Source organism: Cynocephalus volans, chromosome 1 (genome assembly GCF_027409185.1).
Source record: "Cynocephalus volans isolate mCynVol1 chromosome 1, mCynVol1.pri, whole genome shotgun sequence".
Lineage (NCBI taxonomy): Eukaryota > Metazoa > Chordata > Mammalia > Dermoptera > Cynocephalidae > Cynocephalus > Cynocephalus volans.
Window position 1 is genome coordinate 234,138,752 of NC_084460.1, and position 140,451 is coordinate 234,279,202.

The 140,451-nt window shown below is 37.0% G+C and overlaps 1 protein-coding gene across 1 annotated transcript; it reads left to right on the forward strand.

The window, feature by feature from the left end:
* The first annotated feature begins 34,753 nt into the window (after positions 1-34,753).
* CSRNP3 (cysteine and serine rich nuclear protein 3) lies at positions 34,754-106,735 on the forward strand. Its single transcript, XM_063077910.1, has 4 exons — positions 34,754-34,931; positions 91,366-91,625; positions 103,089-103,385; positions 105,683-106,735. The coding sequence occupies exons 1-4, from the start codon at positions 34,784-34,786 to the stop codon at positions 106,733-106,735; spliced, it is 1,758 nt and encodes a 585-aa protein (XP_062933980.1). The 5' UTR covers positions 34,754-34,783.
* Positions 106,736-140,451: the final 33,716 nt, after the last annotated feature.

Sequence of the window (140,451 nt, forward strand, 5' to 3'; positions counted from 1 at the left end):
TCCTCTGCTCAAGACCCTCCAGTGACCCTCTATTTCCCTCAGAGTCAGTCCTTAAGATGAGCTGTGAATTGCAGCACTGTCTGCGGCTCTTCTCACTTCTCCTATCACAGGCCCATATCTCTGACCTCATCACACTCCCTCACCTGCTCACTCTGGCCTCCTTGTTATTCCTTGAATATGCCAGATCCTTTGCATTTGCTATTTCTTCTTTCTGTGAATCTCTTCACCCAGATATTCTCATGGCTCACTTCCTCTCCTCCTATAGGTCTTTGTTCAAATATTGCTTCTCAGTGAGGCCTTCCCTAATCACTCTACTTAAAATTCTCCGACCACCTTCTGCATCCCAACACTCTACTTCCTATCCCCCATGCACTTATCACTAAGTGACACATTTACTATATGTTTTATTTAGTTATTTTTATTTTTATCTATTTTTGCTCCTTTTCTCCTCCTCCCACTTCCACTAGAATGAAAGCTCCTTGAAGGTGAGAGGTTTTTTTTGTGCCTGTATCAACAACTGAAACATCGTATCTGCTAAATAAATATCTTTTTCATGAATGAATTGAGTTTCCATTTTACAGATGAGGAAACAGGCTTAGAAAGTATACGCCCCAAACCATAGAGCAAGTAAGCTCTGCTACTGGAAATGAGACGTGTGCAGTCGGACTCCCATGGCATCTTTTCTCAGACCCTTCTTTCCCAGAGACCTGTACATGGCTTGCTAAGTACTCTTCACCTAGGCTCGTTTGCCAGATACTGGATTAGGAACTGGAGAGTCAATGACTAACCATACTTTGTTTACTAGTTACTGGTGAAGCTGGGTTGGTTACAGAAGAGAAAAGGAGTGCTTTCAATACAATTTGGAAAATAAAATGGAAAAAGTGAGAAAAGACTCAGCCCAGTTTTATAAATTCAGAGATTGAATCTTAACAGATTAGTGGGCATTTGTCAGCTGAAGAAGAGAGAAGATATTTTAGGTGATAGAAATAGCACATAATGTAATGGAGGCCTACAGTTGCATTTTATGTTTATTTGCCTATTATTGAGGAATAAAAAATGATAGGATAAGACTGAGGCAGGAAGTAGAGTTCAGATGGTGGAGGGCCTTGGTTTGCATTTGTGTTTTAGATTGACTTCCTGATAGCACCGTGATGAGGGAGACCAATGACTCGACCAGTGCCATGGTCCAGTTTAGGCATAGAAGGTCTAGACTAAGACAACAGTAGTAGGGATACCATTGCAAGTGCAGAATGGAGAAATATATGGAGGAAAAGTCAGTGATTTTTAGTAACTAAGTAAGCAGAATTAGGGGTCAGGCAGGAAAGCATTGAGGTTAATTCAGGTTTCTTGGATTCAGCAACTGAGGTAGTGTTGCTGGACTAAGACATGGGATGCAAGAGGAGGATATCTGAAGGAAATGACTACAGGTTCACCATTTGACACATTGACTTTGAGATGCCCGTGGGTAATCCAAGAGGTGAAACAAATATGATGTTCTAAAGAGAGGTCAAGATTAGAGATGTAGACAATGGAGGTCATCTGTATAAAAATGAAAGTCAGACCCTGAGAATGGGACAGACTGCCAAGGCAGTAATAACAGGGAACAGAAAGCAGTGGGTCAGGAACTCTGGGAAACCTCAGATTAGAATGGTTGCAAGAGAGTATTAGATAAAGAGGGACCTGCCATGGCAAGCAAGAATAAAAAGTCAGAGAGTAAGAAGAAAACCAGGTAATATAATACAGGTGACAGAAATAGAACATTTCCAAAAGGCTGGAAAAATAATAAAGAGATAGCCTTTTCTGGAAAGGTCACTTTTAAAGTAATGGGAGGAGATTCACTGAAGAATGAATGAGAGATGACAAATTAGAGTAATTCTCAAATATACTCATATTGGATATAAAGAGAAGAGAAGTGGAGCAATGTCAAGATGGCAATACAAGAAAAGCTTTGTTTTGTGTTCTGAATGAGATGAGAGAGTGTGATCTGGATTGATAGTTAGCCTGAACACATTGAGATTATCCACTAATTGTCTATGGCTAGACACAGCTCTGATTGGCTAGTTTATCTATTCCGATTGGTTAGAATCCAGAGTCACTGGTCAGTATTCAGAGACATTGCTAAATATTTTTAATATTCTCTTTAGTATGAGTATAGGCTAAGGGGAAATAGAAATGGCTGAAGATATGGAAAAGTGATAATCATTTACAGCTGAATCATTACAGATTGAAAAGGAATAAAATAGAAAAAACATTTCATGACACATGAAAATTTTATGAAATTCAAATTCCAGCATCTATGTACATGTAAAGTTTTATTGGAACACAGATACATCCATTTGTTTATATACATTTATATATTTGTGTATTTGTTTATCAATAGCTGCTTTTGCTTTACAACAACAGAATTGAGTACTTGTGACAGCAATCATATGTCTTACAAAACCCTAAAATATTTGTTATCTGTTCTATTACAGAAAAAACTTGTCCACCCCTGATTTATAGTTTAATTTCTGAGAAGTGAGAGAGAGAGAGAGAGATAGAAAGATGGAAAAAATGGGATCAAGGCACATATAGGGGGATTGGCCTTGAACAGAAAAAGGGATATTTCATCCTGTGAACCTGGGGGACAGGATGACAGGATTGTGCAAATATAGGCTGGTTTGTAAGTGCTGGAGAAGAAAGAGGTGGGAGCTCTTACAACCACCAGCACATACACCCACTGTCTAAGTTAAATGTGTTGGCTGCCATTGATCATGACATTCTAGAGGACAAAAACTGTGTCACATTCATCTCTGTCTCCCCCACAGCTTTCAGCACAGTGCCTTCCTTTCAGCCACTCTCACTAAATATTTAATTGAATCCCAGGTGAAACTCTATTATAAGCACATTCCTAGAAACCTCTGCCCTTAGGGCCTTGCATTTAATTCTGTTACTATCTAGGCCCACATTTATTAAAGTTTGATGTTATGTTTAGAAGTGTGAAGAAAATGAAAGCTGGCTTCTTATTTAGTTAATTTTTAGTTTGGTAAATGGAGTCAATATGGTCAGGGAGAGTTAATATTCTTATTAAAATTGGCCATTTTCCCCTTTTCCTCTTTTCAGCCTGAATAGTTCTATAAACCACTAAGTGGTTTTGAGAATAAGTACTATACAAATACAAGGTATCAATGCAGATTTTTAAAAAGCCACTAGCAATATAAAAAGAAAATAAGAGCCACAGGAAAGTTGAAAAGTTAAGGGGAAAAACACTAGAGTAGAGGATGTGGCAACACTTAGTTATTTTATTTGGCCAACATGGTAGATTTTAGAAGTCTGAATTTTAATGCCCTTGGCTGTGCAGTACTCATTCACTACCATTGTCACAGGTGCTATTTCTTACACTTGTGAGCAAATACATTGCCAGCCTGAGCCTTAAAAGTATTTAGATTTGTAACTGCTGATGAAGAGTTGTCTGAAAGCACAAGAACCGTCCCCATGACCAGCTTGTGGTTTACCTTTTGTCATGGCATCCGAATTTTCAAAATACTTCTATAGAAGTCAATGGGCAATTTCCTCTGCCTCCAGGGAGGACTCCATATAATTTAAATTAAAAAATTTTTTTTTAGAAAAGAAGTACATTATTCCACTGTTTGACAAGAGGGAAATTTTCCAGTATAATAATAAAAGAGTTTGTGAGATACAGACATACAAACACACACACACACACACACACACACACACACACACACGCATTTGCACCCACATGTATCTTTACATAAATATACATATATTCACCCCAATTAGCCAAATCACCAGGTCTCTCTTGCTTACTTAATAAAAACAGCATGTATGTGAAAGTGTCAGTGATTTTACCTATTAATCTATTGTGAATGTAAAAATTAATTTTGCAAGCACCTAGTTATCTAATGTTCTTCAGTCCTCCCAAGAAAAACTGCATCTCCAGAGGGAGCTATACATATGATTTACCTATAATGACATTCATCTTGGCATGATTATCCTTATCATTAGTCTTCCAATAGGCATAGATTGCTGAATGGGAAAATCTGAAGTGACTGATGATTAGTTTTCAGTGACAGAGAATATACCTATGCCTGCAACATGTGACATAATAGGAACTAGGTACATTTTCATACTTCTGTGTCTTAGCCTCTCATCTACAACTCATCTAACTCATCTATATAGCACAGCATAGATTTATAGTAAAGTGATGTGTCAGAGGCTGTTGAGAGAGAGTGAGAGGGAAAGAGAGAGAGAGAAATGTGTGAAGAGGAAAATAAAACAAAAGTTTGACTTGTTAGTCAATTCATATGGGAATTGGAATATGGGAGTTTTAATTTCTTCTTTCTGTTTTCATTATATTTCAACATACACAAAACTTTGGTTCTTTGGTGCTTTGGCACTTTCTTCAATAAATGACTTTGGTACTAGAAAAAAACAGAGCTTAGTCTGGGAAGGTGACAGAAACAGCGATAAACATACAATCTGTCAACTGTTGATTTTTGCTGATGGAGGTGTACCTTTAAGATGACTTGTTCTAAATGGTATTAGACTCCTTATAGATAAAGGCTACTAGAAATAGGATATGGTCATTGAACCATAGTATATGATAGGATATTGAACATGCTTTTTACTAAGTGTCTTACTTTTTGGTTTTCTAACTGAAAACATTTAAATACATTGGACCAAGATAAATGTTGGAAAGCTGACTTTTTAAAAAAATGAACAAAACACGATTTATTAGTAGACTATTCCTTGGAAGCAGTCCCAGAGTACACAGGAGTAAAGAAAACAGATGCGTGATAAAACTAATACTTGTATTAATGAGGTAAATCAGGTTCTGTTGTCACCATCTAGCTTTAGAATTTAAAGGAATATAACTAACTTTTAGGAACAAATAGAAAATATGTTATATGTGTATTTTAAGAGATCTTCCTATTCTTCTATTTTCCCATATTAAACAAGTACTGTCTGTAATATTTTTTTTAAACTAATAGACTGTTTTTATTCATTCTAATTCAAGGACAGAGGTTACAATTACGTCCTATTACTTTCCTTAGAGAGACCACAAATGCTTTTATTATTTTATCTGAAAATATCCCCCTTGTTAACGGGTGAAGCGATGGACTTCTCTCCTAAAAATGACTTTTTAAATGGGAATACAAATTTAAATGGTATAGATATAGTCTTCCTTAGAGGTAGAAGAAGTTGGTCAGCTTACTTATGTAAGCTCATTTTGAAAGTGACCTATGGTCCTGGCCTGTGTAGTGAGAGAACTGGGCACTTACTACCCCTCGCTAGCACTTGCCTCCACCCCAACTTTTATAACCACCACAACCAACCCTTATCTATTCATTTCTTTTCCTGCATTCTCTTGTGTCATGTTGTTCTAAAGCTAGGTCAAGCTGTATACTATCTTTTCTCTCTGCACTTAAACCATCTGGTTTGCACCGAGGGATTCTGTCTCCCCAACCCCACCCCACAGCCTTCCCATCTCCACTGAAGGTGTCCACCAAAACCACAGGAAGCAGTACTGCCATTGTGCAGCATTCGCTACCAAGTCGAGCTTGAGTTATTCAAACCATTCTGTTTTTGATGGGAAGGAAAAAAACACAGTAATCAGGTGATAAAGTACAATCTAAAAGTAAAGCTCAAAATATCTATAATAATTTTGTTGACTACTCCTCAGACATGAAATGCAAATCCGTATGGTAAACCAGACTTTTTCCATTTATGTACTTGGCTTGTAGATTTACTCCTTTGGTGATATGTCTTTAATCTTTTTAAACTGTTTGTTTAAGTGTTTATGATGTGATTTGGCTCACTGAAGCTTACATGTGAGGAGCAAAAAATGCTATTACTTTTATATTTAGTTATAACCGTCCACTTCCACATAGCACATTTAGAGCCAGAAAACATGCCTTTAAATATTACCCATTTGTCTCATATAAAAGGAAATACTTTATTTTTAAGTTAGTAAGGACTACCATTTTTCAAATTATGCATTTAAACAAAATTTAAATTTTCTGCACTCAAATAACAAAAAGCCAGAATACTTGAGCAAAAGAGCATTAGTCTAAAGTAGGAAAGTAGCCACTTGAAATCTTTATGCTTTACTCTTCCCGTCGTTAATACGGATAAAGTTACAAGTGGTCCTTCTACCGTGCATGGCTACTTAAGGATGAAAGCAAATGTTGAAAACTTCTCAGTAGAATTCAAGTCCATCAAAAGGCTGAATCAATTCAAATTAGGAAGCATAAACTCCCTAAAACAATTGTGAAATTGGGCTCATAAAGAGAGAATGGCTGACGATTTTTTTTTCTCCTCTCCAAGAGTAATTTCTTACTTTTCCAATTCAGTTATGATTTTTCAATTTGTTCTATGTTCTTGATATTCTACAAAAAGTCATTTCAATTTTGGCAATTTATTCACTAAATCCAAAGTGGACTGTTCATTTGGATTTTATTCTCTCTGCAAATATTACAAGCTTAGATTTGCTCTGCCTTTGATGAATTTAATGCCAATGTTTGTAAAATTGTTACCATACAGTCACATTATAATTTCTTTTATCCTAGGAAATTCTCCACAACAAAACTGAAATTTTAATATTTACCACAGCACAGTATGTCCTTTTCCTGAAGAGGAAAGAATAGACAGTTGTGATATACAAAAAGCCAGTAAGGAATTTCTCCTTTTAAACCCTTTTTCTGTCTAGTTCATCTGTTGTTGGTTCGATTGGAGCAGGAAGGAGGGATTCTCATTATTAATCAATGTCTCAGTAAGTTTTTCTTATGTTAAAGACTATTAAAGTCCAGTGAAATTAACTCTGAACGAAAATACATCAAAAGCTCTTCTATATATAACATTAATTAACATGTGGACATTTTAGTCTAACTTAAATAGTTTTGTTTAACACGTGCCATAAATTGACAGAAAGCTTCTGTTGTCGGGAATAATATTCTTAAAAGGGCTTACATATTGGCAGAATTGTTGATCCAAAATGTGACAATGTTTGAGAAGTTCTATTAGCTAGGTCTGAACACTCCTTGATGTGCAAGTGTCCCTAACCTGAAAGAAATCTACCTGTGACTCCAAAGAAAATATGTTAGGGAGTGGTGCCAAATCACAGGGACTGCTCTTGGACTTCAGAACAGATCGAGGCACATCTTTTCTGCATGTGAATGCAGGAGAAGAAAGGGAGAAAAGTTGTTTGACAACAGGGATGGTAATGATGATTGGTGCTTGAAGGAAAGGCCCAAGAAATTTTATCAGAAGGAGAAATTTTTAACCAAATTGAAAACGTGTTGTGAGCTGTAGAACGGCTGGCTGCAAGAAGGAAAAAATTGCAAGACATCTTGTCTGATCCAATTCTCATAACCCTGTAATGGGGAGAAAAAGTGTATGCAATATTTCCAGCTTTTTGTCAGTTTTATAGACAAGCTCAAAAAACACAACTGGGAGCCAGTTTTAAATAATAATTCTGTCCTCTGAGCAACCTGAATTCTACCAGCATTATCAAACATCTAAAGACAGCTATCTCAAAGCTTGTGTATGCTTTATGTCTGTATTCTAAAAACACTTCCACAAGAACTTGTTCAATAGTCTCATGGAAAAGGATAAAAATATGAATAAGTCAGGGCCTTTATCCTTGAGATCCTGAATCCTAGTTTATTATTATCTTTCTAGAAATGCAAACACATTAATAGAGTATAGTGTTATAAAATTTATAGTGGAGTAATGAACAAAGAGACATGGAAGAGAGAAAGGGATGAGTTTTTTCTCCCCATGTACAAAAGATATGCAAATAGGTTTTAAAGAGAGGGCACTTTTGAGACGAGTTTTGAAGAGAGGGGAAGCGTTCATCTGATGAGGGAGAAAAGTGAGAGAGAAATAGGAGGACGATTAGACTCTCCTATTTATAGCTAAAGATGTACTGAGCAAGACAGTTTAAAAACTGCCTGTAAATTGTTGCTTGGGAAACACTCTCCAACTATCAAATGATTAGTTCTTTTTCAGTATGCAATTAATAACCATAACAAAACTCCCTGGTAGTATGTTTAGATTCAGAAATCTTCAGTACCAGGTTTTTCTGGGATAGCAAGTATGCCAGAGTTCAACTGCTGGACTTCTCTCTCCCAAGCACACTCTGAGCGTAAGGGAAACTTAGTATGAAGACACTAGTATTTTCCCAATTAGATGCTTCCACTCCAGGCCTCCTCTGCTTTTTCTGCTGTTAAATTTTAACCGGAAGTACATAATGCCCAGCTACAGATTTTTTAAAAATTCTCAAGATCTTCCTCCAATTTAAACAAGCACCACATTCTTTAGTGCCCTTGCCATTTTTTTGTGTGAAAATACAGCCTCTGTCCCCCAGGCAAGTAAACTAATTTATCCTCACGTAGGGTTTGGCAGCTGCTCAGTAGTGTCACTCACTGACACCTTAATGTGCCACCTTTAGTCACCCCATTTGGTCCATCGCCACCTAGGGAAGGAGTGGGAGCAGATATGTGAACCTCCTTGCAGGACCTGGGAAGCAAATTTAGAAAAGCCAGCACAGTGTGTGGTTACTTGAAGAAAATGTTACAGAGGAATCTGTTCATCAATCAGAGCCAATCAGGTCTTTAGGGAGCCTCGTAAACAGCATGGCATCAAGCTTCACATACAGCCTAAGGGAGGAGGGTAGAGGCACAGAGATCAATTACCATGATATCTAAAATCTCAGACTTATAGCAATTGAAATTGTTTAAACCTTCTTATTTTTAAATACTTTTCTTATTATTAATTTTTAACTAATTCCAATATAATAACACTCCTAATATTATTAGATTTTACATTGTATTAGTAACAAAAAAATGGAAAACTTGGAAAATATAGAAAAAGCCAAGCAAAAAATCAAAATAATTTATTATCTAATTCCAAGAGATAACTTTTTATGGCTTTAATTATATTTTTTAATTATTTTATGTTTATACGTATTTAAAATACCGACATCACAGTGTGTGTATTGTTTTATACTCACGTATATACTCCCTTAATTCCTTTATGTTCCTCTTCAGTCTTCTGTACATATTCGTTGCAATCATTTGTTTGTCTTTATGATAAATTTTTCATTATCATTTTGTGAATTTTTTTGTTTTTACATAATCAAAATGATTCTGATTTTAATGGATGTCTCATATTCAGCTACATTGTTAAATATATATTTAGTATATTTAGGTTATTTCAAGTTTTAGTTATTATAAACGTGGTTTCTTAAAATACCTTTGTATTTAAAATCTGCATTCTTTTTATGGTTCATTAAACCACAAATTTATTGCTGCCATCTGGTTCCACAGTGGCCAGAGAATATAGTAAGTTGGGGTGATGTAGCCATAGGCTTCCTAGTTAGAGAAATAGCGTATACATATATTGTTATGAATATACAGAGACAACTTTAAAGTCAACTTACTGTGACTGGTTGGAAAACAGTAATAGTAGAATGCTCAGTTTTGTCTCAGCCATCATAATTGCATGTTCCATAGATAATCATCAGTAATTAAAGAGACAACGATCCAAGTCATACTATGGCCTACAAAGAGTAGCAGTTGCTGTAGTATCCATGCTTGTCAGCTAAAGTTATCAAGGGTCATAATATCCCAATAAAATGTGTTTACACTTCTCTCTATTCTTCAACCCAAGTGGTTGGCTATTCACATAAGAAAATCTTGGAATATCCAGATAGAGTTTATTAATACTGTGATCAAAGTAACTTGTTTTTACTAGTTTTTTTAGAAGGCTAACTGCTTTTCTTTGATGGCACATTGATGTTCTAAACTAATACAGGTGTGAAAGAATATCTGTCCTTTAGTCAGACCACCTGAACTAACTACTACAACCTTCCAATATGAGGAACACATATGTACTATGATAACATGTGTACATGACAGTCATACTCCAGCATAATAAAGCTGTGTAATTTCTTTCCCTCCATAAATAAAACCCCGAGCCAAATATGCTTGGATCATGGTTTCATGTAATAGTGCTCTTTGATAAAAATAGATATGAATAATGAATACTAAGCAAGAAGCTGACTACATGAACAAGAAAGAAAATATATGCCTCATAACAAAGAAGCCAGTCACTCGCATTAATAGCAAGCCATGGAATAAAACTCATTAAAACATTTGCCTAAAGGAGAAATATAATTTATTTACTTTATTTATTCCTATTGTATGATTTATATAAAGCATGGAGATAGATTTCCTGATCAGGACCATAATTTTAATCTGCTCTTTTATATAGTTTTCTTACATGAGCATCACAATTAAGTTCAATTGATGGTATTCCAGATTTGAAGTTTTGTTGTGAAAAAGGCAACTGTTCTTTGTTCTTTCTTATCCTTTAAATGGGCCACTGAGAGAAATTCTATACTCTTAAAAGTTAGCGGTGACAGAATTGTGCTTCTGGGCTCACAGACGAAACCTATGAGTCTACTTTCTTCTAGACCCTCTCTCCAATTTATTTTTGGGAGAGTCTCCAGAGTTACTTAATAAAACACAGTTGTAATCAAGCCACTTACATACCCTGTATGACTGCAGACTGACCTAAGATGAGTTTCAAGTGTCCCAGCATTACAAATGCACAATCCCATCAAGATTGAACTACCAGTTTCAGAGTGAACTTTTTAGTTTCCTTCACACACACATTAGTCATGCCTCAGAATCTGTACCCATGTTCTAGAATGTTCTTTTCCTTTTTCTGCAAAAGAACTCCTACTCATCCCTTAGATTTTTCCATGTCACCTTTTGTGCGAAGACCACCATGACTGCCTCAGGTAAAATGTCATAGTAGAGCTACACTGGGTTGAAGCCACATAAGCTGGGCTTGAATACTGAGTCTGTCACTTGGCAAGTCACTTAACCAGAATGTGCTTCAGTTGTCTCATCTATAAAATGGAGATGGTAAATGTAGCTACCTCACAGGCTTGTTGTGATGATTATATGAGTTAATTGATACACGTGAAGCACTTTGGTCTTAGTAAGTGCTTGATAACTATTAGCTATTTTTACATAGTATTGTTCACTCCTGTCTTTATGTCCTTATGTATTCTTCAATTATAGAACTTATTCCATTATGCTGTAACTATCTCTTTATATCTGTCCGTGCTTCTAAATGGTGAGCCACTTAGCTTGCAGACTGTGACTTATTTATCTTTCTAACATGTCAGAACACTGAACCTGGCTCCAAGCATATAGTACAGAGTGAATGTAAAATGAATAAATGAGTGAATGGATAAATGAATGAACCCAGATAAATAATGTGCCAAAGCTGTTTCTGTATGTCTTTGTTATACAAATTAAAGTATATTCATTCTGTTAGCCAAGTATTTGTGAATTTGTGCTGGTGAAATAAAGTATAGGAAACTCTTCTGCTTATGCCTTAACCCCAAAGAAGTGTCATAGCCCTTGTGGTTATAGTGAAACTTTCCCGTTGACATGGAAGAGCCATCAATCGTATTAAATTCTTACTTTTTTTTAACCTTCCCAGTTCATGTTTCATTTTCACATATGGTGTTTTCCTCTATATTTTATTTTATCCCAGGTTAGATATCTTAAGTCAGCATAAAAAGAAATCATTATAATCAACTTTGATGGTCACTAAGAAATAAGTGTATCCTTTGTGTTCTCAGAGAGGAGGTTTGCTTCATTTACTCTTCTCTCTTGGTAAATGCTATTTTCTGATGCCCTTGTAGTGACAGATACTGAAGGATGGGCAAAAATGTGGATACTTTTTGCTCTGGGTCATTTTTCATAGACTTCTTTACAGCAATGTTCAAATGATTTATTACGGACATATTGCAAATGCAGTAGCAGCAATTATAGAGCTATTCCTACCACTTAACCTGCATCATTCTGAGTGGCCATTCACTGGATGCTTAACTTAACATCTGCTGCTTTGGTAGTCTACTATCCAAAGAGAATGAAAAATCAAGAGGATAAAATGCCACTAGGCGTCTTTCCTTTGATAGGTAGTGGTAGTGGCGGTAATGGTGGTAGTGGTGGTGGTGCGTGCACGCACGTGTGTGTGTTTGCGTTATCCAAAATTAGATGGTTTATAGCTTTGCATAACTAGGACATATTTGTTTTTTTCCTTCATTTTTATTTTCTAACTTAGGAATCAGACACAAGAAAAAATATATACTTCTATGTACTTTATTTAAAGAAGGTTCTGTTGTTTTATAGTTACTCTCAGCTCCCTAAACATAACGTAAACAATATTTGATATGAACAATTTTTCACAATATTTGGAAGTTGACAAGCCTAGGCCAATACAAATCAAAATACCTGTGAAATTACCAAATCCATCTTAAAAACTAGTTTAATTAATGCTCTCTACTTCTAGATCTAATTGGTAGCTGAATCATTGAACCATTGACTTTCAAAGCTATAGATTAGATCAGAGACTGATTTATCCAACCAGTGTTAAATATTCCATCTTTCTTTTTGACGGATGTCTTTCTCCTCTTTCCTGGATCACTACCTTTAGTTCAGGCCCTCATCCTTCTATCCATCTCCTCTTCATCAGGTCCCCTGCTGCTGCCCCAGTGCCCCACCGAGCTTGCAGCTCAACTGTCAAAGCTGTCTTCTTTCCTCATGACTTTGACCATACTTCATATCTTATCCCATGGTGACTTCACAACATCTTATATGTCACAAAAATCTCTTCACCTCAAGCTTCAGAATGCTCCAAGAGGAAGCACCAGATTTTCCCTCTTCTCCTTCAACTTCCCAACACATGACTAAATCTCTTGTCACCCAAGTCTCCTCAAAATTTCTCTCATTATAGGTACAGTAAAGCACTTGCCTTTGTCTCCGGGCTTTTCTCAAAGTACCATTTTAGAACTAGGAATTGACTTTTCTCCCAGAGTGCTCATATGTGGCTTCTCCAGCATCACAGCCTCAGGATTGTCAATCCTCTTACATGGCAGCTCAGGGCTCCTAGAGGGAATGTCTCAAGGGGCTCACGTGGAAGCTGCAAGGTTTCTCAGCACCTAACCTTGGAATTTCCAGCACATCTCTTCTGCACCCTCTATTGTTTAATCAGCTAAGAATAAAGGCCAGGGATATTGGATATTCTTGATAGGAAGAATAGCAAAGGATTTGCAGCTATTATATTTATATTTATAAATATTTATATATACACAACATATTGTATTATGAGAGTATTGTCTCTTCTAGATTATAAGATCCAAAAAGAATTTATGATAATTTACAATTTGTCATTTGATAAATGATTCTTAATTACACCAATGATTTTTCTGATTAGGAGACCATATTGAAAATAAAGAAATTGTATTAATTGAACATAAAATGCATATTCAGTCAACAAAATATTCAATGTTTTTTTAAAAAATATTCAAAGTTTTTTTAAAAAAGTTTTGACCACCTTCCTATAACATGCTCAGCACTTTTCTTTTTATCTTTTTTTTCTTAAGCTAGAGAGGCTATGATCTTCTTGGGAACAGTGTATATTTTATTTTTATATCCCTAGCAACTGTTTCCGAGGTTGGTACTTCATAATAAATGTTAGTTGAATTGAATTGAATTAATCCTGGATTTTGACATGGCCAACTTATTGACTTCTCTGAATGTGTTGTGAAGGAGGATGAAATGTAGTGAGAAAATTCAGCCAGCTCAAGGGTAAATACAACAGAAGGTTCTGGAATACACACACCAATAAATATGGTTCCAGGAAACACAGGTGATGGTGTCAGTGAATCTTCCTTCATTCAGCAGAATGTTCAAGGGATCATCCATATAGCATAAGTCTATGCCTAAAAACTAAATGAGCTGGATAGCAAACATTTTGTATTACTTTTGATAAGCTTTGATTATTGTGTAGGAAAGGAGAGCAAACAAAATGATTCTATGATGCCTCTTTGTCTTTAGAGAAAAACCAAGCTAATGAGTCAATAAATAGTAAGAGTTGACATATTTTTTTCAATTCACAGCTTTTAATATGGCAAAGTGATTTAAAATATCCTTTCAATTTTGGATGAAATTTGCTTCCTTAAACTGTGATCTTGTGTTTCTCTGTTAGTTTCATATTTAAAGAACTCTTGGCTGATGAAACTGTTATATAAGCAGAGGCACCATTTGTTCATTGTGTAATGTGAAAATCTCTGGGGCAGTCCTCTTGTCATGTCGCTGACAGAGAATTCTAGTATTTTGATCAAAAAGATGGGCATATTTTGTAATTTGTTTTAATCCTGAGGTGCTTTTATGAGATTTCAAATTGCTTCCTAAATTTATTTCTGTTGTTTTCTGCATATATTAGAAAAAAAATACCTCCTGTTTCCAAAAGTCCTATCTACTGAGTATATTTGTCTGTGCTATTAGGAGAATTCATTTAAAAAAATTTTTAAACCATCATTAGAATTTTATATCATATCTTTTCATTTTATCAATATTAGTTGACAATGCTTGGTTAAAGCTAATTTAGGAAATTAAGACATTGCTGTGTATTTTCATGACATGCTTTCCAAAGATTTTTCTGTTCCTGGTTGCAGACTTGAAAACTAAGGCATAAAATGCTGGAATAACTCACCAAGGTCATCTAGACAATAGTAGACCTGGGCAGATTATTACTATTTCATGATTCGTTCTGTCTCTTCCTAGATCTTTCTAGCTCTAGTATCCACCTTTAAATATCTTTTTGAACATTAATAAATTTAATAGGCTCTTACATGTAATATATTAAGTTTGTAGACTATATATATATATATAGTCTTTCCATTGGAGACTAACCATTTTACTGAGAATTTATTTTAATTGCTAGCTTTTTATGCATTTATTGTATTTATTTGTAGTTCTTTCTTATTGTTAAATTATTTCCTTGCATACCTACATTCAAAGTTCACATATATGTGAGTTTTTTTCCCAATTTCACATCCTTTTTCTCCCACCCTCACCTCCTAAAAGAACTTGGAAGTAACTTAGTTTTCTGCTGATTCTTTCCTTCCATTTGGCAACCATTTTATTTCACTGTTTTTGAAGTGATGCAGTAAGAGAAAAATGGCTGCCTTTTGTTTATTTCCTTGTGCATTTGCATGATGACATCATCAAAGATATTGACTAGAAATACATATCTTTAAGAACCTAAAAGTATACTATAAGCCAGGAACCCTTTGTTTTCCTTTTTCTTATAATGCCCCAAGGTTTTGTAGCTTTAGCGTAGCTCTTGAGTGCAGAGGGAAAAATGAACATGAGCATTTTGGAACAAATGCATTAAAATGGTGGCATTTAGATATCTGAATATTTCTTCCAATGTTAAGAAAACCCATCAAAAGGTATTTATTTATGTCATGAAACATTCTAGATCAGTGTTAACCCTACAAATAATATTATAAGGAAAGATGTTAAATCATTGTACTTAAAGCCTGAGCTGTTTAACCACACTTGACTATTTTGGCTTAAAATTATTTCTAAAAATTTCAATTGACACAAAAAATTTTGTTATAATTTTTTTTCAGAAAATAATTTCTTATTAATGGAAGGCTTAAGCAGGTATATATAAATATTCACTTTTTAAGATTAATTACTGAATTATTTACATGCACTATTAGAATGTGCTGTTTATCTAATTATACAGAAAATTTATTTTCTGATCTTCATTTATGGTGCTTCTGAATTTTCCTTTTTTGCTCCTTGTGGCACTTTGCATGTATTTGTCAAGATTTTCACTGTGACAAGCAACAATTCAATTTAGACAGGTTATAAAAAGATAATAAATCAATATTTTTCATCAAATTCCAATAACTAAACAGTTTTTATTTGGAAAGCTATAATCCATACTCAAGTTTTGAAAAAGTAATTTTTGGTAATTTAAAAAATATTCTTAGAAAATAATCTGTCTACACACATATACACACACACACACACACACACACACACACACACACACATTGTATTTACATTCACGCAATATCTATGGAGCAGAAAATTCCTGCAAATGTTGAGTGGTCATCTCTGAAACTACTTGTTAACACTGAAATCGGATGAGGTAAATTATATCCTTTATTGAGGTAAGCTGTCTAAAATAAGCTGCTGCAATTTTAAGAATTAATATGAACCATATGTCCTTAGATCTTTAAATTGAAATCTTCATTGTTCTTTTAAGTCAGCTGTTCTAGGAATCTGTCATCTTTTGAGAAGATAAATTAATCACCTACTTCATTTATATACATCAATAAAAAGACTCACCCTCTCATCTACTTTATCAAAAGTAATTAGGATATCTATTTTTATTCACATATAGTATCTTTTAGTGATTAAAATTTCAGTTGAGGAGATTTTGAGGAAACAGCACTTATCCTTTTAGAAAAAAACCTCTAAGAAAAAAAATGCCAGCAATCTAAAGGTTAAAACATTGTCAAATCATTCAGTAGCACAGGCTCTTTAGTAACATTTGTACAAAAGTACTTTCAGAAAGCATAAGGTAGGAAATAGCTTTTTGCAAGTTACCCTTCCTAAAAATTATTGTTCATCATCTTATTAAAGTGAAATCTAGTTAACTTCTTTTGAATGTATTCTCAAACGCTTTCTGTAATAACCAAAAAATCTTGTGAAGGGATATCCATAAGTTGTGCTGCATTAATGATTTAGAGCAGCTTCCTAATCTGTTATTCCTTCCTCCTGGTAGACCTCAGCTGATAAAAATATCCATAGACACAGTGAAGTCAGTGGCACGCCTGGCTTTCTCAGACAAAACTCCATGTGATCACATATAGGCAGCCTCAGTGAGGCTGATGCCGTGCAGCAAGCAGTAGGTAATGAGTCTTTGTGCAGAGTGAAGCTCTTGTCGCTGAACAATAAAGCATATGGTACCAGCAATAAAACACAGGGCTGGGAAATTTAAGAAGATTCCGCTGAACCAGGAAGAACTGTGCCTTCGGTGGTGCTGACACATTATAAAATGATAATCAATTTATTTTGGATTCTAATGAATAAAGAGTGCAAGGACTAAGACTACAGCTATTTGAACAGGTCGGTGATTTTATAAATGACTCCAACACGTCCTTGTGTTTGATTGGATTTAAATTAGGATGGGCTGATGTGTGTTTTGCCTTAAACAAAACTTTGCAAGATATTTTTAATGTGTAATATAAAGGATGCACTTGAATTGACCCAACATGGTTAAATTGTTTTTGTAGTCAGATGTGACAGAGAAATGTTGATATCAGTATATTAAACTGAAAAGTTATTTATTCTATTTAAAAATTTATGAGTAAGAAAAAATTATCCAATAATTTCTAATCTTTTATACAAGCATAAATAATATAAAGGAGAATACTACTAATAAATAGCTCAAATGAAAAGCTTCAAATTTATTTTTCCAGTGTTAAAAAATTCTGCATTGCAATAGTTTATGTGTCTTATAAATTGGATGATATATCATTCAGAATTTATTGATCTCTTTAGGTATACTGCAAGAGGAAGGTTTGGAATATTTAATTATTTAAACAAAAAAATTAAGAAAATTTTGAAATGTTAATGCTATTAAAACAATGTATTTTATACTTTAGTAATATACATCTATATTCATTTGTTGTGTGCTTTTTATTTTTCATGTTATATTTCTTTTGACAAATGGAAAAGATTATTGCACAAAACCTTTTATTTCATAGATGTTAATCATTCACATATGGAGAAAAACAAATTAGCTTATTTTAAAAAGATAAATGGATTAATTATGTGATGATGCATATTTCCATTGGTTCGCCATTTAGAAATAAAGAATATGTGCCTTCATGTATATTTATAAAAATATGTGCACACATGACCTCTTTATATAGAAAATAACTACTACTTAGGTTTAGGAGCAATAGTGAAGTTTATGTCTCAAATAGATTGCTGTGTGTAGGAAGACAAGAAATATCTCTAGTACATAATAGCACAACACTGAATATCTTGGCCAAAGACAGACAGCATTACTGCTATTTGAATCTTTAGATTTAAATACATAGTTTTAACTTTGCTCTACATTTTTACTGCTGCATTGTTTTAAAGGTATCCTGGGACCTGAATTCTTTACAAGTAATTTCTTGGACACCATTGAGGGTGATACTTTCCAAGGCACTTGGGCACATTTAATATTTTAAAGAATTACTACAGTGACCTCATATATTTGTATAGTGACTAATACAAATGTATGCCTGTACGATGCTGTTTATACCACAACAAAAAGAAATAACCCCATGTGCCTGATTATACGTGCAATGTGTATTTGAATGAAAAAGGGGGGTGGGGGGCTATGTTTCAAAAACAAGAGAAGTTAATGAAAATTTAAAATTGGTCTTCCACACATATTTAAATGAAGTATTTGACTATTTGGGTTCCCTTGGTTACCACAGCCGCTGCCGGCAGCTTCTTTGGGTGGGGAGGGGTAGGCAGTGAAAACAGGACTGTAAAACAAAGCGTTCAAATCGTTTATCCGCTGATAGACGTGGGGGAATGTGATGCTGCCAGCCCACTCCCCATCGCGTATTCGGGCTCTCTGGTGATCCAGGTAGCCTGGCGGCACCGCAGTTCCCCGGCTCCTACCCAGCATTCCGTTTCAGCTGCTGGAGGGCTGCCCGAGCCTTATGCAAATGAGCCCAGCTCGGAGGCTCTGACTGCAGCAGCGCCGGGAGGGGGGCAGAAGGGAGTTCAAAGGTCACAGGGCTCGGGGAAAGCTGGATCAGTTGCCCGAAAAAAATGTACTGGGCTCCTCTGCAGCAGTGTTTTGCAGCAGTTAAATGAAGTGTGCTTTATTTCTGAGAGTGAAGATTTTGCAGCGTGTGTGCCGTAGTCGTATAAAGTGCACGCAGGTATGATGACATTTCATGATGCGCCTGATTTTATTTCCGTTAAAAACACTGTTGAGGACCGGCTATTTTACTTCATTGTGGCAATTGGTAGGGTCTTCCTGGTTTTCAGGCTTTCCTTAATGAGGTTATTCTTTAATTTTCTTCTTAATGTTTTCTCTATTTGAAACATGAGTGTTTTGTTCCAATGGAATAATTTTATGTAAGAAAATATTGGGTTTGGGTTTCTAAATAAGTCAATCCTTTGGTAAGTTTTTGTGTGTGTGTGTGGAAAGATAACTGAGTTGAAACATCTAGATAAATAATAAGACATACAACTTTTAGAAGATTTTCACATTTTTAAAGTAATATATTTTAAATAAGAACTGAGTTTCTAGCCTAAGAGTCTTGTGAAGTATCTGGAACTAAATAATGGACTTCTTTTGTTCAGATCCCACACAACATAAGGACGGTTTAAATAAGTTATTTTTCATTTCATTTTAAGAGAGGGTTTTTGGTTGTGAGCGTTTTTGTTCTATATTTTATTGTTAAATGTCATATCTTAAAAATAATTTCTTGTTTGGGGGTTAGATCCTTTCACTATTTCTTTGATTTTTCTAATTGTTATTAATTTTCTTTGGGACTTTTCAGACAATGCTGTTTGAACTCAACATGTTCAACTTCCTATGACTTTTCCTTTCACTTAAGTCTGGATTGTAAAGTGATCCTCATAAATGTCACAGGCAGGACAAGTCTTTTTCCATGCAGTAAATATCACACTTTTGTAAAATGTGTGATTACATCATAGTATAATCTGTCCTGCACCAAACAAATGTGTACTCACTTTTATTGTTCATATTGCTTTTTATTTCCAAAACATATTTTTAAATAAACGTATTTAAAGCAGCAAGATGCATGTAAAGCAGCAAGCAGTTCATCCGTATCATTAAAAAATTTAAATATATCCATTCAGTAGTTACAATGTAGATAAAAATGTTATTTTCATTTGTGTCAACTTTGCATCTGTCTACATTACAGGTTGTGTGTGTATGGAAAAATGTTGGAAAAGATGAAGAGACACAATAACATTAGTCACGAAATTACTGCTTTATGCTTTTATATTTGCATAAGATATTTAAAATGAATTTTATGAAGCTTACTTACAAAGAGTACATATTTAGATAAACTTAATTACTTTATTCACATTTTTAAAAAGGGAGTTAATTTTATATAATAATTAAGACTTGGCAGTTTGGCAACAATATTTTTTATTTTTAAATGGAGGGGAGTTTGAGGGGGACCAAAACAGGAAGATGGCCATTTACAACAGTGAAGGACAATTATTTCAAATATTTATGAAATTCACTTAGTAGTGGTTATTCAGGGCCAGATTCTCACCCTTTATCACTCTGTAGGGACCTTATGACATTTATCCAGGAACCTGAGATTAATTTAGGAAAATGAATTTATGTTTTATATGGGTTTTTTAAAAATGCGAAGACTACCATTCTCTTCTAAAGTCTTTCTTCTTTGAAACTTTCAATAATGACTCCAGCTAAAAGGAGTATATTTTAAATTCATTGTTTCCTTATTATGTTGATTGAGATATGCTGTCCTCTAATTCAAACAATGTTTGTAGACCTTTGCTTTTATATATATATATATATATTATTGTGTGTGTATATGTACATATATAGTATGTACATATATATAGCAATGTATATCTATACTATATGTTGTATATATTATATATTATTTCCTTTATATATATTATATATATACATTATATATAGTTTAAGCAGCCAAATAATCCAACAATTTTTAATAAAAGTTTTTTTTTTAATTTCACCCTTAACTCTGTGTCTACTAGTCTCTGTATGTGTTCTAGGCAGAGAGGAAGGAAAGAACTGAGTTTAATATTTACTTAAGCAGTCCAATAATTTTAACTTTGTAAATGCAACTGCGACCAGTGAGCACATTCTGAATACAGAAATGAAAACATAGTGTAGGTAAAAACGGAGAGTCATGAAGATTCTTGGAGAAAATGTGATAATAGACAAATGTGAAATAAAGAGAATTTTGTTGTGCTTCTGAGAACCACAAGAGAGCTATATATGTCCTACAGCTAATTTATGGCTTTGACTGTCCTGGATAATTTATGTTTCTATGCAAATTCACTCAAAACTTCCAAGTCTTTTTTGCATTAGCTTGAGCCATACTGCTTCCATACAAGTCTCAGCAGCATGTGCATAGTAAGTTTATGGTCTAGATATTTAAATATATTTAGAAAAATATATTTGTGTAAATACAATTTGAAAGTAAAAGAGTAAATAGAATAATCTAAAAACAAATGCTTGGGGTATGCAGTCAGTGTGCTTAAAAAAATAGTGTTATATCAGACTTCAAAGGAATCTGTAAGGATTTTTCAAAAATGAATTTCCTGCTTTCTGATTACCAGTCTGTCTTTGTCATCACTTGAAACTAGAGACCATATTGTAGGCTTGGAAAAGATTTTAGGGCAAACATGTTGTATTCAGTCTAGCAGGATGGATCATAGTCTAAAATCTACAAATAACTGTTACCATCTCAAAACTGCATGTGTATGTTTTAAGTTTTATTATCACTACTTTTGTCCTTCTTCTGGATTTCTGGAGCCTATGAAATAGGAAGAAGAACTAAATTACCTGTAACATACAGAAGGAAAATACTCAAAATAATTGTGAATTCAAAACAATCACATTTCTTTATTTTAACATGGCATTTCTTAAGAAATAATAATCAAAGCAAATGACTGTCTTTCTTAATTGCCTATTCTAGAATTTAAATAAAATTGTATCAATTTTATTGAAAAGTATAAGCATGATAAAATTGTAAAACAATTATAAGGATGTTATTAGACCTCTAGTAATGCTAGAGTAATATGTTGTCTAGTACAGTTGGAAAATAATCTGTCTAACATAAACCAATTTTCCAAATAGCTAAAGTTTATAACTTTAAAGGCCAGTCTTTTAAAATGCTAATAGCTTTCATGGAAGCACAATATAGCATATATCATTCTGCCTTGCTAAGCAAAGTGGAAATTAGTTTAAGCTTTTCTTCATGGTGTAGAGTCATTACCCACACCATTATATTCACTTAGGAAAGACAAGACTGTTCCCCAACTATTCTCCAACACCAAATAGCCTCTTACTATTATATGCTTAGTATATGTAATTTTGTATGCTTTTTATAATTTTGCCGTCTTCTTTCTCATGTTAATATTTATTATTTTTAACATCATAATTTCTCCCTGTATGAGAGTGATTCATAAATCATTTTGTGAACTTTGTTTTATGTTATATTCTAAATCATTTAGACTTTGCTGGTCAAAGGGAGAGAGAAAAACATACCTTGATATTTCTTCTATCTACTGAACTTCTGACACATCCATATACAGAGTATACTGAGCCTAGGAACATAGAAAATAAGCAAAATTTATTTCTAGTTTTTCTCATGTTAAGGGTATTTAAAGTTATTTGAATTCCAAATAAATGAGAAATTGTTCTTGTTGCTGCAATGAGAGTCTATCATATTTAACTATCAACAATAATTTGAAATTACTTTATGCCTAATAGGGAAATGAGGAATCTCCAACAGGTATATAAAAGAAAACACTGAGACCAAGTTTTTGGTTGCGTTTGACTTATCATTGGTGCCATATATCTCTTGACAGTTTCAGTTGTGGTCCATCTCATTTCGAAAGCCTGGTGTCAGATTCGCTACCTTCCACCACCATGGTAGATGGGAGGAGTTGTTGCTTGGGAAATCCTTTATGTACATGCAAGCTTATGAATCCACATCTTTGTTTAGAAGTGCATTTAGTAGCACTTGTGCATGCTCATGTCTTACATTCTTTCCAGTCACAAACAAGGAAAGTAAAACTGAACCATCAGTTTATATTTCTTTGAAAACTCACTAATACAATGTATGTGTTAAAATAGCTTTTTAATAGATGTTCTCATACACTCTGAAGAACTTCGAAGATCTAAAGGAGTGTTGGTTCCACGAACTTAGCGTCAAAGATACTCTGTAATGAGAAATAGTCCAAAATATTTGAGGAAGTAGCTTCATATTCTGGTGTTCTTTTGCAAATATTTCATATTCTGGTATTTTTTAAAAGTCTTGTGTACTCCTACTTTAACAAACCTGGATAACTTTAATAGTATAATAAAACCTTGCAAATTTAGGGCAATTTATGAACAATTAAGAAACCAGAAAAATACTGTCTATTGTTTTCTTGATAGGTAAATACTTTTATCATGTAGTTTATTGTATGTAATTTCAAGCTCTGTCATAGAGCATGAAGAGGCTAAATAAGGGAGTGGTTAAGAGCTTAGGTTCAAGTCCCAACCCTGGTGTCACTTCCAAGATGTGCTCTGTCACTTAAAAGCCGTGTGGCCTTGACATGGTACCTGAAATCTGTAAGCATCATCTTCTTCACCTGCAAAGTGGTAATAATAGTCTTTACATTTAAATATTTTTTGAGAAAATGGAATGGTGTGATGCATGTTTGGCACATAATAAGAGCATAGTGAACAATAGCTAATATTAATATTTTTCAGCCCATCAGAGTTGATTCCCTGGTACTGATAAGGCAAGTTCAGCTTAAGCCTAGAGCTATAGAGAACCCTGATGGAACATCTTAGGTTTCAAGGAATGAGGAAGAGATGTGTTTACAAAAAATAGAAACCCACCAGGGTTTTACTGTAGGTGATACCTAGGTAGCACTGAGGAGCTATCTCCTGGAATTCAGATGGGGCAAGAAGAGTAGGCAGGCAGCATGGTCATCAAGGTTCAAACTATTGGGACTTTATAGATACCTTGAATCTTTCCAACTCCAGTTTCCACTCAACATTCAGATATGATGTGGTAATATGTACTTTTCTAAACTCTCTTATTTTATATCCTTTATTGCTTTTCAAATTTCTATCTTTGTGCCTTTGCTCTACTGTTTTTCCATTTTGACTTTGTACAATTAAGGCAGTAGTTGTTCATCTCTGCTCCATTCAGAGTTTCTATCTCATCCATAGACTATGAGCTTTCCAATTACAGGGGGGAGCCTGGCACATACTAGGTACCCAAGAAATCTTTGCTGAGCCAATGTTGTTATGGGGCATAAGGAGCCCTTATGACATACCATGCCTAATGACATAAAAGTGCTAATCTGTTTGAATAATGAAGTAATCTCTATGTCACTGATTTATTGCTATGTTAAACTTCCTGTGTATCATTATGATGTTTAGAAATATTGCATCAGTTGATTTCATCATGTCTTTTCAAAAGAAATTGTAAAAATATATGTACATTTTTTATTTAAAAATAATTTCAATAGCAGAATCCCTAGAAGTGCTTTTTAATGAACAGACATTGGTAATAAGTTTTAAATTAACTGGAGGAATATCATGATCTTTTCCTTTTGTGAAACTTGTTCGAAGGGTGAAACTTCTCTAAACAGTGGATTTCCAACTTTTAAAAGATTGTGTGACTTTAGTATGACTTATTTCTATTGTGAACAAGTTTTAATTTGTGCTGGTAGGACATTCACTGAAACATGAAAATCCAGATAGTTAATCTTATATTATATATGTTTTGGTTTTTTTTTTTTACTAATTTCTACATAATGCAATGCTAGCTGCAAGTTAGCTCCCTGCCTTAGATAGTAAAAATCTATATTGTGCCGAAGCTTATAATTCATTTTAAAGAATGTCCAAAATAGTTTTTTCTACTTGTTCTAATTTTTAAATTTCCCTTATTTTCTGAGCAGTATCTCTGGCAGGATTCCAGTGCTTGGATGGATGTGGCTCTAAGTCTTGGTCGTATTTTATTCTGATGTCCACTTTAGAATATTTTATGAGGGAAATGTTTTTTAAAGTTCCTTTTTCCTTCATACTATTTTGATGATTCCTCTGAAGGGAAAGGATATCATATCTCTTAAATACTCTTTGATCTACATTGGCTGGTCTATTTTTTCATTCAATCAGAAACTTTCTAAAAGACTGAAGGGAAACTTCTTAAGTGCTAAGGAGAAAAAAAATTTATGTTCCAGTGCTACAGTAATTATAATTCTAAATTTTTCCACATCTGTGTGGTCTTTTTTCCTTAATGTGGTAAGTCTTTCCAATTGCTCAAGGAATTAGGTTAAGTACTGTTTTTTAGTCTTAATAGCAAGCATATAAAATAAATTTTTCATTGACTTCAGTTGATACTTTTGTTGAGTGGGAAAAATAGGCTTGCAACAGACACTTAATCAATTTTCAACAGTTTTAAAAGCCTTATAGTGTTTTTGATTGTTTTCTGTGTTCTTGCTGACTAAAAGAGCATCTTAAAAGTTAACTTTAGGGAAAGACTTTTGATCCAAGACCAGTATATGTTCCATTATATCATTTTGTCAAATACCAAATGATGATCAATGTTTAGGGTCAAGGGGCTTAAAAACCAAGTTCTGGCTTTCTTATATGAATACTAATCTCAGTGGCACACATGTGCACATATCATGGAAAGCTTCTTGGGGACCCTAGCTACCCAGCCCCCCAGGCAAACAGAGTTATAGAAAACCCCTTTACCATTATTAGTTAGTGAAGTAGCCATCCATCCTTTTATTAGCAGGAAATGAGTCAATTTAGCCATTGCAGTTTGCACAAAGTGAGGGAAAGAGAGTATCAGCAATTACAAAATATCAGCCTTTGCACAGAGGTCATGGTTTTTGTCATTTACTCTTAAGTGGGAGGGGGGGACTATTTTGCATCAGAGCCTATTTTTACTAGTTACAGCTGCCCCTTATTTTGATAGAAGTGGAAACTGAGACCCAGAGAAATAATCCTCTTATTTAAAATTATGTCGCTTGTTAGTAGTTGATCCAGGATTAGACTCCAATTGATGACTTTACTGAGCAGACTCTGGAATACATATTCAGTCCACAAAGAGCTTCATAGTCAAGTGAGAGAAAACATCAGGTAAATCAGCAATTATAATACAACATAGTAAGTACTGATAAATGCATGGATCAGGTGCTGTGAATACAAAGAGGTCACTAAACTCCAGTGTGGTGCTGGTCAGGTAATAGTTCTCAAAGAAGGATTGGGTTGGCCTTAAAACCTTAAGTAAATAATTTAGACTTCTGAAACCTCAGTTTCCTTTGTTAAGACTACCTTGTAGAGTTTGGGAGAAGGTTACAGAGAATGGGTACAAAATACCTGGTCCATAGTGGATGCTCACTAAATACTGACTGGAATTATCATAAGTGGAATGAGGCAATCTAACTACCTTTTAGGAAAGACAGATACTGTCTGGAAAAGTACCTTAACCTAGAACCATTCATAAAGCTACAACATCAGGGATGAGACCAGTCTTTGGTAGTTGTTTAAGAATAGTATGTGGCGACCAAGATAGCAAGGAAGAAATCGATAGGTAATGTCCCCAGGAGATGCAGCAGGCCCCTTGGCACACATGCCAGGAGAAACTGAAGAAGCTGAAAAGATCCCTGCCCTGGGAAGTGGGTGACCCTGTTTGTAAAGAGAACAGAGGTGACCGATTCTCAAACTTCTTTGATACTTTGAACTAATGTGTTCACAATGAATCATTTCTCCAAGTTCTGGATAACTACCAACGTGGGGGAAATGGTACAATCACCAGAGCAGAGGTTCTTAACCTGAGAGACCACGGATAGGTGGCATGCATTTCTGCTTATGTGCACTTTTTTTCTGGGGAAAACGCTCATTTCTTTCATCAAATTCTCAAACTGCAAATCATCAAACTGCAAAAATGTTGAGATCCACTGAATATGAAGTAACTCAGACCTTTAACTCAAGGTCACAAGTAACTCTGGCATGAGGAATTAATACGTAATTAAGGAACTCCACAATCATTATTTCTCCAGCAAAAATATTTATTAGGCAGGAGTGCTCCCAGGGTTTTGGTTTAAACAGACACCTGGACAAGAGAGGTGCATTTGGCCGACTTGCACTTTTCATCCTGGCAAGCCACCAGCAGCATTTTTCACATTGGTGGTGCCCCATGGATATACCTTGCAGGATTTTACCTTGCACAGTCATTGCCAAATCCTTCTCCTCTTGGCAGCAGATATGCTAATTTCTTGCCAAATGGGTCTAGTCAGAAATGGCTCTAGTATTGTGGAAGATGATATTCCTTTTTTTTTTTTTTCTTTGAGAAATGCATAAGCATTCTCAGTGTATGGAATGCTAAATGTACAAGGCATTCTTTTGCTTACTCAGTTGTAATTGTTTGAGTGACCTAAGAGCAATGGCTTATCTTCTAATAGACAATTATATTAAATACTGCTTTTGAAGGAGCGTTCCCCCACATATATGTCCACTTTTTACTTTTAATAACAATAATATGCATTGTAGTTACCATCTGTTATTTGCTGGAAAAGACCCTAAAGGAAGGGAGCATAGTGTAGACATATTGAGTTCTAATCCTGCTTGCTAAGAAACTTTGACAAGTTAATTTCTCTAAAACTTGGTATCTTTAACTGTAAAATGAGGGTAACATTGCCAAGATTGTTGTAAAGATTCAATAAGATAAAATTTGTTAAAGTAACTGGCACGGAGTAGATCTCAAGAAATTTAAGTCCTCTTAATCTTTCCCCATCCCTTGACATAATAGTCTTCTATCTTGTACTTCTCTTGGTCTATAGGATTTGTACTAGTAATAGAAACACACAAGAAATATAAGTATGACATAAATGGCATTACATCAAACATTGAGAACAAGTAATAGAACAAATAAGACAAACATAAGTGTGTATAATTTCTCTGCTTGGTTTGAATGATTTCTTAGTCCACATTTTGGGGGTGTCCTTAGGAAAAGCTGCTGAGGCCAGATCATCATGGCTGAGACATAGAGCCAGTAAGCAGCAAAGAAAAGGACTTCTAAATGACAATTGAAATTTATTTCGACTATGAGTGATGTCAGAGAAATATGATGCCACTTAATACCCAGCATTGAAGAGAGGTGGTCATCACCTTGTTCTATCCCCAGTTCTGAGGGCTACTATGCAAAGAATATGAGAGTTCAATGAGTAAGAAGAAAGAAAAGAAGGAAAAGAATTTGTTTAAAGATTGAGCAAAAAAAGGCTTATAAAACTGAGTCAAAGGCCTTGAAAAAAATTAAGAATTGTTCAGATATTAGGAAATCTGCCAAAGAAGTCTTTTATCTTTTTAAAGAAGGGCAACTGCTTAAAATAATGATTATTTTATTTAGCAGAGACTTTAGACTAAAGTCCATGTGTGATCAACATAACAGTGTAAGAGCAGAACATTACTGATTATTCAAAATCATGGTTTAAAAAAATTAGGGATGAAAAGTTCTTAATATAATCTAACTTCATTAAAAAGTTTATACAGATATTCAGGAACACTTGGTTAACTAAAGATTACCCAAGAGAATAAAAATAACATAGCATGAAGTTTGTTGTTGTTAATTGCCTTCTCCTTTCTCAAATATTGAAATAAAATCTACCTACACAGCATCAATTGAGCTGCTGTCCTGTTCATCCTCTATCTGGCCCCACAGACAGTCTGGCTGATGAGTGGACATTGTGAATAATCTGACTTTTGCCACCTAAGCTTTTCCTACCTGCTATGACAGGTGAGCCATTCACCAGTGTTTCTGTCAACTTGTTTCCAGTGTCTTTCACCTCATCGTTTTAATTTGATGAGGCCAACAGAAGAAACTCCAAAATACTTTCCATTTTCAGTAAAGCTAGAGAAGAAAAGCTTCTTTTTCTATGCATCTCAATCAGAAACTGGTATTTCCTGAGCCCTGAGCCCATTACTGATTGAGGCAAATACCCTTACCTTATCGGGTTCATTAAAATAGAATTTTATCATAGTTTCTTAACGTTTTGTGCTTGCTGGAAGAATTTGTTGAAAGAATGCAAAATAGATTATTTTGTTCTTTGACAAATCACAAACCCCCTCCCCCAGCATGCCGCATCATAATGCAAGATATTTAACCTGCCTCTTGATCTGTGCTACATCACAAAGGCAGAAAGATCTTTGTTAATAATCTTTGCAGTTGAAGGTTGCTTTCACTTTGCTTAACTACAAAATTAGCAATGCAAAGGATAAACCCAGTCTCCCAGGTAAAAGTGAACGGAGGAGCTCTAGATGCCTCCCATTGTTCCTGATAGAGTACCTCCTAAGGCTCATGCACTAATCAGCACTTTGGAATAAAGGACCTGCCAGATCATATGAACCTTGAACTCACAGCTCTCCCACCTTTCATTCATCAAGCCGGGGAAGGGACATCATCTCACTTAAAGCAATTACCATATAAGTAAATTCTTCATGCCAGTTACTTCCTTTCAAGTTCATTTCTCTCTGCATCAGTGGTAGGCATGCCGGCCCTTAACCTATTAACCACCACCCAGCCCCTCACTTTTTCCAACTGTTTTGTAAATTCATGATTCACCCTAATGACCTTACATGTTTTATTTTTCTGGGTTTCATCTGACTGGTAAAGGACAGGAATATTCATGTAGGTGGTTTATAGGTGGCTTTTCTTCTGATGTTTTTGTTGACTGCACAGTAGTTTTACTTTCTAACCAAGAGCACCTCTTAGGTTTGTCAGATAAAATGCTGGATGCTCAGTTAAGTTTGAATTTCAGATAAACAAAATTAATTTTAGTGTAAGTATGTCCCAAATGTCATTCTTTTTTTTTTTTTAATCTGAAATTAAAATTTAACTGGGTGTCATATTTTTATTTGCTAAATCTGGCACTCCTAAAATGGTTCTTCTGCAAATCCGCAGCCTCAGAATTAAGGGAATGACAATATACTTAAGGCACATTTTTGTGGAAAAATGGAATTAAAAAGTAATACAAATCTTTCCGTGAACTTTTTGAACTACCATCATATGAATGGAAAAGTGAGAACTTGATGTATTAGCTCTGAAAGCTGTGGAATTTTTTGGCTGCCAAAAGACAGTTAAGTGAACAGGATTTCAACATGTATCCAAAGTTTAACTTCAGCCATTTTTCTAAAGACATTAAAATGTATATTTTTATTCATCTTCTTTATTTGGCATTTTTAGCCAAACTCTCTCCCTATTAACACCTTACATCCTTCTGGCATCTGATACTTTTCCCTTTGAGCTCACCATTCCCTATGCCTTCCCAATAGGCCAGAAAGATATTAAATAAAATAGTTTAACTTATAACCATAGAAAATCTAGTGTCATTTCTTTATCAATTTTTTTTTGAGGAGAGAGATGGAAATATTTATGCTTTTCTACTATTTCATAAATGTGCTAAACAGCTTCTGAACAATTGTTAAATCTAATACAAATATGAAATAAATAGTATATGTTAGTAGAGAATAACAGATTTCCAAGATCATAAGATGTTTATTATTGGTTTAAACTAAAGTAGTCCTTAATTAAAATTTGTAATACACAAGGGGATGTGAGTGCAGGTAAAGGAATCCCAAGCTGAGAATCTGGCTAAGAGGTGAATTCATGGACTGTATTGATAAATGAAAAAATAAGGTAAATCAGTATTAGACAAAGAGAGAATATTGGCTTTGAAATGCAGTTGAACTTATTAAAGTCTCTGAATAAGATTCTCTGGAGTAGTACCTAATAAGGTATATTCTTGTTCACAATGCTTCCCTCTCTGCCTACTGGCCATATACTTGTGTTGTCAAGGGGTGGACATCTGACCCAAGATAGGCCAAAAAATTGTTTAACCCTTGGAATGTTAAATTTGAACTGTGAGAAATAGAGAAAATTTTCTGGCCCTTAGACCTGGTAACAGTGGAACTCTAGAAAAATGATCAAGGAATTTCTACACCCATAATCCCAGAAGCTGTCCTGTTCCTGCATCTCATCAGTTTTGGTTTTCAGCTCTATCTTAGATTACATGAACTAGTCCAGTATTTTTCCAACAAAGTCTTTGCTTAAGTTAGTCTTGAACTGGCTTTAGTGTTGCTTATGAGCAAAAAAATTGTATAATGCTTTGAGGTCAATTTCATCTCTCATTTTGATTCTTGTTCAAATATGCCAAGTATTTTGTTAGTCAAAGTAGGTAGAGTGGTGAATGAGATAAACATGATTTCTGCCTTCCTGGAGCTTTCAGTCTAGCAAGTAAAACAGAGATAAAGTAAAGTATGGAAATGAAAGAATTTTATTCACTTATTGAACAAATATTTATTGATCATCTGTTTATATACAAGGCACTGATGTAGGCCCTTCAAACATCAGTAAAGCAAACAAAGATTTCTGCCCTTGTATCTTTTATCAGGGGATGAAAATAATCAGTAATAAACATAGAAATGCATAAATGAGTAATATGCACTTAGAAGGTGGTAAGTGCTATGGGAAATAATTAAACAGTAGATCAGAGGGAATGGTATATCAAATGGCTTAGAGGCTGGAAAAAAAATGGAAAGTTAGAGAAGCTGAAAAATTATTACAGCTGAAATATCAATGACAAGGCCAGTGCCTCAAAATGAGAATGAAGAGGTTAGCCAAGCTAGATTAAGGACTCTACAAGCCATTTTGAAAATTTTGAACTTTTTCTTAAGGCAATCCAAAGCTACTTAAGAGATTTAAGCTATAGACTGACATAATCAGATTTGCATTTTAAATTTATTATTCTGCCTACAACCTGGGAAACACTTTGAAAGCTAACAGCAGTGGATAGGAGAGAATAATTAGGAGGCTCCTGTCCTGGTTTGAGAAATGATTGTGCCCTTGACGACAGTGTGTTTTTTGCATTGGAAAATGGTAGTTGTGAGAAAGTGGCTGTTATCTAGACTTAGATTTTCAGCTTTTTATATTTAGAATAAATTAATGCCTGTCCATCTTTATCTTCTGTTCTTTGGGCTTTGGTACTATATATAACTAATTCGAAATGTTTACATTTTTTCATTGGCTTCATATCTGCCAAGTGTAATTATGCCTCATATATATGATCAAAAATATCGTATGTGAGTATTTAAGGAGCCATGGCAACTAAAGGATACACATTCATTCTCCTCACCTGGATCTGTATCTAGCCGACCACATATTGCCATCCTCAAGTTCTGAGAGAACCAACACAGGGTACAAGCAAACCAGGTGTACACCACTTTATCAACAGAGTCTTTTCCCTAAACCCTTGTATTTTTTTTTCTCTCTCTCTCTTTCTTAGTAAGATAGTGTAGATGATTTAGGAGAAAACCACATCTGTCTTTTCCACTCCACTACTAAGTCTAGATTAAGCCTTACATACTGGTAAGCAATGGGCCATTTGGCTCTCATATTTTGTTAAGACATTTTGTTATGCTCACATAGTATTTTTAAAAGGTGGTGATACTAGACAGGTGTTATGCTTCATTGCTGCACAAGCAATTTGGTACTTAACCAGTTACATGGGTATATGTTAAGGGTAATGCCCCCTTGTAATTATTTGAATATTTAATTTCTAACTTAGATACTAATCCCACCCTAAGCAATCAGTTCCTTACTTGCTTTAACCTGGGTCTAGTTTAGGCTCTTTCAGTTCTAAAGATACACTCAGAAATTACATTTAATCTTCAACTCCATTGCTCAGGTCTTGCCAGTCCCAAATGTAATAAGAAAAGGAAAAAAGAGACTTTTTAATTCTCTTATCAGCTCCACAAATTTCCTCTCTCATTCTTGAGGAAGTGAGAAAGGAAGAGTACCAAATACTTTCCATGATTTGGGGTCATAGTTCCCTGTAACCCAATTGAGTGTCCTTGGTTTTTGAGAAACCTGCCTTTCCGAAGGAGGCTGGAAGGAGTGGGGTGGGGTGGTCAAGTGGAGCTTAAGAAGGACATGGTTTTTAACTGTTCCCATGGCAATCAATATCTTGTTATAAAAATGTACTTTTTAAACATGGGTTTCCATCTTATATTATTTTGTCTTGGAACCTTTCCCTGATGAATAACTTTGCATCTTGTTTGAAGTGAACCATTTTAAAATTTATATCTTGTCCTACTTTTATTTCAAAACTTTACTTAAAATATCTTTATTTTCTCTTTGCTCTGCTCAGATATGCATGAACATTTTATGCATTTCACACTCTTTAAGATGGAGAACATAATATGCTAATCTGAGCAGTGGTAAAATCAGAGTCACAATAGGATTTTATTCTCAAAAGAATGGACAGTGGTTTATCTTCCTATTGCTATCCATTCTTGCCATTGCTAATGTAACCATAGTGCAAAAGTCATGGATTAATGAAACAAGAGACTAGAACATGAATTTGGGAGTATTCTCAGTCTGATGGAGCCCAGTACACTGGGTGTTTGCTCCTTGAGAGCAAGTAACTTGTTCTAACTCCCTTTTGTATCCAGTACTTCACTCAAGGTGTCAAGCACACATATAATAGTTACTTGACACATGCTTAGACTGATAAATTGAAATTGAGAATAAATACTATTGCTACATCTAATATTGTACTTAATTTTACTACAGATCACCCCAGGGATGGCCAAAGAAGAGATTTTGACCCAGAATTGAGTGCTGGGTTGAGCGACTCTGAGGCTGGTGTGTGGACACACCCCAGGAAGGTCAAAGTTCAGGAAGGGAGGTGCTGAAGAGCAGACTAGGAGTTAGACAGATGGTCCTCAAATTTGAGTATGCATCAAAATCACCTGATTTTGGGGCTTCATGAAGTACAAAATGCTGGGCCTCATTTCCAGGGAATTTCTGATTCAGTAGATTTGGGATGAGAACTGAGAATTTGCATTTCTAGCCATCTCCCTCCCAGGTGATGCTGCTGCTGCTGACCCAGGTAGCACACTTTGAAAACTATTAAATTAGACATTGGAGAGCTGGTGCAGCTCAGGGGATCTGAGCAGGCTGTTTGCTCTGTGATCTGCAAAGAGAGGGGTACTTTCAGAGATTTCTGAAAGCAGTACTGAGATACATCAGATAGTTTTTAAGGGTCTTGCTTCCTGCTGATCTGTGGGACTGATGACTATAATCTGGCAGGAAAAGGAGAGAATGGCTTCAAGAACTTAGACAAAAATTCAAATTGGCTGACATAAATGAGGTGTAAGATAAAATGCATGAAATTGACTTAGTAATAATTTCAGTTAAATTAATCTAATTTAGCAATGTAAGATCATATACATATATCTAAGCTAATTTATGTGTACCTTTTTCCCTAAAATATCTTCACACTGCAAAGAAAGTTTATGCTCTTTAGAAGACTGTGCATTTATCAAGGTAAAATCAGGAAGATGGAGAAAGGGCAGCCCAGAAAGAGGGGGAAAGCCCATTCACCCAAGAGAAATTATTTAGAGGAAATCACATCCACTCTCCACCCCCAACCCTTCCTACTCAGTTAATGCTATCTCCCAGTTAAATAGCTTAGGAAGTGCCTGAAAAAAATGGAGGCTTCAGCAACCAGGTAGCATGGGGACACATTTCACTTTATTGCAATATTGAAATTGAAACTAGCTAAAATTCAGAGCTGATATCTTATGCTTTATTGTGCTCAGATAATTAGGTTTCTTAACTTTTAAAACTTGAGTATAAAGTCCTTATATACTCTTTTGTGTTTCTTCCGGATGAGTTTTATATGATGAAGTAGTCATTTAGGACTTCAGGGGACATCGGCATCTATTTTCTTCGCAGGATTTCATGGATTTTCTCAATTTGCCAACAAAAAGGAATAGTGATATTACATTAAAATGAAGTATGTCTAAAAAAATTGAAACGTCTTGGTAACCAAATGGTCAAATACTCATATTTAATTTAATTTGATTTTTTGTTAATTTAAAATAGAAAAAGAAAATCTGCTTTGGGATCCTTTCAAGGGAAAGCTCAGCTCATGTATAAAAAGCTACATAAAATGACTCTGGAGACCTTGGCTACACACTCAGCGGTCAAATATTTCAATGCTCCATTGCTCCGGTTCCTGTTACAGGTACATGTGACAGCGCTGCAGCTATGAGTGGAATTTTAAAGAGGAAGTTTGAAGAAGTTGATGGCTCCTCACCCTGCTCATCTGTGCGGGAATCAGATGATGAAGTTTCCAGCAGCGAAAGTGCTGACAGTGGGGACAGTGTCAATCCATCCACTTCTAATCATTTCACTCGTGAGTACTGAAATCATACCTGAAGCTGCTTGTCTGGCTCTACAGTAAAAATAATGGTGTCATCTTGGCCATTTTTATTTTCACCTTTATTGCTAGTTATGTTTTTAAAAAGTTTTTTCCAATCGATCAAATCCAAGGAACAATTAACTAAAAGTAAAATATTTCTGAGGCAACTCAGTTGGATTCCTTTAATTAGATTAGTTTTGGCAGTGAATGATTTGATTGTGTTAACCAACTGATTCAATGAGAAAAGGCATTTTATTATTATTGTTGCTTTTCCAAGGAAGCACCTCGTGGTCTAGGAATAGATGAGGAATGACAGAGTAAATTCAGGTTAAAAAAAAATAAATGTATCGTTCCATGACAAAAAAACATTGTTGTGGAAGAAAAGATATAAAGCTGTAATCAGGAGCGGAAGGTCTAGGTTACAGTGAGAAGGAGTTTAGGCAGCCATGCATTAAGAAGAGATGAAGGCACCAAAACTCTCCTAAATATGCAAGTGTGTGCAGTCTAATGCCTCTTCCCTGCTTATCCCTTTATTCTCTCTTCCCCAAGGATAATATTTAAAACCCACCAAGAAAAAAAAAATGTATGCTTTCTCTTTGATTCCTTTTTTTTTTTTTTCCATACTGTAACAATCACCCCTGCTTGTCACACAAGGTACTGTGAGGTTTAAAAGACTGATGTGAAAAATTCTTAATGTAACGCAATCTATAAGGTAAACGAAATTGACTGGTAACGGCTAAATAATATTTTTGAATTTATGTTTCTTAAAGAGGAAGATGTTAACATGTCACAGTATTATGATAGATAGCTGGTCTTAGTTTTTGGTTTTCCAATTAGCTGATTTTATTAAAGCATGATTCTATAATATAGAATTTATTTTGGAAATGTGGCAACCTGAAAAACCAAATGATTCAAACATACTTTTAAGAGGTAATAAGAAACTCAATAACTGTTGAACGTGAAATAAATGTATTAAAATCAACAGCATTCTTTTAAGTAAGCACAACTAACTAGAAAATAGAATGAAAGGACAATTACAGTTATTATAGCAGAAATATTCATAAAGTATTCAAGAACAAAGTTATTGTGTGATGTAGGTGATCTATACATACATTTAAGTATATCATGATATGAAATGAGTTTATGCTTTTGATTCAGAAGAAAATATATGTTTGCTTTTTTGGTCAATACTAGTAGTTATAATTACAACATCATCATCTCATAGGTCTTTGTGAAAATCAAATAGAGCAAGTAAGATAATACTCATGAAAGAACTTTGTAAACTGTCAAGTACTAGTCACATGTTATATTAAAATTTATGACATAGCCAGCATTTATTGGACACATGCTATGCTCCAATAGCTTTATGTACATTATCCCTACCGTTTACAGAAATCTGAAAGTAAGTAGCCCCACTTCCAATTTACAAAGGAAATAACTGAGGCTCAGGGAGGCTAAGCATTTTACCCAAGATCACGTATGAATGTAGATATATGGACATGTCCCACTCCATAGTCTGTACCTTTTCCATTATCTCATTCTTCCTCTTAATTATATAATATTGGACATGTCCTTCAAATGTTATATCTAGTGAGTTATAAAAGAAGACTTGAATTAGTGAAGAGGCAGATTATGTTTCTGGATATGAAGATAAAGCTCTTAATGCTTTCCATTAATTTATAAATATAACAGTACAGTCTCAATAAAATCCTCAACTGAATTTTCATAAAAGGTGATAAAATGATAAAGATCTATTTGGAGAATGAGCTAATGAAAATAAGGGGATATTTTTAAAAAGAAGCCATAAATGTTGAAAAGCCATCCCAGATATCAAATTATAATAGAAAACAATATAATTGATGGGGTTTCTTTTGTACCGTGCTCTATCTAAGCAAAGAAAAATGCTCAAGGACAGCAAAGACAATCCCAGCATGTTAAATACAAGAGTTTAATATATATAAGAAAATAAGCATTATAGAATATTGAGAAGGAAGGATTATTTAATAAATAGTTTGTGGTACTAGCAAATTTGAAAAAGAAGTAATTTAGAGTCACATCTCATGACATAGGTCAAAATACAATCCAGATGAATTAAATAGATACATTTTCTTAAAGAGAAATCATGAAGGAAGTTGCATATTTGTCAGATATTTGGTAGGATCATTCTATGGAATGATAATAAGTAATAGGGAAAAAATTACATTAGAAAATACTTAACATATTCAATGATGTAAAAATATTAAACTTACCTGCTACAAAAAAATAAAGCCCAAAGGGAAAAAAAGCAATTTATATTGAAAAAAATTGTAGTTAATATGCTCTAGGGCTATTTTCTAGAAAAAGTATAAAACAACGCATGTAAATTTTTGAGATAAACACTAAGTCATACCTCCCCAAAGATAATCTGCATAGGAGGAAATATAATTAGCAAATATTCTAAGGCATTTAACAACAAAAGTAATAAAAATGCAGATTAAAACATTACTAATGAGATTTTATTAGTATGAAGTTGTGACGATTTCACCCCTGTGAAATTAGTACTCTTCGCTCCAATAAAAAATATTAATACCTAAGTGCTGGCAAAGGTTGCAGTACAAATCATAGGTACACATGTGGTTATAATGGCAGTAAATGTAGAAAGCACTTTGGCAATATAAGAGCCATAAAAATATTATACATCTGTACTTCCGAGAATTTATCTGAAGAAAGAAACATCAAAAACAAGGAGAAAACTGTATAAATGAAAATGGTGGTGGTTCATGGTAGTTCCCAAAAATTGGGATGGTAGGAAGAGGGAGGGAGAAGGTAACACGTCAAAGAGAGGGGAGATGATTTGTTAAGTTATGGTAACTCATTCAGTTATTTTCATGGTAGTTATGAAGACTTTATGACCATATGTAAAATGCTTATAAGTTAACATTGAGTAGGAAAAGCAGAACGCAAAATTTTAGCTATACCGTCAGGCAACATCCATGCATGTGCAAAGGCTCCCCAAAACTGAGAACAATTTGATTTGTTTGAGGGATTAGTATGATGGATGATGAATTTTCATATTTATTAATTTTTATTTCTGTTAATATTATGTCTGTTCTTCCAACAAATAAGTTTCAAATTTAGACAGCTAAAGTGATGGTTATGTTTCACCTTGTGGTTATGTATGCAAACAGAAGATGGAAATGGCCTGATGATTTAAATGATGTAATATTTCAGCCAACTAATAAAGACTTTTCTATGAGTTATATTCAGCGGAGATTGTTTTTCCCATTGAAGAAAATAGACTTATTTTATGATGTCTAAGAAATTATTGAAATGTTTCAGCTTGTCAATTAATATCAGTGGTAGTGACAGTGGTTAGTTTACTAAAATACTGATTTAACATTGAATTTAAAAGAATCTGGCAGAGATTTTTCATGATTTTTAAAGATAATTAATGATTTAATAAAAAGTTCCCTTTTTATTTTATAGTCTGCTTTGTTCACTATATTCACATTATGGAGAGAGAAAGAGAAAGTGGGAGCAATAATAAAAAATCAAAAAGACAAAAATTCTACCTAGAATATTTGCTGTATAAAAGATCTGAGCATTTTAACTAATGTGAGAGAAGTAACTAAAAAGGTTTCTTGTTTCTAAAAACGTATATCAGATTATTTTCTCGTCCAAAAACTGATATACAAATTTTTAGAAAATGTTTTATTTATTATTTCAACTGGATGAAGATACGGGTTTATCTGCAGTGGTCTTATCAGATGTGAGTCTGTGGTCATAAACTTTCAGAAATGTTATTATTGATAAATCCTTTCTCTTTAATCTTTTTTTTCCGCTTTCAAAAATAAAAATGATTACCTGTCTCAGAGTAAAGAAGGATTTTCGAAAACTATCAAATTTGGGTAGCATTAGAAGACAATTTAGTTTCACATTGATATTCTTTAAAATGTAGTTGCTCTTATTTAAATCTCACTTATTATAGGTTCATCTTTGAAATTTAAAATATCTCATGTATCCATTGCTTTACATATTGTATAAAACAAAATTTTGTCATTACAAGTATAGAAATTAATAAGATTGTTTGGTACATGTCAGCAGCTATGGTAGTGGAAAATTCCATGCTATTCTAAGCTTTCTGTTAAAATATTCAAAATATTTGTAGCGTACCACATTATGATAATAAAAGCTTCCAACTATAAATCAATAATGGAATTATGGCTTTTTCCTTGGACTTCTGAATTTTGCTAGGCAACTAGTATACAACCAAGTCGTGTCTTATACATCCCTTGAGATAGAAGCAGCAGACCTATGGCTGTATAGCCAATCAGCTTCTACTCAGCACTGCCAAATGGAGAGCTACAGAGAAACTAGAGAGAAATGGTTTTTTTGTTTGTTTGTTTGTTTGTTTTTCCTGCCCTCTCAAGGTTCTTGGTACTTCACATAAGTAATGAGAAGTTGTGTGAGGAAACAGGGTTTCAAAAGGGACACATTATTTTTCCTGAAATAGAGTTTTTTTACAAATACATGTATAGTATTCAGGAAATGAAAATATCGAGAGGTAAAAGGATTGACATTCTAAATTGCACATGAAAGCAGGTAGTGGATGTTTAACATAGGAATGAGATTTTCTAATTTATGAAACACTTTCATGTTCTTGAGTTCCTTCAATATCTAAAAATTTTTGTGTAGTTAGGAGCCATTATTATACACACTTTATAAAAATAGAAATGGGGAGCTGGCTGATTAGGGCCATTGGTTAGAGTCTGGTGTTATAACAGCAAGGTCAAGGGTTCAGATCTTCAAACCTGTCAGCTGCGCCCCGCCCAAAATAAGTTTATGGTAAAAGTAGCAATGAACATTCATAGATGTATTTATTATTTATCCAAAAGCTGGAATTAGAATCTAGGTTTTTCTCCCTCTGTCCCTCCCTCCTTCCCCTCCTTTCATCCCTTCTTTCCTTCCTTTCTTCCTTAGTTACTTCCCCCTTCTCTCTGAGTACACGAGACATAAATATACCACCATGTGCACCCAAGTGAGTATTTCTCCAGTGTCATTTCCTTCCCACTGATTCTACGCTGCATAATTAGATTGGACATGAAAAATCAATAGAAAACAGATTTTGACATGAAGCTTTACTGGAAATATGACTAGAATATGTCTGTTCTCTTTATCAGGCACTTAAAATGCATTGAAGATTTAGATTCTGTTTCAATAAATATAGTCTATCTTATGGTACAGGCTGTATGCTAGGACCTTTCAGGCATGTCAAAATGATATACTCCAAATAGTAAATACATCTTGGACATACAGGGACAGTTCATATCTACCCAGCATATACAGTGACAATTCGTATCTACCCAGCATTGTGGTATTACTTTGAGAACTTACTTTATTTTTTATTTTTTCTATTTATTTTTTTTTTAATTTTATTTTGTCGATATACATTGTGGCTGATTATTGCTCCCCATCAACAAAACCTCCCTCCCTCCTCCCTCCCCCCCTCCCCCCCAACAATGTCTTTTCTGTTTGCTTGTCGTATCAACTTCAAGTAATTGTGGTTGTTATATCTTCTTCCCCCCCCCCCGGTTTTTTTTTTTTTTGTGTGTGTGTGTGTGTGTGTGTGTGTGTGTGTGAATTTATATATTAGTTTTTAGCTCCCACCAATAAGTGAGAACATGTGGTATTTCTCTTTCTGTGCCTGACTTGTTTCACTTAATATAATTCTCTCAAGGTCCATCCATGTTGTTGCAAATGGCAGTATTTCATTCGTTTTTATAGCTGAGTAGTATTCCATTGTGTAGATGTACCACATTTTCCGTATCCACTCATCTGATGATGGACATTTGGGCTGGTTCCAACTCTTGGCTATTGTAAAGAGTGCTGCGATGAACATTGGGGAACAGGTATACCTTCGACTTGATGATTTCCATTCCTCTGGGTATATTCCCAGCAGTGGGATAGCTGGGTCGTATGGTAGATCTATCTGCAATTGTTTGAGGAACCTCCATACCATTTTCCGTAGAGGCTGCACCATTTTGCAGTCCCACCAACAATGTATGAGAGTTCCTTTTTCTCCGCAACCTCGCCAGCATTTATCATTCAGGGTCTTTTGGATTTTAGCCATCCTAACTGGGGTTAGATGGTATCTCAGTGTGGTTTTGATTTGCATTTCCCGGATACTGAGTGATGTTGAGCATTTTTTCATATGTCTGTTGGCCATTTGTATATCTTCCTTAGAGAAATGCCTACTTAGCTCTTTTGCCCATTTTTTAATTGGGTTGCTTGTTTTCTTCTTGTAAAGTTGTTCGAGTTCCTTATGTATTCTGGATATTAATCCTTTGTCAGATGTATATTTTGCAAATATTTTCTCCCACTCTGTTGGTTGTCTTTTAACTCTCTGTTAATTGTTTCTTTTGCTGTGCAGAAGCTTTTTAGTTTGATATAATCCCATTTGTTTATTTTTCCTTTGGTTGCCTGTGCTTTTGGGGTCGTATTCATGAAGTCTGTGTCCAGTCCTATTTCCTGAAGTGTTTCTCCTATGTTTTCTTTAAGAAGTTTTATTGTTTCAGGGTGTATATTTAAATCCTTAATCCATTTTGAGTTGATTTTAGTATACGGTGAGAGGTATGGATCTAGTTTCATTCTCCTGCATATGGATATCCAGTTCTCCCAGCACCATTTGCTGAAGAGGCAGTCCCTTCCCCAGTGAATAGGCTTGGTGCCTTTGTCAAAGATCAGATGGCAATAAGTGTGTGGGTTGATTTCTGGATTCTCTATTCTATTCCATTGGTCAGTGTGTCTGTTTTTATGCCAGTACCATACTGTTTTGGTTATTATAGCTTTGTAGTATAGCTTAAAGTCAGGTAGTGTTATGCCTCCAGCTTTATTTTTTTTGCTCAGCATTGCTTTGGCTATGCGTGGTCTTTTATTGTTCCATATAAATGTCTGGATAGTTTTTTCCATTTCTGAGAAAAATGTCTTTGGAATTTTGATGGGGATTGTATTGAATTTGTATATCACTTTGGGTAGTATGGACATTTTCACTATGTTGATTCTTCCAATCCAAGAGCATGGAATATCTTTCCATCTTCTTGTATCCTCTCTAATTTCTATCAGCAGTGGTTTGTAGTTCTCATTATAGAGATTTTTCACCTCCTTGGTTAACTCAATTCCTAAGTATTTTATTTTTTTGGTGGCTATTGTAAATGGGCAGGCTTTCTTGATTTCTCGTTCTGCATGTTCACTATTGGAGAAAAGAAATGCTACTGATTTTTGTGTGTTGATTTTGTATCCTGCTACTGTGCTGAAATCATTTATCAATTCCAGCAGTTTTTTTGTAGAGGTTTTAGGCTGTTCGATATATAGGATCATGTCATCTGCAAACAGGGACAGTTTGACTTCATCTTTTCCAATCTGGATGCCCTTTATTTCCTTCTCTTCTCTGATTGCTCTGGCTAGTACTTCCAACACTATGTTGAATAGGAGTGGTGAGAGTGGGCATCCTTGTCTAGTTCCTGTTCTTAAAGGAAAAGCTTTCAGCTTTTCCCCATTCAGGATGATATTGGCAGTGGGTTTGTCTTTTTTTTTTTTTTTTGTCTTTTTCGTGACCGGCACTCAGCGTGCACCGGCCATTCCCATATAGGATCCGAACCCGCGGCGGGAGCGTCGCCGCGCTCCCAGTGCCGCACACTCCCGAGTGCGCCACGGGCTCGGCCCAGAACTTACTTTAGCAAAGACAAACATGGCAGTCGACTTTCTGAACCAATGATTCTTCAAACAATGCAGAAGTGCTTAGGCAGAAGCTGAACATGAGAATTTTAGAAGTCTCTGATTGAGCAGGAGGTAGGTCCTCATAACCCTCAAAATCTCCTTTCTACTCTGATGATATGATTCTAAGAAAAGAATCCAAAATAGCAGCATAAGTTGGAGCCAAGACTACATAGGAAAAGATAAGCAGCACAAATAAAGGCACCTCTGAAGAGCTACTATTAAATTAAGAGATTCCCCCAGACTCTCTGCACCCCTTATGTTGGAAAAGAACCAATTAGCTTGGGCTTGTGGGAACAGACCTGGAACCAGCTGCAGATCATATCTAGGATCATACGTATTATGACTAGGTCATGTCCATATCTGAACACCAGACATAAACCATTTAAACCATTAGATGCTAACTTTAGTTTTTTGGAGATAAGGAAGTTAAGTAGCTGGGATAATTCTGAGTGGAGGAAGATAGATATGAGCTAGTGGTCCTTTTAGAAAATATTCACTTGAATATGCTGAAAGTCCTATTGACTGATACAATGGAATTGTTATCAGATCATTTCATCTGAGAGATTGTGGACTCTGGTAATAATAAATCAGAAATAGTTAACCACTTCTACTTCTTCAGGCTGAAATGTCTTTTCCTCTGTCTCCCAATCTCTGACTATTTAAGTTCTATACCTGCTTCAAGGTTCCTTTCAAATACTTCATTCTCCATAAAAACTTCACCAAGTCTTTCATTCTACGCATCCTCTTCACCATCTCCTTAGACTCTCCTGGTATTTCACCAACATCTACAGGCTTTGGCAATGGTTTTCCTTCTTCTTCCCATCCTAGTATTTTCTACCAAATTTGGGGATGTCAGTTGCCATGTGATGGTTCATTGAGCCCATCAGCCTCATGTTTCCTTGACCATCCCTATCCTGGATTCTTTACTTCACTCCATTCATGTCCTTTGCCATACTCCATTTAGCTGCTTATGTCCACAGCATCACCCACAATATTTTTACAAACTAGAACAGGTCTACCTCTGAACTATAAAATTCCAGTATCCCAAACTCAGACCACAACCTCTTTTTCTTCCACTTCCTTCCTCTCCCTATTCACTTTTTTCTTTTTCCTTTTTCTTTTTTTCCCCCAATCCCCCCACTCACTTTTTCAACATTTGTTCCATTATTTCAGTCTTTTATTGTATTTGTAGGCCAGGACTCTTAACCACTTTACCCCCATATCCTTCACTCTCTACCCTTTACTCATGTCCATTTTTCATTTAGAACACCTGAAAATGTTTAAGAAGTTTTGGAAAAAATGACAAAATTATGTGTTCTCAAGCTCAGATGCTCCTTCCTGTCTCAGGATCTTCCTTCTCGGTGCCTAGAGTAGACTTTCTCTTTCATCTCAAAGCACTGAGTGTTTATCAGTCTCAAGTCACTTTCCCTCCACCTCTACCTCATACACAGCAGATCTCCTTGTCTTTTCCTCATGTTGCACCCTGCCTTCCTATGTATCCTTACCTTGATAAGCAGGCACTCAAATTGAGTTTTGAAAAAATGAACATAAGTTCATTAAAGGCAGGAACAAGGTCTTTGTATGCCTAGCATCTAATAAGCACATAACAAGTATTTGTATACGTGGATGAATGAATGAACACCTGTTAGGCATTTACTACTTGCCATTCACTACCCTACTACTAGGAGCTGGACCTATAAAAGTAAATGAGAAATGCTGCAGTTTCTGCAGAAACTCACAGTCTAATAGCACTTCTCCAACACTTACTGTACTCTGTTTTACATTATAGTTATTTGTACACGCACCTTATCTTTTCTGGAGATATATAGAGCTTAATTGTGTATTCTTTTCACTTAGACTGGTGCTGATTCAATTACTGTTAAATGCTGGATAAATAACTTTTAGCTTTGTTAATCTTTGCCTTTTTTAGTACAACTAAACCTTATAAAGAAAAAGAAAAGATGCCTTTTTATTGTATGATTTCATAATAGCACGAACATTAGTGAAAATAAATACCACTTACAAGCAAACTCTGTAATTTATGATTTTGATGCATGTCATTGTGATATATCAGAATCCTGATTTATTGGTTATCATATCTGAATACATGTAATGGTGAACTGTGTTTTAAATAGGGTCCCACTGTAATTATGCATTCTTAACATGTACCTTTCTGGTTTCATTTGCTTATATATAGCTTTCCCAGGCAGAAACATCACAGTTTAATTGGATGCTGTGCAGCTGTTTATGCAGTAGCTGTATAACACACTTGAGGAAACTCAAGTCACTTTCACCTTCACCATCCTTTGCATCAGCTAGGACAAAAAAAAACTTTGCTAAGTCAGATCACTAACATCATATAAATACAGTTTATTTAGTTCTTGTTTGATGTTTTAAATTTAGTAATGGGACATCACATTTAGCCTTACTTAATAAATGGTAACATTAGATTTATGTATTAATTTTAACCTGCTAAAATTTTATAAAAATTGTTTTTGCCTTCTTATATGTTTGCTTTTTCTACCAAAGTCATGTCTTATACAAATATATCCCAATCAATACACCTATCTCCATTTGTGTTATACCACCTATGTCCATGACTATCATCTCTTTTCTGGATTGCTGCAGGAGCCTTCCAGATGCTCCCTCTGCTTCCTTTCTTGTCTCAGCCTCAGCCTCTTCTCTATTCAGCAATCCTTCAACCACTTTCAATTGTCCTCATTACTGTGGTCTCCACAACCCTATATAATTAAGCCTGTGTTCTTCTGCCTTCTCTTACTTAAGCTCCTAACTCCAGCCTCACTGATCTTTACTCAGTTCTTTGAACATAACAAACATCCTTGCCCTGAGATCTTACCTGTAACAGTGGTTCTGTGACTGACTCCTTATAGTTCAGATTTCACCTTAATAATCAGTTCTTTAGTGCAGCCATTCCTGTTCACCCCATCTAATGTATGCAGGTCCAAAGTCCTCATCTCTAGAGATGGGTTTGAAAGTTTTGACAGAAAAAAATGATAGATATTTTGGAGTTACTTTCAAATACCCCAGCAAAATAGAGAGATAGATGAAATGAGATTTAAAAAATATTAAAGCTAGGGATTTACTATTGTACTTTCTACATTTTTATGTAATTAAAATTTTCCATAGCACATTAAAAAAAAATACGTAGGTCCAACTTATCCTAAAATTCCTATGAAAGAGCCAAGGGCTAAAAAATGGCCAAGTGCAGTTTTGAAAAAGAATAAGGAATGGGTGGGGGAATGGGCTTACTATAACAGATCTCAATATTTAAAATGTCAAAATAGTTAAAACCCATGGAATTATCTCAAGAGTCTGCACATGGTACAAATAGAGAGCTTAGAAACAGACAGACATTTAAATGGCAACTTGGCATGCAACAGAGGAGACTGCAAATGAGTTGGAAATGAGGGACTATTCTAATAAATGGCTTTTTAACAAAAAAAGATAACATTAGATCTCTATTTCATATTATAACTGAAAATAAATTGACAATGAACTAAATAAAGATCTAAATGTAAAAATATCAAAACTGTAAAACTTGTAGGGAAAAACTTGTGGAAATATATTTTTGTCAGAGTAATATGCAAAAAGCATGAAGTATAAAAAATGTTATATATTTGGGTACATTAAAATAAAACTGTATATAAACCAAATTCACCATCAAGAAAGGGAAAAGGTGGGCTACGGACTAGAAGGAGATATTTGCAAATCATGAACTGACAAGGAATTAGTATTTGCATATAAAAAGAACTATAAAAATAAGGAAGAGCTAATGCAATAAAAAAAATAGGCATAGAACATGAACAGATAATACACAGAAAAAAAGGCTAATACAATTATGAACAGATGAGCAACTCCATTCAGAACCAGAAATTAAAATAGAAAGAAGACATCATTTCACATATATCATTAGATTAGCAACATTTTAAAGTCTGACAATACCATGTATTGACAAGCATGTGCTGAAGCAGAACTCTCCTAACACTGGCATGAACGTTAGATGATTCAATCACCTAGGAGACCCAGTAGTGAAAAGTTAAAAGACACACTAATTGTCTGTCAGCATAGGATTACATAAACTGTAGTTTGTTTATAAATGATAAATTGGATAACAGATTGAATTAAATAGCCAGGTTTACATGTACATACTGTTAAGTGAAATACATAACTTGCAAAACTCTACAGTATGATAGCACTTACATAATTAAAACACACACATGAAACAACACTTTATTTTAGGGAAGTAAAAATCTAGATAGAAAGGGATAATACACTGCAATGTGAGGATTGGTACCTCCAGAGATGAAGAGGAGAAGAATGGGCAGGGGTGCTTTAGCTGTACTTTGTCATTACTTATAGTTTTAAAGAATTGATCTGAAATAAATTTGGCAAAATATTAACATCCATTAAATATGGGTATTAAGTACATGTTATTTTATGGAAGTTTGAAATATTTTACAATTTTTAAATATAAGTTTTAAGTACCTACTATATAAGTTTTATATTCCCATGATGGAGTTTGGATGTGTTGTCCCCTCCAAAACTCATGTGGAAATTTGATCTCCAATGTGGCCGTGTTGGAAACTGATTGAGTCATGGGGGTGGATCCCTCATGAATGGATTAATGCTCTCCCTGTGGGGGTAGTGAGTGAGTTCTCACTCTATTAGTTCCCACGAGAGCTGATTGTTTAAAGGACCCTGGCACCTCCTCTCTCTCTCTTGCTTCCTCTCTCTTGCTTCCTCTCACCATGTGAGCTGCTTGTACCCGCTGGCTGTCTGCCATTTTCCGCCCTGAGTAGAAGCAGCCTGAGGCCCGTGTCAGATGCAGCTGTCCCAGAATCATAAGCCAAATAAACCTCTGTCCTTTATAAATTGCCCCGTCTCAGGTAATTCTGTTATAGCAACACTAAACGGACTAATACATCCTGTTATACTTGTGCAAGTTTAACATGCCTTTCACATGGGATAAAAGTCCATGGATCATGCTACCACCCCATCCCCATTATTTTCTCTTTCAGTAATTCCCCCCTTTTTCATTAATAGCACATATCACAATTTGCAACTATTGTGTAATATATTGGTTCACTTTTGTATATCTGTCTTGTTTACAGTTGTATTCCTATTAGAGAAGAGCAGAGAGCCTTGCAGCTTTTAGAAAACATTAGAAGCTTCCAGGTCAAACTTGGTCATTAATTAGAACTAGATTTAACAAATCTATTTAAAGCCTTCATCTTGTCCGCAGTGATAGCCAAGTGACATTGTCAAATATTTTCTTGAGGTATTTTTATTTCTTGAGGTATTTTTATTTCATTGCCTGAGTTTTAAAATGTAGGGAGCCATAAATTCCCCAGACATTAGGCTTTGGGCTCCACAGTGACATTTAGAAAAATCACCCATGGCAATTCCTTCTGTGCTTATAAAGTACCTATACACTGTCATACTGTATATACAGTAAGTCCTGGGTAATATTTTTTCCCTAAGGTGTTGTTTCTTTAATTGATCATCAGCAAAGTAGTTGTATTTGGGAGCCATTGTGAAAGAAAAATATTTAGGTTTGCTATGAGTTTTCTTTTCCTAGAGCATCAGTTGAACTTGTGAGAATGGGACTCCACTGCAAATTCATTCAATTAGCTGTAATTGAAAAGCCACAATCAAGGAGCCAGAAGATTCTTACTCTAGTTTTAGTTGTTACAATTAGCCATGACCCTAGTTAAATCATTTAACCTATTTCTTTATTTGTAAAATGTGAAAATAGATTGATTTTCAAGATACTATAATTTTCATAAGATTCAGGTAATTTCTCTTCCCTCCAAATATGCTTCTGATAGTCCCTTTTGATTCAGTTATTTATAATATCATATTTAAGGACATCTTTGTGATTTCAATGTTTATGCTTGTGTACTATTAATGCACCCATACATAAGTCCAATAAAATATTTCATCTTGTGCTTTTAGCTCATAGATTCTACAGAAAATGAAAATCATATAAATGATTTTAATGGATTTTTTTCGACTGTCTAATTTGAAAAGAAAATGCACTCAGAGTATAGTACATTAGAACTATGAAAAAGATAGTTTAATAATATAGGGGTGAGTAAAAATAAGGGATGATGGTTGGAATAAGGAGTTGTTTGTATGTTGGTCTATTGGCAATGAAGAACTTGAGCAATAAGTAGACTATTCATGTACTTAATGATTTTCAAAAACTATCTTCAAAACTGTCTTTAGCTGAAGTATATAAATGCCCACTTTGGAACATCTCATGACCATAAAGGAATATTTTAACTGAAATTTTCTTTTAAAAAGTCATAAAAGAATGAAGAATTTGAAGGAATAATTTACCTGGAACATTTTTTAAAAAACATGGTCATCTGATGTCATGAAATGCTGTTTATAAAACTACATATCTACATTTGTCTTATTTATGTGCTAATTGCATTTTAATACTGGTGAGCTCAATCCTACTTTCCTACTTGTCAACAGAATATGAAGGCATTCAGGGAATATATTTTAAGAGGCTTTATCTATTTTAAAATATCTTCTACCACATGACTGAAATTCTCACCATTAACATGATCCCTTTGGGATGACTATTAAAATCCACATATAGGTAACAGTCTATTTGTAGTTAAAAATGTAGTGTCTGGAGTCAGATTACTTAAGTTCTCATAAAATATTATCTACTTAAAAGCAAGTAATATAATATTTCTGACCTTTGGTTTTCTCATCTATAAATATTGATAAAAATAGTACCTACATTATAATCTAAAATTAGTGAATACTTTACATTGTACTCAATATTTCATAAGTGCCTTAAAAAATGTTAGCTATGATGATGATGATGATGATATTTCTAAGGAGCATCAACACTATTTTATTAATAGCTATTGTGAAAAAATAACTAAACAGAGATTAGGTCTCCAGACAAAAGACACATGATGGTTATGTGTTTGGCAAAGTGAGAGAGAAGCCTGGGAAAGATCTAGATGAGGAACGCAAATGCAAATATCTTCAGTGCAAGCAGATCGTGTAACTGTGAGAAGCAGCCAAGTGTATGACAAGAGGGGATGGATGAATCGCAGCAGCTATGGAAGTAAGAATTTCCAAAGTTTGCTCTTTCCATTCCTGTTGGCATTAGTCCTAAAAGAATCATGAGTTCAGAATAATAATCACTGGCATTTATTGAACTTTCATTAAACATTCAATGGGTGGGACTGTGCTGACATTTTATGTGCATTAGCTTACTTAATTAGCACAACCTGTGAGGCATCTGATGCTTCGAAAGATTTTAAGTAGCTGCCCAGAATCACAAAGCTGATAAGTAGTGGGGCCAGCTTCTGATCCTACGTCAATCTGACTCTGGATCCTGTAGTTTAATACCATCATACCACAATGATTGTTGAAAACTGCATTATCTGTCTCCCATTCTAGCATCACTTTCAAATTTTCCCATTCTAGCATCACTTTCAAACATCTCATAGCATTTTACATCCAATTCAGAAAATTGGATCTCCTGTTAATTAGTAAAACAGCACTGTTAATTAGTAAAACAATCCACTGTTAGCACATAGATTCCATTTTAAATGTGAAAATCTCAATAAATATTACACGGGTTGGGTTCAAATCAAATACACTGTCTTTGCTTACTAATTCTTTCATGCATAAACTTTTTGTATTGTTATCATAAACCTTTGTGTTCCAGTGCCATGGGCTGATAGTCGGAACTTTGGCCTTGGATTTTTCTGAAGCTGAACTACCCCAGTCTTTTGTTGAGTAGTATTGTCTTTTTATTTTCTCAGAGTAATAGGATAAAAGAAGAAGAGTTGCTGACAATGTTATGACTGAGTGGGTAGGTAAGACTGGGCGTTGTGGCACCTCCTTGCAGGAAGCACTTCAGAGCCATGGAGATGGGGGTGTTTTGGCAGCTGCTTCTCCCTTAATTGACCACATCAGGCTTTAAAAATATCTATGGGTTCATTAGCATCAGCCATTTGCAGAGCTCTCTTGTGGACCATCTTAATGGAAACATGTGAGAGCTTTTATGAGTGCACTCCAAGATATGATTTATGGGAAATAGTCACAGCAAGAGTTTGCTTGATGTCTTTTGGACTCATTCCCCTGAACTCTAGGCACTATCAGAACACCAATAAAGCATGACTTTTGTGTAAATGCCAGGACAGAGAAATAAGTGTTGACACAAGTATTTATGGAAATTTTTCTGGAACATTTATCAAAGACAATGTGCTAGAAGATATGGGTAGTAACTTGATGCTTAAAAACCAAAGAAAGGGATGGAGGGAGGAAGAGAAAAGATAATGCAGTTGATTGAATTGAAAGTGTATACTCAGGGCCGGCCCTGTGGCTCACTTAGGACAGTGTGGCGCTGGTAGCGCCAAGGCCGTGGGTTCAGATCCTATATAGGGATGGCCGGTGCGCTCACTGGCTGAGCGTGGTGCTGACCACACTGTGCCGAGGGTTGCGATCCCCTTACCGGTCAAAAAAAAAAGAAAGAGAGAGAAAGTATATACTCAGAGTATGAGATTAGGAAAGGGAAAGGTAGCAAGCAGGGAAAGCACCGCAGAGTAGACCTGTGCTTGGCTCAGGCACACAGCAGTCAGCAGGCAAGTGGATAATATATGAAAATACAAGTTATAAAACCAATCGCTACTGCTCCAGTTAGCATGTCTTATAGTTTCCAGTTAAGAGACTGAGTCTATTCATTCCAACCTCATAATAAGGGAGGGTTTCTTTTCAAGTGGTTAAAAAAAAAAAAAAGTGAGGTTTTAAAAAGTGATATTTACTTTTACACTTTACATGTTGTTAACATATTTAATTCTCACTGCAGTCTTATGAAATGGGTATTATTTTATTTCAAGAAGTTTAGTAACTTTCCCAGAGTTCTACTGCTAGTAAATCACGGAGCTTGGTTCAAACCCAGGCCAGCCTCACTCTCACCTTTGAGCTCTTAACCATACACCTTTTTTATGGAAGCCTCAAAGTACGTGCTCAATGAAGCCTTCTTTTTCTCCTCTGATAGGCAATTCTTAATCCAGGCTTGAGTTTAACATTTACAGAATTCTATGTGGGTATAACTTAATTATCTAACTATACAATAAAATTATTGTCAAATCATTTAAGTTTTCATTGTGCATCTATTATTTATAAGGTAAAAACATAACAATTTACAACTTGACACATCTGCATATTTGCTCTTGCCTTTAACTTTTTTTTCGTAAAGTTACCTTTGTATTGTCTAGGCAATATTTATAAAATCACAGCAAAATGCTTGCCAAGGTATTAAGTGCTTTTGCCATATGCAAAAATTTTCTTTAGAACCTTTTTTTTGTGTGTGTGGTTATTCTCAGTAACCAGTTTAACAATTTTCAAAATTGTATTAGATCTGAAGTAACAAAATCAGTTACCTTAGAATTACTGAATAATATGACCTGCATTCATTTTATCTAAGGTTTCAGGACAGTTGGGTGAAAGTATCTGTTATAAACATCACCATAGCAAAATTCTAAAAAATATTATTTTACACATATCAAAAAGCTCTTTTTCTATTGCCTATGTTTCTTTGGTTTATTTTGTACTTTGAATCATTCCCCTAGAAAATTACGTTAACATAATGTGTCAGTTGGGCCAGGAGAGTGCTGGAGGGGGCTTGTACAGGCTTGCAAGAGCCAAGTGTTAAATGTTCAAAAATATTGTGAGCTGGTTGTTAAACATGGCCATATTAAAATTAAATAAACAAACTTACAATTAAATTAATTTATAAACAAAGGTAATAACCACTCAAAACATCATTTTCTAATTACTTTGCTGCATTTTGCTGTTATGCATGCTCTTGAGCTTATTTGCATCCATTATATCTCAGTGGTAGAAATACTGCATAGTAGTATACGACATCTCTTTCCAACTGCACCTTCAGAGATGTAAGGTCAGTAGCTTGAAATCAGCCCTGGTGGGGGTATTTACACCACGGAAATTAGCAAACACTATGGATCAGAGTTTCATTTGTTGTTTTTTAGATTGTATACACTTAAGAAAATAATGGGGAATATGTGAATAATGCAAATTAAGTTTAAATTTTTGTCGTTTCTGTAGCTTTTACATTGTGAATAGCACAAAAAGCTGAACAAATATTCTTGTAGTATTCCAAATCATTATCCTATTCAGCAAAGAAGTCATTCACATCATTGATGAACAGTGAAGTTTCAGTGTTTTTTGCTTCAGTTTCCATTAACTCCCTCACTTAAATGAAAATGCCAATGAATGTTCACTTCCAAACTACACTCATCTGTCATTTTGCAACTAGAGGTTGGCTATGGATACAAAAATTAGGCAAAAATCAATTAATCAATTCTGTGAGAATCGATTACATGGACTTACAATGGAAAGTATTTATAAATTATTATTATTTGTAAATTGTGTGTTCTGCATTTTTTATTTAAATAAAATTTATACTGAATGTATGCTTTTGGGGGAGGGGAGAAGCCAGTTAAACATTTACTGGAATACCACTGGGTTAACTCTATGATGTTTATCTTAATCACTAGTTTTTTGTCCGTGCTTTAAAAGTTTTCCATCCTTATTTTCTTTTGAATACCCTGGGTGCAAAATTTTAGAAACACTAAAATATGGCATTTTGTTAATTTTTGTAAATATTAGCTCATTTCAAATTTTTAAAACTGTCAGCATTTAAGTGATGATTTATAGATATTTTTATTTAAGTTTTTTTTTTTTTAATCATCACACTTTTCTCTTGTGTTTCTCAACTATTTTCAGTTTTCTTTTGCTGTAAGGTTTTGTCTGATTTGTAGTCAATTAGCTCAGTTAGAATTTAAGTTTTAAGTTAGAATTTGAGTGTCATGGTCAGGCTCAATCCAGGAGTGACCACTGGGTAAATTTCATTCTCTTTCATTGACACAGACTAGCCCCGATTCTGAAATATCTAGTCTTATAGTGTCTACTCTTGTATAGTATGGAAACTGGGTAGATGATAGATAAGTGCAAATGTATCACAGTAACTGAAATACTCAGTTTAAAGTGTATGATGCTCAGTGATCTTTGTACACAGGCCAAAGTAACATACGATATGCCATCAAAAATATTCCGTTACTTTTCAACACAGTGGTGGCAGGTCTTTTTGCTGTCCTGTTCAAAAAGAAGCTTGACACACTATGAGTGTCTTTTTTTTCCCTCTTGGAAATTGAAGTGTATTTTCTTTTTAACATAGCTGTCATTGTCATCAGTGTTAGCTAATATTTACTACCCCCCAAACACTACTGTCATTTAATTGGCTCTAAATTCACAAAGTTAGGCCCCTTGATATTGAGGAGCAAAAGCAGCACGAGAACAATATAAACCAAGAATTAAACAAATTAAACATTATACCATTTCGTATAATTATGTAGCCAGCATTAGGAAATCTTTGCTATCCATTCATCTCTTCCCTTTGTCCAGAGCCCACCCAGAGCATGTCATGTGTGTGGAAGGATCATAGAGTTCTAGAAATAATAGCCTCCACAGGGATGGGAAATGTTCTGAGGTGAATTATGAAGGGTTTATTAGGAAAACTGAATTTTGAAATGGGCTTAAAGAATGATTTGGTAATGTATTAGAGGTTGGAGAAAGTAGTGTATACCAGGATTATGCTGGATTATCTTTATGAATGTTATTTATGTAGTGTGAGTTTGGAAGGCTGTTCAAAAGTGCTATAAAATGTTAGGAACACATTCCTTATCATTTGTATATAACTCTCCCATTCTTTCTTTAGGGGTGGTTAAATATTAGGGCTTTGAAGTTATAAAGTGATCAGTCACACCCACGCTCTCTTCAGAGCTTGAACTAAGGAGAATTAGAGCCAAATCTCTTTTAATTTATAAGTTTACCTAAAATCATTCCCAGAAGAAGGCAGAGTAGATGAGGAATTTACTATTGGAAAATCCCCTCTTCAGTGTCCTAATTTTCCATTTATTGAGTTGTAAAATTTAAACAAGGTATTTTTTTCTTCCTACCTAAATTCCTTTTGAGTCAAATTCACACACTCTGAAAGTACAACAATGGAATCATATTGATTGTTTTTGCTACCAGAAAATATTTTATTAGTGCTGAGCTGGAGAACAAGCAGTGCTTCTCAGAGAGGTAGTTTGTTGGGGGCCACCTATGAATTTTTTTGCCCCATATTATACCTCATAGCTGCTGGCAAAGTCAACAAAGTAGCAGAAATCTCAAAAGAGAACATGTCTTTTAAAAAATCAGTTATAAAGTTCTACACACACTGTCTGGCTAGGCTAAGGCCTGGCATTCCCACGGCCCCATTTGTCTAGCTCTTAATCCTGTTCACGACGCCAATTGTAAAGCTAAGTGACCATGCTAATTGTCGGGCTCTTTTACCTGCCGGTGATCCTGCCGACTGGGCCGATGGTTGAGCGAGGGCTGGGTCTGGAGCCCCCAGACCCCTCAAACCCATTCACAGACTGGGTCACAAACCCTTCATACGCCAGGCTGGGTCACCAGACCCATTCACACAGGTCTATGAGCTAGGCAACCGGCCAAAAGCTCCTTGGAAGCCATAGGTTTGGAAAAGCATGGTCGTGCTGACAGCCGCTGCCCCAGGCAGTAAACGCCAGCCTACATGGCAGTGCCGCGCTGGTGCACTAACTTGACCCCCATACACACAATGTGTACTGAACCACCCCCAACCGGCCCTGAGGCGAGGGGAGCCTGATTAAATTATTCTATTTTCCCAACACACACTCATTCACGCACACATACACACTCACACAAAATGCTAGACATTATCAAAAGGAGAAGTTAGAGGCCCAGAAATTCTTGCTTAATATCCCAGAATGTATCCACTGGCAAATATCATAGTAGAAGGAAATTTTGACCTAGGATATTTCCCAACTACTAACTCAATCTGGTAAAGATATTGAATTGCTTATACGACCACCTAAGTCAGAAAGACTCTTTATCATTAAAATTTCTAAACTTAGGACTTGCAAGGATTTTAAAGAGTTCTTTCAAACTTACTAGGGAAGCCACTTATTTAATTACTAATTAGGATAAACTTGCCACTCTGGTTGGAGGAGTAAACTCTTAGTAAGAGTAAGACTTGGAAACCAAAGAAAAATCCTCAGATGAAGGGTCTGTACCTGAAATGGACACCTCAAGAAAAGGCATTTCTGCTCTTTTTCTAGAGAATTTATATATTGTACAAGCAAAAATACTTAATTGCAAAATTTTGAAAAAGTAGAATAAAGGCAGATTTGTAGTTAAAATTATTTATTACATGGTTTTCTATAAATGTTACAGAATAAACTACATAAACACTATAAATTGTTACACAGTTTATTTTTGATTAATTTGATATAGCCAGGGCTTATGCCTATTTGTAACCTTTCAAAAATTATGTAAGGTAGCTGATCATCTTCTGTCAAAAAATAAAAAATGGAAAAATGAATTAAACATTGTCTGGAAAGTGAATAAATAATATGAATAATTTTATATTTTTTAAATCTATGAAAATGCTGTTATAATTAAACATAATTACAAAATAATTACAAATACAAATTAGCTTTTTTCCATGTATTTTCCCAATTAGAAGATAATGTGGGGAATAATAATTTTGATATTAAAAGAAAACCTCAGTCTTGGAAATATTGAAAAACCATTGCCTTAGATAGTAAAATATGATTTACTTAGAAATAAGGATATGTCACACAGGGCTGGTAAGGTAGACCGTAAAGCACTTAGCATCTCATAGATGTCTCTGTCACTTCCAAACAGATTACTTTGTTAAAATCAACAGTACGTAAAGGTTCATTTTGTTTAAGAATTGTTTAGAAAGTTAGAAAAGCAGAAAAATTTCATTTAAGTGTTGTCACATGATTTGTGAAATATTGCTAGCAACCTTTTGATAAATTATGACTGAGTTTCTATTACATTCTATAATGTAAGCCCATAGTGAGTAGTATTAGTTTATGTAAACTATAAATATAGTAGCTTATATTTGGTGTTTGTAAGGTGTCTCCTTAGTGAATGGATTCTCATAAATATTTCATAGAAGGGGTTTATCTGAAAAATATTACTTTACAATTCCTTTTCTACAACAAAAAAGCCAATTTTGCCTGTGGATTAAATGACCTCAAGTTTTGTTTTCTATCCCCAAATTATATTTTTATCCTTGTATGTTACATTATTACAATCATATTTGTATCCTTTATATATGGCCTATTTTTTAGCTGACCTCTTTCTAGTCTGCTTTTTTTCAAAATTACACTCTAGTAGAGAAATGACCACCATATAGATAACCTGGCTTCTCTTACCTTATTTTAGTTTCTTTCCCCTATTGTAGAAGAACATGAGGATATGGTCACATTAGAATATATCTTACACTGGAAGTCAGAATCCAAACTAAACAAATAGTAGTTCTTGGTAGGCAGTCCTGGACCATTGCTGTCCTGGGTGCTGTGCTGAGTCCTGTCCGACCAGAGCTGTTCTAGGCAGCTTTTACTGCAGGTGCCCTCCCAAAATAATTATTCTTTGTGTTCTGCTCACCTCCTTCAGTCCTTTTTCTGAAATACCACTGATGCCAACTCTGACTTTTTTCTGGCTTTTCATCTCACTTTCCTCCCAGCAGGCACAATTTTTCTCAAGTATTCTATTCGCTATGCTAAGAATGAAAGATGCAACAAAATAAAACAGGGCCTGGCCCTCAAGGAATTCCTAGTTTTGCTGATGGGAAAAGGAGACACAAACAGTACCTGGAAGAGCTTACACTGAGTCAGCAGAAATAAAGAAAAAAGTGTGTGAAGCAGCACAAAGGCAGAATATTACTTTTTAAAGGGGGTATGAACCAGGAAACTCTTACAGAGGAGGACCTGTTGAGCTGTTTTATTTTTATTTAATTGCAAAAAATAATAGGTATTTATTAAAGAGAATTTAGTTCAAGTTCTCATCATTGTCCCTCTCTGTCTTGTTCTTTTTTTAATGGTTTGTTTTTATTGGTTATGAATATTCATGGCATACAAAGCAAATTGTCACCACTCATGCCTAAGAAGTTCTATCTTGTTCTTGATAAAAGTTTGTACCATTAAAAAAAAAACCCTATTTTAAATAGTCTCACCACATTTTAGTCTTCATACCTGCATGCAGATGTGTGTGCATACATGCATGAACACACACATGCACAAACATGCACGCACACACATACACACATGCATATGCACACACACACACACACACACACACACACACACTTTATCTTCCTTCCTCTATTGCATTGGCCTTGTGTACTCCTTACCTGTTATTATTTTGATCTCCCAATTGATATTTCAACGTGTGCTATTAAACATTTCTACAGATGAAAATGTTTATTTTGCTCTTTAGAGCCTTCAGCTTTACCACTTAGAGAATTTTCTTCAGATCATTTAACATGTTTCCTTACTCTCACAAATCTTAAAAGGCAGGCAAAGCTTTCCTCCTTGTGCTAGACTCTCTATTCTATTTTGAAACATCTCCTTGCTAATAGGTATCTTACTATATTTCTGCTATCTTTTCCACATTAAAAAGTAATTCCTGAGGTTACTATGGCAGTTGAAAATGAGGATATCTTTCAATTTGAATTCACAAAATTCTCCTTCCTTGCAGATAAATGTTTTTAGTTCTAGCAGCCCATTTCCCTTCTTTCATAAGTAGATTTCCTTTCGTGTTATTATGCAGCTAAGCCTCACTAATTCTCACTTATAGATCTTTTGATGGTTTGTACATTTGTAAGGTTCAAATATTCATGTTTTTTAAAAATAATATACTAAAGAGAGGCATATATTTAAATAGACTGTTCTTTGGTATCTATGTATTAATTTAGCTGCTGTTACAAAATAATTTAGATATATTGTAGAATATAGTATATGTTTAAGCATATTGTGTAGCTTAAACAAAATAGAAGTTTATTTCTCTCATCACTAGCAGTCTACAGCTGACATGGCAGCTCATTGGTTTTGGGAACTCATATTACTTCTACCTTGTGGATCTACCACACTTAACATAGTTTCCATCTTGGGTTTGAGGGAGGCTACTTGAGCTTCTGCCACCATGTTCACATTCTTCCAGTGGTAGAAGAGAGGAAAGAAAGGGGGAGAAAAGACATTTCTTTTAAACACAAGACCCAGAAGTTGCCAGACACTATTTTTACTAACACCCAATAGAAGCTAGTCACATGACCCCACCTAACTGCAAGGGAGGCTCGGTGACTAGCTTCAAATTATGTTACTAGAGAAGAAGTGAAGATGTTGGAGAAAGGACTAGTAATCTCTACTACAATATACACTCGCACATCCCGCTTTCTTCTCCTACAGCCCAGACATTATGTTTTTAGGAATTTGTACGATACCTTTCTGAAGTCTCCATACTGAGGCCTTTTGATATAATAGGGCATTCGTACTACATCTATGTAGTGACTTTCTTATACCCTGAGGCAGCAAAGCCTTCAAGCATAAGATATTTTGAAGGGGGACAGTCATGGGTGGTCTGTTCCTCACCTGGCTGAATTTCTCCTTCTGAGACTGGATTCCACTTATGGGTGGCTGTTGCCTAAGCTATTTGTCTCCTACCATTACTTTTTCTATCTCTCTTCCCTTCCCTTTTAGAGCAACCACAAGCGAGGCTGCTCTTGCCTGTTTCCTGCTCTCCACAGAAGCTATAATCACTTCATCTGGCTTTTCTTGTCACAGCAGCACATGAAGTCTGTCAGCTTCATTTTCCCCTCCTTTTCCAGAGCTTATTCTTATAGGGAAAGAGACCCAGCTACTGGAACTGTTACTCCAGCTCAGTTACCTTGTTTTATCTTGCATCCTGGTCCCCAGAGAAGGTTCAGTAAAGGAAGGAAAACAGACCTTATTTTATAAAATTTTGTCTTTTTAATAAAGGAATGTCATATTTTTACTTATTTTAAGCTTTTCCATATACATTCAGAAGCTAAAGGTAAATTGTTTTTATCAAAACACAGGCCTGGATTTTGGATTCTGGATACGTGCACCCCAGTGTGACCGCCTGAGGGGAGTGAACAAAGGCTTCAGTGCCTTTTCTGTGGAATCGCCAAAGAGGGCTTCCACGAGGCCAGTCCGTTTTTCTTTCTGATTCTCCAAAGTCAGTCTTTTTTTTTTTTTTTTTTTTTCTTTGATGTAAGCTCACAGTTTCCTCACTTTCAGGGATTTAAATGACTAAGAATGTCCTGTGGGTTTATGCATTTTGAGGTACCATGCTAACCGCACAGTTTCTTGCTGGCCAGCTGCTCTCATCCATTGTTCAACTGGCGCCTCGTAGATTTCCCCTGAGAGCTGCTCCTTCTGCACGTCTGCACAAAAGCCACATGGGCTTTCTTCTCTTAACTAAGAAGCCTTCTTTTCATCCTACAGTCCTCGAGGAAAGCACAACACACTGAGGTTCTCACCTTTCCTTCCTCCACTTCTCCCTATTTTCTTCTCCTTCCTACCACTTCATTCCTTTATCTATTCTTGCACTCCAGCAGTCTCAGCCACCATTCACTAGGATTCTCCTAGGTTGTCATCTCTACCATCCAGTGAGGTAGACAGTCTCATTTACAAAGAGGTAACAGGCGGAGAGAGGTTACAAGGCCCGAAGAAAGTGGGAAACTAAGTAGTGCCTGAGCCAGGATTGAAATCCCAGTCTGATTCTGAAGCTGATGCTATGTCACACTGCCCTTCAGATGTATTTGTCACGTTATGTTTTTAGAGAAGTCATGCAGAACAATTAAACAGCATGACAGTCCAAAAGATCCCACTTCAAATCCTGACTCCATCATTTTAGTTGGGTGATAGGCAAGTCACTAAACTTCTGAGTTCATTTTGTCATCTGTAAAATGGGGCCAGTGATCCATTCTTTCATCCAATAAATATTTAAATGAGCACCTCCTGTGTGTCAGGCATAGTTCTAGGCATTGGGGATATGGTAGGGAATGAGACAGACACTACTATGTTCTCAAGGAACCAACTTTTAGCGGGGAGACAAGTAAGAAATGTAAATATCGTGTAGTTCTAAGTACACTAAAGAAAAATGTAACAGTGAAGAGGAGAGAGTGAAAGAGAGGAGGGTAAGAAAAGGCTTTTCCAACAAGGTGAAATTTAAGCAAAGACCCGAATGAAGTAAGCAAGGGAGCCACATGGATATCTGTGACAATAGTATTCCAGGCAAAAGAAAAGTGCATGGGTCCAAAGGCTGGATTTTACAGTAACTAACTCAACAGCTAGTAACAACTAAGCTAATCCTTACAGTGTATATGGATTGGTGTATTGCAAGTACATAAACATCTTCTTTCCCCCTTCAGAGCATTGCCAACGCCAAATGTTTCTTTGTCCAAAGCATGGGATAAGTATTTGAGAACTGAGCACACTTAAAAGCTTACTGCTATGCCTCACTGCTGTGATGTGCATTTTCTCTTGCCACCCTCCAAGCAGGTCAGTCCAGACTGCCTGTGGCTGCCCCCTTCCTGTTCTGCTGCTGGCAAGTGGCTTCACTTCAGGACCGAACCCCCTCTCTCATGGGTGAAAGCTCTTGATTCTTCCATGCTTTTGAATGTAAGGAATATATTATATTATTCCCCTTCCCAAACCAGGGGAAATCCACACTCCGGTTCCTAGTTTTCCATACCCTCTATTACATCCTATTTCTCCACAAACAAACTCTGTTTTCCTGTTTCTATCTTTTTCCTTCACATTGTGTAGCCTGTGTTGCTGGCCTCCTCCTTTCTCGTGTGACACGTTGCTTTTGCTTTGGTTTGCTTTGCAGAAAGTTAATTCTTCATGGCTTCCTTTGAACTCCTTTGCTTCCCGTTTGACTATTCTCTTTTACTACTTGCTGGTTATCTTACATATTCTATTAATGAGTGCTCTTCTCCTCACTCAATATTTAACTACTATAGAGACCTTGTGGGGAGCTATATAACTGGGTTTCTTGTCCCCCCACAATATTCTCCTCCTCCTGGTCTGAGAAGACCTTTACCTCTGAACCATGCCTACCCATCTCCTCTCTTTAGCAGGTGCAATTATTTTCCTGCCATTTATAGAATTTCTCTATTGTCTGTGCTGGGTGGTTTTTCTTTCCATTACCTGAAATCCTTTGCCATGTTCGATGGATTCTCTTTTGGATTGGCTGCTTTTTCTATTATAGCCACAGGTAGCTTTCCCGAATTTTTTCTCTTTTATTCTGGGCTCTTGAAGTAGACATAGCCCACCTTTATTAAGAAATGATTTGTGGCAGTCTATTAAAAGCAGTCTTTTGTGCCTCTTTTAAAAGAATGCATGGAGATTCTCTCTTCTTTGAAATCCTTCTGCTACCTTCACATTGTGCTGATTGCTTGAGCCACCAGCAAACCAAGTTTTTGGTGCCATCCTCTATTAGATATAATCTCTTCCTATCCTAAAAAACATACCCTCTATCTAGTGAGTAACACTTTCTTCCTCTTGCCAAATGACTTTGCTTTTCACAAGTGACTCCCCCACCCATTAGTAAATGTGATTGAACGGATGTCCTCATTTGCTCCTCGCCACCCAGAAGTGTGATCAGGACATGCTTCATTCATGAATGAAGAACCATGCACGGAGAGGTTGTACAACTTCCTCACACTGTGTGCAGTTGATCAGTGTGGAGCTGCTGCTTGGCGCTGGTCTTCAGGAGACTAATTCTCTCTCCAGTGCCTACTCTACACATCTCACTAAATTGTACTGGAGCTGTTAATGCTTCAAAATGTTTGCTAAAACAAAGAATTCTCTTGAGCCATTGTTGTATTCCTGAAGAAAATGGGCAGTTTTTAGCCACAGCCTGCTCAGTGGAATTGCTGCAAAATTTTTCTAGCAACCCTACTCTGGTATCATTTGATACCAGATCAAAATCAGCCCTATGCTCAGTTTCTTATTCTGGTTAGTATATTCTCATTACAAATGAGCCTTGAGGGACAGGCTGTGGAAATTTTCCATCCCCAACCACAAGCCCTCTTCTTTCAGATCTACTCTGTTCTTGACACACCATTTTATGCCTTCCCCCCCCCTCCTTCTACTTCTTTTGTCCTCTTTTGCTGACCAGTGTGCCCCAGCTTTCCAATTTCTTTCTGTACTTATTATCTCCAAAGTTTTGTTTCATAGACTAGTGGTTCTCAAAGTGTGGTCTCCAAAATAGAAACCATCAGCATCATGTGGGAACTTCCAAATCAGAAACACTGGGAATGGGGACCCCAAATCTGTGCTTTTAACAAGCCCTCTAGGTGGTAGTAGATTGCTGGTACAGGCTCCTTTTCTCTTCCTCAAATCCGTATTCAGTGATTCTGTATTGGGAGTTTGAGATTCATCCGAGTGGGAATATTTACACCACAGAGATTGGCAAAGGCGACAAATCAGAGCTGGTAAACATTTCCCAGCATATGACTGCCGCCAGGTGATTCTGATATAAAGTTAAAGAACATTTTCCTAGATCAGCCCTAACACTCATCCTGCTCAGGGGAAATGGTCTGTGCTCTGCTTTTGCAGGCTCCCACCAAGTTCTCCTGACATTCCTCACTCCTCATGCCTCAGGTTATTGGGACAGGTAGAGGACAACAGTGTTCATGCACTGTTAGCCTCCTCCTGCCTCATTAAATGATATTAGCTACAGCAGATTCCACAACCCTGCAGCTCCCCCACGTCCATTTTACTTGTAGTAGCTATGCTTCCTCATGCCCTGGCTCACACACCTCATTCACACAGGTAAAACTCCCAGGATTTTTCTCCAAAATGCTATGAATTCAGGAGTGCACTCTTGATTCCCCTTTTTCTGTGAAATGGCTGAAGCATCCCAGGTATGTGACTTGTTCAAAGACAGCTGGTTACTTGTCAGATCAGAAAAGAGGACCAAGTCAGTGGCAGAATGAAATCGTCTCCCTCTGGATCATCCATGAAGTATTTTACAAAGCGAGACATGAAGATATCTACACAAGTTTGATTCAGAAATCAAATTAGTAAATATTAAGCCCCAGAACCATCAAACTACTGTGTTTTCTGAAAATCTGAAGCAGCAGCCTAGCATGAATCCTATTCGATCGCCTGCTCTTTTTTCCCTCTAAAAGTTTTCATGTTCATTTATCTTCATTTTGCACGCTACCTTTCATTGATCCCCTCTTTTATTTCCGGCTGCCCTGCCTGCTGCATTCAGCAAGACTTTCCTTCCCTCAGATCTAGGGGACCCCAAGCCGATTTCCTGTGGTTCAGCTCTAACCACTTAAAAGAAAGGTTGCAGTGTTTTCTTTTGTACCCAGGTGAATTTGATTGTTTGAAACAAGATTTCTTTCAAAGACTTTCAACAGACTATACAAAAGCTTCATCATTGTACCTGCATGTAGACTAAAAGAAAACCTATGGAGCATCATCCAAGGGTGCCTGTTCTTTGATTTTTGAAGAAATAAAAAAGCTCCTTTTTTGTCTCCTTTTCTGCCTGACAAATTAAATTCTAGTGTTCTTAGTGAACAATGCGTTAATCCAAAAAGCGTGTATATGTATTTTGATTTGGTCTTTTCATTTTCTACTGACAGCATTTAGAATTGCAATTTTTATTTCTTCTACACCTAAATCTGACACTCTTTCCTCCAAGTTTTTATTTATTCCTCCTGCTCTGTTGTCTTTCCTTCTTTACCTTGTGGCGTTACGCATTTGTAATGCTTTCTCTTTCATCACTGAAATCCACCATATTTTTTCTTTTGCTATTGCCGACCTTCCCATGGCATTAACTGCAGTGAGTGGTGAACACATTCTGGGTACCCACGGGAGCCCGCCATAGATCTTTGTCCTTTCCACTGAATTGCAAAACCTTCTCTAGCCTGGGCCTCCAGGATCCTTTCCGAAACTGTTCTGACATTCTGTATCTTTTCCTCTCCCATTTATCAAATGAAAGACAAAGTAGTGATTTTACTTTTACTCTGTACATGGATATATCTCTCACTCACAGTGAATTTTAACACCATTTTAGGAAATATTGACCTTGCACAGCCATTCTTTGGTGGAAATTTTATCAGAAATTATTTTATTATAAAATTGATGATGTTCAACGTGTACAAAGTCAGCTCTTTGATTCTTCAGAGCTGGTGCAGCAAAGGCCTATTGCCTTCATTCATTTAACAAGTTTTTATTGAAAGCCTACCAAGAGACATACAAAGACATGTGAACACCCCAGGGAGGCTAATTATTTGTTTAACATTTATGTATTAGGGCCAGGGTTTTCAATTATTTGTATACCTTTTTTTATGATATTCAAAATGAGAGATTTATTACCTGCACTAAACATTGTATAATGGTAGAACTTAACCGTAATTGCCTTGCTATTACAATTTTCTGAACCAGATAACTTCTGAGGAGACATATTAGAGGGCTTTAAATTTAAATGATATAATAAATCACTGGCTCCTGGTAAACAGCAGTTATGCCATGCATTATGCACTTTCAGAATTTCAGCTCTTAGTGCTTGCGACTTCAGCCAACTGATGGGGGGCTGGGGCTGTGTGCGTGCAGGAAATTAGCTGTGTCTGTAAGTTGTGAGGGGCAACTTGATGTGCTCCCTGTGAGTACCCTCTACAGAGATGAGTGGTTCCAGCAAAGGCTTTCTTATATTCTCACTCAAGGGAGCTGTTTCCTTTGGTGGGAACAAGACCAATTTACAAGTTGCCTGTCTTCTATGGAATCCACCTTTACTGTTAGATATATTTTATTTATTTCATTGATATTCTGTAGTCCCTATTGGATGCTCTTGGCAACTTCCCAGCCGTCCTGCCTTTAATGTATTAGGGATATTAAGAAAAAGCAAGATGCACTCCATGCCCCACAAAACCTCAATCTAGCAGAAGAGGCAGAAGTAGAAAGAGATAAGTTATACAAATCAATGATTAGACAATCAGAATATGTCAACATGTTTAAATTATTTCTTTATAGCAGTAATCTATAGATTAGGATTCAGCAAACAATAGCCATTGCAGGACAAACCTATCTTGTCACCAGTTTTTATAAAGTTTTATTGGAACACAATCATTCTCATTTATTTACGTTTTGTCTGTGGCTGCTTTCAAACCATATGACAGAGTTAAATAGTTGCATGAGATTGCATGGCCTACAAAGTCAAAATGTTTAATATCTGACCCTTTAAAGGAAAGGTTTGTTGACCCCTGCAATAAAATATGTGTGAACCTGATCCAAAGGGATGGGTTCAAATACTGTGGGCATTGAAAGCATCAACTCAAGACTTGCTTGTAATATTTTCACAATTTCTGTGCTCTATGTCCAGGCCTAGAAATGGTAACCAAATATGACCATCATTGCACTAAAGATAATAGAAAACCACTAAACATGTTATGAGTGCTTAGAATACAGCCTAGGTATTAATTCTGAATTTAGCAAGAAAATGTTCTCTTTATTTTCTTATCAATGTCACATGTCTGTCATCCTATTAAGAAAAAAAAAGGGAGTTAAGAGAAACCAAATGTTCTTCTCTCTCCTCATTACCAGTCTATCCCTGCAATGGGACTTTAGAGCCTTACATTTACATTTTAGAAACCTAAATCTAGAAATCAATAAATCTAACCATTTATGTTTAATAGATTCTCCACCAAAATACTCCATTTTGATTCATAAATAAAGCTTGGATTTAAATGAATATTTCCTCATGGGATATTTCTAATAATTCTGGCATGCCCCATGATTTACCGCTATCTTCATTTTGCTACTGTTTTTATCAGAACTTTGCACTATCAAGTTTAGTTGACACAGCATGGGCTAAGTGACTTACCAGCTATCAAATGCATTTCCTATCTGCAAAATAGAAATGCTTTATATCATTTGTAGGGTTGTGCTAAGAATCAATAAAACCTGAAAAACGCTTAGCACTGTGGTAGTGAAAAACATTATCTTCCTTCCCCTTCTTTGATACATTCTGTAGTAATTGAATATTTTCATGTCATACTTAATGCAAATATTCCTGTCACCTTAAACTTAGGAAAAGAACCACCTGAGTGAACCAGACACTGATTGTGAAGTCAAGCTTGTTTAATATCTCTTAAAGCATTCATGCCAGTCGTTACCTGATAGTACCAATTCAAGATGTGAACCTAGGGATGCCCTGTTCCGAAGGACTTGATAATGCAATAGTATTGTTAGAAGGAAGGCAGCCAAGACTGTGTCTTACTGTTTCTATCACTTTAATCTCCTGTACTTATGTTGGAATATGGATCATTGTCCTCAATTTTTGAGTCTCTATCTTTAAGAAAGAATGTAATGGCCTATTCTGAAGCCTCAAATTCTGGCAACAATCATCTTTTGATTTTGTTATTTTTCCAGAATTTCTTGTGAACCTGCGTGAAAAATATTTAGGTACTTTTTAATTACAAAAAGAAAGCAATCTCTTCTAAGAACTGCAGCTTCTTTATGCTTGCTTTGTTCACCATTATAATGCTTGTCTTTGTTTTCCACATAATAACTTCAGTCTCCCAGCTCGCAAGCTTTTCAATACTCCCCACTGAGTACAGAATAAAACCCAGTTGCCTGATCTCAGGGCTTAAGCTTGAACCCAAGCTGAATAGCAGGGTTCTGTCTTACTCCTTTGTTTGTTTCCTCAGTACAGAGAACAGTGCCTGGCACATAGTAGGTGCTCAATAAATAGCAGTTAAATATAACTAGCAACTGAAGTATAAACAACATCCTCTGCAGTCACTATTTATGGTTCCCTGAATGTGTTCTGCCCCTTACAACTTGTAGGTTCTTTCCAGAACTGTTGAAATCCTACCCATACTTCCAAGACCTTACTCCAAAAAGCCTCTCCTAAGATGAATTTCATCCCTGGTTTTTGTAACCAAGATTAATTTCATCCCTGGGTGTTTGTAGCACTCCCTAATCTGTTACACTTTCAAACCAATTCATTCATTCTACAAATATTTATTTGTAGAATATTGTTGTAAGACATTATTTGAAAAAGACATACTGAGCACCTATTCAGTCTGCAGGACAATGTTCTAGGCACCCGGGATGCAGTGATGAACAAGACCGACAAGGGCCTTGCTCTTACAAAGTTTATATCCTGACGGTCAAGATAGATAATAAACAGACAAATGCATATCGTCAAGTCTGAAGAAAATTAGAGGGGAAGGAAATAGAGAATCGTGGGTGGGTGACTACTTTAGATGGGGAAGTTCGAGAAGGCCTCTCAGAGGAAAGGACACAAGGAGAGATGTAGATTACATGAGAAAGAACCCGAGGCCCTGTGCCAGGTGCTGAGATTAAAGACCTCCTTGCTTACACCTAGTGAAGAAACCCACCTGCAGGTGACAGTAATGACAATCCAGTGTCTGGAAAGCACTTGAATACAACCTGTGGAGGAAAGCACTTCTAACACTAGTATGCTTGCCGTGCTATTTTATATGCTTCTGTGTTCCTTGCTACATTGTAACCTCACCCAGGAGGGCGCATGTGATGTTCACCTTGGTGTCCCCCAGGGCACTTAACAGTCCCTGCTGCACTTTGGGCCCAGCAGGCTATTGAATCCAATCAGTGCAGTCCTGAGCCTCTAGAGTCCTCCCAGACTCCCACTGGGGCTGGGCAGGAGCCAGCCTGGAGCTCCTGTCTTGCTGTTCTCATCCAGGGAGCTGATTGCTCTCCCCCTGTGAATCGCTGTACACACCGAGGAGCCCCGCAGCTGCACATCTGATGAGTGGGAGAGCTGCCAGAGCTCTGCAGCCAGGCCGGGCCCCTGGGTGTCTGCAAGTTCTCTTCTTCCTTCCTGTTTGAAAAAGCTTACTGTGCTCACAGTGGAGATGAGCGGGCAGAACCTGGAGGGACTCTTTTCTCCCCGTATCTATCAAAAATATATCCCAACATCACACAGGACAGTTTGATTCATCTTGATCACCAAAGCCTGCCTCCTCCGTTTTCCTCCCAGGAAAAGAAGGAATTTTAAGTGGAAACTTTAAATTCCGAAGTCATTGGAAACCCGCTCATTCTCAGAGGCACACCTGAGACTACACTCTCTAGGATAATCAGTCAGGTGCTTTAATAAAGAGGTTGGTGTTTGGAAAGAGCAAGTGAGAAAGAAACAGGATAATTTGTGTTCAAGCAAGAACATGGTATCACAGAATGTTTGTGCACACAGGACAAAAACGAATTTTATTCCCCAACTGTATTTCTTATATTATTTATGTATGAAACAAGGTTGTCTTGTCTACAGGCAGTATCTTACCTGGTGGTAGGACTAGCTACCCTGGTTTCATCTTTGTGTTAAAGGAACAGTAGACATAGAAACATGTTAGCTGTGGTCCAGTGCAGCTCCCCAAGGTCCCAGGCCAGAATTGCAGGAGACCGTAGAATTGGAAATCTATTCTGGAGTCATAGGTAGTCGCTGCATGATGAAACAGTGCAACCTTCCTCCATTCTCTCTGCTCTCCTAACTCCATATGCATTCTGTATTTCCCTCCCAAATTGCTCCTCTGACAGTGGTAAGTCACCTCCTGCCACCATGCATAGCCCATCAGCTCTCTCCAGCTTCTGCTCCCAGGCTCATGTATGCAAACACAGAATAGGGAGTAGTGGACCCAAGGGTAGAGAAACCTGCTTCTTCTTGTAGACCAGGTTACTGAATGTATGTCAGCACACGATACTGTTCTAATAGTATTCGTATCAACATGAAGAGAAACAGTGTCGACTTCTGATTAAGGTGGTGGAATAGATGGTCCCCAGCGTCACCCTCTCCCACAGTCAACCAATTTACAACTATTAAAAAGCAATGAACTGCCAAGCTGGTGCCGCTAGAGCTCTGGGGAAGCGGAGGAGAGACCTAAGGAGTTCATGAAGGCAGGAGAAGTCATGATGAGAGAAAGTAAAGTCCATTCCGACCATTTTCAAGATTGGCCCCGGTGAGCACACGGAGCAAGAGCTGGCAAAAGCCATGGCTGTGTCCTTTATATGAAGTCACTTGGAGGCTGCAGGGGAGAGGAGGGTCTTGGTGGCCTAACAGGGTTCCCGTAGACCCACATAGGAGCAAGGGGCCACAGACAACTGAAAAAAGGAGCCACTCAGAGGCCAGTGAGTCATCTCAAAGGACCAATGCACAACCCACCCCACAGGAAGTGTTTGGAGTGCATGAGGTAGGGGAGACAGGCCCACAGGGGGAACACTGGGCACAACATGGACAGCTAATCTGCCCCCCAGTCAGCACAGGCCCACTCTGTGTAGACTGGTCAGGAATACAGAACTGCAGGGGGAGCAGTTTGCTGAAAAGATTTAGGCCCAGACTAGAGTTTCCACACAACCCAGGTGTATGGCACCTCACAAGACCCAGAAGTGCTTGCAAGGTCAACAGTTAAAACCTGAGATGCACAAAAAGCCTTCCCCACAGAATCAGCAGCACAGCAGCAATTTAACTCGACCACAGGGCTCAAGTGCTGGTTCCCACAGGAAGTTCCCCATTTTAGAAATAACCAAAGGACAATAAATTAGTTTCAGTGCAGAGTTTAAACGGTGGGGGTAGCTAATAATCCAACACAGAACTGAAAGAAAAAACAAAAACCCTGCAGATAAGAGACAAAGTCCTGATATGAACCAGTAGAGGTCTACCACGACCAAAGAACACCTATAAAACCTAGAAGGATTGGAAGCCCCTTGGGCTTCTGAGCCTGAGTGGCAGGTGGCCAAGGGCCTCAGCCACTCCCCCCGACATCCTCATCCAGCCCAGAAATGACCAGCAGGCCACCACCAGAACCCCCCTAGGCTCCCCTGCCGGAGTGGGGGAGGGTGCCATGGGCCTTGACCACGCCCTCCCCTCCTTTCCTTTTCCTCACACCTTATCCCCCTCCTCGTTTCTCCCTCTCCTCCAACTGCTCCACAACATCTTAGAATATAAAAAATAATAGTAATAATAAATTAATTAAAAGAAAAAAGAGATGAACAGTGTCTTCCATTGGCTCAAATGAACTTCCTTGCTCATATTAGCTGTGGCTAGTGATAAACGTAGGTAAGCAGACTGGTGACTTAACACAGAAGCCACTTACAAATTTCCTGGGTTATAGGGACTTAATATATATTTCCTGAGTGAATGAATAAATGTGAGTGCATGCATGCGTAAGTGGATGTGTGAATGAATGGGTAAATTAGTGTGTAGGTGAGGAATTCTTAGAAGGAATAAATCACATAGGAAGACGATATGTGTGTTTTTAGAGATCTGTGTATGAGGATAACTTTTCTAACTCTTGATAAGACATGTCTTGAGATGTTTTCCTAGTAATATTGATGTATTTGTGTTATTCTAATCCAGCCTCTTCCATTTAGTTCTCATAACCAACAGCATCAATGTGCAAGACAGAACAGGTGATCACTATCACCGTGCATGAGCTTGGCTTCGCTAGAACTAAATTAGCAAATCAAACTCATATACTTATCCGAAGCAGGTGTATCACAGTAAAAGTATATGTGTATTTGATATTCGTATATCTAAGTCACATGCATATTTCAATTCTAGCAAAACCTAATTTTAGCAAAAATTTGGATATGTTTTCCACTCATTTCAAAATTCCATCATGCTAAGGCTGCTACACTTATTATTTTAAAATATTTAGAATATTAAGTATTAATTTACTCATTAGCTAAAAATTCTTTGGGTTTTTACCAATACTGGAGCAGAGCACATAGATTTGGTTTATAACTGGTGGCTTGGGGCCATAGGCAGCCACTGGCAGTTTAGTTGGCTGCTGTGAAGACAACCAGCTGATGACCTGTTCACAATACACATGTAAAAGATGACATACTCAGTTCTGATCTAGGCCAGGTTTTGTTTGTTTTGTTTGTTTTCTGATGTTTTGGTGGTGGTGGTGGTTTTGAGGTAAAATGACCGATATGGTGGCATGAAATGTAACAGAAGGTATTGCTGCATCAAGGCAGTAGGCAAGTCACAGAGCTGTGATTCTAGGTTGATTCGACAAAGCTATAGCAGAATCTCATAAAATACCTTGGAATTAAAGGAACAAGCCTAAGTACCTAACAGGAGGGAAGAGCTAAACAAGACTAGGGCTGTTAGTAGGAAAGCTTTATTTCTAACAAAGAAATAGAACGTGCATCCAAAACCAAGAATGAGGCTACACCATGCTGTCCTGGGTCTTTATATAGAGATTTGGTGGAAACACTAATACCCAATGGGCGTGAGTTTGCCCTGAGATGGAGGAACAGATTAATCGTATGCCTGCCATTGCTAATAGAGATGGAGCTATTAATATATCTCCAGCCTCATTCTCATTGGCTCAGAATTAGGTAGGATTAGTACTTACAGCTGGTCATGATTGGGACAGGAAGGGAATGACACATTCATAACCATTATTGATTGATTTCTGCTCTTGAGCATACTTTATGGATTTCTATGAATAAGTACTAGTGCTTATGCTTAATGGAATTTTGAAAATGTAAAACATATGGTCATAAGTGCTATGGTATAAGACGACTCATTTATAGTAATGCCATTTTACGAATGTGTTAAACAATTTTATTGCCTTAAATTCAGAAAACTACAGTAGAAGTGTTTCTTAAAGTACAAAATGGACAATTTACAGTCTTTGTAAATCTTCTGTTTGTGATGTTCATTGTATAAAAGTTGGGAAGTGCAAAACACTGTAAAGAAACAGATTATTTTTTAAACCATAATCCTATCACCCCAAGACAACCAATATTAGCATTGTGGTGTATTGTCCCAGTATTTTAAAAAGCATTTTATTATATATTTGCAACATATTGTTAAATTTTTTCCTGATATGCCCTTTTTTTCACTGAACACTATATCAGGCATTTTCTAATAATGTTAAAACATCTGTAAAATCTGATTTATTGGCTACAAAAATATTTCCTTATATGTGTATAGAGAGAGAGTATGCCATTTTTCTCAACCATTTCTGATGTCAAGCATTTAGGTGGATTGCAATTTGTCACTGTTTTGCAAAACTTAACAATGAACATGTTTAGACATAACCATTTTCTAAATTTCTGATTATATCTTTAATACTGATTTCTAGAGTTAGAATTATTTATTTTTAAAAAAATGAAGATTTTTCTAAGGTTCTCAGTATACATTGAGGTTTTAGAAAATGCTTTCTAAAAATGTTATAATAATTAATTTGTCAATCAGAAGTATAGAAAAGTATCAATCTCTAGTCTTGCCATAACTGAAAATTATAATTTTTCATCATTTGCTAATTAGATGGGAGAAAACTGTACTGTGTTATTGTTTTGATTTTATTTGATTACTAGTGAAACTGAACAGTTTCTTATGTATTTTAAATAATTTGAATTCCTTTTTTTGGCAGCTTTCCATTCATGAGCTTTGCTCACCAACCATTAAAGAAATATCCCCAAAACAGAGAATAAGTACAGTCAGTTCTCATTATGATTCATGACAGTTATGTTCTATAGGTTGCAGTGAACACTGAATTAGCAAACACTGAGCCACTGCTGCTAAAGGAAATACAGGGTTAGTTTCCTGTGAGCTTCTCATCATAACATTTTCACCCCTCAGTCAACACATAACTTTGTTTTATTTGTTTCTGTTTGAAGATACCTTATTTAATATATATTGTTGATTGATTAACACTGAACTCGTGACCAAGAGCACTGTAACTCATGCCTGAACAAAGCTTATCTAACACATGGATTTTCTCCATTAGACACATCACAGCTGTCTTGCACTTGAGCACTATGCTCGGGGGCCTATATAAGCAGCAAAATAACCAGCAAAAAGTGCAGAGATGCAAGATATGGCACTATCCACAAAAAGAACACTTGTTTACAGTAGAAGAGCTAAAACAAGAAGGCAGAAGTCCCCCTGTTCAGCCTCAGCTGGGAACATGCACATGGGGCAATTCAAATTTTTCTCCATGGGGACCACAGGCCAGGTTAGAACCTCAGCTCTTTCTAAGGAGACTTTTCTGAGGCAGGGAAGTGTGAACAGCCTGAGACAAGAAGGTCCAGGTCTTTCTTGAGGCCTAGAAAAGTAAGATAGAGAAAAATCTGGATCTTTAAGTAGAAATAAGAAATTTCAGTAAAAGACATTGGGAAGAAAAAGAGAGCACCTGATAAAAAGGGATGAAGTATTGATACATGCTACTCTATGAAGGTATTTCAAAAAGTTCATGGAGGGCCGAGCCCGTGGCGCACTCAGGAGAGTGTGGCGCTGGGAGTGCAGCGACGCTCCTGCCGCGGGTTCGGATCCTATATAGGAATGGCCGGTGCACTCACTGGCTGAGTACCAGTCACGTAAAAGACAAAAAAAAAAAAAAAAAAAGTTCATGGAAAAATTTGTGTTCTTGGAAAGACATTCCATGCTCATGGATTAGAAGAATTAACATTGTAAAAATATCCATATCACCCAAAGTGATCTTCAGATTCAACGCATCCCCATCAAAAATACCAGAGACATTCTACACAGAAATAGAAAAAACAATTCTAACATTCATATGTAGCAGTGAAAGACACTGAATAGCCAAAGCAATCCTGTGCAAAAAATAAAATAAAATAAAGCCAGAGGCATTATGCTACCTGACTTCAAGTTACACTACAAAGCCATAGTATGGTATTGGCATCAAAACAGATATTTGGTACAGTGTAACAGAATAGAGGACCCAGAAATCAACCCACATACTTACAGCCAATCGATCTTTGACATAATCACCAAGAACATACATTGGGGAAAAGACTGCCTCTTCAATAAATGGTGCTGGAAAAACTGAATGTCCATATATAGAAGAATTCTGAAAGTGGATCCATACCTCTCACCGTATACCAAAATCAACTCAAAATGGATTACAAATTTATATATGAGATCTGAAACCTAAAACTCCTAGAAGAAAACATAGGGGAAACACTCCAGGAGGTAGTACTGTGTAAAGATTTTATGAATAAGACCCCGAAAGCACAGGCAACAAAGGAATAAATAAACAAATGAGATTATATCAAACTAAAAAGCTTCTGCATAGCAAAGAAAACGATTAACAGAGTGAAAAGACAACCTACAGAATGGGAGCAAATATTTGCGAACGATGCATCTGACAAGGGATTAATATCCAGAATACACAAGGAACTCAAACAACTTAACAGTAAAGAAACAAATAAACTGATTAAAAAATGAGCAAAGGATCTGCATAAGCATTTCTCAAAGGAAGATATACAAATGGCCAAGCAGACACATAAAAAAATGCTCGACATCCCTAAGCATCAGGGAAATGCAAATCAAAACCACATCAAGATGTCATCTCCCACCAGTTAGACTGGCTATTATCGAAAAAACAGAGAGTAACAAATGCTGGTGAGGATGCAGAGAAAGGGAAACCCTTCTACACTGTTTGTTGGACTGTAAATTAGTCCAGCCAATGGAAAAGAGTATTGAGGTTCCTCAGACAACTACAGATAGAACTGCCATATGATCCAGTAATCCCACTGCTGGGTATATACCCAAAGGAATGGAAATCAACACATTGAAGGGATACCTGCACTCCCATATTTATCGCAGCTCTATTTACAATAGCCAAAAGTTGGCTAAATGTCCATTGACAGAAAACTGGATAAGGAAAATGTAGGGTATATATATATATGCAGTGGAATACTACTCAGACACACAAAAAAGTGAAAATCTGCCATTCACAGCAATATGGATGAACTTGGAGAAAATCATGTTAAGTGAAATAAACCATGCAAGAAAGAGAAATACCACCTGTCCTCACTCATAAATGGGAGCTAAAAAAAAATAAGCAAACAAATTAAAAACGTGTGAAAGAATGATACAACAATCACAATAATACATTAATAATAATACATTGAACTTTCAGAAAGAGAGATCAGAACTGCTGTTAAGGTTACCAGAGGTGGGAAGTTGGGGGGGGGGGGTGGATAGCGAGAAATTGGCAAAGCGTCACAAAAAATGATTACATCGTGTAATGATAAATATAGTAACTATCCTGATTTGACCACCACATATTGTACAAAGGTATTGATATTCAACTCTGTATCCCTAAAATATGTGTAATCAATTATGTCTCAATTAAAAAAAAATGTATTCTTCCAATTCTGTTTTTCCACAAACTTTTTGAAGTACCCTCATATGTAGCAAACTTGAAAATATTACACTGAGAGATGCTAATCACAAAAGACCATGTATTGTATGATTCCACATATATGAAAAATCCAGAATATGTAAATCCATAGAGACAGAAAGTAGATTTGTGGTTGCTTTAGGGCTGGGGGAAGGCAGCATTGGGCAGGGACAGCTAAAAGGTGCAGGGTTTCCTTTTTGGGTAAAGAAAATGTTCTAAAATTGATTGCGGTGGCAGATGCACAATTTTCTAAATATATTAAAAGCCAGGTATTTGTACAATTTAAATAGGTGAATTGTAATGTATGTCAATTGTATCTCAATAAAGCTGCTTAAAAAGAGAGAGGAAAAAAAACCCAAATTTTTCACTATTCTCTAACATCTGTAAATGAGTATTCATTTAGGGTTACCAATAAATTCAGAGTCTGTGAATAATGAGGGTTAACTATATCTTCATATCTTAGTTGCCATCCCCAACTGCAAAGAAAGGGCAGAAGTGAAAATGGCAAAGTCCATATTCCGATACCTGAGGAGGAACAGCAGACAGGGAAATGGAACAAGCGACACTGTGAAGGCAAGCAGAGTGGAATGTGAGTCTCATTCACCAGGTTTCTGACCCTGAAGAGAACCACTCTGAGTCTCATTTCCTCCTCACAAAATCAGGATTAAAATATCCTTCTTAGACTAAATGTCTCATGTAGGTACATTTTGTCTCTCTTTTATAGCTACAACCCTAAGATTTAGCATAATTTCTGATATGTATGTCAATTACTTGTCAGATATGTATGTATGAGTTACTCAATGTCCATTATCTTTTTATAGCAAAAACGAATATGAAAACAAATAAACAAAAATGTATCTAAGCTTCATAATACTGTGCCTTTAAAGTACAAAGTAAAGCATTGTCATTGTAAAACCCTTATCATAAGGGACTAGTCACTACCAGTAAATAGTTAACATATTGATTGCTCTGTGTCAGGTACTCCACTGTGTTATATAAGTGATTTATGTGAATTCTAATTATATGAATGATTTATTGATTTCTTTATTTTTATTTAATAAATAATTATATAGTACTTACTATATCTAGGCATTGTTTAATGCTTTACAGATATTAATTTATTTAGTGTATATAAAAGCAATATGCAGTATTATTAAAACAATTTTATATATGAGGTGACTGAGGTATAAAACAATTAAGTAATTTGTTCAAGGTCACGCAGCAAGTAAATGGCAGACCCAGGACTTGAACTAAGTGCTTTGGCTCCAGAGTTCATGTTTATGACTTCTACTTCAAATAGCCGTAGGAGATTTCAGATAAGAAAACTTGGGTTAAGTAGCAGACCTAAGGTGGCAATGAACCTACTGGTGTGCCTGACTTCAGAGCCTGTGTCATTAGGATTTATAGTTCCAGGCCACTAGCAGTCTGGTAAAACAGCAGAGGCTTACAATGGTTTACTACTCGTGCTGCTTCTAACTGCTTCTAACACAGGCAACTTGCTCTCTCTATTTACTCAGCAATGCTGCTAGATTATCATAGTCTAATTCTAGAGTTTGCTTGGGTCTTGGGAGCAGGTGTTCGTGGGATACGAGAAGAAAGAGCATTAAACCATTCCAGAACTAAGAACGGGAGGCAGTACAGTGTTGAGATTAACAGCTTGAGTTATGGACTGACACTGCCTGCATTCACATCAGGCTGCTCTGCTGCCATCTGTAAGGTTTTGGTAAATTACTCCATCTCTCTGAACCTCAGTTTCATTTACAGAATTGGTATGGGGCTGCCTATTTAAACCATGATCATGTTGTTATGAAGATTCAGTGAATTAATACCTATAAAGCACTAAGAAGGTCTTCAGCACATCGTAAGCATACAAATAAAATATCACTAATAGAAGCAACACTTTAAAATTATCCAAGTTTGTCTTACAAAGTTCACCTCTTGTGTACCAGTAGGTTTCCAAACTTTTGTGGCCATACACCTCTATAGTTAAAATTTTTGAGCATGCATACCAATATCCTTATTTTATGTGTGAGTATAAATAGTGGAAATGTATTGTTGCAGTGATGACTGCATGCAATTTTAAACTAGACTACGACAATGGCCTAGCCTTACCTCTTTTCCCAGTACCCCTGAGCTGCTCTGGGGCACCCCTGATTGTCAGCACTGAGACCTCCCATCCCTGCGGAGTTCTTTATTCAAAGCTATTTATCACCTCCTCCAGTCTTTCTCAATTCCAGCCACTTACCAAAGACAAGGGGGTAACTTCTGTTGAAGGAAATTAATTAAATTCATTCCCATCTAAGAACAATAATAGTCCCTTAAGTCTCCCAAGATTATTCACATACTCAAAAAATGTCCTGTGTTATCCCTACTGAGTCCTTAATCAAAGGCCAAGAGTCTGGGGTTCAAGGCAGGGTCTGCCTTAAATTAATTCTGCTTCTCATTTTTTTCTCTTTGCCAACACTAAAGTCCAAGGGACCCTTTGGTGAGGGAATAGGACTGTGGCAGGGGTCAGAGAAAAAAAAAATTTGCTCATGTAAGTCACTTAAAAATTGAATTTAGAGACATTGAAGATTGTGTACATGAGAGGAAAAGTCAGATGAACTGTTAGAGAATGTTGAGCACCAGGGTTTGGAATTTTAGTTTGCTCCAGATGATAAAGGAAACATGGACATCATTGAGAAGTGATGCTCTTTAAAGATAAAAAGAGGTTGAGTCCTGTTTTTAAAAATACAATTTAGTCATTTTTGTGCTCAAATTTTTTTTCCCCCTCCTATCCTAAGGAACATAAATTCCTAAAATGCAGAAAGAAAAGAAACCTCTTTATACCTTCCTGTCTCCTTTTATACAGTCCAAGTCTGAGGTTACATTTGGCTTTGGAAAAAATATTTCTTGTAAAAAATAGCCCATATGTCATGAGAATAGCATAGATAAAAGGCAATCATAGCTCCTTTGGGACTGTTTCTATGCATCCAGTAGTATCCAAGAACATTTATGTATATATATTCCCCTATGTACCTCATAGATACGATAGCAGAACTATCAAAGAGCTTTCACTCCTTGGAGCTGCCAAAATCATTACAAAGATCTTTGTACTGATTCTCTCCTTTGGCAAGATTGCAAAGGGAAATATGTGTGAGCTATGAGAAAACCTAGAAAAAAAAAACAGGAAGGTACTTCAAAAAGTTTGTGGAAAAACAGAATTAAAAGATAATACAAATCTTTCCATGTACTTTTTGAAGTACCCTTGTACTTCACAGGAATAAACACTTCATTTAACATTCTTTAGGAAACCCTTTAGTTGGTAGACTCTTTGCAGGGAAAGATTGTTTCTTTAGGTGTTTTGAATATTGCTTTTACATACTACTTGATAGTTATAACATATGTGCTTGTGAAATTATCATTTTGCAAGAATTACAGTATTTAATAAAAGTAGAAGTGGTATTGAGGTCATATATTTTTACGTGAGATGCTAGCTTTGGAAATTAAAGCAAATATCATTAATTTGATTTAGAAAGAAAAATACACTTTAGGAAAAGTTTTGTTCCTTTTTAATTTTCTGGGAAATCTAAAAATTATTATGCATATTCTTTATCATATGAATAATATTTTAAAGTACCTTATTCTTCAAGTTTGCTCTGTGCTGTATTCTATCATCTAGAAAACGTGATTAATATTGTTAATTGGAGTTACATGCACAAAAAAGAAAAAGAGAAAGAGAGAGAATTATAGAGATGATTTTATCCTTCTGTGAGTATTTTAGAGTATTCTTTAATTACATAAAACTGCTAGATGATGCAATGTGAAGTAAATTACAGAATTTTAACCTATAGACCCCATTCATTCATTCAACAAATATATATTGAGTATCTACTGTATGCCACATGCTGTTCTAGGTGCTTGGGATCTATGAATCCATGAACAAAATAAATATAAGTCCTGTTGGGAAACACTCCTCCATGGGTTTATTGCACTCCTACATGTCTTTCTGAGGATACCAAGAATGCACTGCCCTGATCCCTTTTTATTTACATGGACCATTTTCAGTGTTGTGTTTGTAGCAAGCAACCTTGAGGGATGAGGTAATGACTTCACTGGGACAAAGAACAGGCTTGCATACTGCTTGCTATAAACCTGTGGGTTCCCAAACTCATTATGCCTTTGGTGCAGTGCAAACCTACTGTGTGTATAGCATCTATTTGGCCCCTCCACATTGCTCCCATAGAATTGGGAAGGGATGGGGGCAAGCAGTACCAACAGAAACATGACGATCATGCTGCTTGCTGTGCTGTGAGTAGTAAAGCATTTTGTTTTTGACCCGGGAGTCTCATGTCTTTTGCCCCTATCTGTGAATCATTTACAGGATAACTTTTTAGTTTTAGAGTGAAATTAGTCCCAGACAGGACAAATTCCTGCCCCCATTCAATTTATATTCCAGACCCTATTGTTTCAGTTCTATCATGTTTAAGTATTTCAATAAAAATTTTAAATCTTCTTTGCTTATTTCTGTTCCTTGTCTCAAGACCTGATCAACTAGGCCTGTTACTAATGTCTCATCACCACTACCACTAAGAAAAGAAAAAGTCTCTGTCTTAGATCATGCTTGTATGTTATAGAATTTAGTAAGAAATTAATAAATCTTAAGCAATATATATATTTTTAACAGTATAGTCACTGCTCTAAGGCACAGATGACAAGTTAAATACTAAGAGGCAAAATCATTTTGTATATCCATCACTAATGGACTGCTAAAGGCAGGAACTTCAGTCATGTTTTCGCTGGAGGTCAATACCAATTAGTGATACATTATCAGCAGGATTTCTCTTTCAAAATCATTTCATAACATTCAGGTAACTCTTCCACCTACTGGCAACTTGCTTTTTAGAGATTGGTTTACAAGGTCATTACTGGTGGATTTTTTTTCAAGATTTATTTTGGTGCCAGGGTTGGATTGTTATGTTAGATCTGATATATAAAACATAGCATATTTCAAATGGTTTCTAGTGCAACAGTTATGTGTGCCCTCAAGCCATGAGGGTGAGGTGTCTTCTCTTCAATACATAATTTTTTGAAAAGTTTCCCAGGAAAATAGGGAAAGCAACAAGAAATTAGTGATGAAGAAAGACATGTTGACCATGAGGCTTCAGGTAAAACTTTTGAATGTCACTTTATCACTTTAAGATTAAGGAAAAAATATTTAGGAGATATAAGTGTTTACTTATTTAACCCATTATTTAGTTATTCATTAATTTAATTTAAACAAATACTTCGGTGAGTCCTAGTGGCCGTCAGTGTTCTCTATCCTGAGGGTTCCACAGTAAGATGTAGTCCTGCTCCCCTGAATAGTGGAGGAGAGAGACATACATACTTTTATTTTTGTTATCAGTATGAAGGCAGTGATGCTTTGGAAATGTGTAGAAAGAGCACTTACCACATCCTAGGGGTTCCACGGAAGTCTTCCTGGAGTTGACATTTGAGCTGAATCTCAATTTTATTTTTCTAGTAAATACTCAGTGGTTATTCAATGCCAGATATTGTGCTCAAGCAATTCCTTTAATTCACAGTTTCAAAAGGGTTAAAACAGACACTGACCTAGTCCATTTGAGTTGCTAAAACAAAATCCCATAGAGTGGGTAGCTTATAAACAACAGAAGTTTATTTCTCACCATTCTGGAGGTCAGGAAGTCCCAGATCAAGGTGCTAGAAGATTTGGTGTCTGGTGAGGACCTGTTCCTCACAGACAATGCCTTCCTGCTGTGTCCTCACATGGTGGAAGGGGCAAGCATCTCTCGGGGATCTCCTTTATAAAGGCACTACTTCCACTCATGAGGGTGCCACCCCCATAACCTAATCACCTCTCAAAGCCCCCCCTCTCCTAACACTATCACCTTAGGGGTTAAAATTTCAGCATATAAATTTTGGAGGGACACAAACATTCAGACCATAGCAGACACTGAGGGGATTATGAAAACTGGAAGCATATGCCCAATCAAAGCATGAGATACGCTTACAGAAAAATCATAGGTAAAGGTTTTCGTTCTGTTTTTGATGTTTGCAACCCTGCCAAATCATTCATTAACAGTCAGGAAACAGAGGGTACCCCAGAAACCCCAGCTGCCCCTCCCCCAGCTGCCCTTCCAACCTCTCCTTTAATCTCAATTCTGCAGCCCTTGATCTCTTTTTCAAATTTAGACGTTATGACATATGGAGCCAGTAAAACAGCATTGATTAATTTCCTCCTTTTATGTTTTTTAATGATTTAGATTTTTATTTGAGATAAATATAGTAAAGGCTTTTTTAGACCTAACAATAATAACAATTAAAAAAAAAAATCATGCTTCCAGATTTCATTCTTTCTGGCAAAGTTCAAAGCTCAAGTGTATGGTCTTTGACCTAATCTTGCTCTCCAGAATAATTTACAAGAAATCTTAGAAGAGTTTTGCTGCTCTTATGGCTGTTGAGGATTAGTTGTGTTTTGCTTTTTTGTTGTTGTTTTTAAATGGATTTCTGACCTGGATTATCATGATATATTAGGCTTGACAGGGCTATATTGTACAGCCAGATGAAATACGGTTTGGGAAGTCATTGAGCAGGTGGAAAATGCTATTTAATTCTTCTAACAGGAAGGCTCATGGTGGTATTGAAAAAATGTAAAAAGCAACAAAACAGGCTAGTGGAGCTGAAGAATAGCAAATGTCTCCTTCTGTCATTGTGTGAAAATGCCTCATGCGGCTTTATGTTGCATTGAGATATTCCATGTCCCCAAAATATTTCTCCGGTGGTGGTAATGAATTGCATTGCCCTCTTGGTTGTAAGAGCGCGGGTATTCTGCTGAGGAGCCATATGGTTCTCATTTATTTTAATGTGTCTTTGACATCAGGAGAATTGCTGAGACAGCAGAGGAAAGTGCTTACTCCTTGGACTGCTGCCAGAACTGTGATTATTTATGTTTAGTAACAACTACCTTTTTTCCCAGTAAGAAACAGTATGGTCTTAAGATGTTATCCATGTTGGGATTTTTAATAAAACCACAGTATAGGTTTATATAGTTTGGAAATTACTGTTACTTTAGTGGCAGTGAAATTTGTTTCTTAAGCATGAAGTTTTAGTATTTAATTGCACATTTGAGAGATTAAGGAAGCAAACTGGGAAATGGGTGGTACTTATTTTCTCGGTAATAATAAAGAAACACTTTTTATTTGGATTAACAGCATCACCAAGATAGGACTCTGCATATGTAATGTTTTCCATCTGTGATTCATAATTTCATTACAAAGGTAATTACAATTAATTTATAATAATTTACAAAGGTAATTATTTCTTATAATATTCCTGTGAGGTAAATAAACACAATTCTGAAAATATTAATGGAGAAAATGAGAAATACAGATGCTTATTAATATAATTTCTATAATGGATCTTAGCAAGTATTAGAATTCACATTTTTAATTGATTACATTATTTGACAGTTTATTATTTACCACCTTTCTGGATAGGAAAATATTTTCTCTAATTCATTAGCAATATGACATGCTTACAATAAAGAAGCATCCTTTAAAAATGAGAAGACAAGTACTTCCACAATATGTGTTCTATATGTAAATGTTAGTTAGCATTGGCTCTGTGGAAATCTTCAAGAGTCCCTAGAAAATTTTAATGTATTCAAAAGAAAAATAGATAGTGTAAAAAGAGAAAAAAGCTAGTAACATTGATCAAAATTTTGTAAAATGGTTCCCAACAGTAATAAAGTCAGGTGGCTAGCTGACTATATGGAACAGAGGAAAAAGTATTCCCAACTTCCAGTCTGCTTTGGGCAGAGCTGAGCAGAATGCAATACCTAGATTTAGCAAAACACTTTAATATTATATTGTGCTTCAGATATTTTACTCAAGGATTTTAATGCATGAACTTTATTTAAGTGACATGTCATGTAAGGACAAAATTAAACCGGAAGGAATGCCAAAATTCATGATAATTAGTAATATAAATTTGGCGAATTGATGCAAAAGCAAGAGCATATATCTAAATTAGAATAAAAATCAGTAGATCACACAGTTAATGGCACAATTTTAATCTACAGGTTAATCTAAGCCTGTTTGAGTTTAACAATTTGCCATCCCAATGTTAATTGCATTTTAATGCTAGAGCAATCTTCAGTCACACCACGTTTTTGATGGGATGTGAATTCTATGTAAGGGGGAGGGTCAGTGCTAAGTCAATTATATATAAAGATTAGATATAAAGGAAAACAGATTCTTTTTCATAAAATTTTTGCTCTCTTAGTTTCAAGTCTATAGCTTTAAACTGTATTATTTGTTGCTGTTGTCCTAACAAGCATGAGGACAAAATTACACTTTTTTTTTATTACTCATAAGAAATGGGGGAGAGGAGGAAGAGGAGGGAGCATCTTTAATAAATAGGAAAGTGTGTATGAAAGATAGCAGTTCTGCAGAGTGATCACTTTTTGTGAGTTAACCATTTTAATTATTTATGCCATCAATGCTGAGAGATCGAAGTTTACATTTAATTTTTATATGGAATTTACATCAAAATCTTGGGCAATAAACTTTATTTTTTTCCAAGCTGAGAATTTCAAATAGATGATTACTCTTTTGAACCACCCCCATAAAGTCAAACTCAGCTTGCAGAGTGCTGAGCAGCCTGGGCTGTGCCTGTCATGTGAGACTGGGAAGAGAGCGAGTTCCCTCCATGTAGATCCCTCACTTGCTTGTGTGGATATAGCCGACAGACTGAATGAATGATGATGTGACATGCATGTTCATGATGCAAAATAAAGCTTTAGTCATCCAGCCTCAAGGATCATTTTTTTATATTATTTTTGTTCTTGCTATTTTGTTGTTATTGTTTAAATGCATGTGCAATATTTGTACATATCTTGATAGAATGATTGATAATTCACATAGGTCTATATATGAGAGGGTTTTTTGGGTTTTGTTTTGGGTTTTTTTGTTTTTTTTTTTTGTAAACTAGCAATTTAAACAAAAGGTCTCATCTTGAATTATCTCACTCAGAGGCTGCAAGGCACAAAGACATTATTAGTTTTGAAGGTACTCCATTGTGAATATTTTCAACTTAGTATTAGGTTGGAAAATAATTATGGCTAAAGAGATAAACTGCCTAATCCTGTCTATGAATTATAAATCCAGTCCTTCTCTACTGAAGGACTAAAATCAGAATGGTTTCAGTTCTTATGTGTGTTTATCATAATTTATACAGTCTAATCTACTTGCTGCTTTCTTAGTTCATGTATTGGTCGGTTGGTCTGAGATAGGGAAGAGCAGCATTTAGAGACTGAGTAGAGAGATGCACTGCAATTTTAAAAGCATTTAGAGCTATCATTCATAATATAAAGAACCAAATATATCAGTAAGAAATAGACTTCCTTCACTTAAACGATGTGTCACTGCCCTAAATACTTTACTTGAGCAAAATAACTTGAAAGAGATGACTGGAGTAAGTATATTCAGGAAACTTGAGATGTGACTCAAAGGAATAAAAGGGGTCAGTTAGAACAAGGAAAAATTGTTTTTGATACAAGCCAGACTTTATTTGCAAAGGAGTTACTACTAGATTTCTTGGTTGCCAGACCCATTTTCACTCCTTACTTGTGATTAAGATTTGTAATCATGTGATGACACCCTGATTGAGAGAGACCAACTTTGACAATCGTGTCAAGTTGAAGAAATAAGAGCATATGATCACAGGAAATTTGCAAAAGTATTTGTAAAAGTTTAGTTAATCTTAACTTTAACCATCAGAAATTGACTTACTATACAGTATGTTATACTAATTTTTATACAAAATAGTTTCTAATGAAACTGGGTTTTCTGCTTGTAAGCTAAGCTTCCTGGCTTGATAACTGATTCAGTCTTGCTTTGTCCTTCAAAGGGTAAGAAACAACATGCACACTTTTAGAGCCCCTGATTAATTTGATCTGTATGATTTCAAAACACAAATTTTTATTGCCCAGGATTTACCAAGAAAAACAAGTTAATTTCAGCAGTCTCACTTTGCTTCTACCAAATTTCCCCCAAATAAGTAAAAATTAAACTCAAAATATAGACTTAGAAATCATCTGGCATTTTTCTTTTTAGGATAGTGCATAGGAGGGAAGTGTGTTATTGATTTCAGACCCAAATGTTAGAATTAATATTTTTCCACAATTCTCCCCTTATTTAACATGAAACTGGACCATGAATTTTCAACCACCATATGCCAACTTTAGTGCCAAAATACATAACTCTGTTTACTGTTTTCTGCCTTCCCAGCTATAGTAGGGCTTTGCTGATAGTTGTTGACACTAAAGAGGACAAGTGTGTGTAGAGAAGGATGACCGGCTCACTGCTCAAGCATTCACTCCAGAATGATGGTGGAATTGGTGGTCCCGAACCTGGGCTTCATTTTTGTAGGCCCAGATATGTGATTGTTTGTGTTCATGCCAAGATCCTCAAGTTCAGGTGGAATGACACACAATAATGTTATTCGCAAATGGCTGAAGTATAAATCAGAAAGTAAATTTGATTATTTTCATCAAGAAATAAAATTCACAAGTTAGCCAGATAATCTTGTAGACTTGAAGATGTCTTCCAACCAAATAAACAGGTTGGTTTATGAAGGTGGAAATGGACCAAAGTCATTTGAATTTTCTTAGAGCCTCATGTGATTCAACTGTGATATCTTGATATATTCCTCCCTGTGTGGGATAAAATATTCAGAATATTTGTCTCATCAGAGCACTTGTTTTTCTGGATAGTACTGGAAACAGACTGTCCAATTCTTAGTTTTTGGTTTCTATTTTTAATACATTATGTTTCTGAATTTGTTCTTTATATAATTTATAGTACAGATTATTTTATTTACCTATATCTTTACCCTGGCATTGTTTGTTAGTCAGTTTTCCAATGCTTTTCTCCATTAATTTTCAAAGCATTTTTTAGGATGGATAGCCTCTACAGACAGCTAATATCAGTCTCTCTGTGCTTTTTATTTCTTTAATTAACAAAGATCAATATTATTTCTATAATATGTGATCATTTTACAGTAATACCAGCATTGGCCTGGTGTGATGGCCATAATGCTGTTCTCAAGAGCTGTGTTCTGGGTGGTATATACAGAACTGTTGCATTTAGACACTTTTGCTTTGGGGTGGTCCAGTGGTTGCAATAAAAGAAAAGGAGCTAAAAAAATTAAAAATTAAAAAATGTTTAGAAAAGAAAAGGAGCTGAAAGACACTAAAAAATTGGTATCGAGTATGAAAACAGACTAATTATTTTTCAAAGCAGCAATGAAAACCACATTCTCCTTTCTCTTTTTCTTGCCCTTGACCTTGTAGTAGGAAAGGTAGCACTGAACTCTGTAGAGACACAAAGTAGGTTCAATTATTCTGCAAAGGGCACAAATTATTATGTAGTTATATCAGGAAGGTTTCAGATTTCCTAAGGCAGATGTGTCTTTCCCAGGCTCAAAGAACATAGACTCTTTTTTTATGACTTCATTTTGTGATGTTAGTCAAATTGGGGCCTGGAGGCAGCAGAAAGCCCATAATGGCCCCTTTTTTCTGTGCAAATTCATTCTAGTGCTCTAATTCAATCGAAGAGAGACATGGGTGGCTCCTAAGTTCAGGAAAGCCACACTTACAATGTCCCCCATAAGGCTGATCTTATATAATTTCAAAGCCTTCCTTTTAAATATATTCCATGGGCTTTTGGATCATTGTTTTCAGTGCAGTTTATAATAGGTAAATGCTAAAAGAAGCATAAGCACGTTTGAACTATAAACCCTGGCAGATAGAAGGAAGCATTATTCCTAGCTTGCTTTGACAACGTTATCACTGCCAAGGGCCCCCACTCTGCCAGTCTTGTCCTCACAGCCTTAGAAAATCAGCTCTAAACTCTGGCTTTTGGGGAAAGTATAATTTGGCTTTTTCGAAAAGGTGATGCAATAGATTCATCCAGAAGGGTGAAGAATTCTTCCTATAATCTAAAAATACAGGTACAGACCTAATTAAATTATTAAAAAGAAAGTTTGTTTAGAGTGCCATGAATTGTCTAAAGTGAAAGTAATAAAATTATCAGAGGTATTTATAAAAATTGTTTTAAATGGATACATGAAAACCTTTTTTCTTATCTGTAAATTTATGGCCTTGAAAGACAGTGTCATAAGGGCATCATTTTTATGATATCAAGTGTGAAAAAGATTGAAGGTTATCACCGAAACCAGAGGCTCTAACCTGCTGTAAGATGGTGACAGATGAGGTTCTCAGATCTGGTAGTAGATTACTGGGCAAATTGTTGAATTTTCCTTTCTATGGTGATCCTTGTATATTTTAACAAATTCTTTCTCTGTTTTGAGATGATTTAAACATACAGTTATGAAGGAGATCAGAGCATTTAAATCAAAGTTGAAAACTGTCTCTGCTTCCAAGAGTACAAATATGTTGCAATGAACATATACATAAGTAAATGAAAAAAATACTCACGTGTTTGAAAGCATTTGCTTTCTGGCAATCTCTTTTGGAGAATTAAAACAGTAGAGAAGAGAGAAAGTTTAGAGAGCTGAAGTTTTGTTCTAACATCCTAATTCTACTCTCTAACCTTCTGATTCTGTCCCTTCCATCGGAGTTTCTAATCACTGAAATGGAAGCTCCACATGGACAGGAATCACCATCTGGTTTTTTCACTGATGTATTCCAGCCATCCAGCAAGTGCCTGACACATTGTAGGCCCTCAATTTATATTTATTTAATAGATGAATTCCAAAAATGAGGTTACTCATAGCAGCCTCTATATTTGGCTTGAATGTTTTATGGGGTGAAAATGAGACAAAGGAACTTGAACTACCTTGAAAGAAGATTCTTGTGTAAATCCAAAGTGAGTTGGCCAGTTAGCTCAGTTGGTTAGAACACAGCCTTGTTAACATCAAGGTCAAGGATTTGGATCCCCATACTGGAGAGCTGCCAAAAAAAAAAAAAAAAAAGGTGAACGACATGATATTGTAGTCACTTTTCTTTCATTGCTTATACAGCCTTCCAAATCGAAATCATCTTTGAAGTCCACAGCAGTTAACATCTACCAGAAGGAGCATGATTCAAGGACTAAGCCTTGTTCACCTCTCTTTGTATAGCCTCAGCTCTCTGCTGTGACATGGTGATAAAAAACCTGGGCTCTGTGATAACGAATCCCAGTTTCACCAGTAGTTATATGACCTTGATCATGTTATTTAACCTTTGGTGACTTAGTCCTCTAAAAATGTAAACACAAGTAATATCAATGCAGGGAGTTGTAAGGATAAAATGAGATAAAACATGTAAAGTTCTTTGCCTAGTATAGCATGTGGGAAGTACTCCACACGTGTTAATTTCCATTATTTTGCTGTCAAAGGATGTCTTCTCAGCTTATTGTTTCTTTATCTGTTTTTCTACTTGAGCATGTGTATTAGTTTCCTAGGGCTTCCATAAAAAACTACCAAAAACTGGGTGGCTTAGAACAACAGAAACTTCTTTTCTCACAGTTCTGGAGTTTAGAAGACCGAAAATCAAGGTGTTGGCAGGGCCATGCTTCTTAGAAACCTGTAGGGAAGTATATTTTCTTGCATATTCTAGCTTCTGGTGGCCACAGACATTCCTTGGCTTGTGGCTGCTAAATCCCAATCTCTGCATTTGGGTCTCTCTTCACATCGTCTTCCTCCTATGTGTGTCTCTGTCCAAATTTTACCTTTTTACAAGAACACCAGTCATATTGGATTAGGGCCTACACTAATGACCTCATTTTAGCTTGATTATCTCTGTAAAGACCCTATTTCCTAAAGAGATTACATTCTTAGATACTGGGGGTAAGGACTTCAACATATTGGCAGGGAGGGGAGAGGGAGGATTATAATTCAACCTACAATAGCATGATTCTATTTCTTTCCCAACTAAGTGTGCCTTTCCACCAGACTGTGAGCTCTTAGGTTTAATTTTAACTCTGCCACTAACGTTTTTTTTCTTTTTTAAATTATGAATAATTTGCCACTAACTATCTACATCAAACAAAATCACTCAAATTCTCCAAGCCTGGACTACTTCACTATAAAATGAAAGGACTGGGCCAGATGATATCTCCTATGTGTTCTAACTCCAAAAGGTCATGTTTATAGTATGTGGCTCTCTTTTCCTCAACTACCTTGATGCTCTGTGCATCTTGATGTCCTTGTAATTCATAATAAAGCTTCTGACCATCACCACAAAAAAAAACTATGTAAAGGAATGGATATGTTAATTAGCTTGATTTAGAAATTCCACAATATATACATATATCAAAACATCTTGTTGTACACATAAATATATATAATTTTTGTCAATTAAAATAATAATAGAAAAAAGGTTCTGATATATCTCATTGCATTTTCAATTGTCTCAATTTATGCTTGGATTAAAATCCCACTTTGTTTGCTCTTTAATGGGGATACTGGTTTTTACCAAACAATTCTTTGTTAGATTTAAATTGTTAAAATATTTAAATAATGCCAGTGAGCCTTTTCCATGTATTTTTATTGCTTTTTGGAATTTTCTAAAATTCATAATTATTAGACTTTTTTTATGCCAAGTACCTACCATATAGGAATAAAATCTAAGAAATGAGTGTTGGGAAAATAGGATAATTTAATCAGAACCCTTCACCTTAGGCATGGTTGGGGGTGGTGAGCGCATTCTTTGTAAGTTTGGGTGGGGGGGTGGAGTTAGTGTGCCTGAGCAGCGCTACCACCCTGGCTGGTGTGTGCCTTGGGGTCCATCACGTGTGGCCATGCTCTCCAACCTATGACTTCTAAGGACCTGATTGCTGGTTACCTAGCTCATAGACCTGCGTGTGAGGGTTCTGGGGACCCAGCCTGGCACGTGAGGGGTCTGGGGACCCAGCCTGGCACGTGAGGGGTCTGGGGACCCAGCCTGGCATGTGAGGGGTCTGGAGACCCAGCATGGTAAGTGAGGGGCCTGGGGACCCAGCCTGGCATGTGAAGGGTTAGTGTGGCACTCAGTCTGTGAACGAGCTTGAGGAGTTTGTGAGCTCCAGACCCAGCCCTAGCTGGACAATTGGCGTTGTCGGCAGGATTACGGGCAGGAAAAAGAGCATGACAATGAGTGTTTGTATTATGTGTCTTTTCTGATTATAGTATGATACATTTGTGTGAAAATCATCAAACCAAAACTCGAGACATTAGGGAGAGTGAGAATTAAATTCTGACACTAATTCCTGACTACTGGCAACTTTACTCAAACTGCTCGGACTACTGTTATAGAAGTGCTTAAGAAGTCTACTCTGCCACTGGAAGAAAATTTTAAAAAGAAAAGAAAAAGGACTCTTTGTCGACTCTGGGATATAACATTTTTAGGGCCCCCTGGCCAAAAGAGGTTGACCACAAATAGATTCAAGATCATCAAGTGGTGTTTTCTTGGTCTCATCTGAAAACTGCTGCCCTGGGCGTTCACTGCATTGTTTATTTCTCTTTCAGCTTCCTCCATTCTCAAAAGGGAGAAGCGGCTGAGGACAAAGAATGTGCATTTCAGCTGTGTCACCGTGTACTACTTCACCCGGAGGCAAGGCTTCACGAGCGTGCCCAGTCAGGGGGGCAGCACGCTGGGCATGTCCAGCCGCCACAACAGCGTGCGCCAGTACACGCTGGGCGAGTTTGCCAGGGAGCAGGAGCGGCTGCACCGCGAGATGCTGAGAGAGCACCTCAGGGAGGAAAAGCTCAACTCGTTAAAACTGAAGGTAAAAACGTAAAAACTCATTTTTTTGCCAAACCCCATGTTCTTACCGCAATTTGATTGAGTTAACCATTTTCGTGCTTGCATTCACAAACCAAACTGGGCATTTCATATAGCAGAGGCTTTTTTTTTTAATCAAAAGGGTGTAGTTTTTTCCACTGAAATCAATGTAGGAAACTTACCTGACATCATTTGTTCATTCATTCCATAGATTTTTACTACTGAGCATTGTTAGATCATACACCCTGCGTTTGGGCCATGGCTAGTGGATGTCCAAAAACACAGGTAGTCCTCTCTCTACAGGAACTGACAGATTTTTCTTTTTCTTTTTTGCGGGTGGCTGGTACAGGGGTCCGAACTCATGACCTTGGCTTTATAAGCTGTGCTGTAGCCCACTGAGGTAACTAGCCTGCCCGGCACTGACAGATTAATAGGAAAGAAAAATATTAATCAAGTTGTCAAACAAAATAAAATCACCAGTGTACTAAGTGCTGAGAAGGAGGGTTGCAAGTTGTTATAAAAGTGTAAAACAGGGAATTGACGTAGCCCAGGAGGTCAAGGGAAGCTTTCTTAAGAAAGTGAAATGAAAATCTGAAGAGGAAACTAGGCAAAGAGGGTTGGCAAGAGTGTTTCAGGCATCAGGAGAAGCCAGAGCTGCCATGTGCCCAGGGGGAGCAGGGCGAGCACACAAAGGCTGGTGTAGCTGAAGCGGGGGCAGGAAGAGCAACATGAAGGAGGCGGGGATGGGACTTTGTAAAACATGTTAGGATTTTTTCCCTCTATATCCTAAGGTCATCAGAAGACATCAAGAGTTTTAAACTCAGGGTTGAGGTGGTGGGATAATATGATCCAGTTCATGTGATGGTGTGAGAATAGTTTTGGGGTAGGGGAAGGCATGTTGGGTGGGGAGGGGGCATTTGGAGTTAGACCAGTTAGGAGCCTGTTATAATAGTCCAGGAGAGAGGTGACGGTAAGATGAGACCCATGGTAGGGAAGATGAAGAGAGATGGGTAAAGGAAGAAATTTAGGAGGTAAAATCAACAGTGCTTAATGACAGATTGGATTTGGGAGGAACAGAAGGGGATTGTAAGGAATTTAGGAGTTTCTGTCTTGCAAAACTGATGGGGTTATAGGTGATAGCACTGTTCACTATGACAAGGACATGACAAGGAATATTGAAAGAGGAGCAGGTTGGGGGTGGGGGTGGATAAGGAGATTATTTTTGGACATCTGAGTTTGAGGGGCTTTTAAGTTATCAAGAGATGTCAGCAAGGTATACAGGTAGAGATACCTATTGTTGTGCCACTCTAGAGATTAAGTGGAAAGAAACACAACACAGAAAATATCTTTTGTCTACTAGAGACACTCTGTATTTGTATTGGTCTATCACCCTATAAATACATAGGAAATATTAGGCAATCCAAAGTACTTAACATAAAATGTCATTTGTTAAATACCTGAAGCACTTAAGCACACCTCTGTTACCTTTACCTTTAGTTTCCAGTATAAAGTCAGTGAGCAGAGGTGTGATGGGTTTCAAAACACCTTTTTAAAATGTATATTGCAATTTGTATATGTGCCTTGTTCCCAATTGCACAACAAGTCAGTCACTTAAGTTAAGGTGAACACAATCTAGCCCCGGGCATATTTCCTTTGGCAATATTTTTGGCAGGTTTCATTGAAAGTCCCTTAAAAATATTGGTAGAACAATAGTAATGGCTGCCAATCATTAAGTGATTTTTATTTGCCATGCAGTTTAAAAACATTATTTAATTTAATCCTCACGAAGACCCAGTGGGATAGGTAAATTATTAGAGCATGTTTACAAACTGAGGAAAAATATGCACAAAGATGTTAAGTAACTGGCTCACTCAAATAGAAAACTGATTATATTATCTTGTTACTTCCTATTCTTAAATTAATTAATTATTCCCTACAGGCATTGGGAAAGACAATCTTTGTACCTACAGGGAGTCGTCCTTTCCTGTACTATGTGCAGTGGTTTTTAACAGCTGGGAGACTATAACACTGTCTGAGAACCAAAAGATTTATTGTGGTGAACTGTGAGGTGCATTATACATGTGATGAATGTTAGGGGAAGCCTCAAACCTACAGCGACCTTCCTCCATATCAGGCAGTGATATATGCTGATACTGTAATTTGTACCCAGCTACTCCCATGCTTTTTCTTTTTAACAATCTGAACAACAGAAAAGCATCCTATTATAGATTTGTTTTTTTTTAATTATGCTTAGTATTATAAGTTGGAGAGGCAAGCATATGAGTGTCTTGGTTATTGATAAGTGAAAACATGTAGCTCTCCTCTTTGGTGAAGATGTAAACAAAAGGCATTTGGTTATCATCACTACTTCCAAATGAATACCAAGTGAAAAAAGAATGGGATTCTGAGGTGATCTGATCTTAGTGTCACTGTACTTAAAGTATTCAGAAACACATATCGCATGAAGTTAAAAGAGCACAGCAATGCGGACAAGTTGTCTCAAATGTCTGAGGGGAATCAATGGAAAAAATCTTGTATATTTTTTCTGTAATTCCTCTATCATATTAACTTTTGTGATATGTTAAGTATCATTGACTATATTTGTCTAAGGTTTTGCTATCCAAAATCCAAAATTAGCTATCCAAAAATACTAGTTATCCAAAAATTTCACTCTGATACTTGAAATTTCACTTTTAATATGACATTTGTTTTGAAATATAAATATCCCTGGGGTAAGTAACAAAATAAATGTGGCTAAATTGATTCCATGATTTTGACTGGGGTAGCAGAAGGGTCTCTGGAGTAGATGGGTCCAAAGAAGAAAGCAAGGATTGTTAAAAACAAACTTTGCCCACTTTGCTTTTGCCTAAATTGGTCCACTGTGAGTGGCAGGGAACTGCCTGTTGATCAAGGACAGAGTGAAGGCAGCTCTGACAGGACAAACATTTTCCAAAGCTCTCATCATGGACACCAGGTAGAACATCATGGGAAACTCACTGGACTTGGAACTGGGTAGTTCACCTTCTGCTTATGAGTATCTGAGAACCAGCAGCCCCAGAACAGTCAGGAGAACTTTCTCTTTCCACCATGCCTCTGTGTTTTTCCAGGTGTCTCTGCTGAGTTCCAGATAGAGAAGCCATTTATACAGTGGAACCTACCCCAATGGGGCTTTAATAGAGAAATATGAATAAAAAGCATAATCCTCATTTCTAGATGTTTCCTTATAATAAATATTTCAGAAACAAAATAAGAATAGAAATTTAGGCTTTGATTATAAAATTGCTTCTAATTTGGTAATTCATTTCTCAATCAAGTATGAGTTAGTTGTACTGAAAAATAATATATACAATTAGATTTGTAGAACAAATTCAATTCTATTTGGGGGGTTCAAGTGCATCTTTTTTGTTGGTGTTTCAAACATTGTCTATAAACAAGTAATAGAGAAAGCTGATTGAATAAAATGCATGTTCCTAAAAGAAATAACTAGCTTTAGATTTCTAAATTACAGAGCTCAGTCCTTTTTCTCTGTCAAGCCCATTCAAACATGTCATACTCTTCACAGTAATCAACACAGTCATCTTAATACTATACTCTTTTCCAAATTAAGTGCTTAGATTTCATCATCTGCACCACATTGATGAACAATTACATTAGCCTTTATTCCCATTTCACATGTATCTGTAAACTGCATTAGGCAGCCATTTCTGTGTTTTAAAGAGCCTTGGCATTCCAATTGCCTCTGGGTTCTGTCACAGTGGATTCTACTGCCTTGTTCTAGAAAATTTAATTTAGCTTTCACAGCTTTGACTTGCCTCTCTTTCTCGATGTTTTTGAACCTAAGTTGTTGTTCTGCTTCCTGAGATCAAGGGTATACCTCCACTCTTGTTCCATTTCCAGTTCTTTCCACGGTTATATACTTTCTCAATTTCTCAGTCATATGTTACTTGTGTAATGTTTGGTTGCTTGCTCTCCTTTCCTCATTAAAATAAGAGTTGCCAGATGGTAACTCTTCCTTTAATGATTAACCTTTTTAAAATCTCTATGTAAATCTTCTTTACCCCAAATCTCAGACTTATGATGGTGCTTTTTTCATTTAGTAACTTTACCCATGCTGTGTTATAATTCTCTGCTTTACCTCCAGCTCTGCCCTTTGTATCTCTTCAAAAGTCATGTGATTTGTCCTCCATATAAAGATCTTTAATGCCCTGGAGATATGAGGGATTAAGTGTTTGTCCTGAGAGATACAGGGGATTAGATGTTTGTGAAAGATGGTTGAACTTTATCACCATCAACATGTTTAGATGGGTTTTTAACTATTTCCCCGTACTATAGTTTTTTATTATACGTGTCAGAAACTGCCAATCATTATATCTTTGAACTCCACTTATTCCTACAGAACTTCTCTGTTAGATTCTATAGAGATTACGCCAAAACATGCTTCCTGTCAGAGCTTCCAGAATGCATCCCTAAACGGAGGCCTGCCTCACATCAACTGGAAGACTTTGAGATGCCAAATGCCTACCCTATCATATGCTCAACCTATTTGGACAAGTAGAGAGAAAATATACATAACCAAAGTGATGGAGACTACAGGGTGGGCTTTAGCCCTGGGCAAATGAAATACATTTAAGAATATGTTCTTCAAAATATTGTTGGTATTTTAGTTTAAGTGGAGCAGTTAAGCATATATAATCAAATCCTTACTCTCTTCCTGTGCAACAAACATTGTGTTAATTCAGAGAAGTCAATTGCACTGATTCTCCTGCTTCGAATGTTGGGTGCATCTAGCATTATGCTGCAGTCAGCTAGCTCCCTGACGTTGCTCAGTAAACTGGATTGTGTACATCTCTTCCCAACGGTAGCTTGAAATTGGTTATAATGGAAGTATTTAAACCATGAGACTTGGCAAACATGACCAATTAGAACTTTTTTTTTGAGACACTAAATATTTACCAGCAGGCTGCTGTATTCATCTGGCTTATTAGCTACCAGTGGAAGACACAATGTTGATCTAAAGAAGGAAGGATAAAGGAATTTCAGAAAATTTTATATCTTATATGTTGATATTACCATACTTTCTGGTGACTTTTGTGGTGAAATATTTCCCAAAGACTCATTTTGACTTCAAGTTGAAGTGCTTATAGATTAACAAAACAACCAAACATTCCTGGTTTTTCGAGAGCATAATTAAATTGGTTTCAATTTTCCACCTGCAATTAACAGCTAATGAGCTAAAGAACTCTCTATAAGATTTGACTGAATATGAAAATATGAATGTTTTCTTTTAGTTTGCCAGAGACCAACTCATACCACAAAACCAGGAATTCCTTTTATTAAATACATATCCTATACTTTCCAGCCTCCTATTGCACATTTCTGGAGACCCAGAGCACACGGCTTTCCTGAAATAGCCCATTCCATTTATGCAGCTTTAGTTGTTAGAAGGCTCTTTCTTATATAAAGCATACTGTTATCATCTGATCGCACATTTTGACCCTAATTCTGCCCTCCAGGCACACAGAATAAATCTTTCTTATTTTCTAGATTCTGAGTGCTTGAAAGCAATGTGGGTGGTCGTGCAAATACTTGAAAATAGCTTATGGGCTCTATGTGCTTCTGTACTGTAGGATTAAATGTTCCTGTTTTTTTTCACTAATTCTTCTGGGGTATGGTTTTCAGGTACTTTTGTTACCCTGATTCCCCTCATCTGGATATAATGCTATTTATTAATATCCACATCATAATATGGTACTTGATCTGAACACAGTACTTCAGATGGGATCTATCCAGTATCTACAAACACATTACATTATCCTCTCCCAAGTTGTGGATGCTTCATCCATGGGTATATTCTAAGGTTACAATGGCTTTTTGGACCTTGATGAATTTGTTTGTTCATATTAAGCTGGTAGTAAGTAAAACCCCCATAAATAAAAAAACAAAACAAAAAACAAGCAAACAAAAACAAGAAAAAAACAAAATTCAGGTCTTTTAAGCCAAGTCTGCATCATGATATAAACTGAAATTTTATGACATCCCCAGGGCAAGAACCCTCTTTAGTGCTAGACATGGCCTATGCAGAGTGATCAACAAAGCTTTTTTGTATTTAATTTTAATAAATTTGATCTTGTCATCTGCAGATGTGATAAGCTTGCCTTTTAGGGCCTCATCCAAGTTGTGAATTTAAAACTACGTTTAACAAGACAGGTTTCAGGATATCCTCTCCGAGTAGTGATCTTCAAGAGGAAGGCAGGGAGCTTTCCTTGCATCACCCCACGTGACCTCCAATTGAGAAGCTTCGGCAGGGTGGGCCACTGCTACTGGTAGCACACAGATGCCACATGCCTCACTCCTGGCCTCAGTGGTGGTGCAAAACAGGCTGAGCATCACTGGTCTCTGAGACATTTTCACTGCACAACCAAAAATCCACGCACCCAGCCTTACTCTTACTAATCAAATCACATTCCCTCTTTCCATGTGAAGAGCATGAGAAATTTTGTCAGAGCATAAGAATGAGAAATTCTTAGGCTAGAGAGCACTGGTTTTCCAACTGTGAACTATGGGATCTGGAATCAGGGAGCAGGACGGAAGGCTCAGGAGTCAGGGCTCTGTGCATCTCATTAACACTTGTATCTTTTACATGTTGAGGTTCAACGTAGTTTTATTTGAAAAGCAGACATTTTCCCTCTAGTGAACCCATGCTGATACTCTAGTAGTCACTGCTTTCCTTTTTCACATGTACTGAGAATATCTGTTTAAATAATTCTTTCTAGAATATTGTTACCCAGAATTAGCTGGTTTTTTCTTAACAGTTTTTTCCCATTTTGATCATCTTTTAATTCCTTTCCTCTTGACTCTTTACAGATGTTACACTGAACTTCAAGCATAAATTTTCTGAGCCTGAGAATTCTTCTGTAAAACTAATGAATGCTCTTTTACTGTCTCCCCACCTCCTTTTTGCTTTAAATCTTTCCAAATATGTCTGTTCTTCCATTTCTGGTTTAAAGGTTTTTCTTCTCAAAAGTGACTGTGGAATCAGAATAGGAAGTAAATAATTCTGCTTTGCGTCTTTGTACCTAGCCTTCGTTTTTATCTGTCTATCCTTTCTTCCTCCCTGCTACTTCTATAACTGCCACATATATTTTGTTGTACTAACCACACTTTATCATAATTATCACATGGTCATCTCCCCAGCAGAGTGGAAGCTCCTTAGGTGGCAGAACTGTCATACATCTATAAACCCTGATACCTCGTACAGTGCCTGGCAATATAACATAGTGATTAAGAATATTCATTCTTTTATTCAGAAAGTATTTATTAATCAATTACTATGAGACTAACAGTTATTAAAGTGCTGGGGATACAGTGCTGAGCAAGACGGCTGTCTCTGTTCTCAATGTGTTCACAGTATTACAGGGGAGATAGACATTAAAACAATCATCAAAACTAATATACTATTACAAAATGAGGCAGCAAGCTATACTGATTAAATGCAGGCCAGGATAAATAAAAGTCGACTGAGAAAATCAAATGAGTAGCACATTAGTTCAACCAACTTCGAACAGCTATTCCTGATGGCATCTCCATTAGAAAGGCTACCTCCATATGTCCACAAAATAGGTACCCAAAAACAAAGGCTAACTGGCGAGGATGTCATATCTTCAGCTCACTCTCTGTTTTCTTCTTTTCTGAACTGTGTCTCTCTGTGTCTGAATCATATCCTTTGTTTCTGAATGAGCTAATTCTAAGGAAGCTTATACTGCTATTTTGTCTCCTGCCCCACAGCATTGAGATCAGCTCATGGAGTGTGGCTGTGACCACATCTTTTTTTTTTTTCCTTTTATACATTTTTTCTATTATTATTCTAAGAATTTTTACTCCCAACTGGTCTTGCAAGTCTGGCTCAAGGTTTGGAGTCAAATAAACCTGAGTTTGATTCTTAGTACCATCACTAATTAGCTACTTAGCGAGACTTTAGCAGATTACTTACCCCAAGCTCCAATTTTCTCAACTATAAAAAATACTGCATAAGACTGTTGTGCAACTTGGTGAGATAATTTATATAAAGTATGGAGCTCAGTGTCTGGTACTCAATATTTGGCAGCTTGGGTCATTCTCAACATCATCATCTTCATTGTAACAGGCAGTAATTAGTTTTTGTAGAATTGAATTCATTTTTCACGTTCTTATTTCCACTCTCATTTTTACATGTGTTAATAATTTTGTACTGACCAAGAGATTTTATTACTAAACACACCTTTTAACTGCTGAAAGGAAGTGTTTTTACTTTTGTTTTTTTTTTTAATTTGTTTCATCTTAGCATTTTAGTCAATCTACATTTTCAGTATTGTTTCCCTTCCCATAATCATTTTGCATTGAATTAGTTTTTCTCAGGCACTTGGTGACACCAAAAGTTTCATCTCATTGCAATTTACAGTGGAATTCATCCACAACATGATATGGCAAAAATAAATAAATAAAGGTTGAACACTGATTTTCCTTGGGTCCCCTTGTATTTGACTCAGAGCAGTCTGAGAATCACTCCACTGATTCTGACAGTAAGGTGTCCTATACCTCAGATGTCGTTAGATGGACAAGATGTTGTATTGTATTCTATTAAGCCTTGGGAATTGTCTACTCATATTTATCAATGGGTATAAATTTGCAAAATTAAGATGCTTGATTTCTGTCTGTCTAGAAAACATTATAGTGCTTTTATTTGTAGAGTCTGGACAAGTTTACACAGTGGCTCAAGAACTAAGTCCCATCTTAAGTGTCATCATTGGAACAAAGCAGGCGTACACACACACACACACGCACACAGAGGCTTTGACCTTGATATCCTTACAATACAATGTAGGTGAATGCATACACATATAGAACAATTGTTTATTTACTTTTAGTTCTTTGCTTATGGACCAAGACAGGGAGTGATCTCATACAAATCCAATCATCTCAATATTTTGTAGGTCAATGAATGCATCATGCTCTGTCCCATCTCAAGCCTTTGAAACCACTGTTCAAAATCTAACTGAGAACCCCTAGAGATTCCTGAACAGGAGTGAAAACAGCATATAGCTCTGTGTGAAGGATGTTTAGATTTTTAATTTAAATTTTATTTTGAGGGCCGACCCCGTGGTGCACTCGGGAGAGTGCGGCGCTGGGAGCGCAGCAGTGCTCCTGCCGCGGTTCGGATTCTATATAAGGATGGCCGGTGCGCTCACTGGCTGAGCGCGGTGCGGCCCGGCGATGCGGCCGGCTGGTCACAAAAATGACAAAAAAAAAAAAAAAATTTATTTTGAAATGAAATTGTTTGTTGTAATTTAAGTATGTAGGAATAAGAGATGTGGATTTTATTTCTAAGGGCACTTATATTTGGAGTAAACTAAATCTGTAGTTCATTTGAGATATAGTTGTTAAATTCGTGGGTGCCAATTGGTTTTATTCATGTTGCCCTAAAAATGTTGATGTTTTTAAATGTTTGCTAGAATCTTATTTCATGTTGACTTTTTTTTTCATGTTGAGTTCATGTATTATCTGATAACGACCATTATTTTTTAAAAAATCAAGCCAAGCTAATTTAAAGTAAAGATTTTGTTGTTGTAATGTTACCAATTGCACAAGGAAGCATAAACACCAATTACACAAGGAACACAGAGATGAAGTAAGAAGGAAGTATTAAAAAAATAAAGTGAATCATGTTAACCAAGTTGTAGGTGTTCTACATGGAGTCAGAAGTTTGGTGAGGTTCTCATAGGCAAGCCAAGAACTAATGAAAACAAATCTAAATGTCACAGAGTGACAAGATGGGAAAAGTTTGTTTGTCAGTGCAGCTTTTCTATCACCGAGGGTTGAATGTACTTTAGGCAATTATACACTTGAATTCCTTAAAAAATCAGATCTTTACAGATAGAAAAATGCAGCTTGTTACAAAAATGATTACCACAACCAATCAAAGTAATATCCTAGCAGTGGACATTACAGTTTAACCCATATGTATCTAAAGAAATCCCAAGGAAGGAAATAAATAGCAGATTACAGCAAGAGCAAAACCCAGTAAAGGGGAATGTCTGTCTTTGTAGTATCACAGACATAAGCTCTGAAATATTCAGAAATATAATTAAGTAGCTTTTGAAACTGCATTTCAGGGATCCTTTGTAATAAATTTTAATATGCACTTGCTACTGTGTTGTTTTCTCTGTGAAAGTTTATCTACTTGAGGGCAAAGTCCAATTGTCTATTGGTTCTTTAATACATTCAGAGTTGTCAACTTTGAGGATTTTGTCCAATAACAAATATTCTGATCTAAATGTTGGACTTTATCATGAAGAGAAGAGAATGATATCTCATGTCACCAGAGCATTTTAACTGTGTAATAGATGAACTGTTAAGATCATTAACCATGGCTGCAGTTATAATTAATGAAGTTTAAGAAGCAATAAATTTAAAAGTTAAAGAATTAAAGTAGCTTCTGTATTTAGAACTTCCCTGATTTATCTCTTGGAATTTCTGCACTTATTCTGGTGTTGCTACTCATATTTCTAGCTCATATTCAGAGAGTATTTCTCTTTCTAAATGCTTTTTTATGAAGGAAACATGATATGTGGTGGTACAAGAATAATAAATGAAATACTGACTCAGGGCCCACTGATGGATGAGATTAATTTAGAAAAGAAATATAAATAGAAGCAGAACAGTTATGGGTGTAGGAGACATGGTTGTCCACATGAGCCATTATGCAGACAGTACTGTTTCAGGTACAGATTCGCATCAACTCCTTTGAGGGCTGCACTGATTGTTCCACTGGATGATGGTGAGAGCTTGCCAGCACTGCCCTCTGCTCCTTGTCTTCCTGAGAGCATGCTGACCTGACTGATTACTTCATATCAAGCCCTCGTTCTTGGAATGTTCTGTAGGATAATCATATTTGTGATCCCAATAGCATGGTGCAACACAATGTTATTTTCTGGTGCATGGTTTTGCTGGAGCCCAGATGACAGGGCTGTTATTTCAAGGACAACATGTTTGCTGAGTTAGGTGGTGATGGCTTCCACTATGATGCTATCACCTCTGAACAAGGACACATTTCTTCCAACATCAGAGCTGCTCATCATGAGCGGAGTCTAAGGATAGCTTTCACTGATGGGCATCTGCAACCTCCAGTCCTTTTCATATCACATTGGCTAAAAGCTCTAACAACTGCAGTTCCTAACATCAGGAGGTTAAGAGACCCAATTAACAGTCTTCTGTTACCAGTACATTTAAAAGCCTATCATTTTGATGACTTTGTTTTCCTTCCTGTGACCTCTCCTAAAGGGAAACATAAAAGGAAATGATTTAACTCCTAAACGCTTATTGGTTATGGGGACAAGATGATATACAATAGTTCGTTCTCACCAAGTGTCAAAGTAGGGATTTTGGGCCCCTGCCCATGTTACGTCTCTAATTTGCTACTTTGTGTTTCTAGATGACTAAGAATGGCACAGTAGAATCTGAAGAAGCCAGCACTCTTACAGTGGATGACATTTCTGATGATGACATTGATTTAGACAACACAGAGGTGGACGAGTACTTCTTCCTCCAACCCCTGCCAACAAAAAAACGAAGAGCACTGCTGCGAGCCTCTGGAGTGAAGAAGATTGATGTGGAAGAAAAGCACGAGCTGCGAGCCATCCGCCTCTCGCGAGAAGACTGCGGCTGTGACTGCCGAGTGTTCTGTGATCCAGAAACATGTACCTGCAGCCTGGCAGGCATTAAGTGTCAGGTAAGGATTTGGATTGCAGGGTATCCAAAGACAGGCATTATATGCCACCCCCCTAAAGAGGCAGTCCTGTTACATATAATGAAGTGTCCCACATGTAGAAGAAACCTTTGTGGCAAGGCGAGACACATAATTCACTAATTCAAGGACATTCATGGGTATACTTAAAATGCTTATACATAGGGGAAGGGGATAGGGAGAGGGTGGTCAGTGGATACAGAATTATAGCTCGATAGGATGAATAAGATCTAGCATTCTGTAGCACTGTAGGGAGAATAGTTATTTGTTGGATAATTTCAAATAATTAGTAGTGAAAATTTTGAATCTTCCCATCAAAAAGAAATAATGAATGTTTAAGGTGATGAATATGCTAATTACCCTGATTTGATCATTGCACATTGTACACATGTACACAGATATCACAGTGTACCCCATAAATATATGTAATAATTATGTCAATTAAGAAAAAATAAATTTAATAAAACTGGGGGGGAAAACGATATAATGTGAAACCCAAGCTGCAGCTGAGTTAATTAAAATTATTTTCCTCTTGGATTCACTTATTATACCAACTTATTTCGCCTTTTTACAAATATCCAGGGAGATCATGACATCCCTAACATTTGAGTTTGTGTTTTCCGACCATTCATGGAGTATAAAATGATGATTGATTAGAGGTGGTATGGACTAGTGGAGAAGTTACCAGGCTGGGACTTCAGCAAACAAAGTTGTACTCCTGTCTTTGCTGTTTGCTAGCTATGTGAAATTGGCAAGTCAGGTAAACCCTCTGGGCTCAGCTTCTTCATCTCTAACATGAAGAGACTGGACTAGGTGAAGGATTGGTAAACTATAAACTCACAGACCAAATCCAACCTGCTCCGTGTTTTTGTAAATAAAGTTTTATTGGATCACAACCATTTTATTATTATTATTATTTATGTATTATCTATGACTGTTTTCATGCTTCCACAGCAGAATTGAGTAGTTGCCACAGAGACTGTATGGCCCACAAAGCCTAAAATATTTGTTCTTTGCCCTTTGCATAAAAGAGTTTACCAACTGCTGGTGATTGGTAACCAGATGGTTCTCTGGTCCCCATTTATCTATAATGTCATTGGTGTTCTATGATTAGTTAGGTAAACTTGGCTTTCTCAATGAGGGGAGCCACTCAGGCAGGCAGAAGAGGAGTTCCTATCAGCTGAACAGTTGCTCAAGATGGATTCACAGAAAAGAGCTTCGTGAGTAAGAAAACAGCTACAGATTCTGGCTCTGACACCTGCTGCTACTTTTTATTGGGACAAGGATGACTGTATCAGAGTCTGCATAAATTTCCTCTATAGCATAGGAAATTTCCTGTGTTAGGATAAGGTAAAAGCAGAACAAGTGGCATACAGGTTAATTTATGGAGTCTGAGACATTGGCAAGTATCTTAGGCATACCTTTGGATTGCCCAGAATTTCACTTGTCACCTGAGTGAAGAAGTCAGTCCAATAACATTTGTTGAATCCAGTCACTACCTCCAGAGCCTAACCACTTGAATCATTGTGAGGTACTGATGAGCATACATTTCCTTCCCTTGAGAAGCTTATAGTTCAATGGAGTGGGAAGGGATGGGAAGAACCAGGACCTAAACACAGCTGCAGTCATGAATGTGCACACGCATCGCTGCCCTGCAGTGCACACACGCACCCATGCACCAAGGATCCGAACGAATGAGAAGGTAAACCAATGAGAGCACATTAGGAGGGTGCATGAGTAAGTGGTGTCAATCTGGACCCCTTGGGTAGAGAGGTTCATCCTATAATAAGCAAAGGGAAAAGGACATAGCTAACATGGGGAGCATCATATAAATTAGATTGAAAACAGCAGGTGTGGATGCGTGCAACAGGTTTGCCCATTTAAAATGAGCATGTGAGCTGGGATGCAGCAGAAGGAAAAGGAGTTTGGGGATAGGATGGAAACATTGAAAATAGGGAAGCAAAATGAAAGGGATGGAGAGGAGGGAAAGGGGAAGAATGGAGAAAGATTTAAAGACAGCACTGGAAGGGGTCAGTGAGCTAAAAATACTTGCTTATACCCATAACTCATTTTCATTTTGAATATAAAAGTTTCAAAATTAGTGACTCATGTTTTAAGCCTTCACTTCCTCTTTTTACTTCTGTTTGCAGTTTGGCTGTCATTTGCTCTGGCATAAGTAGAATTAAGTGGATTACTTAATTCAAAGGAGTTGCTGAAAGGTACTGGATTTTTATGTGGTTTGTAATAGTTCTGTGTTGCTAATCTGTGTTCTTCCTTCCAAGGTGGATCGTATGTCTTTCCCATGTGGCTGCACTAAAGAAGGATGTAGCAACACAGCAGGTAGAATTGAATTTAATCCTATCCGTGTCCGGACTCACTTTTTGCACACGATAATGAAACTTGAACTGGAGAAAAACCGAGAGCAGCAAATCCCCACGCTGAACGGCTGCCACGGTGAGATAACTGCTCACAGTAGTTCCATGGGCCCTGTCGCTCACTCCGTAGAGTATTCTATTGCAGACAACTTCGAGATTGAAACTGAACCACAGGCTGCAGTGCTGCACCTGCAGTCTGCTGAGGAATTAGATTGCCAAGGAGAGGAGGAGGAAGAGGAGGAGGATGGGAGCAGCTTTTGCAGCGGAGTCACCGATTCTAGCACGCAAAGCTTGGCACCTAGTGAGTCAGACGAGGAGGAGGAGGAGGAAGAGGAGGAAGAAGAGGAGGAGGAAGACGAGGATGACAAAGGAGATAGCTTCGTGGAAGGTTTGGGCACCCATGCCGAAGTTGTCCCTCTTCCTTCGGTCCTTTGTTATTCTGATGGCACCGCTGTTCATGAAAGCCATGCAAAAAATGCTTCTTTTTATGCCAACTCTTCAACTCTGTATTACCAAATAGATAGCCACATTCCAGGAACTGCTAACCAGATCTCTGAGAACTATGCTGAAAGAGATACTGTCAAAAACGGTACCCTTTCGCTGGTGCCTTACACCATGACCCCAGAGCAATTTGTTGACTATGCCCGACAAGCAGAAGAGGCCTACAGTGCCTCCCACTACCCAGCTGCCAACCCCTCTGTAATCGTTTGCTGCTCCTCTTCCGAAAATGACAGCGCTGTGCCCTGCAATAGCTTATATCCCGAACACAGGTCCACTCATCCTCAAGTGGAATTTCACTCATACTTGAAAGGCCCCTCCCAGGAAGGGTTTGTCTCTGCGTTGAATGGTGACAGTCACATTTCAGAGCATCCTGCTGAGAATTCTCTGAGCCTTGCAGAAAAGAGCAGATTGCACGAAGAGTGCATCACATCACCCGTGGTCGAGACCGTCCCTGTCTAGCAGCTTAAATTATCCTAGGACCAAGTCTTCTCCTAGTGAAGGCACTGTATTTAACTGGGTTTCCTGGGCTCATCGTTATTTAAACTGAAGACTGAGAAAACCTGGACTATGGTTAATCTCCCACACTACATTTTATTTTCTCCTTTCTAGCTACGTGACTGTGGCATTGCACAAATACAGTCTCACTAGGGATTTTAAAAGATTTCAGACTGTTTTGATAGAAAATGCTAAATTTTAAAAATTCATATCTCACAGTTGCCTATCTGTCAAACTGTGTGAAATCTGCCAACCTGTGTAAATCAGAGCTCCAAGTTTTGGATTATCGGGCCTGTGCAAGATTGTTAACTAAGATTGGGAAATAGTAAGATTTAGAGTCCTAATTTTCGATATCTGAAGATGATGGGGACTTTTTAATGTAAAAGTAATTATTATAAGAAAAAGATTTAATTGTTCCATGTGTATTTTATTTATGGTAGTTTAGAAACCATGTTTTGATGACAATGAACAGTAGCATGTTCATTCAAGCTGAAGATACATAGCTAGTACCACAGAGCATGCCCACATGGATTGCAACTGGAATCCATTCACATTTTTATGATCGTGACTGATCAGATTTGCAAATACTTTCTTAAGGGTGAAATAGGCCTATTTTTGCTATTTTGGACAAATAAATGAGTCTATATGTGCAGGTCCTTACACACTTTTCTCTAAAGTTAAGAGGACAATCCTTTGGTGAGGGTCTAGTTTACTGCCCTCCCTCAGTTGACTCTAGAGATGGAGGTAGAAGGAATTGCCTTTCTTTTTTAAACAGCGTCATCTTGGTTCTTAGCTTGGACAGCACCTTTAAACTCTACCCCCTACGTCAAAATGCACTTTAGTGCCCCTTCACGGTACCTCGTGTGGGGTGGGGACTGAGAACTCTTTGAGATGAAAAATTAAAAAAAATTTTTTTTTTAATATCTTTAACTATTATAAGGTTCATAGAAATAATATAGAGGAATCATCCAGTGATACTTATGAAGGAAAAATGACCTATTTTCCTTCGCCACTCTGAGGACCTAACTAGTAAATGCAGAGGAGGTGAGGAAATATGGAAGAGACACAACGTCAACAACCAGCCTTTTCTACAGTGTGATCAATCTCTCTCTGCAAAATAAGTGTACAATGAGATTTCCACTTAGTGACTAGCTGATTGAAGGGGGGGCCTCTACCCAAACACTCAACTAGGCCTTACTTTTCCGAAGCATTTTGATTTGTCTTGCCTGGGACAATTAGTAGAACAGTCCAGAATGCAATGCATACTTTCTAATTACCTCACGTTCTCTTATTAAAGGGAACAGATAGATATAAAACATGCACTCCCCACCTTTAGATTACCTGCACTTGGTTCGTTGGAGGACTTCTAGGATCCTGTTTTCCTGTAAATTTAGGTAACTAGTGTTCTACCTTTTTTTTCAATGCAATATGACTATGCTAAATCTGTTTCACATTTTTGACCTTCTATTATATCATTTTACATGCTTTATGAGTATTTGAAATGTGGACATGCCTTGCTATTCAGTAACTGCATTGCTACTTATTTTTCATGTCTTTTAGACTTGGGTGTTTAGAAATATGGATATAAATATATTGTAGATCTCAATTCCTTAAAAGTACTATTTTATTGCATTGAACTTAAAAATGCTTGATTTAGAGAAAGTCCTCCAGTGGAAAAGTTTCTACTAAAACTTGATTTGGGGAAAACGTGTTTACTTGGCAGCTCTTCCACTGTGCAGTTGGTTCCTGCCCCTTCTCTACCCCACCACTGGGCCAAATTTATAACCATTAATATCAGCATTAAAGGCGCTTTGGGTTTGTCTTTATGTAAGTAGCAGTAATGAGAGCAGGGATGTTCTTTTAATATAATTAGCCCTTTTGCTCAAATCTCGGTAGTATAACCTGAGTTATCTGCAAAGTTACAGTTTAGTGCTTGATCTCCACATTTTTTTTACCCTACTCAATACAAACTATAGAGCACAGGCCCAAAGAGAAAATGACAAGATTCTACTGTTCCTTCATTCAAGCACATGAAAGAATCATGTGTACTGTATTTGCTGAACCATTACAAGCTCTTGAAGTATCTACATGTGAAGCCCTCTGAGGCTGTTCCTGGAACACAGAGTGTGGGAGAGAGGGGAAGAGTCACCTCTGGCTGGAGCAGAGTCGAAGGGTACAATGACAGTCCAGTCTCTGAAAAGGTAGATATTTTAATTTTAGTTCAGCTTTATTTTCACAAGGTTTGAAGCCTACCTTTTTTATGTTTGGCTAGGTCTCTGCTTTGTAGTTTTGTTTCCAAAAGGACGCTTAAAAAAGTAGAGTTTTTTCCCCCATCTGGCCAGTTGGGGTAGAATGACACTGCCCTACCAAGAAAGATTAACCTTCCAACCATGACAGCTTCCACTCCAAATTTTCATATACCTACTTAACCCTGAAACATCTCCCACAAACTACATACACAGGCTACCTGTTGCAACACTCCCATATACCTAACACACACATAGATACACACACATAAAATACATGCATACATACATTAGAAAAATGACAGGTTTTTAGCCAATGGCCAGTAATGAGCATTGAATTTTTCCCACCCTAGAATCTGATTGGGTTTTATGATCTAAAAATGTGGTCTAGGGCTGGCTGGTTAGCTCAGTTGGCTAGAGCGTGGTGCTGCTAAAAATGTGGTCTAGAAAAGAGGATAATTTTTAAAGCTATGGTTTGAAAATACTGCATCAAAGTTGCAAATAATACTAATGATGGAATCATTTCATTGTTCCTTCCTTGCCTAGAAAAGCTGAGAGAGCACAGTATTCCATCTGACTTTTTTCTTCCATTAATAGCCCTTCTATTCAACTGAAACTGCCCACATGCCAGGAAAGTGCTACGGTTATTCTAAGCTTTTAAAAAGGGGGTCAAGTTGGAATACTTAAGATCTTTATACTAAGACACAATAACCTGACCAGCTGCTGTTGTATTGCACCCATAGTATATCTAACCAAATTACAGTCTCTTTTTACACACAGCTTTTTAGTCATTCCCTGTCAATTGCAAAGCTTCATGCTACAGTCCCTGTTGGTTTAGCACCAGCCCTGTACCTTTATTTGGGGCTTAATTCCCAGTTATAATCCTGGCCAAATTGATTTGCAAGTCAAGTGGCTGGAGCAGCTTGCATCTCCTTTGTCATTCCCACTTTCCTTTGGGAGAAAGAAGTCAATGAAAGAGAGGTCCTTAAGTTCCCTCCTTCCCCCCATCTCTTGATCATTGGTTATTAAGACATAGGTGAAATGCATTTGTCTCATGTCTTTTGGTTGACTGAATAATTCAGCTACTTTTTGAAGGTGATTCTATTCTTTGTGATAAAACTATATTTTTTGCAATGTGCCAGTCCCATATAACATGTGAAACTAATGTTTCTTAGAGTAATAAAATCTTTGCAATTGTGTATGGCCCAGCAATACCTACCCACCCACCTCCTCCCAAAAACACTATGAGTTACAGAAACACTGACCACAAATTAATCAAGATTATTATATGTTTGTGTTCTTTAAATTTTTACTCTCTAATAGATGATTTCTAGGCAAAATTCTGGTTTGGGTATCATTAAACAGGAAAATATATCATGATTTATTTCCTATAAATTGATATATCACTGGATCTTTGATTTAAATATCTGATATTATTGTACAATTTTATAACCCTTTGTTTTTGATATTTAGAATTTATTAAGTACCAATTCTTTCTCTCAAATAATATTTATTGAACATGTTAGAACAACTGTCCTGGGTAGTAAAAAGAGTGGGGAGAAACATTACAAATTCCAAGGGATGATGTTAATGAAGGGTGGCATAAAGTAATCAAGCCTGTTCAAAAATCAATATATGATTTTTGTAAAGTGATATTTAAAAAACTGTCGTCAATTTCTGTCTAATTTAACGCAAACTGCAAGTAAAAAGATGCTTCTTTTTCCTAAATTAATGGAACTCACTGGATCCTCCTTTCTTCCCCCCCCATCTGAAATTTATGAATTAAATTTAGACTCAGCTAGGACTGAATCAAATGAAAAAGATTTTCAGCTATTTCCTTCATTAGTGTTAGACCTATATAAGTGATGCTAAATTGATACCAGCAAACTCCTACCAGTCAGTTTCAAAGTGGGTTTGACTCATGCGTAACCCAAGAAATATTTCAGGAAACTTTTAAGACAACAATGTGGAATACAATCAGTCTTACTTCTATTTATAAACAGTCTATCAAAATAGAAAAATCCTGTCCCAAGTTCCAAAGACATCACCTTGCAGCAGGTAGAAAACGGAGTTCATTAGATCCTCTCTCTTTTAGCTATAGTTACAAACCGTCCAATTAGCAAGTGGAAAATTGACATCCTCAGAAGTCAACAGGTGACTGCCTTTTTAAAAGATGCCATGAAGCCTTCTATTTCCTCAAACATAACTTAATGTTTCTCTTTAAAACTGCATTTGCTCCTTATTCTCTTGAAGATAGTTTACAGTGTTATTATAGTTAGTGTATAAAATACCAAGCTTAAATAGGCAGCAGCTTTGTGCTTTCAAAGGCACGACTTGACTATAATTTGAAATTGGAACTATCTGTTGTATTCTTACCACAACCGATACCAAAAGCTTAAAGCCTTGATCACTCTTAGTTCTAATACAAATTTGCGACTTCTGATTGCATTACTTTTTCTGAGATCTGCTAACTTGTGCTGGAGTAACTGAAATGCCTAAGCCAAAATGCCACAGCTTTGCACAGACAGCACGAGCCCATCAGATGTTTTCTACAGTGTTAAAGAATTTAATGGACTGAATATCAGCAATTTGAAAACTCACTACAATTATGTAAGTGTCAGGGTGGGGGTGAGGATGAAGTATAACCTTCATAAGTGATGGTGTCTCCTAGGAACTATAAAAAAGTTTTAGCAGAGCTGGGCCAGATCTTATTACACTAGCAAAACTAGTATCACAAATGGCAGCCCCATACCTAGAAGGGGCAATTACAATGTGCACACACTCACAGCCTAAACGGTGCTCACATCTGCTGACCAACATACACATCAATTGCACTTTTGCTATGTATATGTCATTTGATGCTTCAGAAAATAAAAACACAGACCTACAGTATTCTATTAAAAAAAAAGTATATTTAAAGAAATCTAAACACACTTTATATTGGAATAACTGATAAATAACTTGCATTATTGGCCAAAGTAAAAATATGAAAATAAGAGCTCTTTAATATTTTATCTGCCAAATCTATATATTCAATGTGACCCTTTAGAACAGTCACTTCTAAGCTTTACTTCAACTCCCCTCATGGCTTTTCAAGCTAGACCATGAGATCCCCTTCCTAAACAATGCAAAACAATGGTATTTAGGTTTTTTTCTTTCTTTCATTCTTTTTTTTTTTTTTTTTTTTTTAACACCCTTACCTTGGACAGATAGCATTTTTCTTTCTTATCAAAATTTCAAACTCAGAAGACTGACATGACCTGGGGTTTTATCTGGTGATCAGTCCTGGGACTAGTCTAACTCTATGCTGTCCAGCATGTCTGGGGTTTTGCATCCCGAAACTGGTGATATAGATAGAAGGAGAGAGTCTGCAACCAGATTGGAAACCTAAACCAGCATGTCTTTTCAGCTCAATTTTTATAGGAAGATTTTAAAAATCTGATTAACATCTAGCCTGAACTTTAGTAAATACAGGTACTTGTTGCATCCATGGAAAATGAAGTAATTTCAAGGATTTAAATCACATTGGCGACTACTTTTTTTTACTTGTAATAAATGTATCCTTATAAGGGTAACTGCTTTTAATTAGATTTTTACACGCCCTTATAATTCAAGAAAAATCAACACCACCATGTCATTTTATTTCATCTCTCACAAAAGTTCCTGGCAGAACTAAAATTTCAGAGGAATATGACAGAATTTATTTTGAATAATATTTATTTTCAACACCCTATTGATGTAGTTCCTCTCTTTGCATTACTCATTAGCATGGTGACAGTCAAGTCAGTTCAATGACTCATTTTAGTGATATGTATGACACGTTTGAAATATTTTAAAAATAATGTATATTGGTTAGAAACAGTTATGAGGAGACAAATTTACAGTAGAAATTAGTCTTGTCTTTGTCTAAGTTAACTTACATGGCTTGATTGAATGGTTTTAGTTGTAATTTTAGAAGAGCTTCTCTGTTAGGTGTTTCTTTTCTTTCTCTTTTGACTTCCACTATTTTTATCTGGCGTGGGATTATCTTAAAAGTTATTTATTAATGAGTGTTTGGAAGAAAATTGATTTAGAAAATGTCTTTTTAAAAATTATCCAGGAGCGTCCATCACCAGAGATCTTTATCAAGTCCTGTTGCCGCACTGTGTAGGAACACTTACCCCTTAACAGAGGGCATGGACTTCTACCAAGGTTTTGCTGTTGTCTTTATATGGGGTGCCTATAAAAAAGGAGTTTGAAATTTCAAATTTTATAGCACGTTTTATCCAGTTTTGTTTTGCTCCTCCTTTTCATGTGGGCCACCAAGCTTTTGCCTGCAGCCATTAAGAAATCCACTGCCTTTAAAACAAAATCAAAGATCTACATCATTTTGCAACTTTATTTAAATATGAAAGAGAAGGAAAGAATAACATTCAAATCTGAATTTTTGTAAAGAGGAAAAACCTAAATATCTAAATGTAGGAAATAACTTGTTGCCTGGGTTCTTTTTCTTTTCTTAATTTAGTGTTGATCTTTGAGTGATTTAATGATACCCAAATGATAGCTGAACTTGATAGATTTTAAAATTTAATAGGTGACAAAGTCTTTTGTTTATACCACAATCAAATAGGGTCTACTACCAAAGGTTACTGTCTGAAGCTCGATTTATTAGGCACTAGTCATGCCAAATGGGTATCTGAGAATAGTTCAGTCTTTTCAAAGATACAATGGCCAACTGTGTGTGAATAATGGGAAGTTTGGGATTCTTCTGTATTCTTCAAATTTTATAGTCCTGAAACTAGGGGAGCTGTCCAGAGGTCATGTGGCTCATCTATCTACCTCCAGGGAGGACTGTCTCACAGGCATACCCAACAGGATAGATACCCATCTATTCTTAACATCTCTAGGGAGAGTGGTTTCCTTGGCAACTCAATCCAACTCTCTTAAGTTTTCTCACAGTAAGAAAATATCTTGGTCGGTCTTTGCAGGCTAGGCACCTGGCAACAGTTGTGATGATTTGGGCCGTCATACTGGGAGGATCAAGGGAAGCTTAGTTTCCCCCACATTTGATGATTATTACATTTGATAATGCTATAAATCTTCTAAGAAATCAGATTTTTTTGGAAAGATAAAGGTACGGGTGAGGCTCAGTAATATGACCAACTTCTGAAAAAAATGGCTGTAGTTGGTTTTTATCTTTATTTTTTGTTCTTGTCATTGCTGTTGTGGGGAGGTAATGTCAGGAAAAGTGAATGTTTCAGATGCCCATGACAAACATCAGAACTAGGATCAAGTGACTCGACTTTTAAACTGTTCAATTTTTTGAGAAGTTACAATTACAAAGAGTAAGCATTTTCTACATTCTTGCTTCTTAATAAGTACCTTCTCATTAATCATTTTTTAGCCTAAAATGTCATATAAGAATCTAAAGTTTTTCCACTCCTTCTGAGGAAGATGTGACTAGTTGGGAAGAGTCTGATGTGGAATAAAATGACTCCAGAGATTTACTCAGCCGCTATTTGGTCCCAGCCTTTGTCCTTGTGTTGTTTAAACAATGGCTGCTTGCTTTCTCAGGAATCAGGAAAATGACTTATAAATTTGTCATCTTGACAAGGCCTGAAAAAGAAGGGAGGGGTGCTGGAGGATGGTGATTATTTTCTGATTACATCACTTGACCCAAGCACTCCTGCAGCTTTCAGAGCCTTTTCTGTTTGCTCAAAGTTGACTCCAACTCAGAACTAACCGAAAGATGAGGAGCCCAAAATCAATGTTTCCTTTCTCCATGGGATTTTCTTCAATCTAGGTACAGCTGCTTATCTCCCCAACTTAGATGCTCTTGTGAAATGACAGCCACATCAGTGTGGTTGCTCCCCACAAATAACACTGGGGGAAATGACCCTTTTAAAAAAAATGCTATAGAATATTCATATAAAGAATGTCAATAAAATTTGGCCCATGTTTTAATTGACTCTAGGCACCTCTATGGAAATAAGTCTGAGGCGTAGTTTGTGACACGTTTCAAAAGTGTTTGATGTATAATAAATGCTAGACATTTACAGTACAGAAATAGTAATGAAAAAAGTTTTTTAACCTGTAGATTACAACTTTGTTCCTAAGAACCTCAGCCTTTATTGTGTCTTAGTAAAGTTGATCTGCTTTCTTTTTAGTTTATTGCATTTCTGGTGTAATAGCCTCTTAAGATAGAACTATTAATACATATGTACTGGTTAATGCCTGTTAATGCAGAAAATGGCACTTTGTTATTTCAGTGTGTTTCCCTCAGTGTCACAGGGTATATCAATTTAATAGAAAGGTCATTTGACATTGGTCAAAAATACATTTTTCCCATTTAAAATACATGTGTAATTGGTTGCACAAACAAATGTTACCTTTTGTAGTGTCTTTATCTTGATCATAATCTTAGACATCAACTGTGTCTCCACTTTCCAGCTGCCATAGAAATTTGGTACATTTGCAAATTCTGGTGAAATCTAGTGAACTGAATGTATGAATATTGGTAGGTCAAGTGATGCAAAGGACTTGGGTGTTAACCTTGAGTCTATGTTGAACCATTCAGACACTGGGAATGGTCCTTACACAAGAGAAATCTTGTGAGAGTATTTGCTTTATTATTATTATTTTTTTAATTTGTTTGTTTGTTGCTGGCAAAAAAAAAAATGTAACTTTAAAAACTCAAAAAAGTACTTTTTCACATTATAATTGGTTTTATCTTTCAATCGATTTCTATTACTTTTACTTAATATCAACATACTTCAATAGATATTTTATTACAGTTATGTTCAATCTAATAATTAAAAAGGTTGAAAGGGAAGAAAATCAAACTACAACCCATACATACAGTCATGTTACACTAAGATGTCATGTGGTATGTCGCAGTTTCTAGATTGATTTCTCTTGTGTATAAGTTATAACATCAAAGATGCCAAAGGGTATATAAAATAAGCTACAATAATATTCAACAGAACTTAACCTGGATCTTATGTTGTAATAATTTATTCATATTAGCTGTACTCTTCTGTATTTATATTTTCAGTATTTATTATGAATGACATGGAAATTCGTGTATTTATTGTGGCTTTTTATTGCAGTGTGTATATATATATATAAAACAAATAAGCATTTTTAAGTCTTATCCTTAAGTTTCTTTTATTAGTGGCACTTGTATTATGCTGTACTTTTTATTATATATTGTATAATATCTTGTCCATTTGTTTGCAGCAGAGTAAAACTGGTTTCTAAGTTGTATCTACTGGTGCATTTTTGTTACATTTTGTCTAAATCCTTTGTTCTTACACCTGTAGCTACAATCCCTTATGCTGTCACAGCACACACTACAATACCTCCCTCCCTCTGTGTAACAGATAACATTCTGGAAAAGTTGTGCGTGAAGCCAGTTCCGGTGAAATGGCTCATTACATTATCATTTCAAAGATGTGTTAACGTTGTTACAATTGATCTGTAAGTGAGATGTTTTCTCTATTCCTCCTCTTCATGAAGTAATGATGTGCAAACAAACAGGAGGCCAGAGGGGCACCCTCTACCTAAATGAAATTTGGGAGGCTGTTTTACAAAGACAAATACAATCTCTTGTACATAATATTCTTTAATTCAGCTGCTTAGTAATATTTCTGTTTTGCTTTGCTTAAAGCAGAATCTGTGCAATTTGATGTTTAGAATATATGTGTACACATAGGTACTGATAATATGCTGAAATGTTTAAAGATGCTGGCATAAGGTATCCAAAACTTACTTTTATTAACAGTAGAATGAAGAGAAAAGAAACTGTGTTCTTTTTAATCTCCTATCGTTTGCAAGACACTGTCCTCAAACATCTTGTTTTACATCTAGAGACAATTTATATTTTTGAGTTAAATAATAATATGCGATTGTGTGGTCATCCTAAAACTTAAATTTGATCATATTACTTGCTTACTTAAAAATCTGTGGTGTTCCTTCCTCACTGCCAACAAAATAAAATCTAAACTCCTTGGAATGTCTCCCAAAGTCACCTAAGATCTGGGTACAACCAACTTCCCAGACTTTTTGCTCAGCAGGCTGTCTCTCTTTACCTTCCGTGCCCTCAAGAGAAATGACTTGATTTCACCTGCTACTCCATCTTCCCTGCTTCTGTTCGGCTTACCCCTTCTGCCCAGAATATACACCCCACAACCCCATCCTGACAGCACAATTCTAAAGGCCATCTACTGATTTTTCAAGAGAAAATTCCAATGCCCCTTCCTTTATGATGACTTTCTGATTCTCCTAAAAAGCAATCCCCTGCTCTTTTAGGCCCAATGCAGACCTTTATTAGAGCTCCTTCATGCATCACTGCACTCATTCATTTATATATCTACTCCATCCTTAGGGCTCCCTAAGAACAGAAAAACTAGTCTCATTACTCTCCATGTTCTTAGTATCCAGCTTAGTGCCTGAAACGTTGTAGATGCTTAAAATATATTTACTGATGTATGTGTAGTACAAAAATGAGTATGGGAGTTGGGATGAGGAAAAGATGTCTGAAAGAGTGGAAAAGGTGTCAGACTCAGGGACAGGGAGAATTTCAGCTGGTAGGGGCGTTCCATATTCCACATGGACCAGTTTGAGACGAGGCAGATCAGGACTAAGGACTCTCTTCTGGGCAAGCAGAAAGGCCTTGTTAAGAACAGATGATTTACCTTCAGGAACAAATGACAAATCAGATAAAGAGAATGAATTCAGATATTGCAAAGCTTTAAAGACCAGTCCAAAGAGTCTGATTTGTATCCTTAAGGAAATAGGGAAATCCTGAAGACATCATTAAGAAGAAGTTTAACCAGATAAGAGTAATGTTAACAGTATGGAATGTCAGTGTGGCTGAAGTGCACAGTTTGGGAAGATGGAAATGCCAGAGTAAAAATCCTTTTCATAACCATTACAATCTCTACTCATTAGTGACTCATTTAAAAAAAATAAGTAACAATAGAGGACCTACTCTGATTAGGACACTGTGCTAGAGAATGAGGAGGCAGTAGGAAAAAGATAGGCAGAGCCCCTCTGAGACAAGCAAGAATAGAGGTCTTGATTATTATAGCAGAGAAAGGTCAGTTGTTTGAAGACCTGTTTAGATGTCAGAGATTAGAGGTAACAACAAGATTATACGTTTAAAATACTATAGTATGGGGCTGGCCAGTTAGCTCAGTTAGTTACAGCACGGTGTTAAAACACCAAGGTCAAGGGTTTGGATCCCTGTACCATATAGACACCATCCAGTCCCCCCAAAAAGGAAAATAACAATGACAGAAGGAAATATGAATGTAGAGTTTAGATAAAGTTGAAAGATTTGGGGTAAATGAGGGTTTTTAGAGGATAACAGAGGACTGAAACTTTAGAAAGGCTAGCATTTGAGGTTGTGTTCTCTAGAGATGAAATTAGCATGCAGGGTTTTTATTAGGGATCAATACTTGTGGTCATCAGGGGGAGGAAGCAGATCAAGAAAAGGGAGAAATCAATCTGTGATGCAGGCCCATCAAAGCCCTGGCCAGGCCAACCCTAATGGGGTGCTCGGGAGCATGAGGGCTCCTCTGAGTGTCCTCTGCTGGGCTGAAATGGGTCTTTATAGCCACTCCACAATTTGTCATTGGATGTAGTCTACCCCAGAAAAGGAATGTTTTTGGATGAATTGGCACTCTGCGATGGAGGACAAAACCTGAAGAGAGCTGAGATCTGGAGAATGTTTGCTGACAGCACTGAGAAGCTGGGCCAAGTCCTTCCTTGAAGGGGAATCCTTGAAGGTGGAACAGCTCCATGTCTTCCACATCCCTCCCTTAGATCCACTTCTTCATTTAAATTTCAGGGAACAGCCTCTCCAGGATTCTGGTGGGCCTCTCTTCCTGGGAGAAACTTAGGAGAGCAAGATTATTAAAACAAACTACAGCCCCTTCCACTCCAGGGGATCCCAGAACCACAACGGGTACTGATCGTCTCCCTCTTTCACTATTAATTCTACACTCTCCGCTTCAGCAACCACTTCTGCTAGTCTCAATGGCTTACTTGGTGGTAAGACCCAGACCCAAGAGGCACCTAAGTGGCTATTTCTTCCTGCTGCCCTTATATAACAGCAGACACACATCTTCCTGATGATCAAGGTCAGGTACCTCTACCAAAATGGTGACTCTCCCCCTTGCCTAAAATGCCCAGGGGATAGCAGTAGCTTAAGTTCTATGGGACTCTTTAGTCCCCTGATAAAAGTGTGCCCCCTTTGGGAACTAGGACCTTTAACCCTACAGAGCCAAGAGAGTTGTGGGATAGAAAGCAGTTTGGGGGCTGGCCCCGTGGCTCACTCGGGAGAGTGCGGTGCTGTCTAGTACTGTATCCACTAGCCACATGTGGCTATTCCAATTGTTTAGTGCATCTTCTGTGGTGTGGTGGGTGCTGTCTGGTAGGTGTTAACATGTGATACGAAGGCCTTCACACTTTGTACCCACTCCCACATGTCCATCCACATGCTCCTACCCAGACCTTCTTTTCCCTAATCTTCTAATCTCTCTCCTTTCAGGTCCCTAACTATTCAGCCAGGCCCATGAGTTCATATATATTCTAACAGAGTTACTTTTCTTTCCATACAAAGAGATCAACCAGGGGTACCACTAAAGCTCTGTCCATTTTAAGGGTTTTCCCTAACTACAGTTTTTCAACCCTACTCCTGAGTGAGGCTACATGTAGCTGCCATCAATTTTTGGCTTACATTACATCCACTTACTAAACCAGCCCATCCATAAACCATATTCACGTTTGTTTTTCCTCCTCCATCAGTTGGCTGTAAGTAATCCTGCACATGGAGCGAGGGCTGAGTTGAGGGAGAGGTGCTGGTATAATGGTGGTGAGTGACAAGGAAGATAGGGCCACCTGCTCATGCAGCTCCCTTGTGCCTTCCAGTCTGTTCATGCTTGATCCCAGCTCTCTACTTCTAGAATACATCTTACAATGGGTTGTTGCTATCCCTGCCTTATCTTTTGACTTAGTGACTCTGTTAGAACCCAGCTCATGACACATGGTTTCAGAGGCATGGTCACTTGGTGTCATATAGTCAGACACTTAGTCTCTGGAGGCCTCGGTAATATATCAGAAGTTGTTTTTCAAAAGGCATACAAATCAACCACTACAAATAGCAATGCCTTGATCCCAGGACCTGTGCTGTGATTCTACCAGTGGTGCTTGCCATAACCACCACACAGCATATTTTCCCACCATCAATACCTCTAATACCATAGTGTCTTCCAGGTCACATGGCCAAAGTAGCAGGGCTTGGTGTACTGCAACCAATACCTCCTACACAGACCTTTTCTGCCCTATGTCCCACTCAAAGCTGGCAGCCTTTCACATTGCCTTGTATATGGGTCAGAGCAGTATTCCTGGATGTGGAACATGCTGCATCCAGAACCTAAAGAGGTGAACCAGCTGTTGTGCTGCTTTTTTCACGGTGGGAGTTGCAATATGTAATAATTTATCTTTACTGTGAAGAAGATGCCCTGGAACTCCCCACACCACAGGATTACTAAAGATTATGCTATGTAGCAGTCCCCTGAATCTTCAAAGGATTTATCCCCCATCCTCCATAGTGCATGTGTTTCACCAAACCACCAACATGCTGGCAACTTATTACTCATCTGGTCTGATTAGCATAATATTGTAAAGAAGTGGTATTCTGTGGAATATCCAGAGAGTTGAGATCTCTTTGTACTATATTAGAGTACAAAACTAAATATATATTGTTGCCTACTCCATGTGCTCGGAAACAATTCCTGATCCTCTTTTTCTAACTGGAATGTGAAGGAATACGTTTGCCAAATCAGTGGCCTCATCCATGTACCTGAGGTTGGTTAACCTGGTCTAGCAGCATCTGGCACAGCAACTGCAATTTGGACTACCACTTGACTGAATTTGCAATAATCTACTCTCATTCTCCAGGATGGTGGGGCTTCAGTTCTACAGATACGAATGTCAACTCAGACCCAATGTCAAACAGTCCTTTAAATGTTTGTGTGTTCCCCTTTCTCCTGTGCATAGTACCCAAGTAAGTGGTTGTAGGACTCTTTTAAGGACTGAGGGAATCATTACAATACATACTCACATGATGTGGCTGGGTCTTTCCTCCTAGGGGGATGCCCTTCTCTTCAGTCAGTGGGTCCTGGGTCTGAAACTAGCTCAAGTCCAGAAAGTTAGCATCTTATTGGGGTGACTAGCTTCAGGTTGCTGGTTATTTATCCTAATTTCTTGTAATGGCATAAACTGAGAATTAGCCTTGCTGGTTGCCCATTTACTTTGTCCCCAGAGGTACCAGGTTCTATTAAGCATCTCCATAACTCTCTGTGGGTTAGGATTCCTTGACTGCCACTCTGACTCTGCTGCTCATTAGGATAATTGTGTCCACTTGTCTTTTAGCAGTTAAGTGGCACCACCTGTCTTCTATTCTTTTGGGGTCTCTTTCATTTCCATTGGACTCTCTGTGCTCCACATACCATCAGTAATGGTATCCATATCACTATCCAAGCAGCAAGTGAAACAGCTCCAAAATTTCATTTTATCAACTGCTATTTTGGATCATTCCTAGTACCAAATGTCAGAGTGAGTTTTCTAGAGACTCTGAAATGGAATTTGAGTTGCAGGTTATTTGTTAGGTTTTTTTTTTTTTTTTTTTTTTTGTCGTTTTTTTTTTTTTTTTTTTTTTTTCGTGACCGGCACTCGGCCAGTGAGTGCACCGGTCAGTCCTATATAGGATCCGAACCCGCGGCGGGAGGGTCGCCGCGCTCCCAGCGCAGCACTCTACCAAGTGCGCCACGGGCTCGGCCCTATTTGTTAGGTTTTAACAGCTGTAGAGCACAGATGAGGAATAACGAACAGAAAGAAAAGTTGAAATATGATGCTGGCCTGACAGAACCTCAGCCTAATGCTCAGGGTGCTCCTGAGCCATATGACACATTGGAGTTGTCCCCTTGTGAGCAAAAATTTTCAGGTCTTTACAGTCCCACCATGATCTGTCATTGGATGTAGGTAGCCAAGGAAGATTGTGCTTTTGAGCAAGGCATCTCTCTGCTGCTGCGGTCATCCCTGAAAGAGGGATAACAAGTCAACCCTGAAAGAAATGTGGGTGGGGCATCTGCTTGTCCATCACAACCAGATTTACGATTCAAAAAAAAAGTAAACATACGATTTTGTATCCAAGAGAATCCAGTGTTAGGAGTTAAGAGATAGATGGAAAGTCTTGAGCTTAGGTTTAAAAAATGAACATGCATATTTACCAGTACCAGATTTGTCCTTCATAACAGTCAGACCCCATATGGAGTACAGAGTTCAATTCTGATCACTGCAGTTTAAGAGAAATATCCACTTACTGGAATGTGTTCAGAGGAGGATGATCAGAATAGTAACAAGGCTAAGAACCACAATAAAAAGAGCTAGTTAAAAGAATTCATGTTTACACTAAATAGAAATTTTCTTCTACTGCCCGAAGGAGTTTGAAATTATTCCCTGTGGAATCAAGAGATGAAAGTCTAGGAAGACACACATCACCATAAAATAGGGAGGATAATTTATTTTGATAATTAAAACCAAATGAAAAAGAACTGCAGATATAAGATAGCCAGGTGAAGGGGGAAAGAGGAATGTTTGATCCAAGCAGCTATCACAGGCAACTGCGGAAAGTTCAGGTTGGCCAAATATAAGATTACAAGAGAGTGGGAAGAAGGGAGAATGAATTTGAAGTTAATGCCGGGTCAACTTCCTTGTATGTCATACCTAGGACTTTGCGTATTATGCAGCTAAGTGGTAAGTAACTGGCGTGGCATTTTAAAATGGTAAGTCTGACAGAATGGTAGAGAATGGATTAGGGGAAGATACAAGATAGGAAGCAGGGAAACCAATCAAGAATCACCATGATCCATGGAACCACGTCTGTCTTGCTCATCATTGTATCTGCAGGAACTGGCATTGTACATGCACATCAAAGCCCCTCAATATGTCAAAAGAATAAATGCTTAAGGAAAGTACCAATGACTGTCTGAACTAAGACAATTGCTGTGGGAATAAAGGGTGACCGACCGAAATGTTCAAAAGATATGTAAATGGCTGGATGGAAATTAAGGGAGAGGAAGGAGTCAAGGATAAGATATTTCTTGATTTGCTCCTAGTGGTACACTAGCTCTAGACTGAAAACCCTGAAGGAGGAGTGATTGGTGGACAGATGAAGGGAAGAAAGATTAAATTCTAAGCTCCCACTAATAATCTATGATTGGGAGCTCTGTTGTTGAAATTTCTCAACAAAGTCTACACTAACGTGCTTTCTCATATACGCCTCTCTGTCACAAGGGCCCTGTGATTACTACCACCCTGTCAGTGTGGAGCAGCCTCTGTTTCTTTGTCAGGTTTTCTCTGGTAAAGCAAAGCAGCAAGCCAATTACTGAGATCATTCAGATGAAAATTTTACTTTTGCCTGAATTAGCCGGAGAATTGAAGCATAAATGGACCTTTTCACTTGACTGATTGAGATAATTGCCTCACTTTTCTCGGGGAGACCTATAGCTGGGAGGCTGTGTTTGGTCACCAAAACATGTTTGTAGTATGCATTATTGACTTTTCTTGAAACAACTACGCTTGGCTAGGTGCCACACTCAAATGCTTGCCGTTGTCTTTTTAGTTATCTGAAACAACGCAGAGAAATACCATCCCTGGGAAACTCAATGCTTGAATTCTTTCATCTTTGGCCAGCCCTAAAACACATCAGCGCAGGCCTCCTGAAGAGGCAAAATGGCATCTAGGGGAGGCTAGGAGGAGGCGGCAGGGCAGGAGGTTGGTTCAATGGATAAGATGCAAGAAGTGAGAATTAGCTCCAGGTGCATGGGAACAAATGGCCTATCCTGAAATAACTAGGTAGGTGGACTTGAAAGAAACATGCAATTTACATTTATGATTGGAGGGGTGAGAGGAGTTAATAAAGGGACCTGAGTAGGGGCAGACAATTAAAGCAGCAGCGGGGCTCTGTATCAGAGCCTTTGGCCTGGATGCTGTGTAATAGAAGCTTTTCTGACAGCATGGGACATAGGGAAAGAAGGATTCTAAAGGAACAGCACAGCATCTGAGCTTTTCTGCAGCTCTTGCTATCTGGTGGCCTGCTATGACAGCCTGGGCGTGCACAGACAAAGCATGGTCAATAATGACCTAGAAAATTCACGGAAGAACACAATGTACATTAGAAAAACCCTCGTTCACTCTAAGTCTATGAGGAAAAGTTGTCATGGAAGTGTGTCTGTAACTACTTTGTGATGGCTCCCCTTACTGGCCAAAAGGCAGAACGTCCTAGATCCTGAAGAGAAGTATAAGGAGGTAACACTAGGGCAGCCTACTTAATTTGTTTCCTGCATTAGTAAAAAACATATATGTTGCTAAAATAGATTTTATTTTGTGAGTACCAAAATGAAAGAAGGGAAATCTCAGCCATGGCATTTATAAAATTCACTAGAATTATTCTTTGATTTTTATGTTTATTTGTCTTCAGTAAATGTTTAAAAAGTCCAATGTTAGGTTTTGTGATTATAAAATAACTGCTTTAATCTTTTTAATTTTTTAAACTTTCATATTTCATAAAATTTCAAAACTATTTGAGGTGCTTGGGGAGACACACACATATCAGGACTGATATATCTAACGAAGTTGCATTTTGGTGGGAGATTGAATAATCTGTCATTATTTCAAATAATCTTGAATTTCTTTTTGATGTATTGTTTGGAAGATAGCTTTACTTGTGGCAAAAATTAATACATTAAAAGTATATTTGGCATTTTGTAATACCCATAAGTCATTCAGAATCAACTATGTTAGAATATGAATGATCTAGTACAGTTAAACAATTGTATCTAAAATAAAAAGAAAGTATAAATCTTACAAACTTTTCCTCAAGATTCCCAAAATATACTCTTAAAAATGTTAAATAATGTACTAAGTATATATCATCCTCTTTTCCCACAGGCTATGATGTTGCTTTTTATTTAAATATAAGTACTGGAATGTTTTATTTTTAAAATGTTTTGCTAATATCTATATATATATAGACATCATCACATATTTTTATGTGTATTTTGTCATCAAGAAATTTGAGGAGACCAATTTAGGTTGCTACTACCAGACTAATCTTTTGTTTTAATATAAACCAAGACTAATAAATCTTGTTTGGAAGACAAATGATACTGGTATGGAAAAGTCATACCATTAAACTGATTTTTTTTTATTTTAGCCAATCCTGCAATAGATAAGATACTCTTTTTTTTTTTTTTTTTTTTTTTTTTTTTTTTTTTTTTGTCGTTTTTTCGTGACCAGCACTCAGCCAGTGAGTGCACCGGTCATTCCTATATAGGATCCGAACCCGCGGCGGGAGCGTCGCCGCGCTCCCAGCGCAGCACTCTACCGAGTGCGCCACGGGCTCGGCCCTAGATAAGATACTCTTGAAGTTAATAATTTACATTGAAATAGTTCTTTCTCTTCAGATTTTCCACTTTCTGTCTTATTATTATTTTTGTATATGCACTGTATTAGTCAGGAAATTATAAATTATGTTATAGTAACAAACAACCCCCAAACCTTAATGGCTTAAAACACTGTCTCACTCCAGGTCCATCTTAAATGGGTGAGGTGCTCTGCTCCAGGTCATCCTGGCTCAGGTGCTGAGACTGATGGAGCCTCGCCCATCTGTACGTTGCGGGCAGGGAGAAGCAATGAGGTTCATCATGTGCTGCCCCTAAAGGTTGCTAACTGGAAGGAACATGTGTCACTTCCACTCATGTTGCGTTGGCCAAAATAAGTCCCATGGCTAGAAATAGAACTACACTTTACTTCCTATTGTTGTGATTGACTCTTTACAAAGGTGCTTTAATCTTTTATAGAAAAAAAAGGGGGGAGAGGGTTGGATCATGCTATCCTACCACGTGCTTGGAAGGAGAACAGAAACATCAGTGAAAAGTACTGGTAAATTCCGCACTCACACTAAATGAGAAACTTTCTCTTACTGCAGGGAAAGCAAACAGTACTTCTTAGCTGAGAATCAAATACACTGACAAGATAACAGTGAAATTAATGTTTTTTTTTTTTTTTTTTTTTTCCTTTTTTGTGACCGGTAAGGGGATCGCAACCCTTGGCTTGGTGTCATCCACACCGCACTCAGCCAATGAGCGCACTGGCCAGCCCTACATAGGATCCGAACCCACAGCGGGCGCTGCCGCGCTCCCAGCACTGCACTCTCCCGAGTGAGCCACGGGGTCAGCCCATGTTTTGATTTTTTAAAAAGAAAAAGGCCTAGCATTATATTTGCTGGTTGTGTTTAATGTCTGAACTTCTTCAAGTCTTACTTTTTACTAAAATAAATTGTGCTTAAATTGAGCTCCCCGGGGGATTTCACAATGATTGATTGATTGGACTGGTTAGGAATACTCAGGATGGATGTTAGGAGTGGGGCAGCAGCGGGAGAGCAGCTGCTTTCAGGACTCCAGCCTCCATCTTGACCATTGCCATGGTGACAGCTGCCAGTGGAAACCCACTGGGAGCCCAGTAGGCCCACTGGCTGCCGGAGCTTTGTATCAACAGTGTGCCACCTCCGCCCTCTCAGAAATAAGCATAATGAACTCTTTCGCCAGACTGTTTCTGCTTACTAACCTAATGGACAGTTTATTCTTGCTTGACTGTCAATTGCCAGATGTCAGTTCAGACAGATCAATTCTTTTTTTTATTCTCTTGTACTCTCTCTCTCTCTCAACTTATTTTTCTATCATTCTTCTTATTTTACACATTCTTCTCCCCATTTTATAGATACATAATTAACAGCTGTTAATAGAGCAGCCTCAATTCATAAATTTAGATACAATGGAAAATCCAAAGAAAGAAACAGTCCTCTAACACAGCACCACCCAATAGAACTCTCTGTGACATGGAAATGTTCCATAACTATGCTGTTCAATGCAGTAGCTACTCAGCACTCGAAGCGTGGCAAGTGCAACTAAGTAAATTTTTTAGTTGATTTAGTTCATTTTAATTTTAAATAACTACATCTTGCTAGGACAATATTGTACTGAACAGCACAGTTTTAGAATCATATTTAAGCCCAGAAACTTGTACCAGCTACATCTGGCCAGGGCAGAACCATGCTTAGCAGCATCCTCTCATTCAAAGTAGCATGTTTATTATCTGCTCTAAAACATATTAGTATTATTGCTGCATAAGGCGTGCCTTGACCTGCACTAATGTCTCTTGTAAATTTAATTATGCAGCTAAAGAGAAAGAAAAAGAAGCATGATTTGGGCCATTACAGGTAGAAATAATCTAGAAGCAACCTTTAAAAAGGAAAGATATTACTGTTTCTAAATAATATATTAGCTACATTACTGTGATTCTGCAAAAGAACCAGATTCTAACTAGAAGCCATCAGTTCTAGTCCCAGATTTCACATTAACTGTATTACTTAGGGAGGACACCCAACAGGGCTTTTTTCAGCCTAAAATTTTTCCTCTGGAGGAAAAGGAGCATAATAATATTTACTGTGTGCTTACTAATATTACAGGGGTTTTATGTGCCTCATTTATTCCTTTTTTTAAAATCCATGAATTTGGAATTATTATGCACATTAGACAAAGAAACTGAAGCTTAGGAGGGTTAAGTGGCTCAGATTTCCTAGCTAATAATTGGAGGAACCAAAATTAATTCAAACCTAAGTCTTTCTGTCCCCAAAGCCCAAGTTCTTCCCACTAAATCCCATTAGAATGTTTCTCAAATCCCTTCTCCCTCTTAATTATCATTAAAGTAAGTGCCATGTATTTAAATATATTGAATAGGCTTTGTACATAACCAAAAACAAAACTCTTTACTGTACTCCATTTTTAAAAACATGATAACAACTGTAACTATTAGACATTTCCTAACCTGGACTAATCCAAGATGCCCTAGTTCAGTGGCTTTCAACCCTGGCTTCACATTAGAATTATTTGAGGAGTTTTTTAAAATGCTGATGCCAGGGATCCTTCTCAAATGAATTAAATCAGAATCTATAAGGACAGTCTGTTTTTAAGTCCTCCGGGTGATCCCAATGTCGAGGTCATGCTGAGAACCACTGTCCTAATGGAAGTGGCAGTGCCTCTGTTGAGCCTCCAGCTAGAACTTCAGAAACCTGCCCCCAGGAGAAAGCCCCTTAATATCTTTGTTGATCTATTTCATTTTATGGATTCATGCTCAGGGAAATTGCCAAGTTGAGATGAGAAAGCCATCTCATGCAAACGAGTCTCTCCTCCTGAAGACTATCTAACCATAATGAAAGAGTAATTTTTCATTCCCTCTTGGGGCTCAGAAGCCTCTGCCACATGCAAAACTGGAAGGAAAGTAGTGCACAGATAATAATTATCTGAAGAGAGACGAAAGGTCTTCCCAATTTTGCTTTGAATTCCTTTCAATGTGCCTGGGTGCTGCAGCAGTGCATATCCCTGTTCAGATTGCAACAGGGTTTAAAAGGCTGCCGTGCTGACAAACAATGCCATAGGAAGTAGGTTTTGTGAAGCAGAGATTCCCCCAAGAAGCAAAAGAGTTGAATAACTAGGGTGCTTCGTAGGTTTAACTACACTTTCACATCTAAAGCAACTGCCTTTTGTTTTTCTTTTTCTTTTCTGTTTTTTTTGATCCAAATTCTATGCAGAAACTTCTCCTACAAAAAAAAAAAAAACACAATTGTGGACCAAAAACTCAGTAGCCCCCAACACAGCTTAACTCTAACATGATTTTAAAGATGTCAATGTTTATCTTAAAACAATGTTTTACTAATTTCACTCCTACATTTATTCTCAAAAATCTTTAGTAACATGCCTTTTCTCACAGCAGTGCAACTCAAACTTGGAAAAGCCTGTTTAAAATGAATATTCCTGGATCCCACTTCTGGAGGTCTAGAATGGGACCCATCTATACTTTAAGGATTTCAGTAAACTTTATTATAGGTAATTGGGATGGGCTGAATAACAGTCCTCCAAAGATGTCCACATTGTAATCCTCAAAACCTGTGATTATGTTATCTTAAATGACAAAAAACACTTTGCAGATGTGAGTAAGTTAGAGATCTTGATATGGAACATTATTCTGGTTATCCAGGTGGGCCCAGTGTAATCACAAGTGTTTTTATAAGAGGGATCAAGAGAGTCAAAGTCAGAAAAAGGAGATGTGAAAACAGAACCAGAGGTTTGATTGATATACCTTGAAGATGGAGGAAGGAGCCATGAGTCAAAGAATGCTGATGGCCTTTAGAAGCTAGAAGAGGTAAGGGAACAGATTCTCAGGTTGTCTCCTGAAGCCCTCAAAAGGAATGCTGCTCTGCCAACGTCTTGATTTTAGACTTCTGTCTTCAAGAACTGTAAAAGGAGAGGTTTCAAGATGGCAGTGGCTGCAGCGGCGGGCGCGGAGTAGCTGAGGTGGAAAAGGCGGCCACTGGGCCTCAGGCAGCCGGGAAACTTGTGGACCTTCCTCTTGCCATCTCTTAAGGGAGGACCGCAGCTGCTGGCCGGTCATGGGGGTGACTGCCACTTTGCCCCCCGGCAGGAGAGGCTGCCTCATTTACAGGCAACAGCTTTGAAGTGTGGAGCAGGAAAAGAACTGTTTCTTAGCTGCAAAAGCGAGTCTCTAAACAGGGAACACGGCGCCAGGGCTGCTGTGGATGCAGACAGGATCCGGGAGGCCGGGGCTGTGCTGAAGGTGGCCAGCTGCCCTATTCAGGATTCGAGGTTTCAGGCCGGCATTAAAGAAGATTCCCGGGAGCGTCTGAGCGGCGCCGCGACTGAACAGCCCGAGGCGGCAGTGGCCGAGAACGGGAAGGCGGCAAACCAGAGGCAGAGAGTGAGCACCCGACCTGGCACAACCCTGTGAGTGACCCCTGGACCAGCCCTGTTTGGGGGGCTGACGCACACCCGGCTCCCGCCTGCATCACCAGGCCACTCACCGCCCCGGGGCTGCCTCCATTTTCCCAGGTGCTAGCAGGTCCGCCCGGCTCGGCTGTCACTGAGTCTTCCCACTTGCTTGGCCCAGCGCGGGTCTTTCCGGAGCCTGCGGGCTGGCCTCCCCTCCCACTCCCTCCGCAGTTCTCTGGCGGGTTGGTGGCGTGGGGCGTCCCTGGCCAGTGTTGGGAGGGCAAGGAAGTACGGGCGGGCCAACTGTCACTCCACCACACCCTGGACTCCGGCCCCCGGTAAACTTCCTGTTACTGGGAGGCAGATACCATCTCTGCGGCCACCAGTTCGGAAAAAAAGCCTAACCAATTTCTGGTTGGGAATAGTGTGGTAGGAGAGTTCCCAGGTCCGCTTGAACCTGCCGGGGAGCTGGCTGCAGGCGGGCGCTAGACTCGGTTTATACTGGGGGGATACAAAGGTGAACAACTCCTGAGAAAGATCTACACAGTGCTACAAAGGCACCCAGAGCGACCAGTCGTCTGTGCCTAGCAGAAACCTGGTAGACTTCCTGGGCAAGGCGGTGCCGAGCAGGGTCTTGAAGGCCCAGCTGATAGACGAGGGTTGCAGAAGACAAGCCCCAGCCCAGCACAGTGCGCACAGAGTGGGGAGACATGGGGCCAGGGAGGCGGAGACTTGACAGAAACCACACACCCTGTGGGGTCGCCACTGCACGATCCAACAGCCTGGGCCAGAGCACACGGAACAGGGAGAAGTCCTGCACAGGAAGTGAAAGCTCAAGAGCGATCACACACCCTGTGGTACGTGATCTGCCAGCCCAGCAGAGTCCAAGCTGACCAGAAAGGTGGCTCCCCGGAGAAGCCCAAGACCCGAGGCAACCACACACACAAGGCACTACAGGCCAACTGAGCAGCCACGGAGGTAGCCATACGAAATTGGCAACCACAGCAACATCCTAGTTATTAGTCTCAAACCGGTGGACTGTGAAACCCCCTGCCACAATGAATAAACATAAGAAAAAAGATACCAGAAATACAAAAAATCAAGAAAGTACACCACCAAAAGTTAATAAATCTCAAACTCTAGATCCTATAGAACAAGAAGCCCTTGAAATGACTGACAAGGAATTTCAAGTGATAATTCTAAGGAAACTGAATGAGATACAAGAAAACACAGCTAGACATCATGATGAAATGAGGAAAAGTATACAAGATCTTAAAGAGGAAATGTACAAAGAAATCAATGTCCTGAAAAAAAATGTAGCAGAACTTGCTGAACTGAAGAAGTTATTCAAAGAAATAAAAAACACAACGGAGAGTTTAACCAGCAGCAGGCTTGTCGAAGTTGAAGAGAGAACCTCTGAACTTGAAGATGGGCTTTTTGAAATAACACAAGCAGACAAAAAGAAAGAAAAAAGAATCAAGGACATTGAAGAAAATCTGAGAAAGATATCAGACAACCTTAAGCGCTCAAATATCCGAGTCATGGGTATTCCAGAAGGGGAGGAAAATGGAGATTCCATTGAAAACATATTCAACAAAATAGTGGCAGAAAACTTCCCAGGTATAGGAAAAGTCACAGATCTTCAGATCCAGGAAGCTCAACGATCTCCAAACGTATTCAACCCAAAAAGGCCTTCTCCAAGACATGTCATAGTCAAATTGGCAAAACTCAGAGACAAAGAGAGAATCTAAAAAGCTGCAAGAGAGAAGCGTCAAATCACCTATAAGGGAGCCCCAATCAGGCTAACATCAGACTTTTCATCACAAACCCTAAAAGCTAGAAAGGAATGGGATGATATATTCAAAATACTAAAAGACAAAGATTGCCAGCCAAGAATACTCTACCCTGCAAGGCTATCCTTCCGAAATGAAGGGCAAATAGTATATTTCTCAGACAAACAAAAACTGCGGGAGTTCACTACCACACGACCACCCTTACAAGAAATCCTCAAGGGAGTACTGGGTTTGGTTCCTGAAAAATAACTACCACTGCCATAAAAACCCAAGAAAAATCAAAACCCACTAGTATAATAAAAATGGCATTCATGAAGAGAAAACAAGCTAACAAAAACGCTATCTACAACCTAAGGAACCAACAAACACAGAAACCAAACAGTAAATCAGAAAGCAAGGAACAAAAGACACCTAAGACAACCAAACAACCAATAAAATGCTAGGAATAAATCAACACCTTTCAATAATAACTCAATGTAAAAGGCTTAAATTCCCCAATCAAAAGACACAGACTGGCTGACTGGATCAAAAAGCAGGACCCAACTATATGCTGCCTACAAGAGACCCACCTCACCCATAAAGATTCACATAGACTAAGAGTGAAAGGATGGAAAAAGATTTACCATGCAAACAGAAAAGAAAAACGAGCTGGAGTAGCTATTCTTATATCTGACAAAATAGACTTTAAACTAAAAACCATAAAAAGAGACAATGAGGGACACTACTTAATGATAAAAGGACTGATCCATCAAGAAGACATAACAATCATAAATATGTACGCACCCAATGTTGGAGCAGCCAGATTTATAAAACAAACTCTATTAGACCTAAAGAAGGAAATAGACACTAATACCACAATAGCAGGGGACCTGAACACCCCACTGTCAATATTAGACAGATCATCTAGGCAAAGAATCAGTAGAGAAACACAAGATCTAAACAAGACTCTAGAACAATTGGAATTGGCAGATATCTACAGAACATTCCACCAAACAACCTCAGAATATTCATTCTTCTCAGCAGCACATGGATCATTCTCCAGGATAGATCACATATTAGGTCACAAATCAAGTCTCAATAAATTCAAAAAAATTGGAATTATCCCATGTATTTTCTCAGACCACAATGGATTAAAACTAGAAATTAATAACAAACGAAACTCTGGAAACTATACAAACATATGGAAATTAAACAGCATTCTACTTAATGACATATGGGTCCAAGAAGAAATCAAGCAGGAAATCAAAAAATTTATTGAAACTAATGAAACAATGATACATCATACCAAAACCTGTGGGATACTGCAAAAGCAGTATTGAGGGGAAAATTTATTGCATTAAACGCTCACTTCAGAAGAATAGAAAGATGGCAAGTGAACAACCTAACACTTCACCTTAAAGAACTAGAAAAACAAGAACAATCCAAACCTAAAGTTAGCAGACGGAAAGAAATCATTAAGATCAGAGCAGAACTGAATGAAATTGAAAACCAAAAAACAATTCAAAAGATCAACGAATCAAAAAGTTGGTTTTTTGAAAAGATAAATAAAATTGACAAACCATTAGCATGACTAACGAAAAAAAGAAGAGAGAAGACTCAAATAACAAAAATTAGAAATGAAAAAGGCAATATTACAACTGATTCATCTGAAATACAAGGAATCATTCGAGACTACTATAAACAACTATACGCCAACAAATTTGAAAATGTGGAGGAAATGGATAAATTTCTGAACACACACAAGCTCCCAAAACTGAACCGTGAAGACGTAGAAAATTTGAACAGACCGATAACAATAAAGGAGATTGAAGCTGTTATCAGAAGGATCCCAACAAAGAAAAGCCCAGGACCAGATGGATTCACAGCAGAATTTTACCAAACATTCAAACAGGAATTGACACCGATTCTTTACAAACTATTCCAAAACATTGAAATGGACGCAAATCTCCCAAACTCATTCTTTGAAGCAAACATCATCCTGATAACAAAACCAGGTAAAGATATAACCAAAAAAGAAAACTACAGGCCGATATCCTTGATGAACATAGATGCAAAAATCCTCACTAAAATACTAGCAAACAGAATACAGCAACACATACAAAAATTATTCATCACGATCAAGTGGGATTCATCCCAGGGATGCAAGGTTGGTTCAACATACGCAAATCAATAAATGTGATACACCATATTAATAAACTCAAACACAAGGACCATATGATCATATCTATAGATGCTGAAAAAGCATTTGATAAAGTTCAGCACTCATTCATGACAAAGACCCTCTATAAGTTAGGTATAGAGGGAAAGTATCTCAACATAATTAAAGCCATATATGCCAAACCTACAGCCAATATCATCTTGAATGGGGAAAAGCTGAAAGCTTTTCCTTTAAGAACAGGAACTAGACAAGGATGCCCACTCTCACCACTCCTATTCAACATAGTGTTGGAAGTACTAGCCAGAGCAATCAGAGAAGAGAAGGAAATAAAGGTCATCCAGATTGGAAAAGAGGAAGTCAAACTGTCTCTGTTTGCAGATATCATGATCCTATATATCGAACAGCCTAAAACCTCTACAAAAAAACTGTTGGAATTGATAAATGATTTCAGCACAGTAGCAGGATACAAAATCAACACACAAAAATCAGTAGCATTTCTTTTCTCCAATAGTGAACATGCAGAATGAGAAATCAAGAAAGCCTGCCCATTTACAATAGCCACCAAAAAAATAAAATACTTAGGTATTGAGTTAACCAAGGAGGTGAAAAATCTCTATAATGAGAACTACAAACCACTGCTGATAGAAATTAGAGAGGATACAAGAAGATGGAAAGATATCCCATGCTCTTGGATTGGAAGAATCTACATAGTGAAAATGTCCATACTACCCAAAGTGATATACAAATTCAATGCAATCCCCATCAAAATTCCAAAGACATTTTTCTCAGAAATGGAAAAAACTATCCAGTCATTTATATGGAACAATAAAAGACCACACATAGCCAAAGCAATGCTGAGAAAAAAAAATAAAGCTGGAGGCATAACACTACCTGACTTTAAGCTATACTACAAAGCTATAATAACCAAAACAGTATGGTACTGGCATAAAAACAGACACACTGACCAATGGAATAGAATAGAGAATCCAGAAATCAACCCACACACTTACTGCCATCTGATCTTTGACAAAGGCACCAAGCCTATTCACTGGGGAAGGGACTCCCTCTTCAGCAAATGGTGCTGGGAGAACTGGATATCCATATGCAGGAGAATGAAACTAGATCCATACCTCTCACCGTATACTAAAATCAACTCAAAATGGATTAAGGATTTAAATATACACCCTGAAACAATAAAACTTCTTAAAGATAACATAGGAGAGACACTTCAGGAAATAGGACTGGGCACAGACTTCATGAATACGACCCCAAAAGCACGGGCAACCAAAGGAAAAATAAACAAATGGGATTATATCAAACTAAAAAGCTTCTGCACAGCAAAAGAAACAATTAACAGAGTGAAAAGACAACTAACAGAGTGGGAGAAAATATTTGCAAAATATACATCTGACAAAGGATTAATATCCAGAATATATAAGGAACTCAAACAACTTTACAAGAAGAAAACAAGCAACCCAATTAGAAAATGGGCAAAAGAGCTAAGTAGGCATTTCTCTAAGGAAGATATACAAATGGCCAACAGACATATGAAAAAATGCTCCACATCACTCAGCATCCAGGAAATGCAAATCAAAACCACACTGAGATACCATCTAACCCCAGTTAGGATGGCTAAAATCCAAAAGACTGTGAACGAGAAATGCTGGCGAGGTTGCGGAGAAAAAGGAACTCTCATACATTGTTGGTGGGACTGCAAAATGGTGCAGCCTCTACGGAAAATGGTATGGAGGTTCCTCAAACAATTGCAGATAGATCTACCATACGACCCAGCTATCCCACTGTTGGGAATATACCCAGAGGAATGGAAATGATCAAGTCGAAGGTATACCTGTTCCCCAATGTTCATCGCAGCACTCTTTACAATAGCCAAGAGTTGGAACCAGCCCAAATGTCCATCATCAGATGAGTGGATACGGAAAATGTGGTACATCTACACAATGGAATACTACTCAGCTATAAAAACGAATGAAATACTGCCATTTGCAACAACATGGATGGACCTTGAGAGAATTATATTAAGTGAAACAAGTCAGGCAGAGAAAGAGAAATACCACATGTTCTCACTTATTGGAGGGAGCTAAACATTAATATATAAATTCACACACACACACACACACACACACACACACACACACACACACACACAAATCGGGGGGGGGAGGGAAGAAGATATAACAACCACAATTACTTGAAGTTGATACGACAAGCAAACAGAAAGGACATTGTTGGGGGGGAGGGGGGAGGGAGAAGGGAGGGAGGTTTTGGTGATGGGGAGCATTAATCAGCTACAATGTATATCGACAAAATAAAATTTAAAAAAAAAAAAAAAAAAAAAAAAAAAAATAAAGTCACTAAGTTGGTGGAAATTTGTTACAGCAATGACGGGAAACTAATACAGTGATTCATGAAACAGCATTACCCCAAATAAATCACTTCTATTAGAAAACAATTTCAATATCTCCCATTATTGGAAAGAAATCTGGAGCACAAAGAGTAAATTATCCAACTTTACTCAGGGACTTAGTAAAAGTCCAGGACAAAAGTGGAATTCTCTTAGCTTGGTTCTACCTTTTTATTTTGGTATTCAAAGTGTCCACCCCTCAATCTAATCAAACCTTTCCCACATTATCCTATTATTCCTATAACCTTATCCCTATGGAAAGGCAAAATAGTGGACACATTTTTTCCCCTTGAATATGCCCCATCAATTTCTTTTTCACTCTCTTGACACATATACGAAGGTACTTCAAAAAGTTTGTGGAAAAGTAGAATAAAAAAAGAATATGAATCTTTTCATGAACTTTCTGAAGTGCCCTTGTACGTCCCTCTTCCTTAAATCCTTACATTCTTGAATGTAAAGTTTCACTGAAGGTCAAGTCCTGCCTTTTTCTCTACTCTCCAGCATCAGGTGAGCACTAACCTTGGAACTCTCGTGGTGTCAGTACAGCTGGTCTTTAAAGATCGTGATGAGGAATTTTCATTCTATTTACCCCTAAATATGATCATCTACTTAGCCCTGGGGCTCATGAATACTCCCTAAAGGGATATTGAGGAAGGATTGGATGACTGAAGACCTTAATAAAAATCAAGTGTCTGGATTTTCAAGTTCTCGTTCTTTATGAACTATACTTCACTTATTTCAACATTTAAAAACAAAAAATACCCAGTGAACTTTGATTACTTGTTCGGTTAGTGTACATAAATATCTTTCTTGTTCAACAGCTAAAATCTTCCCAGTTACTTGATTTATAGAAGACATCTCAATATTTACATCTCAGTGGAGTAACAGCCTCTCTAAACATATTTGTTATTGACAAATAATTCACATACCATAAAATTCACTATTTTAAAGTGGACTACTCAGTAGTCTTCAGTATATTCACAGAGTTATGCAATCATCATCATTACCTAATTCAGAACATTAACCTTTAGTAGACAACCCCATTTCTCCCTCTTCCTCCCAAGCCACCGGCAACTACTAATCCACTTTCTTACCCTATGGATTTGTCTATTCTAGATATTTCATGTAAATTAAATCATCCAATAAGTGGTCTTTTGTGGCTGGCTTCTTTCATTTAGCATAATGTTTTCAAGGTTTATTCATGTTGTAGGATGTAGCAGAATCTCTTTCCTTTTTATGGCTGAATTCGATTGCATGAATATACTAAATTTTTAACCATCAGTTCATGGACATTTGGGTCATTTCCATTTTTTAGCTAATATGAATAATGTTGCCATAAACATTTGTGCAACAATTTTTGTTTTGTCTGTGTGTATGTTGAAAATATGTTTGCAATTCTATTGGGTATATAACTAGGAGTAGAATTGTTGGGTCATATGGTAACCTATATATAACTTTTTGAGGTACTGCAAAACTACTTTCCACTGTTTTAGTGGCTGTATCATTTTACATTCCCATAAGCAATGTAAAAGATTCCAATTTGTCCACACCCTTATCAACACTTGTTATTTTCCATTTTTTATCATAGCCATCCTAGTGGGATAGAGGCTAGACATAATGAGGCTAGACATTTTTTCATCTAATTTATTGGCCATTTTGTATATCTTTTGGAACAAATGTCTATTCAAATCTTTTGTCCATTTTTTTAATTAAAAAAATTTTTTTAATCATAAAGAACATATTCTTTTAAATTAAAGTAAAAGTCCAAAAATTGGGGTGTACCTTCCAGGCACTAGCCAGCATCTTGTACCCTTTTTATAGATTTATCTGTGTATTTCAGGTAATCAGCCCCACGACAGCATCCCCTCCCTCAACAGCAATCAAACAAAGAACTTCAACAGGAAATGGGTGGAGAGACCACTCTCCCAGCTCCAGAGAAGTTTGGATGCCTCTTTCTTGCCACTCAAATCCCTGACAGTTCTGGTTTGACTATCCAATTTGCTGCATCTGGGTACCTTTCATTGCATTACCCTGTTACCTTGTTTCACATGTTTCATAATACTCCTATCTGATATTTCTCGTTTGTTTGTTTGTTTGTTTGGGAATGTTAATTCCATGAGGCCAAGACATAGCCTGTTGTAGCTGTATGACAAATGCTGACACAGTGCCTGTCACATAGTCATGATTCCAGAAATCTCAAGAAGCAAGGGTCAAAGGAAGATGTGTGACATGAATAAGACCTTCCTAAGGGGTTGCCAGGTCTTCCAGTGTCAGACTCTTTTATTTTGTTTTATGTTTTTAAGAAAATCTGGCAAACTACAAGCATACCCATATTTCATAGTAATTATGAGAAGTAATTATAGATTCTAGAAACTACTTTAACTCAATGAATGTGGTAAACTAGTTTAAGGTTAATCAGAAACCCTTCAATGTCTTCATTCTTCCTGCCCTAGTAAATAAAACATACTGCATATTTCAGGCTCAGTTTTTGCAGTCTCAAACTTATCATTTGCATAATAGTCTCATTGCTACCACAGGTAGAAGAGATAGGGCCTGAATCTATATTGTTCCCCAGGAAACAGCATTTTAGCAGCACTTACCTAGTAGTCACACCCACCTAAATTCAAATCCTAGCTCTGCCACCCACCATGAGGAGAACCTTGGCCAAGACGTTTCACTTATGGGGAAAAATGGGGAAAGTAATACAGACTTACAGAACTGTTCTGAGGATTGAAAACAATACTGTACCTAGCACTGTTTCCTACAATAGGTGATCAATAAATGTTAGCTGCATTTCCTCTCTTTAAAGTCTGCTTCACCTATAATTTTGTTATAGGTAGGTGGGAGGGTGAGAAATTAGGTACAAGATTACTTAAAGAAAAACATTGGGGATAATAAAATAAGGATCCTCATTTGGTTGAATACCAGTTCATGAAGGTATTTTGCTGCATGAGTGACTTGGGAATTCAGCATCAATTGGGAGTCTTCCCAATTTTCCCTTTCCATGAATAGTGTTTCCCAAACTTAGCTGGATAAGGATATTATTTAAGAATACAGATTCTGAAACCCACTCCAGACTTTCAGGTAAGAACCTGGAGATCTGGTCTTAACACATTCCTCAAGGATCCTATGATTGGCCAAGTATAGAGAAATGATGCTCTATCTTTTATTTCTTTCTTAGGAACATTTTTAAAACATCGAGGTTGAACATTAAAGACAGAATGTAGTGGCTTAAATGATGGTATAGAAATGATGCTAAATAATTTAATGAGAAATTCAGTCAGAACTGTAAAGAAGAGCTGCTAACGACCTATTGTGTCAAGCACAAGGAAGGCAAGGATTTGCTCAGGATACACTCAGTCAAATGCTGTAGGTGTACGAAAGATGAAACTTAAGATCCCCAATTTCCCAGCCCAGATCAAGTTTCCTCTTGTATGGCTGTACCTAACTGAGTATGTGCACAACTGAAAGTTGTTTTGATTCAAAATGAAAAATGCACAATGCATTTCTTAGTTTACAATGTTGGTTCCTAAAATTAGTTGCTTAGACCCATGTAAATATCTTTTAGGAGATGTAGTAAATGGTTAAGATGGTAAATATGCTTTTAGATTTTTTTCACAGTACATTAAACATCTATTTGAAATAACAACAGAAGAACAGTTCAAATAGATCTATCTTAAGTTCTGAAAATAGAAGGTCATGTGGAAACGGAAGGAGGAAGGCACCAAAAGATGGGAAAAGAAGAAACAAAGGGACCCTTCATTTTCTGAAATGCAGGGTCTGCCATAAGGAAGATGTTTTTGCATCTGTCTGTTCTGCATCACTCTCCTTTGGCCTGTAGTGTCCTCATAGCTATACCACAAGCAGGCCAGCCCTACCCCAACCAAAGCTCTCTTCCACTTAACTAGCAAACACCTTATTTCTCCAACACAGCACAAAAAATTCAGCTAAGTTTAGAAGGAAAACTTTGACCTCATTCATAACCCTTTTACCATCTCAATGGAACCTACCTTGTTTAGTGGAGGCTGTCACCCAAGATGTGTGTACACACACACACACCAGGAGGGGACTTCAAAAAGTTCATGGAAAATGAAATTAAAAAAAAAAAATATAAACTTTATTTTCAACATAAGCTCCATCAAGTTCAAGACACTTTTGTAAGCAATG

Excerpts from the sequence above, each read along its gene's own strand:
- CSRNP3 (XM_063077910.1), top strand. The coding sequence starts at position 34,784 with ATGAGTGGAATTTTAAAGAGGAAGTTTGAAGAAGTTGATGGCTCCTCA. Across the intron at positions 34,932-91,365 it reads CACTTCTAATCATTTCACTC|CTTCCTCCATTCTCAAAAGG; the intron begins GTGAGTACTGAA and ends TTTCTCTTTCAG. Across the intron at positions 103,386-105,682 it reads TGGCAGGCATTAAGTGTCAG|GTGGATCGTATGTCTTTCCC; the intron begins GTAAGGATTTGG and ends CTTCCTTCCAAG.